The following is a 127307-nucleotide window of genomic DNA, read 5'->3' on the forward strand; positions in this document are numbered from 1 at the left end:
GCACGGAGCTCCTCTGGGCGGTGTGAGGGCTGTTCCCCCAGAGACAGGTGAGCCCCAGCTCCCGGCCGCGCCTGAGTGCACGTGTGTGCAGGTCACCCCCCCATCCCTCGGGTGAGCAGAGCCCCCCCGACCTCCCGGAAACTGCTAGGGCAGGCGACGCGGCGCACACGTCCCCAAGAGCAACACGCAGGCCTGTGGGTGCCCATCAGGTGTGACCTAAATTGGGAAGGCCCCCCCTGAGGACGATGGGCTGCCCCGTGACCCCCGTCAGCCAGGACAGCAGGTTCCTCGGGGCCGGAAACTCGCCCGGTTTGCTGTGACCCCGGCTCATGCTCCTAATAAGTGATGTAGGCACGAGGGGGGGCAGGGAGAGCTGGGGGGCCACAGAGGGGCCCCTGTCCCCGCCTGCCCTCTCCTGCCCCCTCACCAGCCGGCCACTCCAGGACCTGCCACCGTCACGGGCTCCGCGTCCCTCCCATCTCAGAAAGCAGCGGTGAACTCCCCTAGACACGTGACGGGGAGGAGGCGCGCTCTCCTGAGCTCCAGGTCTGTGTGGGGGCCAGGCACCCGTGGGTGCAGGCCCGGCTCGCCTGTGGGGCGGGCATCGGGTTCTCCATGCTTCCCCCTCATACAGCTGCTGCCACACAGCCCCCAGGCAGGTGGCACCCGGGAAAGGGACATCGGGCTTGGCCAGCGACATGCCCCAAGGGTCCCTGGCTCCACGAGGGCCAGCTCTCTGCGCTGCTCAGTGATGTCCGTGGCCGGGACCGTGCCGGCGCCCAGGAGGTGCCTGTGGTCCTGACGCACGTGTCTGCAGAGCCAGGGGCTCCATCCCGCCCCTCAGCTCTCGCTGGCGTCCATCTGAGCAAGGGCACGGCCGCTCGCCCGCCGTCCACAGCGAGGAGGGCCATGGGGGGCCGAGGAGACCCGGGAGCCCCCTCTGGGCGCCCAGCCCTCGTGGGCCCCCGGGGGGCTCGGGTGCAGCAGGGACACGGAACGCATGGCTCCCCCGAGCACCCTCTTCCTTCCCCGGATGTGCCAAGGGCGTCACCTCTCCTTTGGGGGCCACCTCGCTGGGACGAGAGGCAGAGTGGCCACAGGTGTTTGGGAGCATGGGGCTCCCCAACACAGAGCAGCCCTTCCACCAGGGACTCCGGGACGTGGGGGCCCCACTGGCAGCCGCGGGCCAAGCCCTCGGCACCAGCGTCCTGCGGTCCGCCTCATCCAGCCCCCGCCCGACGGGAGCGTCCGCTCAGCTGCCACCTGGATGCCCCGGGGATGCGGTTTCCATGGAGAAGGCGCCGCCTTCCTTCTGACCCGCCCCCCCCCCCCCCCACTGGAAGAGAGGCCCCTCTCCCACACCCCGCGGCTTCGGAACCAGAGGGGTCTGGCCCGCTCCCAAGGCCCCTCCTCATCTGCACGTCTCCGCGCTTGAATGAGTGAAGCCAGCTGTTCTCGGGGCTCGTGCCACCGCCCGGCCAAGCCTCACCCCTCCAACTGGACGCCTTCCAGGTCGGCGCAGCACTGCCCCTCCCTGGGCCCTGGGCCCCTGCTCCTAGGCCCCTCTGCGTCCCGCCTCCTCCTGCCATCCAGGGTGGCCTCTTGGGGCTTGACCCCCGACCTCCAGCACCCTCACCTCTGTGGCGCTCTCCCTCCCGAGAACCCGCTGCCACCCGGGGTGCCCACTGCTGACGCGTCGCTCTGCCTGGGAAGCCGGGCCCTCCTGGCTCACGGGCTGCTTCCCATCTGTGGCCTCCTCCCCGCCAGCCTGTGCCCTTCGCCACGACCACCCTGCTTTATGTTCCATGTCAGCCAAGTTTCGTGTCTCTTTGCTCAGGCCCACTGGGAAAAATCATTCCAACCACTTGCCCGGAAAACATACCCACTCAACTGTGGCGGTGGCTTCCCGCTGTCACCCCTGCTGCCAGCAGCCCTGGTCACCCCTGTGCTGGTGGCCTCACGCCAGCCCTGAGGACCCAGCTACGCCTCTTCTATAGGTTGTCACAGATCCCGCTGCTCCTCCACCTGTAGACACTGCCCGCTCTGCCATCTAAGAAATGGGCAGGTGCTCTCTGGGGGAATCTGGATCCTACGCCTGTACCCCCGCTGCGAGGAGTTTAGGATGGAGGAAGACGAAGGAACATTTGTCCGTATTAATGACCCCGTCTATTTAGTAAGGAATCAAACACGGCGGATCTGATGTAAATTGTTATCACGCTTCCCTGGAGAATATCTGTGAGGCTTCCTCTGCGCCCACATGTGAAACTCTAGGCCTCGGAGCAAAGTAGCTGGACCCGTTTCCCCACATCCTCACTGGTGTCTTGTGGGCGCTGGATGTGAGCTCTGCAGAGGGGTTTCTGGAAGCTGGACCAGAAACTTCACCCACCAGCCCAGAGAGGCAGTGTGCATTCTCGCGCGCACCTGGACCCCGGGTGGAAAAATCTTTCCTGAGAAACCGGACCCCAGCCAACCCCACAAACACATCAGGGGATACAGATTCACATCACACGGAATCCTAAGCTAAGAAGTTACCGTTTAATGAGCCCCGGGCCCGTCCTGGGTGTCCGGCATGAACAGAAGTGGAACCAGGCCTGAGGCACGCTCACCCCGCCCCACCCCAGGGCCTCCCACAGCACGCGTGGGGTGGGCCTTCCCCGGGAGTGTGCATTCACCCAGACAGGCCGGATTAGCACGCCTACGAACTTCATCAACTGAAGCGCCCTGAAAGGAAACATAAAATTCAAAATGAATAGATGGGAAATGAATGAACTGCAATCCTAGGTAAAGAACCGGATTTGAGGAGGAACCAGAGCAAACTTCTAGAAATGACCATGTAGATATTTGGAATCTAAACTTCCTGTGACACTTAAACAGCAAATTAGATTCAGTCAAAGAGAGAATTCATGAACTGGAAGACAGTTGCCCCCCACCCCCCCAGCCCACCCAATTCATGTTGAAGTTTTGACTCCCAGGACTTCAGAAGGTGGCTGTATCTTTGTGCAGAGTCTTTAAAGGGTCAGTAAGTGAAAATGAGGTCGTTGGGGGTGGGTCCTACTCCCGTAGGACTGGGGTTTTTATTAGGAGAAGAGATCAGGACACAGACACGCACACAGGGACACTTGTGTGAGGTCACAGGGACAGGACGGCCACCTGCAAGCCCAGGACAGGGTTCAGGAGTAACCAGCCCTGCCGACACCCGGGCCTGGTGGCCTCCAGGATGGGAGCCTCCAGGGTAGGGAGACCGTTCATTTCTGCTGCTCCAGCTGCCGGGGCTGCGGTACTTTCCTACGGAGCAGGACACAGGAGGGAGGACAAGCTGAAGGAAGGAGTCCAGGCGCAGGGCTGGAGCAAGTCTGGGCGCATCACCCACCCCAGGAGCCCCGAGGGAGGTGCTCACAGCCGAGGGAAAGGAGGTGTGCATGCAGGCGGTGCACACGCGTGCCCAGGAACCCACGGTCAGGAATCCTCGTGTTGGAGAGGCACACGGGGCCGGAGTGGAGCACATAGACCTCCGTCCCGACCGGGTATACTGCGTGCCGGTGCCGTGAACCCCCCGGAGCAGCACCCACCACCACCTCTTGGCCTTTCTCCCCCTTCCTGGTCCACGGTGGACACGTGCTGTGCGTGACCACGTGAAGCAGGCTGTGGGGCTGTATTTCCTCCTGTGAGAGCCCCGTGCTGTGGCCAATTCGGCCTCGGGTCAGCACGCGTTGAGTCTGCACACGCATGTGGATTGTTGCCTGCCACCCGCTCTTTCCCCTGTGGGTGCGTTTTATCATTTCATCGACAATTGAATAAACGCAGAAGGTGACTCACTGCGGCGCCCTTGGGCTCGCTGCGTCTCCTTCTCAGGCCTCTCCCCGGCTTCCCGCCTGGCAGACCTGCCTCCTCCCGTCTCTTCTCCCCTCGTGAGCTGCCTGAGTGTGTGTGTGGGGGGGCACGTCCCGACGAGAAGGGGACCAGCCTCGCGTCTTTTACTGCCGTCGGGGTGCTGACAGCTTGGCAGCACACAGGCCGGCCCCGCCGCCCTCCCGAGCCCCCCCCCCCCCCCAAAGACCGGTTCTTCTCCTGTGTCCTGTGCTCCCGCACAGAGCACCAGCATCCTAGATGCCCTGCCAGGAGCCAGGCGACTTGCCCGCTGTCCCTTGGGCACCACCCACCTCTCACCCACCAGGTGCCCCATGGAACTGATGGGTCTCAAAGCCTGTGTTGCTTGGTCCCCCGAAAGCAGGGCCGGGGGGGACCCCCTCTTCCCTGAGACGGAGACCCTCCAAAGGCTGGCGACATGAGCCTTCCAGACACTGAGCTCTGGCTGAAGATCCAGAGACTGATTCTGGGAGCAGATCTCCGTTTCCCGTCACAGCCCCCGGCGCCCCGGGCCGCGGCGTGGGGCCCTCCGAGTACCGTGGGGCCCGGCGCAAACACTCGGCAAGCACAGTCCCGCGGCGGCCAGAGGTTTTAGTTATTTCTGCTTTGTAAAACAAAACAAAACAAAAAATGCAAACACATTACTGTGAGGAAATAGAACAAAATGAAAAAGTTCTCACTAGGAGGTGGGGTTATGGTTAATGGTTATTTTCTTTAAAAAATTTTTGTTTTATGTATTTATTCAGTAATAAGTGTACATGACTTTCACAAAGGAACAAAATATTTTCCCCAAAGGCATCTGTGTGTAGACGAGGTAACCCCCCAGCTCTGTTGGGCAGAGACACGGGGAAGGGTGGGGAGGAGCCAGGTGTGCGGCTGGCCTCAGCCCTGCCCGGCCTCCCCGCCCCACCCCTGCAGCTCTTCTCCCCGACGACGAGCCCCCCATGGCAGGCGTCAGCTCCTCCTGGAGAGGTCGGCCGTGCCCGAACCAACTGGTGCTGGGGGGGGGGGTGGTGCCACCGATGGGCCTCACAGGAGCCCGTGCCCCCAGGGCTCTCCCCTCTGCAGCCGACCACCCAGCCCGCCTCCCCGTGAGCCCGGGAAACTCGTAGGGGTGCAGGCGAGCCCTCACCCGTGTCCGCAGCTGCCTCTAGGTTGCCTTGGGACTCGCTGTCTGCAGACTCAGCCGAGGCCCGGTCAGGAGCAGCGCCTCTGGCTGGAGGAGCCTGCACCTGCGGGCCCCACTGAGGTCCCCACTACGTGCGCTTGCCACGGCCCTGGCCTTCCTAGACATGGGGGTCTGGGCCCATCCCACAGCCCTGTGGCCCCTCAGCCTCCCGGGAAAGCTGGACGAAGTTACCACCAGGGCTCGTGGGTCTGCGTGACGCTGCTGTGGGTGGGCCCCTGCAGGACCCACGGCCGTCCGTCCAGGGCCGGCTCACCCCGGGGCCCCGCGGGGCCATCCCCTCATTCTGCTCTTGAGACTTCGTCCCCGTGGAAGGGGCAAGTGCTTCGAGGAGGGAGGGGCTGCAGAGGCCTAACCCCCGGGGCAGAGATCCGCGCCCCCTCTCAGGAAACACCCCCCTCACTGCACCTTCCCGTCTGGGGGACCCCCTGAGGGTCCTTCCCTGTCTGTGCCTTTCCTGAGCATCACCCCCCAGTGTGTCTCCTAGGAGCTGCTCGGTCTGACCCACACTGACCTCAGACCTGGGCTGTGTCCCTCACAGGGGACTTCAGTCCACCCACCTCAGCTCCCACCTGGCCCTCAACCCCACCTGACCAGCTCCTGGGGTGCTCCCCCCTGTGAGCAGGTCCTGGGGTGCTCCCCTGCCTGTCTGGCCCAAGGCTCCGTCCCGCAGCACCTGCAGGCCCGGGGCTCCGTGAGGCGTCGCGGGGAGCCCGGCTGGTCGTCCTCCCCGTGTCTCTTCATCGTCGCAGACTCAGCACGTCCTCAGCTCGGGCCCGCCGCGGCCGTCAGAACCTCGTTGCTGCTGGGGCCGCTGCTCCACGGCCCTGTGCACTTCGAGGTCCCCCAGTGCTGGGGTGTGGGCTGCACCCGGCCCCGCAGGCCCCTCTGCCCCCACCTGCCTGAGCTGTGCGCCTCAGGACGGAGGTGTCCCCTCAGGGCCAGGCCTCCCTCCCAGCCGCACGGTCCCAGGCGCTGTGGCCCGGGGGTGGGGGCGGCCTCACTCCTGCCCAGGCGGTGTCGGTCCCTGTGGGCAGCAGGATGCCCCCCGGAGCCCTGTCGCTGTCCGTGTCTGGACCACACCCCATGGGGGCAGGAAAGCTGGAGGCCAGAGGATGGGCGTCTTCCCAGGCCCCTGAGCCAGCTGTGAGGAGGAGGAGCCAGCGCCTCCTGGCATAGCACAGCCCTGGACGATCCCCGCACCTTCCGCTCCGGGCCCGTCTGCGTCGTGTTGGGGGGTGACCTCCAGGGCCACGTCCTAGGGCCGTGCTCCGCCTCCGGCCGCAGAGGGCGGCTCCTGGGGCCACCGACTGCTGGACTGTGGCCCTCGTCTCCTGGGCACCTCCGGCCAGCGGGCCGTGCTGCTGAGAAACGAAGTGGGGAGCCCGGGCGGCTGTTCACCGCGCTCACCCCACAGCCATCGCCAGCCTCGGGGTCGCACCGTGAAGCTCCTCGTGACGTGCACACCCGGGAAAGACGCTCGCAAAGACTCAAAGGGAGCAGCCTGTGTGTTGTGTCTCAACACCCCCGATTCTCTGTGGGCTTGGGGACCCCCTGCCCTCCAGGGCGGGAGCGCCCAGGCCACCCCCAGCAGCCCTCCTGCTGTCCGTGACCCCGGCCTCCACGACCCCTGCCGGGGCAGGTGCGTCCCCGAGCTGACCGCGAGGCCCGCTGCCCTGAGCACCGACACGGGGTGCTGCTGGGACTGAGTCCACACCCCCGCCGTCCCCCGCCCCGCCGCAGCGAGCCCGGCACACGCTCGCCGTTTGACTTGCAAGGTTGTCCCCGGATCTCAGTGGGGAAACGCATGGCCACGTCCTGGGCCCGATGGAGTAGTGGGTTGTCTGAGCAGCGTTTGCCGTCAGGAGTCGGTGCTTAGTCGTGAGCTCTCCGACGGGGGAGAAGGATGGGCCGGGGTCCCCGGCAAGGAGAGGCCATTCCTTCTAGGCTGCAGTTGGAATAATCGGAATTTTCCATTACTTATATTTATGTGTTGCAGGCAGGGATGGCTCAGGGCGATAGGAAGTTCTCCGGATTTTTTTTTTTAAGATGTTATTTATTTATTCATGAGAGACACACAGAGAGGGGCAGAGACACAGGCAGAGGGAGAAGCAGCTCCCTGCAGGGAGCCCGATGCAGGACTCGATCCCGGGACCCCGGGGTCACGCCCTGGGCCGAAGGCAGATGCTCAACCGCTGAGCCCCCCAGCGGCCCCAAGGTCTCCAGATTTTGAAAGGTGATAATCGCTCACGCATTTTAAAAGTGCCGCCACAGTGAGGCACCAACCTCTGTGTTCACAATGATCCCCTTTTGATAAAAAGCGAAGCCCTGACAGGGAAGTGTGCGTCCGTGCGTCCCTGCTTTTCACAAACACAGAGAAAGGGAGCAAGGAACGGGAAATAAAGCGGGTCCCTCTGGAGAGCAGGGTGGGAGGTCGCCCTCTTTCTACGCTCGCGTATGTTTTACTTCCAGGGATCGTCCGGATTCCGTAAAACGAGGCACAAAGAGCAGCAAGACCGCGTGTTTTCACCACGTGCCCTTCGGAGGCACAATCACCCGCCCAGCGTTACAAGGGGAGGCAAAGCAGGTCGTCTTCCTGTCCTTGCTCACAGCATTTATCGAGCTCCTACTGTGTGCACATCGCAAAGTGCGGCCGCAGGGACGCCCCCTGCCCTCAAATAGCCCAGAGCCAGGGCTTGACCCCGGGCTGGGCTGCGCTTTGACTGTGTCCCCGAGACGCCCCGTCCGTGCCTCCCTCCTCCCAAACCGCCACACGACGCCTTGCACACGGCAAACACTCACCAGTCCCCATTTTACAGACTCGTTTGTTAATTCACTTACATGTTTATTATCTTCGTGAACGTTCATTGAGCACCTCCTGTATACCACGCTACGTCCGCAGGCCGGATGAATACTTGAGAGGCTGCGGAGCCACGTGGCCAAAGGTACGATCAGCGACAGCGCCGTGTGCCCCGGGACCCCGGGGAGGGGGTGCATCTAAGGCTGGTGGGGGGTCTCGGAAGTCCGGATGGGAGTGTCGCTCGGGCTGAGTTTTGTAGCGAGAAGGAACCTGCCAGGTGAAGAGGAAAGAGCAGCAGAGTCAGAAAGAACAGAAAGAAAGTCAGAGAGAACCGGCGGGCACCATGCATGGTGCACTCCCTGCTCACGCGCGCTGGCCCCGTCCGCTCCGTGCTCTACGCCGGACAGCGCGCACCGCATTCCCCTCCCCGCCCCGAGGATTCTAGGTTATAAATGAGCGGCAGGCGCCCGTGGGGCGGGCTGCGTGACTGGCGGGGTCTCGCGGGGCGGCCGTGGGCAGGACCCGTAGGCGCCGCTGGTGCGACGCGCAACCTGCCTCTGGAAGGTTTCCCGCGTCCGTCCAGGAGCGCGCACCCTGCCTGTCGGATGCACACGCAGCGCGGGAGATGAATCGTATTATTATCTTATTAATTTCATTATGCCCAGATTCTAAATTCCTAATCCTTGTTACACCTACTTGATCTGTCTGGGGTGGAGAGAGGCCTCCCACTCCTGTTGGATTTTTTTTTTTAATTTTTTTATTTTATTTATTTATGATAGGCACACAGTGAGAGAGAGAGAGAGGCAGAGACACAGGGAGAGGGAGAAGCAGGCTCCATGCACCGGGAGCCTGACGTGGGATTCGATCCCAGGTCTCCAGGATCGCGCCCTGGGCCAAAGGCAGGCGCCAAACCGCTGCACCACCCAGGGATCCCTCCTGTTGGATTTTGTATGGTTTCCGGCGGTTTCCACCCCATCATGCCGCTTATTTGTCCCATTTCATCCACGAGTACTGGCCTAGAAGTGGATTATGACCTTGGTCTATACAGCGACCTTTTTATCCTGTTGAAGGCTTGTCTTCTTTCAATGCGAAGTAGCCTGAAATCACCCCCACCCCACCCCACCCCGGGCCCGGCCCTCTCTCCCGGGGTGGCGGGCGCTTTGCCGCCGCTGGGTCCGCGAGCATCAACCCACCCGGTGCCCCGACTGCCTTGTGTGAAGCACCGTGCCAGTGTGTTCACTTCTCCGACGCGGTATGGAGAGTCCGCGTTTGGGACGGTAATTTATCCTAGAAAGGACGCACATTTTTGTTTTAAGGGCTGCCAGCAAGGTCCCCGGAGGGGAACTGTCTTTGTTCAGGACCATGCCTGGATGTGCCCCTCACCTCGCTCCCCCCGCGACACCCCGGCCCATGCCCTGGGCTCGGCACACCCGGACGGTCTCTAGCCCTGCCTGCGGTCTTGCCCCTGCCGGCGGAGGGTCCTTCGGGAGGGACCGCAGGTGCTTATCACCTGGGTCCAGCCTGGGGCCTTCCCCCCTGAGATGCTGGTCTCTGTGCTGTTCACTCACATGCGAGAGAAGGACGACAGGGGCTGAGCCTGCGCCTGCACACGGGACTTGGGGTGATCGTGCCCCCCGCCCCCCCCTCTCCCCCCCCCCACTCTCTGTCTTCAAGGAGGCACCAGGGCAGCAGCGCAGGGCAGGACGGGTGACCGGCCCCAGGCCACACCTTGGGTAACTGCTCTGAGTGAGAAAGCCCCTTCCCCGTGGAGCAGGAGGTGGGGACAGCGCTGAGCTGAATGGCCGCGTGTCTGTATGGGCAGAGGACTGGAGGGTCGTTGGTGGGCACCAGGTTCGGGGAGCTGGGAGGCGGGGGCCCCGCCGGCCTGAGGGACCCCCGGGAAGGGAGCCCCGTCTGGGCGGGGTCTGCAGGGAGCCCCGCACGTGCTCAGGGGTCAGAGGAGGCCTGGGCTCGGGCGAGCCTGCTGGGGGTGGGGTGGGGCGACCGTGGGGACCAAGGCCTGAGCAGGGGGCACCGAGGGCTGGGTTTCCAGTGGTCTCTGCTGCGGGCGGGTCCTCAGAGTCCACTCAGGCCCAGCCCACAGTCCCGAGTCTCAGGCGTAAGAGAGCGCTGACCCCACTCGAACCTGGGACAGCGAGACAAGCGAGAATCCTCGGGCCAGGGTTCCAGCTGCCACGTAATTATTCAAGGCAGGTCCCAACGCCAATCAGATGACCCCCTACAGAGGGAAGGGGAGCCGGCCAGGAGGACGGGAGACGAGGTGGCAGGCCGCAGAGCCCGGAGGTGCAAACAGCATCCCAGGGCGCGCGACTCACTGCAGATGACAGGGATGCCCTGCACTCAGCGCCCCCAGTACCCCCATCCCACCAGCACCCCCAGCCTCCTAAGGGCCCCCAGGGCCCCCAGCACTCCCAGGGCCCCTAGCCTCCCCGGTGCCCCCAGGGCCCCCAGCCTCCCCAGCCCCCTCAGCCTCCCCAGCCCCCTCAGCCTCCCCAGCCTCCCCAGTGCCCCCAGGCTCCCCAGCCTCCCCATCCCCTCCATCCCCCCAGCATCCCCATTCCCCCCAGCCTCCCCAGTGCCCAGTGCCCCCAGCGGGCAGGTTTCTGCACCATCTCGGGCACAGCTCTGAGCTTGTCCCTTGGTGCTCTGTCCACCGGCTGCAGAACGGGCAGATTTCTGGCCTCACGTCTCCGCAGGAGCAGGCCTGGGGGTGCCAGGATGCCGAGGCCCAGCAGGGCCAACGAGCTGGGACGGGAGGACGGAGGACGGAGACTCCTGGCGCAGCTCCTGTCAGGAGATGGGCAGAGGCGCCAAACGCGCGTTTTCTGCTCGAATTCCTGCCAATTTAATTTTAATGTAATGAACAGCAGTGCGCGGTGTGACCAGTAAGATTCCCGCCACGCTGCTCCCCGTTCTCGCCTCCTCCCCACGCCCCTCCCTCCTGTGCCCTCCGACGGCCACCCTCACGCCCCCAAGGATGGCCTGGCACTGTGCTCTTCGGGGGACACGCCCAGCTGTCCTGGCCCCGGCACCCGCAGGGGGCTCGCCGACACCTGCAGGCCCGGGCGTGCTCCGCGGTGCTCCCCTCCTCTGAGCTCAGGGGGGACACGCCTCACCCGAGGCGCCCACACAGGTCAGCCCCGGCGCTGGGTGCCCGGCCCCCTCCGCCCTCAGCAGCCGCGCCGGGGCGGGGAGTCTCCTCCCCCCACCTCCCCGCCGCTCCCGGGGCGCCCTGCCGTGGATCCACGCCCGCCTTCTGTTGGCAGACGCCCGGGAGCACAGCAGCGGCTTCAGGGACAGACGGACAAGGTGCCTCTGGGAAGACGAGGGGACCCAGCGCAGCGTGACGGGCAGCACCACCCCGGCTGGCGTTTCTCCTGCTGCCGGGACGCAGCTTCTCTCTGAGGAGACAAACCTCCTTCGAGAAATATCTGTGCCGCTTTCATTTATAAAACAGGGCTTGGGGATCCCTGGGTGGCGCAGCGGTTTGGCGCCTGCCTTTGGCCCGGGGCGCGATCCTGGAGACCCGGGATTGAATCCCACGTCGGGCTCCCTGCATGGAGCCTGCTTCTCCCTCTGCCTGTGTCTCTGCCTCTCTGTCTCTCTCTCTGTAACTATCATGAATAAATAAATAAAATTAAAAAAAAATAAAACAGGGCTTGTTCGTTGTCAGTTTTTGCAAAGTCACACATTCAGAAAGTGTAGGAGAAAAAGGGAGAAAGGAACCCGTGCAAGCCTCACCAGACTTTGCCGTCCTGCTTTCAAAGTCTTTGCACAGAAAACATGGAAACACAATTGTTTGGGGAAAGGGGTTATGTGATTAACACTATCCTATCAGCTGACATTTGCGCTTGTGCATAGAACTTTCCTTGGATAATTTTCCCTGTTGCTGAACATGGATGCAAATCACATGTATATTGTACGATGTATGAAATATATGTAATTTATGCCTCTATACATATGGGGTTTTTGCACACGTACAACACACCTCATATATATATATGCAAACACATGCACATGCATTTCCACCTGTCTTAAAGGCGCATTAAATTACGGGCGGACGGCGGCTTATTTAAGCAGCTCCATTTTGACAGACGCTTGGCCTGGTTTTATTTACTTTAGAATAAAAAATAGTGCCGCCACGAGCATCTTTGTATTCTTGTGTGAGGGTTCTGCAGGCAGAGTTCTGCAGGGGCCAGCGCTGGGCCGGAGGCGGGCGTAAGTTAAGGTCTGATGGACACCGTCAGGCTGGGTTTGCATCAGCAGCGCAGAGGGTGTGGGCTCCCGGCCTTGTCACACAGGCTGCTCGGGGAGGCAGCAGACGCCCGCTCGTGCCTCCAGTTCCACTTCTTAAAATTATTCGTGAGATGAAAATGTCTTCAGATGTTTACTGACTGTACTTTATGCCTAAAGAAGTAAATAACATTTTTGTTACCTCACAGGAATGAATCTCAGACGGATAAAAGATCTGCATATTTTAAAAACGCAGAAGAACAGTAACATAAGCGTCAGGAGGGCAAAGTCTCCCCTTGGCATCGCAAGGCCAGAAAATTATTTTCAGACCCGCGTTTTTAAAGTTCCGTAAGATGACAGACATAAAGGAGTTGAAGGAGAGATAACGAAGTGGGACTTTGTTATAAGACGCAGACGGATGTAACATCACAGATCTGGAAGGAAAATAGTGAAAATACCGCAGAACACGCCGACGTGGAGGGACGGCGCGCCACGGGGGAAGGACACCGGCCCGCCCGCACTCCGTCCTCGGGAGGACCCGGGACCATGGCCACGGCCACCTCGGGGTCCCGGAGGGCGCGGCAGGTGCGAGGCGCAGGCCCGACGGCCAGCAGACGGTCCGGGAGGAACACAACGGCCACCAGCGCGCCTCCCTGTGCACCCCTTGTTCGGGGCAGAAGGCGGGTGGAGGGGGGAGCATTTGTGCGGCGGGAACACAGGATCCCCGTGCCCGAGGAGCCGCGTGGGCATCGTGGGGCCCGTGGCTCAAAAGCGTCAGGGGGCATTTGCGTCATGGTGACAACACACACTGCGAAGTGGGGAGGGGGTAATTCTCTGAGTGACAGACCCCAGGCGGGCTGGGAGGGAGGTGATGCCCCTGCTCTGGGTGGAAGGGCAGCAGGAAGGGACAGGGCAGACCGGGGGCGGGGAAACTGAGGCAGGGCTGTGGTGTTCTTCATCAGCCCCACCACATGGCTCCTTGCCTTTCCCCAGCACGTGCCTAGACCTCTCTGCGCCCGTGGTGGGGGGGGTGGGCAGACGGCAGACGTACTCGTGAGGCGCGGCCACCCGACACCGCGGGGCCCCCACGACCACAGCCGACTAGGATGGCGGCAGGCGAGGCGGAAGGGGGCCCTCTGGGGCCCAAGTGTATCCTCGATGACGTGCCTTCCAGCCCAGGAGATGGAGCAGGCGCTTCATTACGCACAAAGAGAACCAAGTATTATTTTTAACGAATGTTCAGGGTCCTCGATGCTGTTTGGCAACTGTATTAATGATCAACGGCTGTGTGACAAAGTGCCCCCCGAATTTAGCAGCCGGCAACTACGGGCGTTGCCTCGCTCACCGGTTCCGTGGCAGGAGCAGCCGTGGCTCGGCAGGTGCCCCCCGCCGACCACGGGGCCGCCAGGCACTGCCCTGGGCGCCCTCCCCCCGAAGGGCCTGCGGGGACGGCCGTGCCCTGGCTCTCTCGCTCGGTGCCCGGGCCTCGTGGGCTGTTGGCTGGAGGCTCCCCGACTTCTCACCCTTGCGGCCCTTTCTGGGGGCCCAGCGGAGGCAGCTGGCTTCTCCCAGGACGAGAGCTGGAGACTGGGTCCCCAAGAGGGCCGCTGCCGTCCCTGACCTAGTGGGGTCCCATCACCTCGGCCGTGCACCCTGCGTGGGGCAGGAGGGGTGTCAGAGGGTGTCGGGACAGGGCACGCTCGGGGAGGCTGAACCCGGGAGAGGCGGGAGAGGAGGCATGTTCCCCAGTAGAGCCCGGAGCCCGGGTCAGGGATGTCCAGCAGCAAACGGCACCGACGGTCAGCGCCCGGAAGGGATTACGGCCGAGTGAAGGCCAGGTCCGGGGAGATGAATGGAACTTACTGGAATGAACTATTGTGTAAGCTCATTGCTGAGACCCAGTCAGTGTGGCCTGTGTGGCTCCACGAGGTGGGGGTGGGCACCCAGGGGGCACCTGGCCCCTCACAGAGTCCCCCGCCGTCCAGGTCAGGGTCCTCTAGAAGGTGGAGCCAGGGCCTGCCCACGCGCTCCAAGCTGCACGAGTCCCTGCAACGTGACCACAGGGTGGCCAAGGACTTAGATCAGGAAAACATAAACATAGGGGAAAGGAGAGAAAACGAGAGGGAGAAATCAGAGAGGGTGGGTGACCAAACATGAGAGACTCTGGGAAACGGACCAGGGGTAGTGGGCGGGGAGGGGAGATGGGTGAGGGGGGGATGGGTGCCTGGTGACGGTCTCTGAGGGGGGCACTTGCTGGATGCGCACTGGGGGTTACACTATGTGTTGGCAAATCCAATAAAAACATATATATTAAAAAAAGGAGGGCAGCCCGGTGGCCCAGCGGTTTGGCACCGCCTTCGGCCCGGGGCGTGATCCTGGAGTCCCGGGATGGAGTCCCGCGTCGGGCTCCCGGCATGGAGCCTGCTTCTCCCTCTGCCTGTGTCTCTGCTTCTCTCTCTCTCTCTTTCTCATGAATAAATAAATAAAAATCCTAAAAACAGGGATCCCTGGATGGCGCAGCGGTTTGGCGCCTGCCTTTGGCCCAGGGCGCGATCCTGGAGACCCGGGATCGAATCCCACATCAGGCTCCCGGTGCATGGAGCCTGCTTCTCCCTCTGCCTGTGTCTCTGCCTCTCTCTTTCTCTCTGTATGACTATCATAAATAAATAAAATTTAAAAAAAAAATTTAAAAAAAAAATCCTAAAAACAACAACAAAAAAAGGAAAACACGTGTGCCCTGGGACAGGGATTTGGGATCGGGGATGGGGACTGGATGTGCTCTGGCCCTTCCCTCTTACGGCATAGTGGGAGTGCTGGGGACGGCCAGCTTGGGGAAGGGCCTCTGTGCCCACCTCCGTGGTCACCGTGGCAGGCACCGGGCAGGGCTCCGCTGGGGGCGTCGGGTCTGGGGGCTGCAGGGCACGGGGCAGAGAGCAGAGGGGAACAGGCCGTGGCAGGCGGAGGGGATGCGGGGGACACGGCGGACGTGGGGGCGCCCGGCTCGGATATGCACCCGCCAGCACACGGTGAAGGGGGAGCTTCCCGCTCCACCAGGTATTTTTAAAGCGGAAAATCAGAGGGGGTGCGAATGACCTCCAAAGCTGATCAAATTAATACCCGCATGAACGTCTAGCCCACAAAAAAAAGTCACTTCAAATCCCCTAAATTGCAACTGTCACATGCAGCGGGGTTCCGGGAGGGGAGTCGCGGGGCGCGACCACCATCTTCATTAGATCTGCACCACGCGGAACTGCTTGAACCACGACTTTGCAGCAGAAGGTATTGTGAGAGGCCGATTCTCCCTCCCGGTTTTCATCAGATTTCATGATTTTCTGCTGTTTGCTCAGCAGAGGCTGGAGCTGGGGCGTTCGAAGCCTCCCGAATCCCAGGAGCGAAGGGCCAGGCTGTAAGAGGAACCAGTCTGGAGCTAAGCCAGGGGTGCATTTGCAAGGGGGGGATGGGAAAGGGGATGTGGGTGGGGAGGAGGGGGCGGGCGGGGGGAGGGGCCGCAGAGCGCAGTGGACACCCAACACCCGCTGGGCCTGATGGCCGGGACCCTGGGGCTCTGGGGTCCCCCCCACTGTGGTTCAAAGGCTGGAAGGAAGGGGGTGGGGGCTGCAGGGTCGGAGCGGGCGGGGCCTCTGCTGGGGACCCTCCTCAGTCTCCACAGGGCACCTCCCAGGGGCCTGCTCTGCACGCGGCCTCCCCGGACTTCAGGAAGCGTAGGAAGGACACGCTGCCTGGGCCCCGGGCGGGTGTCTCCTCGGTTCATCCTCACCCTGCTGGCCAGAGGGTCCCGGGGGGTCAGAGAGTCCCGGGGGGGGAGGATGCAAGGGGACAGCACCCATGGCCGCCTGAATCTTGGGGGCGTCATGGCAGCAGGAGTGTGGGCTGCGAGCAGGGTGCTGGGGGCCTCCTGGCCTGGCCGAGCCAGCGGGCAGCAGCTCCCCCCTCAGGGGCCTGCCGTGCAGGGCGGCTCGGAGTCCTTGCTGTGACCCCCAGTGCCCGCCTTGGGTCCTGGGGCCCGGCCACGCAGCCACACCCACAGCTTCCTGGTCACACTGCAGCGCTCCTTCCCCCTTCTCCTCGGCCCCCGTCCTCCAGAAGTGGACCCCAGGCCCGGGGAGATTCTGAGCTACAGACCCGATCGATCTGGGGCCCCGGCGGCGGGGGGGCAGGATGGGGAAAGGTGAGAAGCTAACCAAGGTCATGGTTCTGGGTGGAGCCTCGCCCGGCCTGGTCCCCAGGTCGCAGTCCCTGGTTGTCCCTGCACCTAGGCTCCTGTCCTGGGTGCGAACTCCACACGGGCCTCCAGGACATGCTGTGTGAGACGTAGGGTGGGCTCGAGGCCCCGGGCACCCTGTGAGGCACAGACACAGTCCCTGCGTTAGAGGCAGAGGCACCCTCGGGCCCAGGGGCAGGGGTGGGGGTCCCTGGCACCCTGCCCCATCCTGGAAGCTGGGGGGGCACGTGGGCCCAGGGGTGGGGGTGGGGGTCCCTGGCACCCTGCCCCATCTCAAGGCCACACAACCTTCTTTACTCGGCAGCAGCCTAAGCAGGAAGTATGAAGTATCCCTGTCCCCGAGGGTCAGGAGGCTGGACACCAGGCCTGGCCTGAAGGCTCGAGTGGGAGAGCAGCCCCCACGCTCAGGCTCAGTCACGCAGCCCTGGGGTCCTCGGCAGGACTGGGGTCCTCATCACCTTGGTGGGAGCCCCCAGAGGCAGCTCGGGGCACGGCTTGCAGCAGGGCAGGCGGCTTTCCGGGACGAAGAGGGGGAGGTGACCAAGGCAGGGTCCTCCACACTTAACCTGGGGGGGCGGGCGTCCTGCTCCTCCTTCGAGGTGACTCGGCCCTCAGGGCCCCGGGGAGGGTCACCCCAGCTGCGAAGGCAGGGTCGCCAGCCGTCCTAAGACATGCTTTGGCGCAGGGGTGGGCCCCCTCGGTGGAGCAGAGCCCGGGCCCGGGCCCCTCGGAGGGCTTCTGTCCGAGGGAGATGCACAGGGGCCCAAGGCTGCTCGCTGGTCACACCCAGCCCCACGGGTCCGGCCCCGGGTCACCTGCTGCCGGGCAAAGGCGCTTTGACCAGAGACTCCAGGCCTAACGCTGCTCACTTCGGGGCAGGGCAGAGGCACGAGGATTTTCAATTTTCTTTTTAATCGGCACAGCATCCACTGGGGAAACCCTGCCCGGTCACCGTGAAGAGCGCTTGCCCAGTGTGAGGTCCCCGAGACACTTAATCAAACCTGGAAAAGCACAGCGGGGACACGCGGGCGGCGGGGAACACGGCCATGGGCCCACAGCGCAGCTCGCCGGCCTGCAGACGTGACCCACGCGGGTCCCCAGCCGCCCTGCGCTCCGCTGCCGTGGGCCCCACGCCCCGTCCCCCCTGCCCCATCCCCCCAGTCCCTCCCAGCTCCTGGGCCCGGGCTCTCTCACTTGCAGACCAAAGGCAGAGTCTGGGTTAGGAATGTACCAGAATGCGGGGGGAGGGAGTGGTGCCGGGCTGCCCCGGGCAGAAGCCGCCCGCAGCCCGCAGAACCCAGCGGCAGGGAAGGCGGCAGGAGGGCGGGGGAGCCCAGTGCCCAGCTGCCAGACGTGGCCAGGAAGCGCCAGGGCCGGGGGGGTGGGGGGGGGGGTGGGCGGCGCTGGCCGGGGGTGCGCAGCCGGGGCTGGGCCAGGGGAGCAGCAGAAGGGCCGGATGCAGTGGCTGCTGGTCCTCAGCTGCGTCGTGCCCCTGAGGAGTGAGGAACAGAAGCGGATCACGGTTTCCAGCACTTTCCGGGAGGCTCTACCCGGCCCCCCAGCCTGCAGCCGCTGAGACTGGCAGTGCGGGGACCAGCCACATCCCAGGACGGCCGGGGCGCGCAGGCGGTGTGCAGGAGCTGCAGGGGGCCGTGCCCCGACCCACCTCCTCGGGGCCTTGGGCCAGCATCCCAGAGGCACCACAGACAGAGGCCCCCAGTGTGCGCTGGCATTGCGGATCCAGCCACTTGTCTACACACGCGGAGGGATCTATTTAATATACTACCCTGTGAGGACCAGGCTGTTTCCGGGGCGGCCTCGGGGATCGGGGAAGAGCAAAGTCTGGCTGCACGGGGTCTGGCACCTGCTGCCTTAGCACCTCTCAAGCGAGGCTGCACCCTGCACCCTGCCCAGACCTGGGGCACCCCCCAGGAGATGCCCCAGCAGACCCTGCTCTCCCGCACCCTCCTCTGCCGGCGCCTTCTCCAAGGAGGACCTGAGAGCCACTGCCACGCGGTGACAGCTCTGGGTTTGGGTGGGGCACCTGCTGAGGGTGGAGCGTGGGGCGCAGTGTGGTGGCCGAAACGCTCGTGTGTGTGTGTATGTGCGCGTGTGTGGATGTGTGTGCATGTGTGGGTGTGGCCATGTGTGGGTGTGTGCATGTGTGTGTGTGCACGTGTGTGTATTCACACACACTCTCCAGGCGGCCTAGCACCTCACTGAGTCTCCGAAGCACATTGGCATCGAGCAGACAGGCAAGGCGGCCACTGGACACTCCAGGAGGCCGAGGCTCAGGAAGGTAGCATGACCCTCCCAAGGTCACGGGGTGACAGGAGAGGAGCCGGCTGTCCTGGGAGCAGAGCTACTCCAAGGAACCCAAGGCCGGGGCACCCAGCACGCCCTCGCCCTCCAGGGTGCCCCCTGACCAGCTCTGGTGGAGAACAGAGCTGCCAGCGACTGAGGAGGTGGCCCGGGCCCCGGCCCGGGGATGACGGTCCCAGGCCGGCCGTCATTCTGTTCCGGCACAGTGGGGCCGACCGCTCCCCTCACGGAGGGCCGCTCCCTGCCACAGTCGCCTTGTTGTCCTTGAGGCTCCCCCGGAGGCGCAGGGGCATCTTCATGGGCATTTACTCAGGCGCCACCTTGGGGGCTGGAACACTCCCAAGGAGTGGGCGACAGTCCCAAGAGCAGGGCCACTGGGGAGCCCAACCCGACCTGTGAGTCCCCTGCCCTTTCTCCCAGCTGTGCGATGGGGACATGAGAGGACTTCTGTGCCCTGCTGTCCGGGCTCCACGGGTGACTCGGTGAACTCTGGAAGGCCACGGCTGCACACCTCTCCATGTGGCTGGGGTCAGTCGTGGCCAAGTGGCCCAGGATCGCCTCTCTGCGACCAGTGGGGAGCAGGTTTGCTGGGTGTGAACATCCAAGGAAGGACCAGGAGCGTCCCTGCTCCCCGGGGTGCCCCTCCTCCCCTGGGCATCCCCCCCAGGCATCCCCTCCTCCCCAGGGCAGCAGCCCCCTCTCTCGTCCTCCACGTCCAGCCCACGAGCTCCCGGGGACCCTCCTGGCGACTTCTCCGGAGTGTCCCAGACACAGCTAAGTGCATCGAGGACAGGACCCATGGAAGGACACAGAAACCAGGCGGCCACCACAGGGGAGGGAGGGACGGGGAGGGCAGGGCCACACAGGGCAGGGAGACGGCCGCCCTTGGGGTCCAACCACAGCCCTGCTGCTGGAACACCCGCTCCCGGAGTGGCAGGTGGGACTGAGCCTCAGAGACAGACATGGGTGGAGGGGGGTGCGCTGAGGGGGCACCGGGCCAGGTCACAGGGAGACCCTGTCTCTAGGTGAGGCAGCCCCTAAAGAAACACTCGGGCCCCCCACAGGAGAGGCCGCCCTTCGGGGACATGCGATCTGGGGACATTACAGAAGGGGCCCCGGGCACGCTGACACACGGCTGGCAGAAACAGAACGGCACAGCTTTCTGGAAGAAACACGCAGGCGCCAGGCCCCAAGCGAGGGTACGGACATGCTCAGAGCAGCCTTATTGATAATGGGGGGAAGTGGAAGCGTCTAGCAGGCCTTCCCTCGATGGCGAAATAGCAAGAAGCCAGGGAGCCGGGCAGGGCACAGCGGACTCGGGCCCCGCGGCCAAGCACCTGGGCTTGCCCAGTGCGCAGAGCCCCCCGCAGAACACAGCACCACGTGCATCTTCCAACCAACACGGACCGCGTCGTGGACCGTGGAGTGAGGCTCAATAAACTTAAAGGGTCCGGGGAACACAGAGCACGTTCCGTAGCCAAAATGGAACAGACCCAGAAGCCAGCAGCAGCAGGACATGTGGAAAATCACGCACGTTTGGGGAGTAAGTAACGCACGTCTCAGTAGCCCGCGCTTCAGGGAGGGCGGCCAGAAGATAAGAAAACAAGTGGGGACTAAAAAAATGAAAATAGAGCAGGTCAGGAGCAGCTTCCCAGCTCCACGCGCCCGGGTCAGGGGGCGGCAGGTCGCATGCCAGTGGCCCCGCCAGTGACCTCGGCGTCTGCCTGAGCGAGCAGGGCCAGAAGGGTGAACTAAGCCCGTGTAAACAGAAGGAAGGAACCACGGTGAGAGTGGAAATCAATAACACGGGAAACAGGGAAAAAAACCAGAGACAATCCACGAGACCACAAGCTAGTTCTCACCCAGAGTGACACATCTCTGGTCAGACGGATGAGGAAAGAAGAGAACGAGACACAAATGACCAGTATCAGGAACGAGGAGGTGACACCTGACTCTGCAGATACAAAAGGACTTTAAGAGAATATCGTGAACAACTTGAGGCTAATACATCTGACACTTCGGAGGAAATGAACAATTTTTTTTTGAAATGACCCCAGCTCACTCCAGCGGGAACGGGTACCTTAACGGCCACGCAGCCAAGCACGTTGAACTTGCAGTTGAGAGCCTTCCCGCCAACAAGACTCCAGGCCCGGGTGGCCTTGCTGGTCCGTCAACCCAACGTGAAAGGAAGAAATGATATTCCCTACAGAAACTCTTCCAGAAACTCGCGGACAGGAAGCACTTCCCTGCTCGTCCATGAAGCCATTGCCTCTGCCCAAACAGCAAACACCCGGTAAGAAGGCTATAGATCGGTATCTCTCCCGAATGGAGCCATCCCTGCTCTTTTTTTTTTTTTTTTTAAGATTTTTATTTATATATTCACGAGAGACACAGAGAGAGAGAGAGAGGCAGAGGCACAGGCAGAGGGAGAAGCAGGCCCCACGCAGGGAGCCCGACGTGGGACTCGATCCCGGGTCTCCAGGATCACGCCCTGGGCACTAAACTGCTGCACCACCGGGGCTGCCCCATCCCTGCTCTTAACCAAATTTTAAGCCAATTAGATCTGATCATATATAAAAAGATTAACTCCCGTGACTCAGCGTGGCCTGCCCCAGGCCTATTAGGTTGGTTTAACATTTGAAAAGTAATATTAAGTGAAAAGAAATGTTTTTATTTATTTTTTATTTTTTATTATAAATTTACTTTTTATTGGTGTTCAATTTGCCAACATACAGAATAACACCCAGTGCTCATCCTGTCAAATGCCCCCATCAGTGCCCGTCACCCAGTCACCCCCACCCCCTGCCCTCCTTGCCTTCCACCACCCCTAGTTCGTTTCCCGGAGTTAGGGGTCTCTCATGTTCTGTCTCCCTCTCTGATATTTCCACTCATTTTTTCTCCTTTCCCCTTTATTCCCTTTCACTATTGGAGGGTATGATGCTGAGTGAAATAAATCAGTCGGAGAAGGACAAACATTAGATGGTCTCATTCATTTGGGGAATATAAAAAATAGTGAAAAGAAATGTTTTTAAAGGTGATCTCAGTAGATGCTAAAAACATATCCGACAGAACCCAACATCCACTCCCCCCCAAAAAAACTCTGAGAAAGTCAGTAATAAAGCAAAGAGTCTTCAGCCCGATAGAGGGCATCTGTGAAAAACCCACTGCTAACATTTCTTGACACTGAAAACCTGAACGCTTTCTCTGTAGGATCAGAAGGATCAGAACCAGGCAAGGACACCCGCTCTCACCCCTTGTAGCCCACAGGCCACGGGAAGGTCTGGTCTGTAAAATAGGTCACAAAGGAGAAGGGATCTAGATTGGCAGGGAGGCCAAGCTGTCTCTAGAGAGCCTGAACGTCTCCGTGGAAAAACCCGACAGAGTCCACAGAAACCTTGGAGGAGCCAACCACCGAGTCTAGCCAAGTTGCAGGGTACGAGCTCAAGGTATCGAAATAAACCTCGGAAACAAACAGTTGGAGCCTGGAGTTTGAGGGGCGCCATTTACAATAGGGCCAAACATGTGAAATACTTAGGGACCTGACGGTGCATAAAACCACAGAGCGTCGCTGAGAAAAAGTGAGGAGCTAAAAATCGGATTGATATTCTATGTTCATGGGCTCAGTGTGGTCAAGGTATCAATTCTCCTCGTTTTATTTTATTTTATTTAAGATTTTATTTATTCATGAGAGACACAGAGAGAGACAGAGACACAGGCAGAGGGAAAAGCAGGTTCCCCGTGGGGAGCCCCATGCAGGACTTGATCCCGGGACCCCGGGGTCGTGCCCTGAGCTGAAGGCAGACGCTCAACCCCTGAGCCGCCCAGGTGCTCCAGTTCTCCTCATTTTCATGTGTATTGTAAACGCGATCCCAGTCGGAAATCCCTGGAGGATCTTTTGAAGCAAACAGGACACGTCAGTTCCGAAATCCTTTTGGAAACATAAAGGAAGTAGTGTAGCCAAAACAACTTCTCTTTAAAAAGAAGAGAGTCAGGGGCGCCTGGGTGGCTCAGTCCGTTGAGCTTCCGACTCTTGGCTTCAGCTCAGGTCATGACCTCAGGGTTGTGAGCGGAGCCCCGAGTTGGGCAGGCGCTCAGCAGGGAGTCTGCTTGAGATCCCCTCTCTCTCCCTCTCTCTCCCTCTCTCTCTTTCAAATAAATAGTAAATAAAACCCTAAAGAGATGCTTATTTAAAAAAAAAAGGAAGAAGGGAGTCAGAGGACTGACACCAGGTGGTCTGAAGACTTACTATAAAAGCCGCAGCGAGCAGCGCCGCACGATGGGGGACGACAGGGCTAGGTCGTCGAAACCGAATGGTGGCCAGAAAGAGACCCCGCGCGCGCGAAGCTGACGTTGTACAAACACGCAAAGATAAGTCAGTGGGGAAGGAAAGTTTTCGAGAACAAACCTGGAACAATCAGATACACATTTGGGGGGAAGAGAAAGATCTATAGCAGGCAGAGAGGGGTGGTCAGGGAGGGGACAGAAGGTTTCTGGTGACGGATACATCCAACCTCGTCGGTGCTGCGGGCGTTATCAACCATCCGCGGGCGGGAAGCTACGAAGCCGCGCTCTTTGCCATGTGTCGTTCATCGTACGTAGAAAGTGCCCTGAGACCTGCGCGGTCTGTCCTCCATTCACCCTCCAACCTTCATTCTGAAAACTCTGTCCCTTGCTAAGTCCACCCCATCCACCAGGACTCTGCTGTTTTGTTTTGCTTTGTTTTGTTTTAGCCAAGCCCTCACCCCCCCTCGCTTTGCACGTGCGGTGCCGGCGCCTGGGGCGCGTTTCTCCAGGCTGCTCGGCTCTTACCAGCACAGCCCGAGGAGGTCTTGGCTCAAATGTGACGGCTCAGAGGCCTTCCCTGGCCGCCTGCTTAAAACCAGCGCTCCTCACCCCTCCCCCAACGCACACTCACACGAGTCCTGGCCCACGTCGCTCCCTCGTTCTTGCCCACGGCACCTGGAGCCTTCGGCCCCTTACATTCACTCCTTTGTGGCCACTGTCCCCCACACACTTACGCGTCACCTCCATGAGGGCAAGTGCGTTTGTCCGGTTTGTTTCCTGCTGTATCCCCAAATCTGGGGACAGGGCTTGTCACTTTTTGGGTACTCGATACACCTGCTGTGCAAACTAACGAGGTAACGGCTAAATGCTCCTCAGCCAGGATCTCCAAAGACACGTCCTCACGTAGCCGGATGTGATGTGATGCTACCATTAGAGAAGGATGAGGTGTTTACGGGCGCTGCCCTCCCCTCAGCGTGAGCGCAGCTCAAGGAAGCCCTCACTTTACAGCTTCTCCTGGATCGTGCTGCAGGGAGTGCGGCGGGGGGGGGGGCATCCCAGAGGCCCCAGGATGCTCTGCTGACAATCAGGTGTGTCCCTACCTGAGCCCACACTGCGCCCTGAGCTCTGGTGCCTCTTCCTTTCTGGTGTCCCTTCATCCCCATCCTCCCTCCCCCCATCCTGAGGAACTGTTAGATCAGAAACGAGGAGGTGAGTGGTAAATGGGAAGGGGACAATTTATCATTATTGCCAGCTCTGTGGATTTAAAAAAACAAAACTAGAGAAGCTTAACAAATCAGAAAATTCTTCCCGGTTACTTTTGATTCATTTTGAGTCCACTGTATGCTCTCCTCCTCTCTCCTCCTCTGCACTCTGAACCTTGGAAGGAGGAAATAAAATCTAAGGGAGAAATCCCCCACGGGCAGGTAAAAATCCAATTCCCTAAAAAAAAAAAAATCCAATTCCTTAATTTTTACTTCAAGTTTAGTTGATGCCAAAATAGAACCCTGAGACCGCCATGTGTCTGCACATGGAAAGATGTTCAAGTAAGTCAACTCGGCAGGTTACAGAATGAATACAGGGAGGACTTCGGTTCTACCACATAAATCAGACACACACGAAAGAACATCCTGAAACGGCTCATTACAGTTGCAAACCTTCAAAATAAAGCTGCTCATTATCTTTACCAGCTGGGCAAGAAGAGCCCAGACTCGCAGCCTGGACCTTTGCAGGGAAGCCTCTCTTATAGGGGAAAGGGGGGCGGGGGCTGTTGTAAACGGAAAGTCCATTGGAGCAAACTGGGAGCTGGAAGTGTGGTGGCTCCTCATTGGCTGGGCTGTGACGGTCTCTCATTGGCTGGGCTGTTGCCGGGGCAGAAGGAAACCACCCCTCATGCTGAGGTGGCGAGATGCTTCACCTGTGCAAGGTGGGCTGTCGCTGCAGGCTCTGCGTTGCCAGCAGAGCCAGGCATGAGGGTTCCTGCTGGCCGCCCTACGCTCTTCTCAATGAGGTTTCCCTTTATGGATTCTCAGCCAACTAGACGAGGCTGGAGCTGTAGAGGATTTGCACCGTTTTACATGATCCACTTCTGTAAAGTGTGAACATTTTTCATCAAGTACATATGGATCATCGCTGAATAGTAACTGTAGTTCCATTGTGTGTGGGACACAAAAGAAATGAAGGAAGGAAACACTTGCAGCTATTTTCCAGGACCTTCTAAAAAGTCCAAGCCGGCAACCTATAAGAATAAATAAAGAAGTAGAAGATTCTGGGTGTTGTTCCTAAAACCTCTCTGTTATTTTAAGAATGCTTGAAAAATAGGGATTGACATCATCTCCGCTGCCTCTGAAGCCCCATTTGGTGTGCAATCTTCCTCCTGGCAAGCGCTAGGTTGCACTTGGGTAGCCAGTGGCAAACGTGTGTGTCACATATAAGCCTGGGATCAGGAAACAAGTCTGTTCCCTTTCCACCGGGAGCCCGGGAGAAAAGAGTGACAAAGACAGAGGCCTCGGCCGCGGGCATCTCTGCCGCAGGAACGTTTGGCTCGACGGAAGCTGTCCTTGTAAGCCAAGCCTGTCCAGGGGAGCCAACAGCGCAGGGCAGTAGACCGCGGTGTGACGGGCGATTCCTGGAGGCCCCGTGAACCTCCACGCCTCCACGGCGGGGATGCTTGGAACTCTGCCCCGTGGAAGCTCGCTTGGGTGAGCAGAGGACCCCCGTCCCAGAGGCGCTAGCACGTTCGGCGGCCAGCAGCAGGTTAGCGCATTTTCCTAAGGTTTGGGTGACCTGGGGGTGTAATTTGAAGTCGTGGGTCCTGCTCCACATGATTACTGCGAGGGTGAGGCCAGTCCTGGACAACGGTGGGAGCCACTCAGGCCACGCTGGGCCAGCTGGATGCCGTGGGCGTGAGTGGAGGTGGGCACGGAGGGCGCCTCACACTTTGTGAGCCCCTAACTTTAGGAACGGCAGGCTTCTGGCCCGTTGTCTACCTATCTTCATATCAATGTTTTCTAAAAAAAAGTTCAAAAGCAATGACTGGCTCCGACTGGTCATAAAATGAAGTCAAAATTCCTCAACCCAGCTTGCTCAATTTTTCGGCCTTACTTACCATCAGCCCTCAAGCTTCTGGCCCTCTCTGTGCCCTCCCGGCTGGTGTCAACTCCGCCTGCCCCTCCCGGCTGGAAATATCCATTTCCTCACTTAGTGTCTCAAACCTAGCATGACCCACAGTGAGTCACATGCCCTCCCCTTGCGTGTGGCTGAAAGTGTGACTTGTGGGGCGGCAAAGATGGTGGGACGGCCATGGGAGCGACCCCCTGCTGGAAGACTCAGGTCTTAGGAGACTGGAGGGATACATTCGCCTCCTGCCCTTGGAGACGCGGCACCGTGAATCCTCCAGTCACAGGAAACGAATCCCGCCAACAACCTGTATGAGTTGGAAGAAGGGCTTCCCTGCTGCGGGCGGGAGCGCAGCCCAGCTGACCCCGTGGTTACAATCTGGCGACACCCTGAGCGGACGGCCAGCGGAGCTGCGCCTGCACCCTGACCTACAGAAACGGTAAGAGGACGAACGGGGCTGTTCTGAGCCACTGAGTTTGTGGGACTCTGCTGGGCACCTAGACAACTGCCGTCCGTCCGCTCATCACACCGTTCAGCCTCAGCCACCCAGATGAGCGCGTGCCCCCTCATCACCATCTCCCGCGCTTGGCACCCCGGGACCCCCGCAAAGCCCCGAGCAACCCACGGATGGCGTAAAGCAGACTCTCTTACGGGAGGACCTCTCACAGGAAGGCCCCAACCAGGCTTTGTTTAAGATGCAAAAGTCACGCTGAGGATTCAGCGGGGTTAGTGCTCGCAAAATAGAAGAACGGCCCTGCTCATCCTTATGGAAGCTTCCCGTGAGGAAGAGCTTGCCTGGGGGCCCGTGGGGGTCTGGCCCCTGCACGCCCACCGGGTCTCCATCAAGTCAGCGTGGACCAAGCGGCCAAGCGCGGGTTTGGCAGCGACGGTGGCCCTGGCGCTCGCCCTCTGGGGATGGAAAGGGGCTTCCTATGGCAGCGCTATCCGCTGACAGCATCTTCTAGAAAAGCCACAGGAAGCCGAGCGGCCGCTCTGGCAGCGCGTATCTCAAGGAACTACCCCCAAACACCCGGGCAGCGACCAAAATATAATTTGATCAGATCCCGGTCTTTAATCTTTCGGCCAAAACTAATGAAAATATGTGAGAAACCGATTCGCCTTTTCCATGATTAACTTTGTTACATAAACAAACCCCCACATTGGCCCTGAAAACCAAATTCTCACTTCACTCAAGAATGTTGACAGAATAAGGCAGCAAAATAAATCTCAATTTAATAACCCTATAATCACATTTTTAACCACTTGCCACTTGAGATTAGAGCAAAGTCAGCGTCTGTCTTCACAAAGTCTCTGAGCTCGCAGCATCTGTGCGCAGAGCCGGCGTCTGGGGGCACCGGAGCCCACCCGCTGCTGGGAGATGGGGGCGCTGGTTCTCCGAGGGGGGCTTCCCCATCCCCCATGGGAGGGAGGGGAGGCTGCGGGGCGGTGTGGGGGGGCACGGGGCGGGGGGGGGGCTCCTGGCTTCTCAGGAGAGGCTCTCCCTCGGCCCTCAGGATTGACTTCCACAGCCCCACCCGTGCCTCGGACTCGGGATTTACCTCCACGTGTTTACCTGCGCCCCTCCGGCCCTGCCCCTGCGCGCCCCTTGGCCCCTGAGCTCCTGTGCCCCTGCACCCCTGCACCCCTCTGCCCCTGTGCTCCTCCGGCCCTGCTCCTGCGCCCCTCCAGCCCTGCCCCTGCACGTCCTTTGGCCCCTGCACCCCTCTGCCCCTGCGCCCCTCCACCCTTTCGCCCTCCCCCCTGCCCCGCACCCTCGGTCCCTCAGCCCTTCAGCTCCTCTGCCTCTTAGCCCCTCCTCTCCCCTCCGCCCTTGAGCCCTGGCCCTGCCACCTCTCTGCCCCTCGGCCCCTGTACCCCTCCGCCCCTGCGCCCCTCCGGCCCTGCCCCCGCGCCCCTGAGCCCCCGCGACCCTCTGCCCCTGCGCCGCTCTGGCCCTGCCCCTGCGCGCCCCCGCACCCCCACGCCCCTCTGCCCCCGCGCCCCTCCACCCCTGCACCCCTCCGCCCCCCCCCCCCCCCGCGCCCCTCCACCTCCTGCGCCCCTGCGCCCCTCTGCCCCTGCGCTGCTCTGGCCCTGCCCCTGCGCGCCCCCGCACCCCCCGCAACCCCGTGCCCCCGCGCCCCCCGCGCCCCCACGCCCCCGCGCCCCCTGGCCCCTGTGCCCCTGCGGCCCTGCCCCTGCGCGCCCCCGCACCCCCCGCAACCCCGTGCCCCCGCGCCCCCCGCGCCCCCACGCCCCCGCGCCCCCTGGCCCCTGTGCCCCTGCGGCCCTGCCCCTGCGCGCTCCCGCGCCCCTCCGCCCCCGCGCCCCTCCACCCCCGCGCCCCTCCGGCCCTGCCACTGCGCGCCCCTGCGCCCCTCCATGCGGGCTTGTCTGACTCGCGTCCAGGGCGCTGGATCCAGCACCGCGCGGGCGGGCAGCTCCCAGGCGGGCCTGGCCGCCTCCTCCGCATCCTGCCCGCAGCGCGGCGCTCGGTTTGCTGGTCCCGGGCAGCATTCGCCTCGGTTGCTTGGACGCGGCCCCCAGGCTCCCGCGCCGTGAGGACGCTGTTCGGGGTCACTGCGGGTCTGCGAGGAGCCTGTGTAATTAGCGCAGAGCCGCGTGCACGTCTCCTTTGTCATCAGACTTGCCGCGAACTCATTATTTCTGTCGGTGTAGACGCGCGTCTTGTCTCGCTCAAGAAGCCCTAGTCCAGTGCTGCTGAGTTTAATGCGAAGGAGCTGCAGGTCTGGCGGGGCAGCTAGGGGGGCTTCCTGGAGGAGAAAGCTGGCTTGGCTGTCGGAGGAGGAGCAGTCCTGGCGGACAGCTTGGTGCGGCCACGGAAGAGCCTGGCCCCCTGAGGACCACAATGGTCCCAAATGGCTAAATTCAGGGGGCAAGCGGGAGGCAGGAGGGGAAGGGGAAGAGCTGCAGGAGGAGAATGTCCAGGCCTGAGGCCCTGAGAGTCGGGGAGGCCGGGGAGGGTCCCAGGAGGACGCGGCCTCAGGAGCCTGTGACCCTGCCTCCCAGAGAAGGGAGCAGCGGGGTCAGGCCGCAGCCTGGAGCTGGTCCCACTGGGCCACCTTCCGGTGGGACAGAACGGAGCAGCCCTGAGCCCCCAGCCCTGCGCCCAGGCAGGCACCTCGGGAGTGTGGTCCGCATCAGGGAAGAATTTAGCCACCACCTTCAAGTCGCCCTGAAGGCCGTACAGTGCTCTTCCACGCGGGTGCACCCGGGAAAGGAAGTGTCCTGGGGCCACTGGCACGCAGCAGCAGAAACGGGGCGGGGGCAACAGCACCCTGCTCCTTCAGTTCTGAGGCCAGAAGCCGGGATGGGGGTGTGGGCCCCACCAGAAGCCCCAGATTGGGGTGTGGGCCCCACCAGAACCCTCCCAGGGCTCTGGGGAGCGTCCTCCTGCTTCTCCCAGCTTCTGTTGGTTCCAGGCGGCCCTGGGCTTGAAATTGGGGTCCACCACTCTCCTGCATGACCTCATCTGACCCTGGCTGTTTACATGTGCAACAACCCTGTTCCCAGATAAAGCCCCATGCGGGACACTAGGCCGTGGGCTTCACCACATCCTTTAGGACACACAGCTCAGCTCCTATCAGGGAGGGGCTGTCTTCTTGCCCCTGATGCTTCCTCCCTTGCTCCGCAGAGAAGCGCGGCTACCCCTGGGGTCAGGCTGGTGCCTGTCCTGGCAGCCGAGTGAGGTTCGGGGCCCTGCCCCCTCTGCACTCCTGCCCTGTACCAGGGTCCCCGCAGCTCCTCACTCTCCGAGGGTGGCTTCCTGCCTCAGCAGGCCCAGGTCTTCTAGCTTTAGGCCCGACCCTCTGCCACCTGGTCCCACAGGTTCTGCCTCTGGCGCCTAAATGCCAGGGGCCATGTCTGCAAACTGCCCCCCGACTCTTCCGCAGCCACGGCTGACCTGGCTCGTGCTGGCAGGACTATTCCTTCAAGCTCGTCCACATCCGAGGACGACAATGGTTTGGAAGTGACCGCAGACCTTGTAGACGTGTCCCACAGACCCTCCCCGAAGATCCCTGCGCAGTCCCCACATGCCCCCCGCCCGCCCGTCACACGCCACGGGCAGCAGAGCAGAAGCAATGGGCTTAACTCACTGTCGGCAAGATCTTGGTCTGGTGTGTGTTTTGTTTGTTCTGTAAAATTTACAAAACTGTGACGGCGATGAGCACAGCACCGGGGCCTCCCTTCCGCCCAAGTTCTGCTGCGTAAGCCACGTGAGTTCAAGTAGTTTGCCCTTTAGGGACTCCCATCTGGGGACCCGATCGTATGGCGCAAAGCCCGGAGCGCGAGATACTTGTACGACGATGTTGACGGCGACCCGCGTGGAGGGCCCAGGCCCCAGACGTAGCCTGGCCGTTGGTGAACACGATTGCTGAGGGCACGGGCTCTGGGCGTCCCGGAGCAGGAGCCTCACCTCCCAGGAATTTGACCCCCAGGGACGTGTGACAATGTCTGGAGACTTGGGTTGTCTTGACTGGGGCCCGGGGGACAGAGGCCAGCGATGCCACGAACCACCCCACAGCGCAGAGCACGGCTGCCTGAGAAGCTCTGGGCCGGTACCAGCTGCTGGGGAGCACGCGCGGCTCTACCGTGGGGAGCCCTGGCAGGTGTCCGAAAGGCATCGCTCAAGGAGAACGCGCAGGTGTGTGAGGGGCGTGGAGTGGGCTTCGGCAGCACCCGGGGTGCGCGGGGCGCCTGGCTGGGCCGGGGCGGCACCGTCTGTCCGCGCCAGGCCGTGGACACTGAGCTTCTGCTCGGAGAAAGGCAGTGGAGGCGAGGGGGCGGGGAGGCATCTTTTTTTCTTTTTCTCACTTTAAAAATCTTTCTTCGTCTGCAGTGTGGACCCGTCAGCCGGGCTGCGTGAGGAGCCAGAGGCGGCCGCTCGCGGGGAGCGAGGCGGGAGGTGAGGTTCCGCTTTCAAGGCCGCTGCCGTCCACGGGGACGGGGACGGGGACGGGTCTAGCGAGCATTTCAAAGGCATCTCCAGCCCTTTAATTCCCGGACCGCTGTTCTTGGCACAGCTGGGCTCCTGCCCAACACGCGCCCCCCAGCTCCCCGCACCCCAGGCTCACGATACCTGCTCCTGGGTTGATCAGTGAATGTAGGACAAGCAGCTAGAAGTGACACAGGAGCCTGCTCTTTTATCAACCTGTTTCCACCACGGTCAGGGCAGAAAGAACCAGAAAGGCAGAGGAGGAGGCCCGGCGGGCGGCCCGCCAGGGGGAGCGGGACGGCTGGTGCCCAGCTCCCAGCGGAGCCCCTCCGCGCAGGCGGCCCGGGAGCCCCCGACGGCGGTGGGACGGGGCCATGCTGCCCAGACGCCTCAGCCAGGCTGAGAAACACGCTGAGCCCCGGTTCCCATAAATCCGGCTTTTATGTGGCGATGAATAGGCGTGAACAATGGATCTATTTCAGGCCGCAGAGAAGCCGGCCCAGCCTGGGTCCCTCTCCTGCAATTAGGAGCCTCGACATGGCGGGTCCCGGAATGCGCGGCCCGGCCTGTAGGCCCCACAAACAACAGCCACCTGCTTGGGTTCGGGGAGGGGGTGCTTATCCGTGGGGGTCCGTGGCTGGCAGGACCCCCTCCCCAACCGCAGGACCCAGCCATGGTCACCGCCCCATCACCCCCTCTCGTGAGCACAGAGTTGGCCTCGGCCTTGGGTGGTCTCTCCCGACTCCTCGCAGGACGGGAGCCCCTCCGCCGCCCCCTCATCCATGTGGCCAGCCTCTGTTCAGATTCTCCCGCTGAAGCAGACCCACCCCTGCAGACACCTTAGAAATAAGGTCCACGTCCACCAGCCGCCATCGCTGCGTCGCTCTGCCTGTGGACACCCAGCACCCCCCCCCTCCAAGGGTGGACATTGTACGTGTGCTGGGGGCAGCCAGACCGGGGGAGTCAGGCACTCCTACCCAGTCCCCACCCCATGGTCTACGGCGGCACAGAATCCACCGCCTCCAGTCCTTCCTCCCCCAGGTGAGTGTCCCTGGAAAGTGCATATTCTCTAGACGCTCATCTCTCTGCCCCCCTGCCCTGCCCCACCCCGGTGGGGGCTTCGGAGGGGACCTTCGCATCACACTGCCCTCAGTCAGCTCCAGCCCAGCCTGGCTCCTTTGCCTCAAGCCACGTGCCCCACCTACGGAGCGACATGCTTCCAGCCTGCACCTCCCCAACTCCCAGCCTTACCCCTCAGAAGCAATCACGTTCACCTCTATTAGCTGTTCTTCTGCTCTTCACCTACGTGTTTCCAAAGAATAGGTTTATACTTCTGTCCCTTTGGTGGTGATTACTTCTGTCCCTTTGTCCAGCCCATGGGACCCAGTTGTTTGCTCAAACACCAGTCTAGATGTCACCATGAAGGAAAATTTTAAGTGAAAGCAGATGGCCTGTCATAATGTGGGTGGGCCTTGTCCAATCAGTTGGAGGGTTGAAGAGGAAAGACTGAGGAAGAGGGAATCCTGCCTCCTTATGGCCTGCAGACTCAAGCCGACACATCAACTCCTCCCTGGCTCTCCAGCCTGCCCTGCAGATTTCAGGCTTACAAGCCCCTACAAGCACCTAAACTAATTCCTTACAATAAATCTCTCTCCCTTTCTCCCTGTGTTCACATCCCGTGGATTCCTCTCTCTGGGGAACCTTGTGTAATCCGCAGCCTTATTGTGGGCAGCCTCTGACATGGTCTCCAGTGACTCCTGACTCTTGGTGTGCATGCCCTTCTGTAATTCCGTTCCCTTGAATGAGGGAGGGACCTAGCAATGGATTCTAATAGAGACGGTACGGCAGGTGTAATGGGATGCCATCCCTGTGGTTAGGTTACAGAAAGACGTCCATCTGCTTGCCTTCTCTGGGGTTCCCTCAGGAGTCAGAACCCTCCCTCTGGGGGAAGGCAGCATCTGCAGTGTGAGCTACTCTACGGAGAGGCCCTGTGACAGGGACCAGGGGGAGGCCCCCAGCCAACAGCCGTTAGGGACCTGAATCCTGGCAACAGTGCTGTGAGTGAGGTGAATTCTTCCCTAGTGAGGCTTTCAGGTGCCTGCAACCACAGCTGATGCCCTGTGAGAGACCCCAAGTCAGAAGACCCCACGGTCCTGGGCCTGGGTTCCTAACCCGTTTGGACGGTGGAGTAATGAACATTTTGTTGCTTGGGGCCTGTGCATTTTGGGGTGACTCGCGGCACTGGCGTAGGGAACTGATACACCCCTGCTCATTTACATTTAGGCCTTATCTGCTGAATCTTGCCGTTTCCCACTGTTCTCCCTGTCCCTCAACACAGCCATATCAAAGTTTGGGTGAAACCAATGCCCAGGCCTCACAGGATCATGAGCATGTAAAGGAAGGAAATTTACTTCTGAGCTAGAGTGCATCCTGATGACGTTACTACGATTCTCCATCCTTTTTCCCAGAGTTAGTTATTGCCTTGCTTTTATTTATTTATTTTTAAAGAGCTTAGTTTTCCATGTACTGATTTATGATCCGAAGGCTGAGGCAGAATTTTTTTTAAGATTTTAATTATTTATTTATTTATTCATAGAGACACACACAGAGAGAGAGGGGCAGAGACACAGGCAGAGGGAGAAGCAGGCTCCCTGCGGGGAGCCTGATGGGGGACTTGATCCCAGGACCCCGGGGTCACGCCCTGGGCTGAAGGCAGATGGTCAACCACAGAGCCACCCGGGCGTCCCTGGCCTATGTTTTCTTGATCAAAAGCAGAGGCTCCGGTGCAGGGGGATCTCTGGGCACAGAGCATCCCTCCTGCCACTCGGTGGGAGCGGCCCGTGCGCAGGTCAGTGAGCTGTACTCCGAGAGCAGCGCGCTCTCCCTGCTATACCAACGTAACAAGTCATAGAGAAACAAACTCTCTGAAATCCTGACTTTGCAACACGGCTGTGATCCCACTGTCACCCTGGCAGGGAGTCACCTTCCAGCCTGCGGGGCAGAGCTCACTCTCCTCCTCCAGGCTCCCTGGGCCCCTTGCCTCCCCTGGACACCCCCAGCCTTCCTCCGAACCCCCATGGTCAACACAACCCCCCACCATCCCCACATCCCACTTGACCCCGACCCCACCCCCACCCCCCATAGCCCTCACCATTCCCACAGCCCACCAGGCCTAGAAGAAATTCAGACCCCCTCCCACCAGGCCAAGAACCAGCTGCTGTCCACAGTAGGGCCTTTCCTGTTGTACTTCTGGGGTCATGCGGGGGCACTGGGGTTCTTGGGAGTGGGTTTTCCCTGCGTTAACATTAGGTGGAGCTTCTAGTGAGCCTTTTCAGACTCAAATGGGCATTGGGATCCCCTAAAGGAGAAGCGCCCATGACGGAACCGCCCACCTGTCCCGGTGGCCTTCTCCCTGTGTCCCCCTGCGGCTCATGGAAGTGGACTCTGGGGGGCAGGGCAGGCGTCCGGCCCAGAACCTGGAGGCACACCGATGGGGCACTTTGCCCCAAGCTGTCTGCCCCCTGGACTTCCGCCCCTGCCCGTGCCCACGTCTGCACGGCGGCCCTGCGTGTCTACCTGGCTCGCACAGTCTCCGGCCGTCAGGGCCCAGGACCCACAGCTGGACCCATGGCGCTGGAGCAACACTGCTAAGCTGCTGTCCCACCACTGCGGCCAGTCTCCGTGAGTCCCTGGGTGGTTTCCCAAGAGCCATGAGTTCAAAAGCCCTTTGGGCTATCTCGAGGGCAGACACCCGGCCAGGAGAAGCCAGTGCCGTGGGTCTGCGGTCACACCCAGGAGCGTGTGCCTCCCAGGACGGGCTGGACGGGTCTATGTGGGCAGCCTACTGGACGCTGCAGCGCCCCGGCCCTGGAAACCCCAGGACGCCTGGGGGCGGGGGTGTTGACAATGCGAGGCTCAGCCAGGCCAGGCCTTCTGAACGAGGCTCTGCAAGGGGGAGGCGTGTGCACAGCGGCCCGTGCAAGGGGGGGGTCTGACCCTCCACTCAGGGGCTGTCCCCAGGCCTCCACCGCGGGCCGTTGGCTGCAGCAGGTCCCTAACTTGGAAAGCCTCGGTTCCCTCCCCGATGAGATGGAGAGGATAGAACAGCTCCGAACTCAGCAGGAGCGAGGCCTCTGGTGGGGGGTCCACGGAGGGGCCTGGACGAGCATCCACTGGGAGACGGGCGCTGGGACGACGTGAAGCGGGTTCCCGGGTGGGGCGAGCACCCCAGAGGCGGCAAATCGGAGTAGGCGTCCCCGTGTTTCATCACACAACGCGGGGGCTCATTGCCCTCCGCGCTCGCTGTGTTCGGGCGCCCGGATCGCGAGGCCTGCCTTCCTCACTAGCGCGGACCCGCGTGTGGCCCGCGTCCGTGGGGGCTCCTGTGATGGGAGGACGGAGGAGTGCAGGGTCCTGGGGCGCGGCAAGCCCACCCATCTCGTCGTGCCCCACAGAGCTCCCAGGCCTCCCATGCCCTCATGCTTCTGAGACCGCAGCGCCGGCTGCCTGCAGGGGCGCAGCGGGTGCTCTACCCGGCGTGAGGGGCCCTAACCCCGTGGGCCAACCCCCAGCCAACAGAGACACAAAGCACCGGATAAACACTTCTGCTCCTGGGCTGCGGTCTCAGAAGTGCCCCGGCGGGCACCACTGGCCCACGGCCGTGCCAGGGCAACACGTCCACGTTCCGGCTTTCCCCGTCCACTCCCAGCCCCCCCAGTGCTCCATCCCGGCTCCCTGGGATCGCTTCCCACACGTGCACGCGCTGAGATGGCTCTGGTTAAGTCTTGGGGTGTTGGGGTGTGACCCTTGCAAGCTCTCTGTGCCCTGCAAGGAGGGGGATGAACGGGGAGCCCCCACATTCTGCATCTCCTGCTGGCCTCCCCTTCCGGGTGTCTCTCCTCCCACCCAGCCAGGACCACATCTATGACCCCGGGCAAGATCCTCACACCATCTTGGAGCTGGGGCCCTGGGCTGCCATCTCAGGGAGTATTTCCAGAAAGAAGATCCTGGTGCTAGGAGCTCTGGGGGCCTGAGGGGGGCACAGAGCATCCGGCGTGGGATCCGGGCACCTATGACTGCTCACATCTAAGGCCAGCGCCTCTCTGCCCGAGTTGTGGGCCTTTGGGGCCCACGTGCCCCCCATGTCCCCATCCCTGGCCCCAAGGGGGGCCCCACCTCTCTGGCTGCTCACATTCTCTCTGACAGGCCCGCCGGGCCAGCTGTGCAGACTCGGGGTGCGCTGAGCCAGGAGCCCCGCCAAGCCGCGGAGCTGAGGGCTGTGTCATGGCCTGGACCCTACAGGCCCCCGGGCTGGAGCCCCTTCTCGCGGCCAGTCTGTGCCCGGGGCCCGGCAGGGACGGGTAGGACTGCGGCTTAGCAAATACAAGTACAGGCCGCCGGTTAGATTAGAATTTCAGTCAACGAACACACTTTTAGCATCGAGCCTCCGCCCTGCGGTCCAGGGGCCGCCACTGGCCGGCCTCAGCCTCCCCGGGCCTGGGTCCCCTGGGCTCGGGAGGCCTCTCAGGGAGCAAGCGGGGAGTGCTCGGGAGTTCCCACAGATCAGCTAAAGGAAAGGATGTTTTTTAGAAGAGTTGAAAGGGCTTTACACATTTTAGTTTCAATTCTGCCCGGTACCTTCTCCGACCACCCGTCTGTCCCGCGGGCCAGCGCCGGGATTCCAGCGAGGACGGCGCCCCCTGGCGCCCGCCGAGATTGCAGGTGTGCGTTTCCTCGGATGCTCCGGGCGGCGGGACATTGCTCCCCATCTCGGCATCCCCCCACCTTGACTGGGCCTTTCCAAGGCAACTTCGTTTTCACCCACAAAACTCTTTTCATGTTCATTAGATTTTACGATGTTTAATTAAATCCTTTGCTTAAAAGATGAGAAGTACAGTCAGAGACTGGATTTGGGAACAGAATTCGTGAGCGTGAGCGGTGTCCCCGCCCTTTTCAGGTGCTTCTCCAGGGGACCCCGTGCAGGCCCGATGCCCGGGGCAGCTGCGTGAGTGGCCCTGATGCTAACCAGGTGACGGGGGCCCGTAGGCGCTGTCCCCTCGGGACACTCCAGACCCGAGACACTCCGGTATCTTCAAGGCCGCGGGGGGGGGGGGGGGCACATAGCTAAGCAGAGGGCAGTGTCGCTTCCTGGGGCCAAGGAGGGGACAGAGTGACTGACCGTGTGGTGGGGAGGGCAAGGCCCCAGGGGGGCAAAGTTCCTGGGCTCGGGGAGGGGCAGGGGCGGGGAGCTCCGGGCTGAGGCCGTGCACACTGCCAGAGCCCAGAGCCCAGAGCCCAGAGCCCAGAGCCCAGCGTGGGCTGGCCAGAAGGGAGCCGGGAGCAAGCCTGCAGCCGGGGCTGAGGTTCCCAGGCTGGACGGGCTCAGCACGTGGACTCTTCCAGAAGCAAAGTGAAGCCGCGGAAGGGAGCTGAGCTGATGGTGGCTGCGGGGAGGGTCGGGGAAGAGGAACCCCCCTGAAGGCTCGGGCAGGGGAGCCCAAGTACAGGAGGACCGGTGGCTTTAGGGCTGGATAAGGAACAAGGCTCTGGTCGTGCTGGGACAGCTGGCAGGGCTGTGACTGAGGGCGTCCTGCCCGTCCTTCCGGGGACCTGGGGGCTCGCCCTGGGGGCCCCGCTCCACACCTGCAGCTGTCCCCCACCTCAGGGAGGCCACGCTTGGTGCAACGGAGTCGGACGGCAGAGGGCGCCCGAGACCGCCTAACGGGAGTGTCAGGCCGGGCAGGATGTGCCCTGGTGTCACCTGGTTCAGGGGCGCAGCGGCAGAGGACAGCAGGCTCCGGGCCAGCTTGCCCCCCCACCACACGCTGGCGGAGGCCGCAGCCGCCCCTCTCTCTGCCGTCAGCATGGAGGCCGACCTTTGTCCTCTGTGTCCACCAAGGTCCAGCGTCCCACCCCAGGCAACTCCAACCTGGGCCCCACCTGGACCGTCATAGCGGCTTCCTGCCTTTGGAGCCGGCGGGCTGAACCCCCGCTATCGATCAGGGTTAGAACCTCTGCTTTAGACAGTGGCCCCCAAAGCTGGGCCCTGAACCTGCTTGGCACCCGGTAACAGGTCGCATATGCCCCGAGCTCTGAGGCGGAACCCGAGCGGTGGAGCCCAGCCACCTGCCTGCTAACAGGTGCCCCTCAGGCCGTGCTGACACTGCCCAGGTTGAGAACCTGCCCACGCCTCGAGACCCTAAACCTGCTCTGGGCCAGCGGCACGGGCATGTCTGGGGAGCTTGTTAGGAATGCAGATTCCCAGGCTCCCCTCCCGACCTGCCAAATCGGAACTTGCATTTAACAGGACCCCTGGGCGACCTGCACGTAAGGTGAGGACCGTTGCTCTGGGATCCCCGGAACAAGAACAATCCACGGCTGGCTGTGCAGAGCTGCAACGAGCGGCACTGTGGGGGGGCTGCTGGGTGAGGGGGAAGGGGCCCTTGTCCTGGGGCAGACGAGTTGGCCTCTAAGGTGGGGTCATCTAGGTGGGGCTCTCCAGATGGGGTCCTCCAGGTGGGGTCCTCCAGGTGGGTCTCTCCAGGTGGGGCTCTCCAGGTGGGGTCCTCCAGGTGGGGTCCTCTAGGTGGGGCTCTCCAGGTGGGATGCTCTAAGTGGGGCTCTTCAGGTGGGGCCCTCCAGGTGGGGTCCTCTAAGTGGGGCTCTCCAGGTAGGGTCCTCTAGGTGGGGCTCTCCAGGTGAGGTCCTCTAGGTGGGGTCCCCTAGGTGGCGTCCTCCAGGTGGAGTCCTCTAGGTGAGGTCCTCCAGGTGGGGTTCTCCAGGTGGGGTTCTCCAGGTGGGGTCCTCTAAGTGGGGCTCTCCAGGTAGGGTCCTCTAGGTGGGGCTCTCCAGGTGAGGTCCTCCAGGTGGAGTCCTTTAGGTGAGGTCCTCCAGGTGGGGCTCTCCAGGTGGGGTCCTCTAGGTAGGGTTCTCCAGGTGGGGCTCTCCAGGTGGGATGCTCTAAGTGAGGCTCTCCAGGTGGGATGCTCTAAGTGGGGCCCTCCAGGTGGGGTCCTCTAGGTGGGACTTTCCAGGTAGGGTTCTCCAGGGGGGCTCTCCAAGTGGAGTCTTTTAGGTGGGGCTCTCCAGGTGGGGTCCTCTAAGTGGGGCTCTCCAAGTGGAGTCTTCCAAGTGGGGCTCTCCAGGTGGGGTCCTCTAAGTGGGGCTCTCCAAGTGGAGTCTTCCAAGTGGGGTCCTGCAGGTGGAGTGCTACAGGTGGGGTTCCCCTGGTGGGGCTCTTCAGGTAGGGTCCTCTAGGTGGGGTTCTCCAAGTAGAGGTCTCCAGGTGGGGCCCTCCAGGTGGATCCAGGGAAGGTGTGTGTACAGGCCAGTAAGGGAGAGGGGCTTGAAGGACTCAGGGAGAAAAGGTGTGGGGTGAACGTGGGGGTGGTGATTTGGTTGTGGAAGACCTGGGGGATTGACCCAGGGTGGCGGATCACAATGCTTAGTAACAGGGAGCAACCGGTGGTGGTTTCCACAGGTTTTTCCTCCGTACGTAAAAGTAATAAATTAAGGAATATATGTATGTCCAGAAAGAAAAAAAACCCGCCCGTCGCCCCACCACCCAGTACCATCACTGCTCATTCCTTGCAGATATTTTTCAGGTAGTTTTTTTTTTAAATAAGGAAACAGTTATAAAGATACAGTATACGTCATTCTGTTTCCTTTCTCCTGACATCAGAGGAATGGTTGATTGCACATCGGGGGCGGCCGGTGCTGGACGATGCGCCCCTGCCCTCTGCGGCCCGTCCGGCGGGTCCTCACTGCCCCCCGCGCGCTGCCCAGCTCTGTCGGCCGCCCTGGACACGGAGGTCTCAGCCCCCACGGCGCTGGGCGGCGCCCCCACAGACACGCGGGCCACGCGGAGGGCAGGGGAGCCCCACTCGCCCGGCGGGCGCCCCATGCTGTATGAGGTCCGGCTCTGCACCAAACCCCACGTCCCCCGTGTTGTCAGCATGCGGGAGCCAGGAGGGCCCAGGGGACGAGGCTCCGGGTGGAATCGGGAATCCCTTCTCGGCCTGACAGCGGTGCCGTCCACCCGATGCGGGCGCTGGAGGCCGTGCGGCCGAGGGGCTGCAGAGGGCCGGGCTCTGGGTGACCGGGCGGCTCCCACCAGACCACCTGGACGGAAGAGCAGTGCGGGCTGTGGGGCTGGTTGCCGACCCGAGAGTGTGGGGAAATAAAATCAGGAGCTCAGGGCTTAAAATTCCCAGCTCAGGGGGCAGGTGAAGAGCCAAAAAGCGTCTGTGCTATGCAGAGGGGAGTCCACCTGCAGGTCCCCCGCCCCGGCTGGCCCCCGGGAGGGCTCCCAGCACCCTCAGGGGTCCGAGGGCCCCGCCGCTGCCATCGCCGGATCAGCATGGTTCAGGCTGAGCACCCGCTCCCTCCGGGCACCCCGAGTCTCCAGCGGGCAGAGGGGCTCCGTGCCCCGCCCCCGACGGGTACCCTGGGTGCCGCGGCTCCACGGGCTCCCCCACAGACAACACCTCCCACGTCATCGCATCCAGTGGTGGCCTGTGTGAGCCCACGGGGAGGGCCCAGGAGCTCCCCCCTGCTCCCTGCTCCCCCCTCCCCTGCGCTGCACCAACCCCAGCAGGGGTGCAGCCTCTGGGGAGTCCAGGGGTCCTCGACGTCCCCAAGCCGGGTGGGCCCGGGTCCCTGACGCAGCTGCCCTACAGGAATCCAGTATCTCTTGCAAGCACAGATTCCAGTATCTGAAAAAACACAAAAACAAAAACAAAGCAAACCCAAGGAGATTTGATCTGGTGGGTGGCTGCATCACAAGGCAAGTTGAATTTCCGATCTCTGGGGCCATCTTTTGTGGGGGGCCCAGGTATTGTTGGGCAAGAAGGAGCCCCGTCACTTGGATGGGGACACGTGGGGAGATACTGAAGAAGGTGAGGACCTGAGCCCCGACATTCTGCAGGGTGTCCTTTGCCAGAAGCGCCCCTCCTCCCCCTCTGGCGGGTTAGCCCCCCCCTTGCCTGGAGAACCTGTAGTTCCCCCCACAAAGTAGTCATCTGCGGGGGGCTGTTGATTCTCCTCGGGACCACCCGTGACTCTGTTTCCAGATCCGTGACGAGACCCTGAGGCTCAGATGTGACTTAGAAGGTGAGGGGCGAAGTGTGTCCCCAGGAGGCTCTGCATAGGACCGTTTGTGTCGCCCGCAGCCCAGGAGCCATATATGGGGAGGGTTAGGGTGGAGGTGATACCGAGTGCTGGCCGGGGGCCCCCGTGGCCGAGAGTGGATTCACAGGGTGACTGCGAGTGGCTTTGTCTGTGTTTGCGCAAAACTTGCCCACGCAGGAGGCTGAGATGCCAGACCCCGGTGCAGGCAGGTTGCCAAAGGCTTGGGGGGACCAGGGGCGTGTTGGCTGGATCTGCCACCTAGGCCCTGTCCCCTGCCACTCAGCGGCCAGCCAGATGGCACGCCGTGCACCGCAGCTGCGTGGATTCCGTGGGTGACGGGCCCCGAGGTGTATCAGAGCACTGACCACGGAGCCTAGGTGTGGGCCACGGCGTCCCTGGGGCTGGAACACCTGCCTTCCCGACGACGGGCTGGATCACGGCAGGGACGCTGTGGTCTGAGGTGGCAGGGGGGGGGGGGTGGACACCCACGCTTCCCGCACGGCCTCTGCTCAGCGGTGTCCTGTCGGCAGGGCTCCCCAGGGGCCCCCCGAGGCAGCTCAGCCATGACGCTGCTCGTGCAAGGGGGCATCTCAGCCCCGGTGTCAGGCTCAGGACGTGTTTCTCTCCCGGTGGACAGGACACTGCGTTGACTTCCAGTACCGGTGCTGACTCCAGTCCTGAAAACCCCAGCAGGGGCCTCTGCCGCGGTGTTTTTCTCCCAGCCTGATCCTTGGATCCGATCCCCACGAGTGAACTCTCAAGATCGTGCTGCCAGCAGGGTCACAGGAGCCCTCAGTCCTCGGGCGGTGGCGGATGAAATATTCGGTTTGACGGCTCGGCTCCCGAGGGTGGAGGGTGGAGGGGGACGAGGGTGGAGGGTGGAGGGTGGAGGGTGGAGGGGGACGCCTGCCTCCTCGGCCCGGCCTCTTATAAAGAGGAGCCTGCTGGGCCGCAGAGCCCATCCCCTTCCCCCTGCGGCCCTGGTGAGCCCCGGGAGCTCGAGGTAACCCCTGCAGGGGCAGATGTGGGGGCGCCGCGACAGGGAGGGACCCAGACGGCCGGGGCTTGGGCTCAGGACGACGGTCTGAGGCCCCTGGAACTGAATGAGGCCCCTGGAACTGAACCCTCAGAGCCCGACCTCTTCCCAGAGCTGTTTCCCAGGGAGCTGCCCGGTGTGGGGAGGCTTGGGGGGAAGAAGCGGGGGCTGCCGGGCGCATGGTCCCACCCTGGCTCCTCCTGCTGCAGGTGGACGGGAGCTTCGTCAGCGGGTGGGCATGATGAAGGCCTGCTTGGTGCCAGGGGTGGCCCTCTGCCTCCTGCTGGGACCTCTGGCGGGTGAGTGGCGGCTGCTGTGCCCCTGGCCGCTAGGCAGCGGGTGTGCGGGGGGCCCGGGGGTCCTGCCTGGGGGGCTCTCCAGGGTGACTGTCCTCCTCTTCCTCTGCAGGGGCCAAGCCGGTGCAGGAGGAGGGAGGTATCGTATGGTCCTCTTGTTCTCTCCTTGTGTGTGTTTGGGTGGGATGGGGTCTGAAGAGGGAGCCGGGTGGGGGCTGCCCCCCCCATCATCCTGAGCCAATGAAGCAGGAGCCTGGGTCAGGCCAAGGACAAGCTATGCAGGCAGAGGCTCAGGAGCCTCTTCCCCGGGCCCTGCCCTCCAGCCCCCTGGCGACATGTACCCTCCCCGACTGGTGACCGGTGTCCTAGGCTTGCTCGGCCTCCTCATCCTCGGGCTGGACTCAACCCAGGGCTCCCCCACCTGAGTCCTGCCTCAGAGCAGTGGCATCTGGACTCCAGGGCTGGGGCTGTGGTCTCCGGGGAAAGCCCCCCGGGCTGCGCCCCCACCCTCACCAAGGTGTTCCCTCCCTGCCCAGCGTCTCCAGGACGGGCGCCAGATTCCGCCCCCCTCCCGCCCTCTCCTCCTCCTCCTTCTCCTGTCCCTGAGCTGTCCCCCCCACCCCAACCAGGAGTCCCGAGAGGCAGACCCAGGCCATCACCCAGATGACAAGGCTCTGGGTACTTCCACAGAGGACCGGGGGTGGCCCAGGTCCCGGCTCCCAGCTGGGAGGGCCCCTTTACTGCCAGGGCGCTGCTGGCCACCGGCCACTGGCCACCTGCCCTGAGGCATCACGGAGGGGCAGCTCGGGGCAGGGCGGGTGGGGCAGCCACTGAGGCTGCGGTGTCTTTCAGGCCCCTATGCCGAGCCGCCCGCCATGCCCTACTGGCCTTTCTCCACCTCCGACTTCTGGAACTACGTGCAGTACTTCCAGGCCCTGGGGGCCTACCCGCAGGTTGAGGACCTGGCACGCACCTTCTTTGCTCACTTCCCCCTGGGGACCACCCTGGGGTTCCATGTCCCCTATCAGCAGGACTGAGCCCGCCTGGCTCCCCAGCCTCATGCTCAATAAATTCCCGACTTGAGATGCACCGAGCCTTCGGGTTTTCTTTCAAGAACGGCTCTAGTCAGGCCACGTTTCCTTTCTTATGTGACAAGCGCTCCCGGGCCCTGACTCCGGACGGTGCTTTACGTGTCACCCTGTTACCTAAACTCACAGCCCCTCGGAGGGAGGTGCTGCAGGTCTCCTGGAGTGCAGGGGGGAAACTGAGGCAAACAGACACCAGGGCGCTGCCTGACTTGTTGACGGGACCTAGATCCAGGCGGCCACACCCCAGAGCCCCGGCCCTGGGTCACCGAGGTGTGCAGCAGCTGGACCCTCAGCAGCCGCCCGGGCTGGGACCCCTGCTGCCCCCCCTTCCCGCAGCGCAGCGTGCTCCTGAGGGCCGTTCACAGCAGGGCGGCAGGAGCCTGGCCTGTAAGGGGAGGGTCCCTGAAACCTGGGCGCTGTGTGGCCGACTGCTCCAGGGCTGCGGGAGGAAGCGGGCTACCTGCCCTGGGTGCTCTGGAGGTCGGGGAGGTGGGGGAGGACAGGCAGGCCACCCACACGGTGTCTGGGCCGGACGCTCTGCAGGCGCACGCCCTGCCGGTCACCTCGGGTCAGATGAGAAGCTGCTGCATGCGGCACAGTACGCAGAGGACACATCCTGCTCCCCCGTTTGTCGTTTGTCGGTGAGCACGGGGTGCTCCACCTTTGAGCTACTGGGGATGACGGTGCCCTGACCACAGGGTGCAAATGTCTGGAGCAGAGCCTGCCCCCACGTCCTCTAGGTGTGTCCCCCAGTGGCACCGCCGGCTGGCAGGGCTGGGGGGGCGGCTCTACCCGCTCCCCACTGCTGCTCCGGGTCACATTCCCCAGCGGTGCACGACTGACCGCTCCGGTCCTCCCCCCAGGGCTCCTTATCCCGCCCGCGGGGTTGTAAGCAGGGAGGCCGGGTGGATTCCTCTGGCGTCGCCCTAAGGCTGCGGGGCCGAGCACCCTTCCTGGGCTCCTCCCATTCGTGTGTCTGCTGCAGGGAAAGGGCTCGTCGGTCACTCGGCCACTGAGCTGCGGCTTGTGCTGGAGTCACGGGCCTCCGTGCGCTGCGCCCTGATCGCTCGCCGCGTGTGCCTGTGCCTGTGCCTGTGCCTGCAGCGGGCGGGCCGGAGTCCCGGGATCCTCGGTGCTCCCCACGGGAGGCCCGGCCCGACCACCACGACCCGCCCGTGTCCTCTGTCCTCGGGGCTCCCCCCCAGGGGCTCCCCCCCCCCCCGCCCCCCCCCGTCCTCGCCCCGCCCCCGTGTCCCCATCTCCGCCCTCCCCCCTCCTCCCTCGCCCCAGCCCCGTGTCCTCCCCCTCCCCTCTCCGTGTCCCCTCCCCCCGTGCCCTCCCTCCTCCCCCTGTCCCTTCCCCCCTCCCCGTGTCCCTTCCCCCCTCCCCGTGTCCCCTCCCCCTGTCCCCTCCCCGTGTCCCCTCCCCCATCCCCTCCTCCCTCCCCATGTCCCCTCCCCCCCGCCCCCCCCCGCCCCGTGTCCCTTCCCTCCTCCCCGTGTCCCCTCCCTCCTCCCCGTGCCCCCTCCCCTCCCCGTCCCCCCCGCCGCCCCCAGGACCGCAGGAGCGCCCGGCCCCGCCCCGCCCCGCCCCTCCGACCCCCGCGTTCGCGCGCGAGCACCTTCGTGGGGTCTGCGCGCGGGGCCGTCGGGGCCGTCGGGGCCGAGCCGTCGGCGCCCGGGGCCTCCCCGCCTCCCCGCCTCCCCGCCTCCCCGCCTCCCCGCCTCCCCGCCTCCCCGCCTCCCCGCCTCCCCGCCTCCCCGCGCAGGTCCCTCCCCGGGCGCCGAGGGAACCATAGAGTCGGCGGTCCTCCGGCGCCTAGACCCGCCGCGGCCGGCGCGCACCGGAAGAGGCGTCGGGCGGGCCGGAAGTGGGCCGGGGGCGCGGGCGGCGAGATGAAGCCGGCGGTGGTGGACGAGATGTTCCCCGAGGGCTCCGGGCCCTACGTGGACCTGGACGAGGTGAGGCGGGGAGGCGGCGGCGGCCAGGCGGGGGCGGCGGGGGCGGCGGGGGCGGCGGGGGCGGCGGCGGCCCCAGGGGCGGGAGGGGCTCCGGGCGCCGAGGGAACCATAGAGTCGGCGGTCCTCCGGCGCCTAGACCCGCCGCGGCCGGCGCGCACCGGAAGAGGCGTCGGGCGGGCCGGAAGTGGGCCGGGGGCGCGGGCGGCGAGATGAAGCCGGCGGTGGACGAGATGTTCCCCGAAGGCGCCGGGCCCTACGTGGACCTGGACGAGGTGAGGCGCGGAGGCGGCGGCCAGGCGGGCGCCGGGGGACGCGGGGGCGGCGGGGGCGGCGCTGGGAGGCGGCCCAGGGGGCGGGCTGGGGGCTGGGGCCGGGAGGGGACGCGGCCCGGGAGCGGGTGGCCTGCGTGGCCCGGGGCAGGGCGGGAGGCCGGGGGCAGAGGAGGCGGAGGATCCCGGGATTTTTTTTTTTTTTTTAAACGTCTCGGGTTTGGGTTCCTGAGAACGACCGCGGAAAGGCCCAGGGGCAGCCGCTTGGCGACTCCGGAGCCGGGGAAGGCGGGAGCAGGCGGCCCGGGGACCCTCCCCCATCCCCGTGTGGCCTCCGCCTGCCCGTCCGCGCTGGCCCGCGAGGCGCCGGGACCCCAGGCCCGCAGGGAGGCCCCCAGGGAAGGGGGTGGATGCTCCGCAGCAGCGGGGGGCGGTCCAGGGCCCAGGCGGCGGCGCAGGGTTCGCACAGACCCGGGGCCTCTGCGGCGCCCTGTGGGGGTCTAGAGCCCCGCCCAGGGTTTGCAGGGAGGTGGCAGGTCAGGGCCGCAGCGGGATGCTGTGTGAGGAGCAGGGGGAGCCCAGGGATGCGGTGTAAGCGGCGTCCAAGACCCCAGGGGACCTTCAAGGTAATTCCCTGGGATGCCGCCCCTCCCGCCCGCTTCCTTGGCCTGAAACGAAACCCTGGCTCCGACCGGGGCACCCCTCCATCCCTCGCCCGCCTGCCTCTGCTGCAGGGCGCCCGGGGCCTGTAGGGCGCTGTCCCCCCCCCCCCCCCTCCCGGAAAGCAGCCCTGACGCCGTGTCCCCTTTCCCTTCCAGGCAGGAGGTAGCACCGGGCTCCTGATGGACTTGGCAGCCAACGAGAAGGCAGTTCACGCAGACTTTTTCAATGGTGAGGACGCGGGGGTTGGGGATTCCAGGGCCAACCCGAGCGTTCCGTCGGGTGTGTGAGGCAGTGGAATACCTTGCGGCCCGGCGGCCTGGGGCCCTCGCCAGGACGCAGCGCGGTGTGTGTTAGACGGCGGCCTGGGCAGTCAGCCCTGCTTCTCAGGAGGAAAACAAAGTATAAAACTGCTCCCGGTCTTGGGTTCCAGTGGTCGAGCTTGCGCTGTAGCCACGCTTTTGGCCGCCTGAGCCCGTGGCAGAGGCTGGTCTGTTGTCGTGACCCGAGACTCGGGTGTAGGAACCCCAGGGGGGTTTCTCGTCTCCTGTAGGAGACAGCTGGCTTTCCTTCCCTCCCTGTGTCGTGTTGCTGGGTTCTGGCTTCCGGGCTCCCTTCACGGCCACAACCTGGGCTCCCCGCCCTTGCCGCTGAAAGCAGGACTCCGTTGTACTTCAGAGCTTTGACGCTGGTTACCCAGAACCTGGATGATTAGTAGTGAAGAACCAAGGTGGCGTGACACTTTCCCACGGCCTTCCCACGTTATAGGGGGTGTTTCTCCTGCTGTCCTCAGGTCTCCTAAGGCCTTGTTCCTGCAGGTTGTATTCTTACTAAGACACAAGATAGGTCGTTTTCGGAGAGCCCGTGGTATTTTCCATCATCTTCTTTCATCCAGGGTGTTGGTTTGATGTGCCCCGTCCCCGCTGGAGCCTGAGTCCACGTTCTTTTATCTGGCGTCTTTTCAGCAAGTCGTTGCCTAAAAAGAAAAGCCAGGCTGCTTGCTTAGGTGCCGTCTTCCCAGGGAGCCGGCCGCTCCCCTGAGGCGACACCCGGGCTGCCACCAGCCTGGAGGACGGGACAGCCTTTCTCTAAGGTCTCCAGAGTCACCATGTGAAAGCCCCGCTCACATGGGGTGACCTCGGGAGGCCTCTCCCCGGGCAGGGCGGGTGATCTCCAGCAGCACCCGACCCGCTATCGCATGCAGTAATCTCCCTCAAGGTCCCACAGGTCCTCCGGATTTATAGACTTGTCTGCATTCCAGTGTTCAGGTGCACATGGTTTCTGAAAACAGCCCTTTAATTCTGCCAGGAAGGTACCTGGGAGGGACCGGGGCCACCCAGCATGGGGCCCTCCTCTCTCTGGTCGGGGCTGGAAAGGGAGGGAGCACAGAATGACTTTGTGCTGCATCGGTCCACCCACCGACAGTTCACGAGGAGGGAGCACGTGGCCGTCAGGCTGTGCCAGTGCCCTGTGTTCAGGAAGCCGCTTACTAGCCGGGAGTGCCTAGGGTAGGGCTTCTGCCCCCTGGCCCCTGGGGCGTGCTCTCTTCACTCACTGTATGGTAGGCCAGGCACGAGGGGCAGCTGTGAGGGCAGTTTCTCTGGGGGCGGGGTGTCAGCTGGGGCTGGGGGCTGGGGAGAAAGGTGCAGAGCTGTGGGATGGGGAGTCTGCCCCGCTGCGCTGGGACTCCCGTGTCATTGCTGAGCAGAGGCGGCTGGGACACCGCCTTCCCTGCGACTTTGGGGCCCTCCACACCTCTTTCCAGCTGTTTGTTCTGCACTGTTTGAACATGGGACTATGAGGAGACCCTTAGTTTCGTTTCCCCGTCGTGAGAGCAAGGCCTGCCCGTGGTAGAGAGTTTAGGAAACCCATAGACAAAGAGAATCCAGTGTTCTCTGGTGCTGAGGCAGGGGACCCATCCCAGTAAGCGGAACGCTGCGAGTGTGTGGTGCTTCTTCCAGCACAAAGGGCTCAGACCGTCTCTCAGGCGGGACCATTGGTTGGACTCCCTTGAAGACGGCCATTCTTGGGTGGCTTAGTTCTAGCACCTTCCTCCTGTCTGCCCTCTGCGTTCCTGTGCTTGCGCGGCGTCCAGTGCCAGCCAGCCTTCAGTGGCCTCGCCTCCGCCTGCATGCGTTTTCTTAAAATTGTCACCTAAATAGAAGATTAAAGGTGCTGCCTTCTGCACTACTCTGCCCCTGGGACAGTATGATCTCTGCTGGATAAAATGGAATCTGGGAAAGCTCGTTTATTTCGATGGTTTACTGTTTTTTTCTATTTTGGATGATTATGTAATTCATTTATTACAAGTTATTTTCTTAGTTTACCTTTCTGTCTAGTTAACGTGTAGTTTTGTTTGTTTACGTAGATTTTGAAGATCTGTTTGATGATGATGACATCCAGTGAGACGCCGTCCAGGGGTGCGTGTGTGCGTGTGCTCACGCCTGCACCGTACTGCACTGTACTGCTGTGGTGGAGCTCCGCAGAGGACAATGTCAGATGGCTCTAAAGAACTTGTGGACATTAGGTGGTTATCAAGCAAGAGAAGGATGGTTTTAAATATCTGCATGAGGCCCGCTGATGTCTGAATGTGACCAACTTTTGTCCTTCAATTAAAAGTAAAAGTGATGCCATCGTTGCAGGGTAATTTTAATTCTTGAATTTTCAAGCAAATGTTATGAAAGTCTCTGTGCTCAGGTGTGGGCGCGTATGTGTTGGCATGGTGAGTGAGATACGTCTGACAGCCTACAAGTACACACTACGCTCTTTTCCCCGTATGCAGTACCAAGTAATTGTGAGGGCTCACCCCCTGCAAAGTGTGGGCTAGACAGTCAGCGGTGTCGGGCGTGCATGTGGCCCTCCTCATAGCACGCTGGTCAGACCTTACTCTGGGCAGATGCGCCTGGCACGGTCCCCCCCTCCCCCAAGCTGAGCCTCGGGTCACCTACCCTAGCACTAGAGCAGCTGCTGTTGCGAGACCTGAGGCTCGAAGACTCAAGACAGCTAGATAATGACCCTGACGGAGGTGCCTTCCGTGTGAGAAATGTGTATGTTGGGCCATTTCAAAGAGGATGTAACACCTAAGGGAGAAAAAGGTGTTTTTGACTTTCTTCTTGGCTCAGCTCAGCTATAGATAATGGCTGTAAAAACTAGGTAGGATTTCTATTTCATGTCGATGTCAAAGTGAAGAGTGTTTCTTCGACCAGGAAGCGCCCATGCCACAGGACTACAGTGCTTCGCATATCTTAGAGATGAGCAGGGCCACGGAGTAGATGCTCAGCACATTCTGACCTCCCCCGGGACAACGCGCTCGACAGCATCACCTGGTAGCCCAAAGACAGATGAAGGTCTAACCTGGAGGAGCCCTCACCTCTGCTGCGTCCCCGTGAGTGCTGTGCGGGCTTCGTCTGTCACTTAGACGGTGCTCCTGCCCTGAGAGTGCTGCAGCCCAGGCCCTGGGAGAACTAGTCTGGCAAGCTGCCCTGGGCCCACACGAGAGTGGGGTCATGGCCCAGTGTCCCTTCCAGACAGGACAGGTCAGGTGTGGTCTGCTGTGTCGGAAGCCCCTTCCTCTGAGGCTTGGCCCTGGGCCGGGGCCCCAAAGCACAGGCTGCCTCACAGGCGAGCTGCGCACTGTCTGCCTTCTGAGAGCGGCTTTCTTGGTGCTTCGCTTAATTCACGAGCAGTTTCTACTGTTTGCTAAGTGGGTTTCTCAGAACAGGCCCACAAGTGTATGGGGAGCAGCCAGGTGTTGGGGTGAATTCTTCGGGGTTACCCTACAGTCCTCATCCGTTGAGGTTTTCAACAGCCCCTTGTGGCTTGTGCCATTCTGCGTCAGGGCTGGCTGGGGCTCAGACCCACAGCGACCCTGCAGTGACCCCTGTGTTGAGTGTCACCCAGGAGCTGTGGGCCCCACCCGATCCCCTCACCTGTCGGGCCTCCTTCCTTGTCGGCAGACGAGGCCCTTGGTTCCTGACGTGGCTCCTGGTTCTTGGGCCTCTGCCCGTCAGCAGGAGGGGGTGGCCCGAGGTGGAGGAAGGAGAACCAGAGCAGGGGAACTCGATGGCTGCAGTGGGGAGCTCTGTGTGAGCCTTAGAATTCCGGGCGAGTCTGGTCCCGGCAGCTGTGTGAGTGCTAATCCGTGTGTGTGTGTGTGTGTGTGTGTGTGTGTGTGACACACGCAGTTAGACCCATAAGGCATTTGTGCCCTGGACCACCTTTTGCCTTCACAGAAGCTGCAGCTTCCTGGTGCCATGAGGCTCAGAGACAGAATTTGCACCTTCTCCCCCATCGTCTCGCTGTGCCTCGGCCATCCCCATGGGGAAGCGGCGAGTACGGTAGGAGACAGCAGCGTCCGCTTGTCCTGTGCGTGTGCGGACTCTTGCCGTTGTCAGTCATGTGTCTTCATTGACAGTGGCAAAAACACTTCCTCTCGCTTTTTCTACCTCCTTGCCTTGGGGCCTCGTGTGCCCATCTCTGGCACATTTAGAAATGCTGTGGGGACGCCTGGGGGGCTCAGCGGTGGAGCGCCTGCCTTCAGCTCAGGTCATGATCCTGGGATCGAGTCCCACATCGGGCTGTCCGCGGGGAGCCTGCTTCTCCCTCTGACTGTGTCTCTGCCTCTCTCTCTGTGTCTCTCATGAATAAATAAATAAATCTTAAGAAAAAAATGCCGTGGAGTTATGCCACAGTTGACGCCAGGCCCAGCTGCCAGCCAAGGGGTGGAACGTGAGAAGGTGAGGCACAGCTGGGCCGGAACCCCTGGGGCTGCTTGGAGACCCAGCTGAGGGTGAGGAGACTCCTCAGTGAGGACGGGAGGCAGCTTACGCACCAGGGCCCGTGAGTGGAAGCGGGGATTTGTGGGCAGGCTGGAAGGACAGGTGAACAGAGGACAGCTGGCCCCAGGCTCAGGGACCCTCGAGGGGGCCGTCCCCCCACTTCCCCTGGCACGGGCTTCTCGGGCCAGGTGGGGCCAGGGTCCTGACAGTGCTGGCTATAGCTGGCCTGGTGTGCCCCCCGACCGCCAGCTGTGGCCAGGCTGCTGCTGGGACAGTGGGTGGCAGTGCCCACTCAGACCCCTGGAGCTGGGGAAGCACCTTTGTACAGAGCGGAAGGTGTCTGCTCCAGGGCCGTGATGGGTTTTTTGGGGAATATTCTGTTAACTGTCGGGGGATCCTCGGGATCTGAAGCTACGGGTTCTTGGATGTGAGGATGCTAATGAGAGGGAGCCCTTTCAAGACCTCGTGACCAACCCCACGTGTGGGGCTCAGGAAGCGACCCGAGAGGAAGACTGTCCTGAGTTTCACACTGTGGCAGGACTTCAGTCGGGGCCTCTGAAGGGACCGTCCCCTCTCCCGGCCCTCGTGTCCTCCCGAGTGGGGGCAGCGTTCACCTCACGCCAGCTCCGGCCCGGCCCTCCGTTGGAGCAGAGACGTGCCTGTGGCCTCTCAGGACTCTGGATACCACCCGAGACGGGGCAGGGAGCCGGCCTCTGAGTTCTGGCACAAACACCAGACAGCTGGGCTGAGCACGCTTCCAAAACAAGTCACATTTTTAAAAAAGCAGCGTTAGTGATTTTAGAAGACTTACCGCGGTGAATTCCGCCTGGAGCCAGGAGAAAGTGCTGAGGAGAGGCGCCCAGATAATAGGGCCCTTTGTTTCTCCAGAGGCTGAAGATGGACTCTGAGGGGCCGTAGAAGCAAAGCCTCGGCCAAGGGCAGGGGTGACTGACTCCCCCTGCCCCCAAGGAGGTGGATGCAGCATCTCCGCACCCACCTCCTGCACCCAGCTCAGGTCAGCGCGGAGGGGTCAGCCCCATGTGAGATCCGCAGGTGCCGCGTGTGCTGCGTGTCGTGTGGATGATGCTTAACCCCAACGAGCCAGAAAGTGAGCTGCTCAGAAGTACGGCTCACTGGTGTAACTTGGGGGAGCGCGTGTGGTGCCCTGGAATTGGCAAGTGCCCTCCAGGCGAAGAGCATCACCCCTTGGGGAGGGGCGGTGGCAGGGAGGGAGCGTCCCCTGGCCTGTGGGTGGCTGCACACCGGAGGGGCGGCTTGTAGCCAAGCAGTGGCTGCCACGCAGTCGTGCTCAGGAAGCACCTGGATAAGTGGCACCTGCTGTGCGCGGTGCTGCAGCAGCCTGCGTCCCCACTGCAGTGCGCGAGGGCTCCTTTTCTCCACGGCCTCGCCAGCACCTGTTTCTTGTGTTTCTGATTTTAGCCATTCTGACAGGCGTGAGGTGATTCCTCATCGGCATCGTGATTTGCCTTCCCTTGCTGATGAGCGACGTGGAGCCTCTCTGTGTCTGTTGGCCGTCGGGACATCTTTAGAGAAACGTCTGCTCAGGTCCTCTGCGTGTTCTTGAATCACATTATTTGGGGTGTTGTGGTGGTTGTTGAGTTGTATAAGTTCTTTACGTATTCTGGACACGCACCCTTCACTGAATATGTCATTTGCGGATACCCTCTCCCATTCTGTAGGCCGCCCTTTTCACGTTGCTGACCGTGGCCTCCACCGTGTGAAAGCTTTTTATTTTGTGAAGTCCCAGTAGTTTATGTTTGCTTTTATTTTTCTTGCTTCAGGAGACATATCTAGGAAAAGTCGCCACGTCCGATGTTGGAGAAACCACCACCGCCTGTGCTCTTTTCTAGGAGCAATTTCTTGCTTCACATTTAGGTCTTTCACCTGTTTTGAACTTATTTTTGTTTTGTTTTTTTTTTTTTTTAATGGTGGGCATTTATTATTATTATTATTATTTTTATGATAGTCATACAGAGAGAGAGAGAGAGAGAGGCAGAGACACAGGCAGAGGGAGAAGCAGGCTCCATGCACCGGGAGCCCGACGTGGGATTCAATCCCGGGTCTCCAGGATCGCGCCCTGGGCCAAAGGCAGGCGCCAAACCGCTGCGCCACCCAGGGATCCCCTTGAACTTATTTTTGTGTGCGGCGTAGCAGAGTGGCCCAGTGTCCCTGTTCTGCACGCGGCTGTCCAGTGCTCCAGCACCGTTTGTGGAAGAGCCTGTCTTGTCCCCACAGTGTACCTGCCCCTGCCCTGTCCAGGGTTGGGTGACCATATAAGCAGGGGCTTATTTCTGGCCTCGCTTTGCTCCCATGGACGCAGGTGTCTGTTCCGGTGCCAGTACTGTGCTGCTTTGATTACTGTGGCTTTGTGGGATTGTTGAAATTTGGGGTTGCGATGTCTCCAGCTTGGTTCTTCTTTCTCAAGAAAGAGCAGCTTTGGCTGTTGAGAGTCTTTAGTGGTTCCACACAGACGTTAGTGATATTTGTTCTAGTTCTGTGAGAAGTGATCCAGCCAAGTGCACCACGCACCACTGGGTACTCACCCGAAGAAAAGGAAGAACGCTAATTGGAAAAGATGCGCGCAACTCGTGTTTGTTGCAGCATGATTTGCAGTAGCCGAGACCTGGAAGGAAGGGCTGCGTGTGTGTAACGGGTTATCACTCAGCCGGAACAAAGGCCGAGGTCTTGCGGCTCCGTGGATGGACCTAGAGGGTGTTCTGCTAAGTGTAGTAAGTCAGAGAAAGATGAATGTCATGGTTTCACGCATATGTGGAATCTGGAACACAAAACGAGTAAACATAAAGACACAGACCTGTAAACAGAGGACACACTGGTGGCTGCTGGGGGAGGGGGGTGAGCAGAATGGGGAAGGGGAGCGGGAGGCGCAGGCTTTCTGACCGCGGGGATGAATGGCACAGTTAGTGGCACTGGGGAGCGTGTGGTGGCGTGGTAGTGACGTAGTGACGCTGGTGAGCACAGCGTTAACACCCTGGGCACTCTTGTGCCGTCGTGCGTCAATTGCACTCAAGAATACGTGAATCTAAGTAAACACAAGTGTATTGGATACACAAGGGACTTTGACAATAACCAAGTCCTGGGTCCTGCTGGAGGACAGCAGCCCAGGGAGGTTGTGCGTGGGGCCCAGTGCCTGCTCCGCTCACCTCAGGGGCTCCCGGTGCCCCCAGCCAGGCTGGCAGGGCGGGGAGAGTGGGGCCTCTGGAAATGCCAGGCACAGGGCGTGGGGAAAGGCTGGGACATGGATTTCCATTCGTCTTCCAGTCCCAGCTGGCGAGAGAGAGGCTGCCCCGAGAGACCCCTCACCAGGTCCCTAGAGGTGGCACGGGCCAGACCTTGCCGGTACCCAACAGGCCCTGCCAGGTGAAGTGCTGCCTCCGCCTCCCGAAACGTGCCGGCTGCACTGACCCTGCCTGGAGACAGCCCAATGCTTCGAGGGGCCTGGGCGAGGCTCTAGGCCGTTCCTCCTGGAGCCAGGGGTGGGGGGCGGGGGGCCTGCCTGCACTTTGCAGAGAGCTCCCCGTTCCTGCTCGGGGCCAGCTCTCCCTGCTGCCCACCCCCACCCAGTTCATTAGATCATTTGGGGGAGGGGATTGGGGTGTAGATGCTGCACAGAGAGAAGGCAGATCCTGCCACCAGTAGAGCCCCAGGACCGAGCTGCAAGGTCCTGTGAACTGGGGTGTAGGTGGGCCCAGCCCAGCCCCATGTGGGATGTGCAATGGAGGAAGCCGGGCCTCAGGCAGGAGGGACAAGTGACCTGTGGTTCTGCAGGCCCAACACTCCAGGAGGTGGGGTCCTCACAGCCCCGGTGACCTCCTGGTGAGACAGAGGCAGAGGGGTAGGTGGGGTGCACAAGGTGGCGGTGACCAGGCTCTCTGGAGCTCCTCCCCCCGATTTGCCCCCCTGTGCCTGCCTGAGCTGTGAAGTGGGGCTGCTGCGAGTGAGCAGGGCCCGAGTTACGCCCGGATCGCCCCCTGCACATGTGGCACTGCGAGCTGTGAGCATGCCCATGGGCCCCGGGAACCTTGGGTCCTCTGTCCTCCGCCTCCCCCTGCCCCTGAGTTCCTGTCCCTGTGGAATCACCATCTGCTCACGGCACAAGGGGATTTGCCCCCCGTGGCGCAGCTCTCAGGAGGCGCCCCAGCCCTGGGCTCGGGCGACCTCCTCTCCCCCCAGAGGTGCGGACAGGCCGGGAGACAAACGGCGAATGTGGAAGGACCCACGGGAAGCGCACACCACGGATGCAGGGCCGCGGGGCCGGTGTGGACCGGGGTCGGGCGCCTGTGCAGAAGGGCAGCGGAGCCGCGCATCAGGAAAGGATGGGCCCGGGGACCGGGAAGACCGTGCGCAGAACCACGGCCCATGCGAGGCTCCAGCTGCCGGTGGATGTCCGGTGAGGCAGCAGACCCCACTCTCCTCCCTGGAGGGGCAAGCGTTTAAAGAACTTCATTATGTTGACTTGAAAATAGTGTAGTTGGGGTACGCGATCGGTGTCGGAAAATAGTGTAGTTGGGGTACGCGATCGGTGTCGGGTGTACCACGCGGGTCACACGGTCTGTGCGTGACTCCGTGCTCGCCATCTGAGCGTGGTCCCTCCTCCCCACGCAGCGCCACGGCGATCTCACTGGCCACCCTCCCCACGCGGCCCTTCCCTGCCCTGCGCCCCACTGCTCCACAGCCGGGGCTTTGTCGGGCTTTGTTGGTCTCCGTCGGCCTCCGTCCCCTCCCCTACTCTGCCCACCCCCGCCCCTCCGCCCTGGCAACCACCAGTTTGAATAGGTCTGTGTTCACAGGGCTGATTCTGTTATCGGTTTGTTTATTCATCTATTTTTGTGGATTCACATAAATAAGTGGAATCATATGGTGTTTGTCTTTCTCCGACTTGTTTTCACTTAGCGTAACACCCTCCAGCTTCGGGACACCCGGGTGGCTCCGTGGGTGAGCATCTTCGCCCAGGGCGTGACCCCGGGGTCCTGGGATCGAGTCCCACATCAGGATCCCTGCAGGGAGCCTGCTTCTGCCTCTGCCTGTGTCTCTGTGTCTCCTGAATAAGTAAATACAATCGTTAAAAAAACAAAACAAAAACAACACCTTCTAGCTTCATCCAGGTCATCGCAAATAGCAAGACCTTCTTTTGTATGGCTGACGGGTATTCCACTGTGTGTGTGCAAGGTGAGGTGCAGGGGGTGGGGCGGGTACTTGACACACTTACACCTGTTCATCTAATACATAGAATTGACCTTTTGCCGCACGCGGTGTGTGCCCGCCCGTACCTGTACAGCCGCACCCCCTCAGCCCATGGCTGTGACCATACACGGGGTACATGCTCACATATGTGGGGGGGTGTGTCCCAGAGGTGGAACTCACGGCCCCGCGGGGAAGGACACACCTGAAGAGCCTGAGCAAGCAGCGTGAGGGCAGGTGCTGGGGCAGGTGTAGGCTGCACTCTGGAGGAAGCCCCGGGTGGCGAGGAGGAGAGGGAGAGAAGAGTGGCCGGGTGTGTGCAGGGTCGGGGCCAGGTGGCCGGTGGGGTGGCCGCGGGGTGACTCGTGCGGGGCTCGGGGTGATTGGTTTTAGCCGCAGTCTCTGGACGGTGTTACTGGTTTTGTTCTGTTTGGTCCATCTCTGTACTCTTCCAACTTTAACTTTCATTTTGCTGAGACCTAATTTATCCTGTCACTAGGGGGGCAGGCTTCAGCCCCCAGCCGTGCCCGGCACGGTTAAGTAAATGTTGAAAGAACCTTTTGGAACTTTTGCTGAGACAGGAAAACCACCAGGCCTGCCGTGAAAATAACATTTGGAACAGTTGGCTGTGTTTTTTCTTAGCCTCTTGCTGAGGATCTGAACAGTCCCACAAGGTGGCATTCATTGAAAGCCAACTCTGAGCCCCACGTTTCCATTATTCCATCGTGAAGCCCCAGGATGTCCCAGAGGGCAGGTGGTGTGCCACTGGCACGAATAAACTGAGGCTCACCACGGCGACGTGACTCGCCAGGGCAGGCCCTCTGAGGACAGGAGGAGCAGGACGGTGCCCTGGAGAGGTACAGCAGGGCCACCCTGCTTAGGACACGGGTGCGGGTCTCACCCTCTGAGATGTGTGACCTGGGGCCCGGGCCTCTGCTTCCCGGAGGGTCAGAGAGACCCCTAGCTCAAGACAAAATTAACACTTTCTGCTTGACAAAAGAAGCCACTGGGGGACCATCAAGCTGCAGACGGAGGAATATCAGGAATATCGTAGCGCATTAACTGACAAGGGACCCACCTCCAAAATACACAAAGGGCTTCTGCAAATCAACAATAAAAGCAGGAACAACCTGATGGAACTGGGAACAGGGCGTTTATAAAAGGAGGTAGGCAAGTGACCAGGGCCACCTGCGAGGATGCCGGGCATCAAGGATCAGGGCAACGGCGCCGGGATGTGATCTCGCATTTGCTTGAGTGGACACAGTCTGAAACAAGGACGGGTGTCGGGGCTGGGGGGCCCTCGGGGGGCCGTGTCCGGTCTGCCATGCGGGGCGGTGGCTGGGCAGCCGCCTTACTAGGCTAAGCCTCCACCCTCCTGCGGACCGTCTGCTGCGAGCTGCACTTTCAGGCATTTGCCTAAGAGGGAGGAGTCTGCGAGCACCAAGCTGGGCCCCGATTGGCCTTGCTCACCGGGCCCCAGACTGGCCCCTGCCCCCCGTGCGCCCAGCCAGGGAGCGAGCGCCCGGTGAGCGCGTGGGGGACACCGCAGCGTGGGGCTAGAGAAAGCAGCCAGGCCCGAGGAGAGCAGGAGCAGGTGCGGGCGGAGCGCATCCAGGGGACGCGGGTTAGAGGCTGGAGGGGTGGGGTGGCCCCGACGGGCAGTGCAGGCTGAAGCGGCCTCCGGGTCGGAAGTTTCCGTCTTGTGTGCAACTGGTGGTTTCGTGGTTGCATTTAATCGTTAGGACCCATCAGATTGAGTGCTTAGGTCTGTGCATTTGATGATCTGTCGGCTGCTCGATGATTTTTTTCAAGGGCAGCGCGTCATTGTCATTAGTGTGCTGGGGCGGCGCTGAGCCAGCACCGCGCTGGGCAGCTTCAGCAGACTTTCCTCCGAGTCTGGAGGCAGGAGGTCCCAGATCACGGTGTTGCCAGGGCTGGTTTCTGCTGAGACGGCTCTCCGCGGCCTGCAGACGGCTGTCTCCTCCTGTCCTCCCTGGCCTCGTCCCCGCCAGCGTCGGGTGTCTCCTCCTCCTCCTGGAGGGACACCAGGCCTATGGAGCTGGGGACCCACTCTTTGGCCTCATTTAGCTTCGGCTGTGTCCTCAAAGGCCCTGTCTCCAGATCCAGTCACGTGGGGTGTTGGGCTTCAACCTGTGAACTTCGCGGGGGTGGGGTGGGGGACACAACTCAGTTCATAACAAAGAGTTTAATTATTATTATTATTATTATTATTATTATTATTATTGGTGTTCAGTTTGCCAACATATAGCATAACACCCAGTGCTCATCCCATCAAGTGCTCCCCGCCGTGCCTGTCACCCAGTCACCCCACCTCCCACCCACCTCCCTTTCTACCACCCCTAGTTCGTTTCCCAGAGTTAGGAGTCACAAAGAGAGTTTTTTTTTTTTTAATAAATTAATTTTTATTGGTGTTCAATTTACCAACATACAGAAAAACACCCAGTGCTCATCCCGTCAAGTGTCCCCCTCAGTGCCCGTCACCCATTCCCCTCCAACACCCGCCCTCCTCCCCTTCCACCACCCCTAGTTCGTTTCCCCGAGTTAGGAGTCTTTATGTTCTGTCTCCCTTCCTGATATTTCCCAACATTTCTTTTCCCTTCCTTTATATTCCCTTCCACTATTATTTATATTCCCCAAATGAATGAGAACATACACTGCTTGTCCTTCTCCGATTGACTTACTTCACTCAGCATCATACCCTCCAGTTCCATCCACGTTGAAGCAAATGGTGAGTATTCGTCGTTTTTAATCGCTGAGGAATATTCCATCGTATACATAAACCACATCTTCTCTATCCATCATCTTTCGATGGACACCGAGGCTCCTTCCACAGTGTGGCTATTGTGGACATTGCTGCTAGAAACATCGGGGTGCAGGTGTCCTGGCGTTTCATTGCATCTGAATCTTTGGGGTAAATCCCCAACAGTGCAATTGCTGGGTCGTAGGGCAGGTCTATTTTTAACTCACAAAGAGAGTTTTTGAAAGGGAAAAAGAATACCTGCTCGCAGAGTGGTCATGAGGATTACACCAAGGAAGACAGACCTGAACACGGCCCCCGCCACGCACCCCGCCTGAGCAAGAGGGCACCCTCATGGTCAGCGGCTCTGGAAGGCCGGGCTGTTTGGCCTCCATCCTTAGGGGCTGTTCACCCGGATCGCGTGCGGGTCCTAGCTCGTCCTGGCACGAAACCACCGTGGAAGGAAGGTGCACTTTGTCAACTAAGGAATTCGCGCCGCCTGCTGACCGAGGACACCGCCCTCGGCTGCTGATCAGAGGCAAGATGGTCTTCCCAGCATGCCTGGGTCTGGCCGCTTTCGCCTCTCACCCTTGGAAGCAAAATGCAGGGAACTCGTTGAATCCTCGAACTGTGTTCTATGGAGAGGTGTGGACATTGAAGGTAAAAGAAAAAATGGCTCCGGATGTCTGTATTCAGAACCGAAATAAGAAATGAAGCTGCCCCTGCTCCTCGAGTCACCAGGCAGGAAACAAGAATTTTCAAGTGCTTATTTGTCAAAGTAACTTTGCTGCCGATCCGTTCACACGCAGTTCAAGGCACCCATTTTAAGGGCACGGGTGATGATGTGGCAAATGTGTGTATCCACGTAACTTGTGTCACATTCAAGATCCAGGACATTTCCATTATCCCCAAACCCCAGACATCCCCTCCTACTCCTCCGTACTCAGGACCCTCCACCTGCAATGTCTAACCCACTTTCTGTAAACACAGCAGCGTTGTGCCGCTCTAGCGTCTCATACACACATGTCCTACCCCTTCGCATCTGGGGTATTTTCCCCGAGATGATGTTTTTGAGATTCGCCCACCCCGATCCGTGTACCAGCAGCTCATTCTTTATTGCTGAATATGCGCTGTCGTACAGGCGCCGTCTTCTATGTTTTTTTTTTTTCTTCTAGAAGTTCTGTTTTGTATCTGTGATCCATTTCAAATTAATATATATGCACAGCAAGGGCAAGATTTGAGGATCATTTTATATTTTCACATGGATGTCTAGTTTGTCTAGCAATTGATTTCCATATTGATAATAGCATCAGATAATCAGACTATTTGTCTTTATTACTATAGCGATGGGGTGAGTCTTGAAGTCAGGTAGTATCAATCCTCCAACTTTGTTCTGCTCCTTTGATATTTTGTCGTCTCCTCTCAGTCTTTTACCTCCCCATAGAAAATTTAGAATCAGTTTCTTAATATCCACAAAATAACTGCCTGTGACTTTGATTGGGATTGCATTGAATCTATAGATCGAGTTGGAAAAAACTTCACATCTTGACAATAGTGAGCCTTGCTATCCATGAACATGAGATATCCCTCCATTTATCTGGCTCTCTTTGTTTCCTTTCATCACACATTTGTAGTTTTCCTCATACAGATTTTGTACCTACTTTGTCAAATGTACACCCGAGCATTTCATTTCCAGGGAGTGATAATGTGAGCAGTGATACTGTAAATAGTATTGTCTTTACAATATCAATTTCTGCTCATTTATTGCTGGTATATAAGGCTAAAAATTAGCCTTATATCCTGCAAGCTTGCTGTAATTGCTTATTAGTGCCAAGAGATTTTGTTGTTGTTGCTGTTGATTCTTTTGGATTTTGTACAGGTGATTGTGTCATCTGTGAACAAAGTTTTATTTCTTCCTTCCCAATCAGGAGGTCTTATGTTTCCTTTTTTTCCTCTCTGTTTTATGGAATTTGCTTGGACTTCCAGCATGATTTTGAAACGGCGTGGTGAGAGGGGATATCCTTTTCTTGCTCCTGATCCGAGTGGAAAAGCGTCACATCTCACACCATTGAGTATGATGTCAGCTCTAGGTTTCTTGTAGACATTCTCTATCAGGTTGAGGAAGTTGCTTTCATTCCTAATTTACTGATAGTTTTTTTTTTTTTTTTGGATGGATGACAAATGCTTTTTCTACATCTATTGATATGATCACATGATTTTTCTTCTTTAGCCTGTTAATTTGATGGATTATATTATTTGACTTAAAATGTTTAATTAGCTTTGCATACCTGGGATAAATCTCACTTGGTTGTGGTGTGTGATTATTTTTATATTGTTTCTTTTTCAGATGTAGAGTTCGGTAATTCATCAGTTGCATATAACAGCCAGTGGTCATCCCATCAAGTGCCCTCCTCAAGGCCCATCACCCCGTTACCCCATCCCCCCACCCACCTCCCCTGCAGCAACCCTCAGTTTATTTCCTATAGTTAAGTGTCTCTCATGTTTTGTCTCCCTCTTTGATGACTTCCCATTCAGTGTTCTCTCCCTTCCCCTATGATCCTCTGTGCTGTTTCTTATGTTCCATGTATGAGTGAAACCACATGATAATTGTCTTTCTCCGATTGACTTATTTCACTCAGCATAATACCCTTTAGTTCCTTCCATGTCGATATAAATGGTGGATATTCATACTTTCTGATGGCTGAGTAATATTCCATTGTATATATAGACCACATCTTCTTTATCCGTTCATCTGCCCGTGGACACTTGGTCTCTTTCCATAGTTTGGCTCTTGTGGACATTGCTGCTATAAACACTGGGGGCAGGTGTCCCAGTGTTTCACTTCTGTATCTGTATCTTTGGGGTATATACCCAGTAGTGCAACTGGGTCATAGGGCAGGTCTATTTTTAACTTTCTGAGGAACCTCCACACTGTTCTCCAGAGTGGCTGCACCAGTTCAGATTCCTACCAACAGTGCAAGAGGGTTCCCTTTTCTCTGCATCCTCGCCAACACTTGTCGTTCCTGACTTGTTACTTGTAGCCATTCTGGCTGGTGTGAGGTGGGATCTTACTGTGGTTTTAATTTATATTTCCCTGATGCCCAGTGATGTTGAGCATTTTTTCATGTGTCTGCTGGCAATTTGTATGTCTTCTTTGGAGAAATGTCTGTTCATGTCTTCTGCCCATTTCTTGACTGAATTATTTGTTTTTTGAGTGTTGAGTTTGGTAAATTCTTTATAAATCTTGGATCAATTTGCTAATATTTTGTTGGGGATTTTTGTATCTTTGTTCATGAGAGGTATTGGTCTATACTTTTCTTGTGATGTCTTTACCTGGTTTTGGTATTAGGGTAATTCTGGCCTCATATAATGACTTGGAAAGCATTCCTCTGAGAGAGATTGTAGAGAATTAGTACAATCTATTCTTTAAATGTTTGGTAGAATTCATCAGCATCTGAGTTTAGTGCTTTCTGTTTTGGAAGGTTATTAACTACTGCTTTCAATTTCTTTAAAAGATATAGGCATATCCAGATTGCCAGTTTCTTCTTGTGTGAATTTTGGCAAATTGTGTTTTTAAAGAAATTGGTCCATTTAATTTACCAAGTTTTTGGATATTGAGTTGTTTTAGTAATCTTTTATGATCCATTTAATGTCCATAGGTCTGTAGTTATGTCCCCCTTGTCATTTCTGATATTAGTAATTTTTGTCCTCTCTGTTTTTCTTAGTCTGGCTAGAGGCTCATCAGTTTTGTCGATTTTTTTTAAGTGACAATGTTTGATTTCATTGTTTTCCTCTATTGTTTTTCTGTTTTTAATTAGTTTCTGCTCTAATTTTTTATTATTTTTCCTTTTACTTATTTGGATATAATTAGTGCTTCTTTTTCTATTTTTTAAAGATAGAACCTTAGATGATTGACTGTAGATCTTTCTTGTACTCTTATATATGCATTCAGTGCTGTAAATTTCCCCCTGAGCACTACTTTATATGCACCCCACAAATTCTGATGAGTTGTGTTTTCATTTTCACTTCAAAATATATTTAAATTTATTTTGATATTTCTTTAACCCTTGTGTTATTTAGAAGTATGTTTAATATCCATGTGTTTTGGGATTTTGTAGCTATCTTTCTGTTACTGAGTTCTAGTTTTTTCTACTAGGGGCTGAGAGTAGACATTGCATGTTTTCTATTTTTTAAATTTGTTTAAGATGTGTTTTATACCCAGAATGTAGTCTGCTTTGGTGAATGTTCCCAGGAAGTTTGAGAACAATATGCCTTCTCAAATGTTGTTGGATAAAGTGATCTGTAGATGTCTGTTACGTACAATTGACTGATAGCAGTGTTGAACTCAACCATGTCCTTACTACTTTTCTGCCAGTTGGATATATCCATTGGTGTTAAAGTCTCTGACTATAATAATAATGGATTTATCTGTTTCTCCTAGCAGTTCTACCAATTTTTGTGCTGTGCAATTTAATGCTGTCTTGTTTGTCCCATACACATTGAAAATTGTTTTATCTTCTTAGAGAACTGACCCCTTTATCATTATGTAATATCTCTCTCTATTCCTGATAATTTTCCTTGCTGTGAGTCAGCTCTGTCTGAAATTAATATAGCTGCTCCTGCTCTCTTTTGACTAGTGTTAGCTTGGATTCTCTTTCTCCATTCATTTCATTTTAATCAATATTTTAAGTGGGGGGGCAGCCCCGGTGGCGCAGCGGTTTAGCGCCGCCTGCAGCCCGGGGTGTGATCCTGGAGACCCAGGATCGAGTCCCACATCGGGCTTCCTGCATGGAGCCTGCTTCTCCCTCTGCCTGTGTCTCTGCCTCTCTCTTTGCTCTCTCTGAATGAATAAATGAATAAATCTTTAAAAAATATTTTAAGTGGGGTTTTTATAGACTACATGTAATTGGGTTTTATTTTTTGATACATCCTGACAATCTATATAATTTAATTGGTGCATTTAGACCATTGACATTCAAAGTGATTATTGATATGGTTGGACTAATATCTACCATATTTGTTACTGTTTTCTACTCTTCCCCTTGTTCTTTATCCCTGTTTTTGTCTTATACTCTTTTTCTGCCTTTTGTGGTTTAATGGAGCATTTGATTTGATTTCATTTTATCTTTTCTTGCCGTAATAATTATGTGTGTGTGTGTGTGTATATATATATATTTGTATATTTTTATTGGAGTTCAATTTGCCAACATATAGCATATCACCCAGTCAAGTACCCCCCTCAGTGGCCGTCACCCAGTCACCCCAACCTCCTGCCCACCTCCCCTTCCACTAACCCTTGTTCATTTCCCAGAGTTAGGAGTCTCTCATGTTCTGTCTCCCTCTCTGATTTTTCCCATTTTCTCTCCTTTCCCCTATAATCCCTTTCACTACCTTTTATATTCCCTGTATGAATGAAACCATGTGATGATTATTTTTCTCCAATTGACTTACTTCACTCAGCATAATACCCTCCAGTTCCATCCACGTCTAAATACATGGTGGGTATTTGTCATTTCTAATGGCTGAGTAATATATTACAATTATCCATTGTATATATAAACCACATCTTCTTTATCCATTCATCTTTCAATGGACACCGAGGCTCTTTCCACAGTGTGGCTATTGTGGACATTGCTGCTGTGAACATTGGGATGCAGGTGCCCCTTTGAATCACTGTATTTGTATCCTTTGTATGCAATTGTTGGATCATAGAGTAGCTCTATTTTTAAGTTTTTTTGTGGAATTTCCATATTGTTTTCCAGAGTGGATGCACCAGCGTACATTCCCACCAGCAGTGTAAGAGAGCTCTCTACATCCTCACTAATACCTGTTGTTCTGAGTTGCTCATTTTAGCCATTCTGGCCAGTGTGGTGTGGTATCTCATTGTGGTTTTGATGTGTATTTTCCTGATGCTGATGTCTGAGAAAGTCTGTATTTCTGCTTCACTTTTGAAAGATGATTTCACAGGGTACAGAATTCTAGGTTGATCTTTTTTTTCCTCTCAACATTTTAAGTATTAATGCTACTCTCCTCTTGCTTGCATGTTTTTTGAGAAGTTGGATGTAATTCTTACCTTTGCTCCTCTATAGATAAGGTAATCTCTTTTCTCTCTGGCTCCTTTCAGGAGTTTTTCCTTATTTTTGATTCTGAATATGATATTTCTAGGTATGGTTTTTTGTTGTTTTGTCTTTTCTTCTTTTCTTTTTTCTTTTGGTATTTAATATACCTGTCGTTCTCTGAACTCCCTGGATCTGTGGTAGGTGTTTCATAGAAACTGAATGTGTTTCCCACCCCCCAACAACCAAATTAATCTATTAAGTCCCTAATCCCTACTGTGATGATATTCAGAGATTATACATCAGGAGGTAATTAGATCTTGAAGGTTGGGCCCTCATAATGAGATAGGTGCCCTTATAAGAAGGGACCCCAGAGAGCTTGCTTCCTCTCTATCAGCCATGTGGACACAGTTAGGAGGTGACCATCTACAAACCAGAAAGAACGTCCTCACCAGACCCTGGATCTTGGATTTTCCAGCCTCCAGAACTGTGAACAAAACCCACAAATGTTTGTTGTTTAGCCCCCCCAGTCTATGGTATTTGTGTTATAGAGGCCTGAACCAAGACAGTGTCTGATCTTAATGTAGGGAAAATTACCACTCAGTGTTGCTCCTTCCCCACTTTCCCTTCGGGTGTTCCATTACATGTATATTACACCTTCTCTACACTGTGTCTCACAGTTCTTGGATATTATGGGGGCTTTTCCCTTAGTTTTTTTTCCTATGCTTTTCAGTTTTGGAAGTTTCTGTTGTCATGTTTTCTAGCTCATAGGAGCATAACTTGGTTGTGTCCCCCACTAATAAGCCCATCAGAGACATCCTCCATTTCTATCAGTGTTTTTTATGTCTTACATTTCCTTTGGATTCTTCCTTAGAATTTCTACCTCTCCATTTACATTTTCTCATCTATTTTTTGAAACTGTCTACTTTATCCACTAGACCCCCGTAGTGTATTACTCAGAAGTGTTTTAGATTCCTGGTCTTACAATTCTAGCATCTCTGTCATACCTGGACCTGGTTCTGATGCTTCCTTTCTTTTTTTAAACTTTGGTTTTATAGTTTTAGTATGCCTTGTAATTTTTTCCTCAGACATGAGGTACTGGGTAAAAGTTGCTGCTGGAAACAGGCCTTTGGTGAGATGGTGGTGAGATGTAAGGGGAAGGGAAGCACTCTGTAGTCCTGTGATTTCGTCTCCATCTTGTAATGAGCCTAAGTCTCTGGACTGTGGTCTCACAACTGCTTCTCAGTTGTCATTTCTTTTCACACACGCCTGGCACAGTGTGGTTAGAATGGACTGCAGTTGGATGTTTCCCTTCCCCCCAGGTCAGTTATGTTCTGATAATTTCCACTAGATTGGACCATGGTTAAATAGTGAAGTAGCCCTTTCCTGAAGGCACACCTTAGAAGGACAGAAAATTCTGGCATATTTCAGAATGGCCCCTTGCCTCCTCCCTCTTCCAGAAGCATGAAGGGATTATTCTCGAGTATTTATGTGAGACCTGGTAGGACTCCAGGAGGTAAACTCCCCAGATTGTGGGGCCCCTGATGGGTGCATCCCCTTTGAGTTTTTATCTCTCAGCCTTATTCACACCAAGCCTCCAGTAGTTCATCAGCTGTGGTTCAGGTTTTCCAAGATGGTGCTGGTCCCATATACTTTTCAGCTCTGAGTTTCTGCTCCAGTATGTTGTGATTCTCTGTAATCCCCTGTCTCTCCAACTTTGGAAGCAGTGGTTTACCCTCTGACCTCACTTCTCTTGTGGATCTAAGAAGAGTTGTTGATTTCTCAGTTTGTTCAGCCTTTTACTTCTTGGTAGGATTGAGTGGGGAATTATGAGCCCCTCTCATGCTGGAGAAACCACAAGTCTCCATGCCTATTTTTACTCCTGTCATCCCTTCCTTGTCCTTCTCAGGCAACCACTGACCTCTTTTCTATATAGATAGTGTTGTATTTGATAGTTTTATACACGTTGAATCATGTGGTACATACTCATTTCTTTGACCTTTTAAATTGAGCATACTGATTCTGAGATCCATCCCTGCTGTTGGGTGTATCAATAGTTTGTTAATTTTTATTACAGAGTTACTCATACATTGTATGCATTTACCGCAATCTGTTTATTCATCTATCTGTTGATGTACTTGGGTTGTTTCCATTCTTTGGCTATTATATTGTGGATGCTATGAACATTCACTCATAAGTCTCTGTATTGACATATGCTACCATTTCTCTTGGGTAAATATCTGGGAATGGATTGGCTAGGTCATATGGTAGGTGTATGTTTAACTTTTTAATAAATTGTTAAACTGTTTCCCAAAGAAATTGTATCATTTTACCTGCAATATATGAGAGTTCTTAATTCTCTTTTTTATTAGACTTAAATTTTAGCCATTCTGGCGAGCATATAATGGTGTCTCATTGTGGTTTTCATTTGTATTTCCTAATTAATTATGTTGAACATAATTTGTTCATTTGTTTATTTGGTTGTATATAATATATATAATTTTATATAGTATAATATACTATATTTGTTATATGTAATCTTAAATGAGGAGTGACAGATATTCTCTTCTATTCTGTGATTTGTATGGTGTGTAGGCAACCTTCATGATGGCACTAAAGATCTTTATCACCACCACCACCTCTGCCCTCCCTGCCCCCACCCCCAGTTTCACATTGTTGTTTTATCCCCTTCCTGGAGGTGGGTGTGATTTAGTTACTTCCTTCTAATGAGTAGAATATGGCAGAAGTGATGGTATGTTTCTGTCGATATTAGTTTAGTTATATAAAGCCAAACTTCTCATTCACTCCCTTTATTCCCTTCTCTCATCATTTTCTTGAATAAGACAGTTTGCATATTTTAAGGACACTTGGGCACCATATAGAGATATCTGCTTAGAAAACTGGTGCAGCCACTCTGAAAAACAGTATGGAGTTATCTCAAAAACTTGAAAATAGAGCTACCCTGTAACCCAGAAATTGCACTACTAGATTTTTATCCGAAGGACACAAATAAGCGATTTGAAGGGGCACATGCACACCAATATTTATAACAGCAATGTCCATAGTAGCCAAACTATGGAGAATCCTAGATGCCCATTGACAGATGACTGGATAAAGAAGATTTAAAAAAAAAAAAAAGAAGAAGATGTGGTATGTATACAGTGGAATATTATGTAGCCATCAAAAAGAATGAAATCTTGCCATTTGCAATGATGTAGATGGAACTAGAGGGTATTATGCCAAGTGAACCAAGTCAGTTAGAGAAAGACAAATACCACATGATTTTACTCATATGTGGAATTTAAGAAACAAAACAGATGAACATAGGGGAAGGGAAAGAAAAATAAAATAAGATGAAAATGGAGACAAAACATAAAAGATTCTTAACTATAGAGAACAAACGGAGGGTTGCTAGAGGGGTGGGGGTATGGGGTAACTGGGTGATGGGCATTCAGGAGGGCACTTGTGATGAGTACTGAATGTTATATGCAACTGATGAATCACTAAATTGTACCCTGGAAATTAATAATATACTATAAGTTAACTAACTTGAATATAAAACAAACAAACAAGAGATATCTACTTGGCAAGGATGTGAGTTATTCAGTGAATAACTGACATTTATCAACAATCACATGGGTAACCTTAAAAGCAGATCTTTCAGTTGGCTGCTTTCTCATTATTAACCCTGAGCAAGAATCACCCAGCTAAGCTTTTTCCAGATTGCAGATGCCCAGTAACTTTGTGAGATGATGTATATTCTTTGTTTTAAGCTGCTGAGTTTGGGGGTAGTTTGTCATGCATCAATACATAACTAGAACAGACTTTGGACCTGGAAGTGGGGTGCTTCCATAAAAAATGGGAAACTGTGGAAGTGGCTTTGGAACCAGATCATGGGCTTTGGAGGTAGTATTTGTGAAAGTCTAGAGTGCCTAGAGGAAACTGACAGTCTCTGATAAGGGCTCACAGGAAAGTGAGGTGAATTTTATTGGAAACCGGATAGAAGCGGAAGCTATGTAGTGGCACAAAGTGTGGCAGCATTGTTGCTTAGATAATGAGGAAAGCAGAAGTTATGCCAAATGCATTGGAAAATCAAGCTAAGGAAATTGCAAGTGCCACTTGTTTCCTTGCTGCTTATAGTAAAGTGCAAGAGGATCAAGATTTTTTTAAAAAAGAGAAATACTCTTAAGCAGAAAGGTACCAGAAATTTATATTTTGAAAATTCTCAGCCTTTCCAGATGACAAATGATGTTAAAATTAAGAAATGGCCTCTAAGAAAGGCCCAAATCTAGGGCATTTCCAGGAAAACTAGACACAGAAATCAAGCCAAGAGTATGACTGAACTCTTTTGTTAAGACCTTAGAAAGATCTAAAGTTGTGCCTAAGTCATATAAGTCTTTGGAAGAGAGTAAGAATGTGCATCAAAGATGCTTTTACTCACACAGTAGCATCACTAGGAAGCTAAGGACCTCATCCTTACCAGTCTGAGCAGGAAGCCAAAGCGTGGAGGAATTACTTCAAAGGGCCTCAAAATTTGCAGAGACCTCCGTGTTCTTAAAAGGATTCAATATGCATCAACACCACCAGCTAGCTGTGAGAAGGACAGTGATAAATGAGAATGGGGAGAAGCCTTTGGGCCCCCAGAATCATACTGGCAAAAATCAGGGTGAGAGAGCTATTTAGTTAAAAGCATTTTATACCATTCACGCAAAAGGAGAGGTGACCCAGAGCTCAGAGCCACAGAGAATTATTCCTGGGCCATCAGACACAGTTAAGGAACTTAGAGAATTTCCCAGCTGGATTTCAAAATTGTTAGGTCCAGTGACACCTCTGTGCCTCTCACTTCCCTGTTTTTGAACAGGAACTTCTACAGAAGTTTTTCCATGCATATCCAGTGTTGCATGTTGGGTATATGTGGATTCAAATGACTTCTCTCTGTAGGCTCACCAATCTACAGATTGAGAAAAACTGTACTCGATGAGCCATAATTAAGGAACTGTTCCTGAGAAGCTACATCCACATGTGGACCCAATATAAATTATGAGATTCTAGACTTTGAGGTGATGCAGTCATGAGATGAGATTGGGTGAGCCTTGTGATGAAATGAGTGTATCATCTCATGCTGGAGAGAAATAAACCAAATGAATACAGAAAAAATACTGGGATGTTATTCTGTGTTTATTTTTTTAATAAATTTATTTTTTATTGGTGTTCAATTTGCTAACATATAGAATAATACCCAGTGCTCATCCCGTCAAGTGCCCACCTCCATGCCTGTCACCCAGTCACCCCCAACCCCGCCCACCTCCCCTTCCACCACCCCTAGTTCGTTTCCCAGAGTTAGGAGTCTTCATGTTCTGTCTCCCTTTCTGATATTTCCACTCATTTTCTCTCCTTTCCCTTTTATTCCCTTTCACTATTTTTTATATTCCTCAAATGAATGAGACTATATAATGTTTGTCCTTCTCCGATTGACTTATAAATTATGACTCTACTTCCACACTGGTGTCTTCTCTTCCCCCCAGGACCTCCCCCCCTTTCACTGCCCATTTGGAGAGAGTCAGCTGCAGTGTCATTGGTTAGTCCTGGGGCCGAGCTGCATGAACAAGCTTGGGAGAAGGGCTTTTGAGGCCTTGTCTGTGGACACATGAGTGATCTCAGGCCTTTAGGTGACCACAACCCAGGGTGACACTTCGCTGTCTCCAGAAGGACGTCAAGCTAGGACTGCCTGCTACAGTGTGTCTGCATTCCTGGCCCACAGAAACTGGTGTGATAACATGTTTGGGTTTTTTTTTTAAGGTTCTATAACAAATAGAACTGTTTGCCTTTTTATGTGAATTTTAGAATTAGCTCATCAATATCTTTAAAAAGCCTATTGCAATTTTGATCAGGTTTGCGCTGAATCTATAGATCAAATTTGGGTGAATGGATATCTTAACAATATAGAGTATTCCAATTCATAAACACAGTTTATCTCTCCATTTATTTAGATTTTCTTTAATTTTTAAATCAGCCTTTATAATTTTACACAAATATATCTTCATTTTGTTAGATTTATACTGAAGCATTCTATTTTTGTGATATTATTGTAAACTATACTATTAAAATTTCAAATTCCAACTGTTTATTGCTAATCTATAGATATATTACTGATTTTGTATTCTGACTTTGCTCCCTGAGGCTTTGCTAAACCAGTTTATTGTTCTAGGAGATATTTTGTAGATTCCTTGAAAATTTCCATGTAACTGGAATTAGCTACTAGTGTTAAACAGGCCCCAATGACCCAGAAACTTCAGTTCCTTGGCATAGTTGCAACACAAATCAGTGCTTATGGCCATCAAAACACATGCAAAAGATTGCTCATAGCAATTTGAGGTGTAACAGCTCCCAAATTGGAACAACTTAAATGACCATCAGCAGTAGAGAGGATAAGTTGTGTGTTTATGTAATAACATAGTAATGCAGCAGTAGGAAAGAGTGAACTTCTACAACACGAAACAGCATGGAGGACTTACACAGGAATTACACTGAGCCAAGTAAGCCAGACAAAAGAGGACACAGTGTATAATTCTATTCTTAAGATGTTTAGAATAGAAAAAACTGATTTATATTATTAGAGATTAGAATAGTTATCACCCTAGATATTGATTGGGAAGGGGCACAAAAAGGCTTCTTTGGTTCTGAAAATGTTTCAGTCTTGGCATGGGTGGTAGTTTTATGGGGATTTTCATATGTGAGAATCACTAAGCTGCACATGTAATAATTGTGCATTATGGCTGGGGATGGACGTGATTGGAGGGTCTCATATGGAGACCGCGACCTCAGAGGTCACTGATGGGGGCAAATGGACCCTGGAGAGATGGGAGGCAGGGGGGCCCCTGGGGGGCATCAGCATTTAAATGGCATGAAAGAGAGGGCCCACCATGAGTGTCTGGGTAGGAATGATCAGAGGCATTTGGAAAGAACAGGGATTGCCACATACCCCAGACATTAAAGGAGGAGAAGCTGTCAAAGAAGAAAGGGGTAACAATGACATTTTCACAATATTAATTCTGCCAATCCATGAGCATGGAATATTTTTCCATCTCTTTGTGTCTTCCTCAATTTCTTTCAGAAGTGTTCTATAGTTTTTAGGGTATAGATCCTTTACCTCTTTGGTTAGGTTTATTCCTAGGTATCTTATGCTTTTGGGTGCAATTGTAAATGGGATTGACTCCTTAATTTCTCTTTCTTCAGTCTCATTGTTAGTGTATAGAAATGCCACTGACTTCTGGGCATTGATTTTCTATCCTGCCACGCTGCCAAATTGCTGTATGAGTTCTAGCAATCTTGGGGTGGAGGCTTTTGGGTTTTCTACGTAGAGTATCATGTCATCGGCGAAGAGGGAGATTTTGACTTCTTCTTTGCCAATGTCAATGTTACCCAGGGCAATTTACACGTTTAATGCAATCCCTATCAAAATACCATGGACTTTCTTCTGAGAGTTAGAACAAATTATTTTAAGATTTGTGTGGAATCAGAAAAGACCCCGAATAGCCAGGGGAATTTTTAAAAAGAAAACCATATCTGGGGGCATCACAATGCCAGATCTCAGGTTGTACTACAAAGCTGTGGTCATCAAGACAGTGTGGTACTGGCACAAAAACAGACACATAGATCAATGGAACAGAATACAGAGCCCAGAAGTGGACCCTTAACTTTATGGTCAACTAATATTCGATAAAGGAGGAAAGACTCTCCACTGGAAGAAAGACAGCCTCTTCAATAAATGGTGCTGGGAAAATTGGACATCCACATGCAGAAGAATGAAACTAGACCACTCCCTTGCACCATACACAAAGATAAACTCAAAATGGATGAAAGATTTAAATGTGAGACAAGATTCCATCAAAATCCTAGAGGAGAACACAGGCAACACCCTTTTTAACTTGGCCACAGTAACTTCTTGCAAGATACATCCACGAAGGCAAAAGAAACAAAAGCAAAAATGAACTATTGGGACTTCATCAAGATAAGAAGCTTTTGCATAGCAAAGGATACAGTCAACAAAACTAAAAGACAACCTACAGAATGGGAGAAGATATTTGCAAATGACGTATCAGATAAAGGGCTAGTTTCCAAGATCTATAAAGAACTTATTAAACTCAACACCAAAGAAACAAACAATCCAATCATGAAATGGGCAAAAGACATGAAGAGAAATCTCACAGAGGAAGAGATGGACATGGCCAACATGCACATGAGAATGCTCTGCATCACTTGCCATCAGGGAAATACAAATCAAAACCACAATGAGATCCCACCTCACACCAGTGAGAATGGGGAAAATTAACAAGGCAGGAAACCACAAATGTTGAAGAGGATGCGGAGAAAGGGAACCCTCTTGCACTGTTGGTGGGAATGTGAACTGGTGCATCCACTCTGGAAAACTGTGTGGAGGTTCCTCAGAGTTAAAAATAGACCTGCCCTATGACCCAGCAATTGCACTGCTGGGGATTTACCCCAAAGATTCAGATGCAGTGAAACGCCGGGACACCTGCACCCCGATGTTTCTAGCAACAACGTCCACAATAACCAAACTGTGGAAGGAGCCTCGGTGTCCATCAAAAGATGATGGATAAAGAAGATGTGGCCTGTGTATACACTGGAATATTCCTCAGCCATTAGAAACGACAAATACCCACCATTTGCTTTGATGTGGATGGAACTGGAGGGTATGATGCTGAGTGAAATAAGTCCATCGGAGAAGGACAAACAGTGTATGTTCTCATTCATTTGGGGAATATAAATAATAGTGAAAGGGAATAGAAGGGAAAGGAGAAGAAATTGGTAGGAAATATCAGAAAGGGAGACAGAACATAAAGATTCCTAACTCTGGGAAACGAACTGGGAGGAAAGGGAGTGGTCGAAGGGGAGGAGGGTGGGGGGTGGGGGTGAATGGGTGATGGGCACTGAGGGAGGCACTTGATGGGATGAGCACTGGGTGTTAATTCTGTATGTTGGCAAATTGAACACCAATAAAAAATAAATTTATTATTAAAAAAAAAAAACAAAGAAGAAAGGGGGTAACACCCAAATCCACTCAGGTCATCACTGATAAGGACCAGAAAGTGTCTCTTAGACTTAGTGGCACTATAGTCAGTAGTTTGAGAGATCTGATTGCAGAGGGATGCAAGACAGCACAGGTAGAGAGAGTGAGTACACAGTACAGGTTTGAAAAACATTCATGGGGAGTGAGTGAGATATATAACCAGGCTACAGAGATGGCTGTGTTAAAGGGAAGGGTGAGAGAATTTTGGATAGGCTTGAAGGTTGAAGAGAATGAATTGGGAAGGAGAAAGGTCAAAATCAAATGAGAGAGAGGACACTTGTTGGCAGAGAGCCCTGAGGGAGCCTAGAGGGGTGGATGCAGTAGAATTCCAGACCCAGTATAATGTTCAGCCTTGAGCAGGATGGGGACAGTTTATCCTGCGAAGACAGAGGAGGTAAATAAAGATGAGAGCGCCTGAAGGCCCCATGTTTTTAACAAAGTTGTGATGAGGTGGTTTGCTGATGGTGAGGCAGTGTGGGTGACTCAGTTCAGTTCAGCAAACATTCAGCATCCAACCCGGTGCCATGAGCAGGGGCTACAGAGACAAGTGAGATGTGATCTCTGTCGTTGAGAAGGTGCACATGCATGGACATGCACACTCACACAGGCACATGGAATTGTCATTCATGTGACATGGGAGATGCACCAGTAGAAGCATCCAGAGTAGAGGGGAGCCATGCAAGAAGGGTACGTAGATCTGTCCTGGCCTTGATGCTGGGACTGTGCTGGCAGAGGGCAGAGGCAAAGAAGATAGAGGTGTAGCCAGCAAGCTAGGCGGGAAGTTCATTCTAGGCACCATTGTTACAAGAGGAACACTGGCTTCCTGTGACAAGAGAGGATCTGTGATTACCCAGAGAGAGTGCCAACATGGCCAGACTTCTCTGGGCTTGATCTTTTAAACCTCACTATAAGGGTTGCTCCTCTCTGAGCCTAAGATCGAGGCACTGATAGAAGCCCTTTCCAGGGGCTCAGATAAACTGCATGGTCAGAGGCTGAGGCAGCAGTGATTTACATTGAAGCCATGGTGGGCAGTAGGAGCATGAAATGGGTCAAGGGGCTGAGAGCCAGAAATGGCAGGGCCTCTGCTTAGGGTCCATTCATCATTCAACCTGGTATGCTCTAGGTTGCGGGAGAGTTTGAGGTAAGAAAGGTACATTCCTTTCCTTTGTTCTAATTTTTCATGTCACTTTGGTTATTCGTATAGCTGGTTTCTATATAAAAATGTTAGAAACATGTGTCCAGTAATATAAAAAATATATGTTAAGAGCAAGGCAACATTGGAGCACCAGGGTGACTCAGTCAGTTAAGTGTCTGACTCTTGGTTTCAGCTCAGGTCATGAGATCAAGCTCTGTGTCGGGCCCTATGCTCAACATGGAGTCCTCCATCTCCCCTCCCCCCCTCCAGCTTGCTCTCTCTCTATTGCTTGCTCTCTCTAAAATAAATAAATAACAAAGGGTTGTGGAAGGGAGGAAGGTAAGGGGATGGGGTAGTTGGGTGATGGGCACTGAGGAGAGCACTTGATGGAATGAGCCCTGGGTGTCATACTACATGTTGGCAAAATGAATTTAAATAAAATTTAAAAACTAATAAAATAAAGAAATAAATATACCAAAAAGTAAGACAACGTTGAGTATATTGGTTATGTTGTATAATAAGGATCTTTGTGTTAGAACTTCTCATCCATGAACATGATACAGCTTTCCATTTACTCAGTTCTTTCATATATTTCAACAACATTTAAAATTGTTTTGCTAAATGTATTGCACATCATTTGTTATATTTATTCATATATACTGAAGAGTTTTATGATATTTTACTTTTTAAACATTCAACAATATGTTATAAAATAGCACAAGGATAGACAAATAGCCCGGTGGGACAGAATAAGACTCTAGAAACACATCAACATATATAGGGACGCTTGGTTTATGACAAAGGTGACATGGCATAGCAGTGGAGGAAAAATATATATTTTTTTAAAAAGGTCAGTAGGATAACCATATGGAAAAAGTAAAACAACCCCTATATCACAAAAGCTACAAAAAGTTAATTCTATATGACTTACAGATACTAATATAAAAAACTAAGGAAGAAAACTTCACTAGATAGCATAGAAAAATATATTTTTGGATCCAATATGGGCAATAGTTCTTTAAAAGTGCTATAGAATAAAGTAACCATGAAGAAAATGAGTGATTAATTTTACTAAGATAATTTAAGAACTTCTGTTAATAGAAAAAATTAATACAAGTGCAAATGTGGAAGCAGCAGAGAGGAAGATGATATTTGCAAATCATATAACTGATGAAGGGCTCATACCCAGAATAATAGGAAAAAATTCTATAACCAATATAAAAAGAAAAACAATAGAAAAACCAAGCAAAGCATATATACTTTCCCAAAAGGACATCCAAATTGCTGTTAAATATATGAAAATCTGCTTAGCCCATTGGCCACTGGAGAAATGAAATAGAAAGCCACAATGATACGTGGCTACATACCTACCAGAATGGCTAAAGTTGATAAATATGACTTGTTTGTGAGGGTGTGCAACAACAGGAACTCTCAGGCACTATTTTTGGGAACAAAGATTGCTGTAACATTTTTGGAAAACTTGCGTTATCCAAAAAGATGAACAATTCCACTCCTAAGAATGCCCAAATGAATTCGTTCACAGCAAAAACAAAATAAAATATGTAAAAGTATTTTATAGCATTATTTTAAAAGACAATAACGAGACAACCCATGTGTTCATAACAGTAAGATGAACAAGTTATGGTATCTTCATATAATGAAATGTATATAGCAACGAAAATTAAAGAACTGCTACTATACACAATCACAAGGGTTAACGTCACAGAGGGAATATTAGCCAAAAAAAAAAAAGTCACAAAAGAAGAAAAATTTTGTGGTTCTATTCCTAGGAAGTTCACAGCAGGCAAAACTAATCTGTGTATTAGAGGCGGGAAAGCTGTTGACCTTGCAGGGCAATGACTAAATGGAGGTAGGGGTATTGTGGAAACTGGGTAGGTTTCTTTCTTGACCTGGGGGTTGGTGATCTCCCTGAATGGATATGATGTTATATTTTTTTTCTGTAGATACATACAAATTATATCTGTTTATACTTCATGTCTCTCATTACATGACTAGGAAGGTGGATGTCGCGGCTGGAGCTCTGGGTCATCTTTTCTAGTGTCAGTGTCTCCCATGCCCTTGGTGTCATGAAGCGGAGCCCAAAGGAGCTCCTTCCTCTGAATGAAGCCAATGCATTGCCTCAGACCACTAACCTGGCTTCTCTGTGAGAGAGGCCCTATCATCAGACCTGAACCGCTACAGCCAAGTCCATTTCTATTGACACCAAACCCATCATGAGGAATACCTTGGACACACATTACATTATTATCTTAAACAGATGTCTATGGCAATGGTATTGAGGATGGCCTGATGAGAGTTAAATGTTCATATATGGCCAAAACTAGATATCAAGGGCATTTAGAGGATAGGAGGTTGGAGGTACAGTGTATGCAGACACTTTTTCCATCCAGTTCGATCAAGATGCATAAACATCTGACTCCTCTCCATCCATGGATGGTATAGAGAACCATGATAAGTTCTCTATGAGTGATTAATTTTACTAAGATAATTTAGTCTCCAGACCACCTTCAAATCCCTCCAGCACAAACATGCATAAACATCTGACTCCTCTCCATCTCATGGATGGTATAGAGAACCATGATAAGAAATAGGCAGAATATCTACCCCTGCCTTGGTGCCCAGTGATTGCTCTCCTTATCTTCATGTGATTCAAGTCATTGCTCTTTCTTCGAACATTTAGAGATTTGAGAGAGAACATCCTTATTTATCTATACATTTCCCACTTAGTAAACATCTGGTCCATTAAATGCTTTTAATCAACATTGATTGAAAGAGTAAATGAATGAGTTTCTCAACATGCCCAATTCCATCTGGAAGTGATGAGGTTTGAGGAGGTCCTCATAAAGTTCAGTGTCTCGCTGAGGCCTCCATCCAGCCTGCAAGACACACTGACTCCCTTCAGCACATCCTCCACATGGCCATGTGTTTCTGGCCCAGCCCCCGCAGGGCCTCCTTCACATCCTTGTTTCGCAGACTGTAGATGAGGGGATTGAGCATTGGGATGACCAGCGTGTAGAAGACAGAGACCACCTTGCCCTGCTCCATGGACTCAATTGCTCCTGGCTGGGCATACATGACAAAGAGAGTCCCAAAAAAGAGGGTCACTGCAGTCATGTGGGAGCCACAGGTGGAGAAGATCTTGCGTCTCCCAGCTCCTGAGCGCATCCTCAGGATGGTCACTGTGATGTAGCCATAGGAGATGAGGATCACAATCGTCAGAGCCACAATGATGAGCCCACAGATGGCAAACAAGAGAAGTTCATTGATGGCCGTGTTGCCACAGGCGATCTGGAGCAGAGGGGGCACATCACAGAAGAAGTGGTTGATGCGGTTGGAGCTGCAGAATGGGAGGTGGAATGTGAAGCTGGTCTGCACCACAGAGTTGAGGCAGCCTCCACAGTAGGCACCCAGCACCAGGCGAGTGCAGGCAGACTGGCACATGGTGATGGGGTAGCGCAAGGGGCTACAGATGGCCATGAAGCGGTCATAGGCCATGACACCCAGGAGGAAACCTTCAGTTGTGACCAGCAGGGAGAAAAAGAATAACTGGGTGGCACATCCTGCAAAGGTGATGACCTTGGATGAGGAGAAGAAGTTGGCCAGTGCATTGGGGGCGATGACAGATGAGTAGCACAAGTCCACGAAGGAGAGGTTCTTGAGGAAGAAGTACATTGGGGAGTGCAGGCGGGCATCCAGGGTGATAACGATGATCATGAGGAGGTTGCCCAGGACAGTCACCATGTACAGGGCCAGGAACACAGCAAAGAGCAGGGCCTGGGTCTCCAGACCACCTTCAAATCCCTCCAGCACAAAATCTTGAAAGTAGACCATGGAGAGGTTTCCATTACTGTGGGATGGCATGAGCCTCAGTCCTCACCAGGGGTATTACTTCTTCAGTATAGGCAGTTTAAGTAGGTCAAGCTAAATTCCCTGCTGAAGACTATTTAGAAGATAAATAACAACAAAAAATCTGATTGAAGATATAATGGAGTTAATGGTTTAGCAAAGAATTACTCAACAAAATCCAATATACACAGAGGCCCAGGGATTCATCACTCAGAGCTTTTTTATCCCTTGATTCCTAAGCCTAAGCCAATTTTGTTTTTTTGTTTTTGGTTTTTTTTTTTTTTTTTTTAATTTATGATAGTCACAGAGAGAGAGAGAGAGGCAGAGACACAGGCGGAGGGAGAAGCAGGCTCCATGCACCGGGAGCCTGATGTGGGATTCGATCCCGGGTCTCCAGGATTGCGCCCTGGGCCAAAGGCAGGCGCCAAACCGCTGCGCCACCCAGGGATCCCCCTAAGCCAATTTTGAAGAGGAATCTGAGAGGCCAGGTAGCTGAGCAGTGAGGTTTTGTTTGTCTTGCAGAGCTAATGCTGACAGTGGTTGGTTACTAGGGACCAGGCAGGATGTACCATAGGAGTGAGATAAATCTGACCATTTCAATCACTGAAAGTGTATTAAGATGTGATCTGAGCGCTAGTGCCTCTGACACCTTGTATAAGTAAACATATCTCAAGAGGCAGACACATTATCTTAGACTGCAGGTTTTATCTATAAAAGTTCTGTTTAAATAATGCCCGACATTTTTAAAAATTGAATTATGAATTAAAATAACATAGAAACATAAACAATAAACAAGAAAAATGCAAAGGGGTTTCAGATTTTGGAGTTCGCACACATAAGCATTAAAGTTATTATGTTTAAAGAATAAAATATGGGACTAAGAATTTTGGCAGAAATGTGAAAGGTGTAAAGCAAATAATATGTAACTTTTTAAAGTACAATGACTAAAATTAGGAATTCAATGAATGAGTTTTACAGATTAGAAATAGTTAAGGAGAAAATTTGTGAACTAGAATACCAATCAGTAGAAAATATTCAGAGTGAAACATTGAGAGACTAAAAGATAGAAAATCCAGAAAAGAGGGTTAGAGACAAAAGATATAGAAAAATACATAGTATGAGCTCCTAAAAAAGAGGAAAAGAGATAAATAGGCTGAATCAGAGCTTGAAGAAATAATGGCCAAGTATTATCTCAAACCAATGAATGATATTATTCTATAAATTCATTAACACTTCAAATTAAAGCAGGATTTATACAAAGAACACCAAACTTGGGCATGTCATAGTAAATATTTAGAACCAAATAAATAGAAAAACATTAAAACAGCTTGAGAATGAACTATAGCCACTTCAGGGATGCCTGGGTGGGACAGTCAATGAGGTCTTCCACTCCTGGATTCTGGGATGCTGAGTGTAGCTCAGAAGTTGAGCACCTGCCTTAGGCTAGGGCGGGATCCCAGGATCATGCGGTTGAGTCCTGCATCAGGTTCCCAGGGGAGGTGGGGTGGGGGGAGCCTGCTTCTCTCTCTGCCTGTGTCTCTGTCTCTCTCTCTCAGTGTCTCTCATGAATAAATAAATAAAAATCTTTTTTTTTTCAACCCTCCTGGCTTTTGCTCAGATTGTGGTCCCAGAGTTGTGAGATTGAGCCTCATGACAGGCACACATTCAGCAGAGAGTCTGCTTGAGACTCTCTCTCCCTTTCCCACTGCCTCTGCCACCTAAAATTAAATAAATAAATAAATAAATAAATAAATAAATAAATAAATATCTTTTCTATAAAAGAAGACATAGGGATCCCTGGGTGGCGCAGCGGTTTGGCGCCTGCCTTTGGCCCAGGGCGCGATCCTGGAGACCCGGGATCGAATCCCACATCGGGCTCCCGGTGCATGGAGCCTGCTTCTCCCTCTGCCTGTGTCTCTGCCTCTCTCTCTCTCTCTGTGACTATCATAAATAAATAAAAAAAAATTTAAAAAAAAATAAATAAAAGAAGACATAGTCGCTTCAAAGTATGAACATTAGAAGACTGACTGACAATTATCTTACCAGATTAAAATAATGGAAGCAAAAATAAATTTCTATTTTCCTTTGTTCAAAGAAAATAATTACCAACAATTCTACATCTACCCAGAAGTATCCTTCAAGGCTCAAAGTGAATTTAGCAATAATAGTTAAGACTTCAAGACTCCACTGAATATTGAATACAAAAACAAAACTAAGTATCAGTAAGAAATAACAGATTTGAACAGCATTATAAACCAAATAGACCTAACAGGCATATATATATATATATATCTCACTGTATCCCCATTGATAGCAGAATACGTTAATAGCAGAACACAGTGCATGGGAAACATAATCCAGGATAGCCGATATGTTAGTTCACAAAGCAAGTCTCAATAAATGTTAAAAGATTTAAAGTACATGATGTATGTTCTCCAGACAAAATGGAATGAAATCACAGAACAACCACATAGGGCAATTTGGAAAGCTTACAGACATGTGGAAGCTAAACAACATATTTTTAAATCACAATGGAAATTATAAAATATTTTGAGATTAATGAAAATGGAGACACAACACCTCCAAACTTAGGAGATACAATGAAAGAAGACTCAGAAATTTATAGCTATAAACACCAACATTAAAAAATATTTAAAATCAATTATTTAATTTTCCATCTTAGGAAAGAAAGAGTAACAATACAAAACTAAACTCAAAGCATAAAGAATGAGATAATAAAGGTTGGTAAAGACAAAATAAGACAAAATAAAGACAAAAATGAATTAGAGGAAAGTAATATAAGGCAGAAAATCAAAGACATTAAAAGTTAGTTCCCCAAAAAGTTTAACCAACTTCACATTCAGTTAGATTGACCTAAAAAATCAGAATTAGATTTCTAAAATCAGGACTGAAAGCAGACACGTGACTTCTGAATTTACAGAAATAAAAAGTATCGTAAGTATATATTGGAACAATCGTATGCTAACACATTAGCTAACCTAATGAACAAATTCCTGGAAACACTCAAACTGACATAACCAACCCAAGGAGGAATAGAAAATCTGAGAAGACATATAACAAAGAGATTGAGTCGGTAGTCAAAAATATTTCTAACAAAGAGAAGTTCAGGACCAGATGGTTTCAGTGGTGACTTTTACCAGTGAATATAAGAATTAACATATGTACAACTCAAAGTCTAAAAATGTAGATAGGAGAAACCACTTCTTAATTCATTCCATAAGGCCTGTATTGTTTTCACACAAAATGGAGACAAAGATATTTCAAGAAAATGAAGCTAAAGATCAATATGTCTTAGGAATATAGATACAAAAATCCTTGTCAAAATATGAGCAAGCTAAATAAGCAGAACTTCACAGGGACTATACAGCATGAGGCAAGTGAGAGTTATCTCAGGAATGCAAGAGTGGAGCAATATACAGAAATAATTCAATGTGATACACCATACAAGTGGAATTCAGGGAAAATAACCACATGATGATCTCAGTAGATACATAAAAACTACGAAACATTGCTGAACAGAATGAAAGAAGAAATGTAAAGATATCCCATGTTCATGGACTGGAAGACTTACTAATGTCAGGATGTAGTAATCCCCAAATTTACACACAGATTCAATTATAATCCTATTAAAATTCCAATTGTCTTCTTTGGTTTGGGGCAGAAATCGCCCTAAATAGTGAAAACAATATTTCAAAGGACAAAGTAGGAGTACTAACACTTCCTGATTTTAAAACTGACTTTGAACCAGAGCAGTGTTGTATTTACACAAGGATAGACATAGACCAAAGAAAAGGAATCAAGAATACAGAAATAAACTCACACATCTGAGATTTTCAACAAGGGGCCCACCAGCACCATCCAACAGTAAAAAATAGTCTTTTTCACAAATGGTGATGGAAAAACTAAATATCCAATATCCACATGCAAAAGAATTAAGTAAGAGCTTTACTTCACATCACATACAAAAATTAACTCAAAATGGACAAAGACCTAAGTGCATGTGCTAAAATTATGAAATTATTAGATGTGAAAGAGACATCAGTGTCATTTATTGTGACTTGGGATTAGTCAGCAATTTCTTAAATATGACATCAAAGTACAAACAACAAAATAGGCAAATTAAAACTAAAATAAGATAAAATAGACAAATTGAACATCAAAATTAAAATATTGCACATCGGGGATCCCTGGGTGGCGCAGCGGTTTGGCGCCTGCCTTTGACCCAGGGCGCGATCCTGGAGACCCGGGATCGAGTCCCACATCAGGCTCCCGGTGCATGGAGCCTGCTTCTCCCTCCGCCTGTGTCTCTGCCTCTCTCTCTCTCTCTGTGACTATCATAAATAAATAAAAAATTAAAAAAAAAAATTTAAAAAAAAAAAAATAAAATAAAATAAAATATTGCACATCGAAGGATACTGTCAAGAATATGAAACAAAGCCCATTTTATGGGAGAAAATTTAAACAAATTACATATATTATAGGGATCAGTTATTCATTGAATAACATATATATATTTATTGAATATACAGAACTCTTCCACTCAGCAACAAAAAGACTCAGATTTTATTTTTTAAGATTTTTTATTTTATTTATTCATGAGACACACACACAGAGGCAGAGACATAGTCAGAGGGGGAAGCAGCCTCCCTTGGGGGAGCCTGATGTGGGACTCGATCCCAGGACCTTGGGATCAAGATCTGAGCTAAAAGCAGAACCTCAACCACAGAGCCACCCACTCAGCCCGACAGTCAAATTTTAAAATGGGCAAAGGACCTGCATGGATATTTCTCCAAAGATAATATATAAGTGCCCAATAAGTATAAGAGAAGTTATTCAATGTCATTAGTCAAGAGGGAACTGTGAAACAAAACCACTATGAGATTCCACTTCATTTGTTAGAAGGGTTACAATTATTTTTAAAGATAGAGAAGAACAAGGGTTGGTGAGAATTTGGAAATTAGAACCTTCATATACAGCAGGTACAAACATAAGAGTGGTACAGCCTCTGTAGAAAATAGCTTTCCCATTACACAGAAAGTTAGACACAGGGTTTGCCTATGACCCACCCTAATCCACATGTAGGGATGTTCCAAGAGAATTGAAAATATATGTTCACATACAAGCCTGTTCACAAATGTTCATAATAGCAATATTCATAATAGCTAAAAGCAAATGTGAGCCAAATGTCCATCAAATGGTGAAGAGATAAACAAAATGTGAAATATTTATACAGTGGCAACATCAGTATGAAGCCATTAAAGAAGTGAAATTCTTTTGTGGGGGTTAGGGAGGGAGCACACAGGTGAGCAGGGGGAGGGGCAGAGGGAGAATCTTAAGCAGGATCCAGGCCCAGCATGGAGTCCAATATGGGGCTTGACTCACAACCCTGAGATCATGACCTGCGCCCAAATCAAGAGTCAGATGCTGAACTGACTGAACCACCCAGGATACACCATGGATGACCCTTGGAAACATTATGCTGAGTAAATGAAGCTTGACACAAAAGACTGAATATTATTCCATTTATATAAAGTGTGCAGAAGAGGGACAGAAGTGCATTTGTATTTGCCAAAATATGGTTGGGAGAGAGGGAAAGGAGAGTGCTAATGGGTATAGGGTTTCTTTGTGTGATGGAACTATTCTGGAACCAGAGAGTTGAACACGGTGGTTATAATAAAACGAAAGGCCACGCTTGTTTGTACACTTTGAACTGGTAAAATTGTGACTTTTATGTCATGTGAGATTATTCCTCAATTTAAAATTTTAAAAATACAAATAATGAAGGTTAAATAAGAACATTTACCAGCTATTTAAACTGAGAGAATTTAATTGAGGCACATCAAATATGTTAAAAATCCATGTGTTCATCATACCGAAAAAACCACTTCATTGGTTATCTTAGGAGATGCTGAGGGAATCTACGCAGTGATGCTCATAGTGAGGAATACATGTTTAGGGGGATTATCCCTTTAAAGAAAATTGCAGCTAATAAATAAAGATTGAATTACACAATTTAAATATTATCGTCCTATAATCTCCTAATGAAACAATGAGTTTAGGTAAGATTACTGATGGCTACTAATATTAGAAAACAAGAGATGCAGCCAGGTGGACCTCTCAGTGGAAGTACACAGAACACTTATGAAATATTCCTGCAAAAAAATCAATCGTGAGCCAGACTGAGCCTCTAGGGCCTACTAGTTACTAGAAAATAAGGAGCAACAAAATATGCCAATCAACACTGCAGGGACATGATCAGCAAAATCTGTCATGTGTGTGAGTGGCTTTGCAGGATAAACAATCTGTTTTCCTCAATAAATAAGGTGAAGTAATAATTTTGAAATGAAAACAAAGGGACAGGAAGCCAGTGAATGAGAGACTTTAGAGGCATCATGAGAGCACAGTGTAAGGATGTTAATCCTGTTCCAAAACAAACTATAAAGGACAAATGAGTCAATCAGGACAATTAAAACACAAAATGGCAATTTTATAATATTAAGAAGTCATTATTAATTGTTTTATAGATAATAGTGACATTGGAGTTATCTTTCTTTAAGGTCCTCACTCTAATCCCTCAGTTTAGAGGGATTAGATATGATTGGTTCTAGGTTGTTAATATTGAAGTTGGTGGGTGCTATAGGTAATCCATTACTGCTCTAGTTTCATGTCCGTGTGTTTGAGAACAGCCATAATAAAGAGAGGCCTTTATCTAAAAATAAATAAAATAAAACTAAGTGAAGAGAATTGGTCTCACACAGGAAGAAAAGCAGACGTGAACTTTAGGTAGCAGGAAACTGACCTTGGGGGCGAGGGGAGCTCAGTGATGGCAGAAAGAATGAAGATTATGAAAAATGACCCCATATGGATATACCTAAATAAATACAGATTTTATGAAATGTACATCAGATTGAAAATGGAGAAAGTAAAAAATACAGGTAATTGAGAGTAAATACCTAGAGTAAAAAAGGTTTCCTCATTGTTCAGAACATCAATAAAAAATACTAATGTCTGTCATGTTAGGTCAAGAATGCAATTTGTAATTTGTTTGCCACCCCTAACAAAAGAAAAAGAATACTAAACAAATGTAAAACTTCCAAGCTAATATAAAGAAAAGGTGGAATAATACTTTTTTCAATGGATGCAAAAAATGGAAGAAGAGAGAGAGAAAAAATAAAAATTGCTAATGAACTCAGTATGCATACAGCCTAAAAATGTCCGTATTATGTGAAGGACTAAAGTGTCTTGTACAACATGATTAGAATGAAGTTTCCAATGAAAAGATGTGCCAGTAGGCAGGTTGAAGAAACAAAACTTAACCATATGCTATATAAGAGATATAAAAAGCAACAAAATTGTTGAAAACAAAGTGATGGGAACATACACAGCAAAATAATATTTTAGCAAAAACCACACGCCACCACAGTTGCTATACTAGCCCGATAGCCGACTTCAAAGTGGAAAAACCAGCTGAGAAGAGGACACCTCACAGTGACCAGAAACATTTGGTTCCCCCAAGACAGGCAACCGTGTTAAACGTGTGAGCACCTGCCAGAAGAGCCTCAGGATGTACAAAACAAAACTGGGCACTTACGGGAGAAAAGTACAAATCCACAACTATGTGAGAGATTTTAACCCCCTCCCTTGGAACTGATACAACAATCACACAAGGTGCCAACCTGGATACGGAACGTTTAGGCAGTAACATCAGTGACCATAACCTAATGGAGCACAGCACAAACTGGCAGGATATATATTCTTTGTTTTCTTTTTCCTAAAAGGTTTTGTTTAAAGTCCAGTATAGTTAAGAGAGTATAATATTAGTTTCAGGTGTACAGTATAGTAATTCAGCCCTTCCATACGGCACCTGGTGCTCATCATGACAGGTGCGCTCCTTCATCCCCATCGCCTCAAGCCCCCCATCCCCATCCCACCGCCCCTCTCTTACCCTCAGTGTGCTCTCTGTAGTTCAGAGTCTTTTTTCTGGTTTGCCTCTCTCCTTTCATCCCATATGTTCATTTGTTTTATTTCTGAAATTCCACACATGAGTGAGATCATATGAAAATTGTCTTTCTCTGACTTTATTTAGCATAATACCCTCTATATCCACCCATGTTATTGTAAATGGCAAGACTTCACGGGTTTTTATGGCTGAGTAATACTGCATTGCATGTATATATCACCTCTTTATCAATCAGAGGATGTACATTATTTTCAAGAGTATAAAGAACATATTAACACATTGGTTATATTCTGGATTCATTGCAGCTTTCAACAAATTTCAAAGGACTGAAGGTGTAAAAAATATATTTGTGTGCAATTTATATGAAACCAAGCCAAAGGTAAATCACAAATAGAGCATTTTAAAATCCTCATGGATTTTTAATTTTAAAAGTACTTCTAAGTAAGCCATGGGTGTAAACAAGAATTTTGAAATATAGAAATTGCATAAGACGAGTAACAAAAGTGGCAGCTTGGAAGCATTATCGTCTGTGTTTAAAGGCAAATTTATAGGCTTAAGTCCATATGTAAGAAAAGTAGAAAAACAGGAAATAGTATTCGTCTGAAAGTATTATAAAAAATTAGTGCATGAATCCCAAAAAATTGGAAGGGAAGAAAGTAAAGAAGAAAATTTATTAAAAACAAAACAGACATACACCAGAGAGATGTTATAACAAAAGGTGATAATTTGGGATGACTGATCGAATAACCAGACTTTTGAGGGACGAAGGAGAAAAGGCAGAAATTACTGAGGTCGGGAAGGAAAGGAGGTTATCACTGAGATCCTTGAATTGGAGTGGATTGTGACAGAGTGTTTTCATAAACTTAAAAAGTTGTGGAATTTGAAAACTACTAGAAAGATTTCACCCAATCCAAATGTCCCAATAATGAACGAGGTTGAAGATCTGTAAGTTTCATATTTATTGAGAAATGTGATATGTATTGTAAAATCTTTCTATGGAAAAGGTTCCAGGACTAGATGGCTTTGCCGTGGAAAGTAAATACCTTTTCTATGACCAAGTCTACCAAAACAGAATCTTACACAAAATCTTCAAAACAATAGAAGGAAAATTTCCATGTTATTTTATGAGGCCCATGTAATATTAATGCCAAACTCTAACAAGGATATTATAGGAAATTTTTTACAATTACACTATCTCAATCACAAGTATATAAGCAAATTTACGAAACAATATCTGATCAAGTACCATATAGAAGTCATGGTATGCCCAACACCAAGTGTCTGTATTCCGGGAATGCATAAACTGTAGAGAGAAACCAAAGTAGACTTAAGTAACACGATGGGATTCCAGATCCCCAAACTGGAACACTCAATATTGCAAAGATGCCAGTTCTCCCCACAGTGAAGTGAGTCACTGTGATTTTTTATTGTGATCTGAAGAGGTGATCCTAAAACCATGTTGAATTTTGCAACACTAGTGTTTCCAAGACAGTTTTGAGAGACAGCGAGGGGGATTTGCACTATCAGCAACTCACAGTAGGTGTGATGAACCAATGATAGCGACAGAGGATAGGCCATCTGAGTAGGGAACACAACAGAGAGCCTGGAAGTCAACTCAGTGCTTGTCTAGACACCCCATTTACCAAACAGGTGGGTAGTCTATGGAAAAGTAAAAAATCTGGGTCAATTAAGAGTCATAGGCTAAACAGTGAGATTTGGCTCTTACCTCATACTAGACACACAAAACAGTCCAGGCTGAATGCAGAGTTAGATTTGAAAGCAAAATAGTGATTAGAATAGAGAAGACCCTCCAGGTCCTCAAGCAGGAAAGTGCCTCCCAAATGTCCTGTGCAGGGAGCAAAAAGGAGTAAAGCACGGAGGAAATACCTTGTGGATGGAGCTACTTGAAAATCGAGAGAGTCTGCAGAGTGTGCCAAGGCAGAGCACAGCTTGGGAAGGCACACTGCAATACGGGAGGGAAAGGACTTGTCTGCACGATATACACATAATCCTTGACCCGCAAGAATAAGACAACCCTGTAGAAATACAGGCGAGAGACAGGTAGAAGTGATGTGCAGAGGAGAGGAGCCAAACGTGCTGGACACATTTGAAAGGTGTCCTGTCTCCCCACGGGCTCTCCGTCACCTCTCTGAAGTGACTGTTTCCTGTTTGTGCCATAGGTAACCTGGTCACACCCCCCCTCACTGCCTGTGTCCCATGATATTGCACATGTTTGTTGTCATGTCTGCCTTCCTGCAGAGCCATGAGCTCCCCAGGGCTGGCCTTGAACTACACTCTTTCTGCATCCCTCACCCTGTGGCCATGTCCTTTAGAAGTGTGTTCTCACTTCTCTGGTAGGCTACTGATTTGAACCTGAGAAATACATTTCAGGTCACGAGGGAGCCTGGTGCTGTGATCCTCTGATTATAATGAAAAGCTGTTCCTTCAGATGGAATGACCCTGAGCCCAAATAGTGCTGGCCAGGGCAGGAGTGGGGTCACCCCTTCAGCTGCTGAGGCAAGCCCTGCTGAGTGCTTCCTGCCTACCATAGCTCTGATGCCCCCCTTACACACTTGGTGTCCTTCATACCCTGGACCCCTGAGGGATGGCTGCCTAGACCCTTACCTCCTCCAGGTGAGGGTCATGACTGTTGAAGGTCACACAGCCCATGTCTGTGCAGATGATGATGAGATCGGCTTGTAGAACTATCACCCCTCCTTCTTAGCTTTGGGTTCCCATGCAATGCAGAGAGTGTTGGGAGGGGCAGGCGAGGGTCTTGGGGTCACAGGAACTGTGTGGATGGGTGCTCCATGTTCAAGCTTCAGGAGCTCCTGGTTTCTGGTAGAAGCAGAGGAGGAAATGGCCTCAGCTCACTTCAGCTGCCACATCTTGTTGCTTCATCCAGGCAGTAGTGCAAGGACGTGCACCTTAGGGTCATGGGGTTGGGAAGGTCTCTCCTCCTGAACTGCTGGGATTTGGAGGCTTGAATGGCCAATTAGGTGAGCTTGTTTGTCTTCTGGCCTCTTGAGTGCTCTGGGACTCCCGGTTCCCCTGGGTACCACTGTCATCAAGCTCTGTCTGAAGCCGTCCGCCCTACTCGGCCAGGCTCCAAAGCCCAGAAGTCTCCCTGGGCCTCAGGTGTGAGCAGAAGAGAATCATAGACATAATGTGCCCACTTTTATGCCCGTCATCCGGTTACCCCATTCCCCATACTCTCCACTGCAGCAACCATTAATTTCTTTCCTATATGGAAGACTCATTTTTAACGATTTTATTCAGAAGAGAACACTTGACCCAGGAACTACCACTTAATACAATTTTCAGAACACAGTAATCCTGTTGGTTGCAGATACAGGGTACAGCACATCTCTAAAGCTTATTCTTTTATGACAGCAGTTTATGTTTGTTACATAATAACTCCGTCACCCCACCAGTGGCAATCTCCGAATCCTCCATCAAGGTTGCAGGACACATTGACTCCCTTCAGCACATCCTTCACATGGCCGAGTGTTTCTGGCCCAGCCTCCACAAGGCCTCCTTCACATCCTTGTTTCGCAGACTGTAGATGAGGGGATTGAGCATTGGGATGACCAGCGTGTAGAAGACAGAGACCACCTTGCCCTGCTCCATGGACTCAATTGCTCCTGGCTGGGCATACATGACAAAGAGAGTCCCAAAAAAGAGGGTCACTGCAGTCATGTGGGAGCCACAGGTGGAGAAGATCTTGCGTCTCCCAGTTCCTGAGCGCATCCTTAGGATGGTCACTATGATGTAGCCATAGGAGATGAGGATCACAATCGTCACAGCCACAATGATGAGCCCACAGATGCCAAACAAGAGAAGTTCATTGATGGCCGTGTTGCCACAGGCGATCTGGAGCAGAGGGGGCACATCACAGAAGAAGTGGTTGATGCGGTTGGAGCTACAGAATGGGAGGTGGAATGTGAAGCTGGTCTGCACAACAGAGTTGAAGCAGCCTCCACAGTAGGCGCCCAGCACCAGGCGAGTGCAGGCAGACTGGCACATGGTGATGGGGTAGCGCAAGGGGCTACAGATGGCCACGAAGCGGTCGTAGGCCATGACACCCAGGAGGAAACCCTCAGTTGTGGCCAGCAAGGAGAAAAAGAAAAACTGGGTGGTACATCCTGCAAAAGTGATGACCTTGGATGAGGAGAAGAAGTTGGCCAGTGCATTGGGGGTAATGACAGATGAGTAACACAAGTCCACGAAGGAGAGGTTCTTGAGGAAGAAGTACATTGGGGAGTGCAGGCGGGCATTCAGGGTGATAACGATGATCATGAGGAGGTTGCCCAGGACAGTCACCATGTACAGGGCCAGGAACACAGCAAAGAGCAGGGCCTGGGTCCTAAGGCCACCTGCAAATCCCTCCAGCACAAAATCTTGAAAGTAGAGCTTGGAGAGGTTTCCATTTCTGTGCGATGGCATGAGCCTCGGTCCTCCCGAAGGGAATTACCCTTCCGTGTTGGCAAATTAAGCGGGTCAAGCTAAACTCCCTGCTGAAGACTATTTAGAAAAGATACACAACAACAAAAAATCTGGTTGAAGATATTATGGAGTTCATGGTTTAGCAAAGAATTAGTAAACAATATTCAAGATAAACGCATAGGTCCAGGGATTTCAATATTGAAGATTTCTTCTTCCCTTGATTCCTAAGCCAATTGTGAAGAGGAATCTGATAGCCACGTGGTTAAGCAGTGAGATTTTGCCTGTCTTCCAGAGCTAATGTGATAGTGATTGGTTACTACGGACCAGCCAGGATGTACCATGGGAGTGAGTTAAATCAGGAGTAAGTATGCAGCTGAGCTTCTGACCATTTCAATCACTGAAAGTATATTAAGACACGATCTGCATGCTATGCTTGAAAACCCTGCAAAAATTAAAATATATCAAGGTGAAGACATGTTATCCTAGACTGCAGATGTTTTCTCTAAAAGTTTTTTGTAATTACTGCCAGACAGAATTAAAAATTGAGTTCCTGCAATAAATATTAAAATTACCCCAAGAAGTTTCCGATTTTGGTGTAACACATATGTAAATTTTATATAAAGTTATTATTTTAAAGAATGAAAGATGAGGAATGCCTGGGTGGTTCAGTGGTTAGGGCCTGCCTTTGCCCCAGGGCATGATCCTGGATCCCGGGATCGAGTCCCATGTCTGGCTTCCTGCATGGAACCTGCTTCTCCCTCTTCATGTGTCTCTGCCTCTCTCTCTCTCTCTCTCTCTCTCTGTATGTGTGTCTGTCTCTGTATCTCTCATGAATAAATAATTTTTTAAAAAACAATATCAGAAAGGGAGACAGAACATATAGACTCCTAACTCTGGGAAACGAACTAGGGGTGGTGGAAGGGGAGGAAGGCGGGGGTTGGGGGTGAATGGGTGACGGGCACTGAGGGGGGCACTTGATGGGATGAGCACTGGGTGTTATTCTGTATGTTGGCAAATTCAACACCAATAAAAAATAAATTTATTATAAAATAAATAAATAAATAACAAAACAAAACAAAACAAAAGAGTGAAAGTTGAGACTTACAATCTTATTTGAAATTTGCAAGCAATAAAGCGAATAATATGTAACAGTTTGGAAGTACAATGGCTAAAATTAGGAACTCAATGAATGAATTCAAAGATTAGCTAAGAAGAAAATTTGTGAACTAGAATACAGTAAGTGGAAAATACTCAGAGTGAAGTATTGAGAGACAAAAGGACAGAAAAAATTAGAAATGAGTGTTAGAGATAAATAACATAGAGATATACATATTATGAATTCCAAAAAATGATTAAAGAGATAATATGCTGAATCAGTGCTTGAAGAGTTAATGGCCAGGTGTTATCTCAAAACAGTGAAAGATATTTTTCTACAGATTCATTAACCTACAATGAAAGATATTTTTCTACAAATTCATTAACCTACAAAATCAAAGCAGCATTTATACAAAGAACGCCACACTTGGACATATCATAGTAAAAATATTTAGAGTCAAAATAAAGAGAAAAGTATAAAAGCATTCTGAGAAAGAAGACAATCACTTCAGGGGCACCTAAGTGGAACAGTCAGTTAGGACTCTGATTCCTGGCCTCTGCTCAGGTTGTGATCTCAGAGTTGTGAGATTGGTTACCATGGCAGCCTCACATTCAGCACAGAATCTGTTTGAGACCCTCGCTCCCTTTCCCAGTGCCCCTCCTCTAAAATAAATAATAAAACCTTTCTTTACAAAGAAGACCAAAAAAGAAGACATAGTCATTTCAACGTTTAAAGTTAGAAATAAGACTGACCATTGTCTTACCACATTAAAAATAATGGAAGCCAAATTAAAAGGAAATATATTTTCCTTTCTTCACAGAAAATACTTATCAACTATTATTCTGCATCTAGCCGAACATATCCTTCAGAACTCAAAGTGAATGTAGCTGTAACAATTAAGGAGTCAATCCATTTACAATTGTACCCAAAAGCATAAGATACCTAGGAATAAACCAACCAAAGAAGGAAAGGATCTATACCCTCAAACTACAGAACACTTGTGAAAGAAATTGAGGAACTCACAAAGAGATGGAAAAATATTCCATGCTTACGGATTGGAAGAATTAATATTGTGAAAATGTCTCTGCTACCCAGGGCAATTCACACATTCAATGCAATCCCTATCCAAATCCCAGGGACTTGGGGGCAGCACCGGTGGCTCAGTGGTTTCGCACCGCCTTCAGCCTAGGACATCATCCTGGAGACAGGGGATTGAGTCCCATGCTGGGCTCCCTGCATGGAGCCTGCTTTTCCCTCTGCCTCTCTCTCTCTCTCTCTCTCTCTCTCTCTCTCTCTGTATATTATGAATAAATAAATAAAATCTTTTAAAAATATCCCATGGCCGTTCATTAGGGAGTTGGAACAAATAATCTTAAGATTTGTGTGGAGTCAGAAAAGACCCCAAATAGCCAGGGGAATATTGAAAAAGAAAACCAGAGCCGGGGGCATCACAATGCCAAGTTTCAAGTTGTACTACAAAGCTGTGACCATCAAGACACTGTGGTACCGGCACAAAAACAGACACATACATCAATGGAGCAGAATAGAGAACCCAGAAATGGGCCCTCAACTCTATGGCCGACTAATATCCAACAAGGCAGGAAAGACTATCCAGTTGAAAAAGGACAGTCTCTTCAATAAATGGTGCTGGGAAAATTGGACAGCCATGTGTAGCAGAACGAATCTAGATTATTGTCTGACACCAGACACAAAGATAAAGTCAAAATGGATGAAAGATCTAAACGTGAGACAAGAATCCATCAAAATCCTCGGGCAGAATACAGGCAACAGCCTTTTTGAAGTTGGCCACAGCAACTTCTTGCAAGATCTATCTATGAAGGCAAGAGAAACAAAAGCAAAAATGAACTATTGGGACTTAATCAAGATAAGAAGCTTCTGCACACCACAGAAACAGTGAACAAAACTAAAAGACAACTACCGATGGGAGAAGACATTTGCAAATGACCTATCAGCTAAGGGCTAGTATCCAAGATCTATGTAGAACTTATTAAACTCAACAGCAAAGAAGCAACAATCCAATCATGAAATGGGCAAAAGTCATGAACATAAATCTCACAGAGGAAGACATAGACATGGCCAACAAGCACATGAGGAAATGCACCGCATCACTGGCCATCAGGGAAATACAAAACAAAACCACCAGGAGATCCTAACTCATACCAGTGAGAATGGTGAAAATGAACAAGATGGGATACCACAAATGTTGGAGAGGATGTGGAGAAAGAGGAACCCTCTTGCACTGTGGTGGGAATGCAGCCACTCTGGAAAACTGTGTGGAGGTTCCTCAAAGAGTGAAAAATAGACCTGCCCTACGACCCAGCAATTGCACTGCTGGGGATTTACCCCAAAGATACAGATGCAGTGAAACGCTGGGACACCTGCACCCCAATGTTTCTAGCAGCAATGTCCACAGTAGCCAAACTGTGGAAGGAGCCTTGATGCCCATCGAAAGATGATGGATAAAGAAGCTGTGGTCTATGTATACAATGGGATATTCCTCAGCCATTAGAAATGACAAATACCTACCATTTGCTTCAACGTGGATGGAACTGGAGGATATTATGGTGAGTGAAGTAAGTCAATCAGAGAAGGACAATCATCATATGGTCTCACTCATACGGGGAATATAAAAATTGTGAACGGGATTAAAGGGAAAGGAGGGGAACTGAATGGGAAATATCCGAGAAAAGACAGAACATGGAGGCTCCTGGTTCTGGGAAACTAACAAGGGGTGGTGGAAAGGGAGGTGGGTGGGGGGAATGGTGACTGGGTGACGGGCACTGAGGGGGGCATCTGACGGGATGAGCGCTGGATGTTATGCTATTTGTTGGCAAATTGGACTCCAATAAAAACATAAAAAAGCCTCAATACTCTATTTTCAATAATGGATAAAACAGCAAAACTAAGTATCAGCAAGGAAATAATAGATGTGAACAGTATTATAAACTTCACAGGGATTATACAGCATAACCAAGTGAGAGTTATCCAGGAATACGAGAGTAGACCAATATACAAAAAAGAAAAATCCCTCCATATAATACACCATAGACATGGAATTCAGGGGGAAAAACTACATGATCATCTTAGGAGATCCAAAAAAGTACAAATCATTGTGGAAAGATGAAGAGGACCCACATCAATGTGAAGATATCCCATGATCATGGACTGGAGGACTTACTAATGTCAAGATGTAGTACTCCTCATGTTTACATATAGATTCAATGTAATCCTATCAAACTCCAATTACCGTTTTATATTTCGTGGTGGTTTTTTTTTGCTTGGCAAAAAATGACCCTAAATGGCTGAAAAAATATATGAAGAGAGCAAAGTAAGAGGCCTGACACTTCCTGATTTCAAAACTGACTTTGATGCAGAACAGTGTTGTGCTTGCACGAGGATAGACATAGAGCCAAGGAAATGAATCAAAATACAGAAATAAACTCACCTGTGATTTTCAACGAGGGGCCCAAGGGCACCATCCAACAGTGAAAAAAGAGTATTTTTCATAAATGTTGAGTAAAAAGTCTATAATGCACACGCAAAAGAATGAATTAAGAGCTTTACCTCACACCACATACAAAAATTAACTCAAAATGGACAAATACCTAAATGTATGTGCTAAAACTATAAAACTATCAGAGGTGAACTAGACATCAGTGTCAATTATTGTGACTTTGGATTCGTCAGCAATTTCCTATATGACATCAAAGTACAGACTACAAAATAGGAGAATCAGAACTAAAATATGATAAAATAGACAAATTGAACTTCGTCTAAATTAAAATCTTGTGCATCAAAGGACATTCTCAAGACGAAGACAAAAATCTATATTAAGGTAAATACATTTGACATTGATACATATCTAATAAGAATAAAATATCCATGGAATATAGAGAATTCCTCCAACTCAGCAACAAAAACACAGTCAAATGTTTAACTGGGCAAAGGTTTTGTTTGCATGGGCATTTCTCGAAAGATACATACAACTGGCCAATGGGATCCCTGGGTGGTGCAGCGGTTTGGCGCCTGCCTTTGGCCCAGGGCGCGATCCTGGAGACCCGGGATCGAATCCCACGTCGGGCTCCCAGTGCATGGAGCCTGCTTCTCCCTCTGCCTATGTCTCTGCCTCTCTCTCTCTCTCTGTGTGACTATCATAAATAAATCAAAATTAAAAAGAATATTTAAAAAAAAAAAAAACAACTGGCCAATAAGTTCAAGAGACGTAATTCAATGTCGTTAGTCAGGAGGGAACTGTGGAACAAAACCACTATGAGATTCCAATTTGTTTGTTAGGATGGTTACAATTATTTTTAAAGACTGAGAAGAACAAGCGTTGGTGAGAATTTGGAAAATAGAACCTTCATATCCGGCAGGTACAAATATAAGAGTGGCACAGCCTCTGTAGAATGTAGTCTTGCCATCCCTCAAAAAGTTAGACACAGGGTTTCCCTACGTCCCACCCTAATCCACATATAGGGATATGCCCAGGAGAGTTGACAATATACGTTCACACACAAGCCTGTTCACAAGTGTTCATAGCAGCAATATTCGTAATAGCTAAAAAGCTAATGGAAGCCGAATGTCCATCAAATGGTGAAGAGATAAACAAAATGTGAAATATTCGTACAGCAAAACAATATTCATCCACAAAAGAAATAAAGTTCTTGTGTGTGGGGGGCGGGTTAGGGAGGGAGCACACAGGTGAGCAGGAGGAGGGGCAGAGGGAGAGAAGGGGAGGGGGGAATCTTAAGCAGAATCCAGGCCCAGCATGGAGCCCAATATGGGGCTTGACTCACAACTCTGAGATCATGAGCTGAGCCCAAATCAAGAGTCGGATGCTGAACTGACCGAACCACCCAAGTTCCCTGAAAGAAAGAAAGTTCTAGTACAAGATACACCATGGATGACCCTTGAAAAAATTATGCTAAATAAATGAAGCTTGGCACAAAAGCCTGAATATTCTGTAAATTCATTTTATAAAATATGCAGAAGAGGGACAGAAGTGCATTTGTATTTGCCAAAATATGGTTGGGAGAGGGAAGGGAGAGTGCTGATGGGAATAGGGTTTCTTTGGGTGATGAAACTCTTCTGGAACCAGAGAGATGAGCGCTGTGGATACATTAAAAATTAAGGACCATGCTTAATGGTACACTTTGAACTGGTAAAAATGTCATGTGATCTTTGTTCCTCAATTTAAAATTTTATTTATTTATTTTTTAAAATAAATTTACTTTTTATTGGTGTTCAATTTGCCAACATACAGAATAACACCCAGTGCTCATCCCGTCAAGTGCCCCTGTGAGTGCCCGCCACCCAGTCACACCCTCCCTCTGCCCTCCTCCCCTTCCACCACCCCTAGTTCGTTTTACAGTGTTAGGAGTCTTTCATGTTCTGTCTCCCTTTCTGATATTTCCCACTTATTTTTTCTCCTTTCCCCTTTATTCCCTTTCACTATTTTTTATATTCCCCAAATTTAAAAATTTAGAAAAAGAAACAATGAAGGTGAAATAAGAACACTTACCAGCATTTTATTTTTTAATGTTTGTGTAGATTTATTTTTTATTGGTCTTCAATTTTCCAACATATAGAAGAACACCCAGGGCTCCTCCCATCAAGTGCTCCCCTCAGTGCCTGTCACGCAGTCACCCAACCCCTCCCCCACCTCCCTTTCTACCACCCCTAATTCGTTTCCCAGAGTTAGGAGTCTCTCATGTTCTGTCTCCCTTCTCTGCTATTTCCCACTCATTTTTTCTCCTTTACCCTTTATTCCCTTTCACTATTTTTTATATTACCCAAATGAATGAGACCATATAATGTTTGTCCTTCTCTGATTGACTTATTTCACTCAGAATAATACCCTACAGTTCCATCCACGTCGAAGCAAATCTTATCAGCATTATAACTGAGAGAATTTAATTGAAGCATATCAAATGGATAAAAACTCATGAGTTTCTAATACTGAAAATAAAACCCCCTTCATTGGCTTCTTTGGAGTATGGTGCAGAGGGAAGCCACACAGTGACCCTCATACTGAGGAAATCAATGTTTAGAGAGATTTTTCCTTTACAGAATATTGCAACTAATAAATGAAAATTGAAGTACAGAATTTGAGTATTATCATCTGATAAACCCATAATGAAACAACGAGTTTAGTTAAGATTATCTATGGCTACTGTTACTCCAGGACAAGAGATGCAGCCAGGTGGACCTCTCAGTGGAAGTACACGCAACACTTATGAAATATTCCTGCCAGAAAAATCAATCATGAGTCCGACTGAGCCTCTAGGACCTACCAGTTACTGGAAGTATAAGGACCAACAGAATGTGCTAATCAACCCTACAGGGACAAGGTCGGCAAAATCTATCGAGTGTGAGAAGCTTTGCAGGATAAACCATCTGTTTGTTCAATAAAGAAGGTGAGTAATAATATTGAAATGAAAATAGAGGGACAGGAAGCCAGGGAATGAGAGGCTTTAGGGGCATCATGAGAACATGGAGTAAGGATGTTATGAATCCTGTTCCAAAACACACCAGATAGGACAAATGAGTCAATCAGGACAATTGAAGCACTAAATGGCAATTCTATAATATTAGGAATTCATCATTAATTGTTTAAAGGATAATAGTAACATCAGAGTTGTCTTTCTTTAAAGTCTTCACTGTTCAAAGGGATTAGTACGATGGGCTCTAGATTGATAATATTGAAGTTGGTGGGTGCGATAGGTCATCCATTACTGCTCTAGTTTCATGTCCGTGCTTTTGAGAACAGCCATAATAAAGAGAGGCATGCATCTAAACAAAAATAAAATAAAACTAAGTGAAGAGAGTTTGTCTCACACAGGAGGAGAAGTAGACGTGACCTTTAGGTAGCAGGAAACTGACCTTGGGGGTGAGGGGAGCTCAGAGATGGCAGAAAGAATGAAGATTATAAAAAAGGGCCCCAATATGGATACCCCTAAATAAATACAGATTTTATGCAGTGCACATCAGGTTGAAAATGCAGAAAGTAAAGTACACCACACCAAAGACAGGTAATTGGGAGTAAATACGTAGAGTTGAAAGGGTTTCCTCATTGTTCAGGGAGTCAGTAACTATACTAACGTAGGTTGTATTAGGTCAATAATGTAAGTTGTAATCTGTTTGCCACCCCTAACAAAAGAAAAAAAGAGCAAATGGAAGTAAAACTTAGAGCTCATATAATAAACGTGGAATAATACTTTTCAATGAATGTTAAAAAAAGGAGAAAGAAATAAAGAGCACTAAAGAACATGGTATACATAAAGCCTAAATTTATCTGTATCATCTGAAGGACTAAACTGTCTCGTGTACAACATGATTAAAGTGAAATTTCCAATGAAAAGTTGTGCGCTAGTAGCCAGGTTGAAGAAACAAAACTGAAAAATATGCAATCGGAGAAGGACAAACATTATGTGTTCTCATTCATTTGGGGAATACAAATAATAGTGAAAGGGAATAGAAGGGAAGGGAGAAGAAATGGGTAGGAAATATCAGAAAGGGAGACAGAACATGAAAGACTCCTAACTCTGTAAAACGAACTAGAGGTGGTGGAAGGGGAGGAGGGCGGAGGGTGGGAGTGCATGGGTGACGGGCACTGAGGGGGGCACTTGGCGGGATGAGCACTGGGTGTTATTGTGTAGGTTGGAAAATTGAACACCAATAAAAATAAATTTATTATTAAAAATAATATGCAATCTTAAGAGATATAAAAAGGAAACATAAAATGTTGAAAATGAACGTGATGGGAACATACACAGCAAAATAATATTTTAGCAAAAACCACACGCCACCACAGTTGCTATACTAGCCCGATAGCCAACTTCAAAGTGGAAAAACCAGCTGAGAAGAGGACACTTCACATTGATGAGAAACATTTGGTTCCCCTATGACGGGCAACCGTGTTAACTGTGTGAGCACCTGCCAGAAGAGACTCAGGATATGCAAAGCAAAACTGGGCCCTTACGGGAGAAAAGTACAAATCCACAACTCTGTGAGAGATTTTAACCCCCTCCCTTGGAACTGATAGAACAATCACACAAGGTGCCAACCTGGATACGGAACGTTTAGGCTGTAGCATAGTGACCATAACCTAATGGAGCACGGCATCCAACAGCAGGATGTATATTCTTTGTTTTCTTTTTCCTAAAGGTTTTGTTTAAAGTCTAGTATAGTTAAGAGAGTATAATATTTTTTCAGGTGTACAGTATAGTGATTCAGCTCTTCTATACAGCACCTGGTGCTCATCATGACAGGTGCGCTCCTTCATCCCCATCAACTCGAGCCCTCCATCCCCGTCCCCTGCCTCTCTTACCCTCAGTGTGTTCTCTGTAGTTCAGAGTGTTTTCTGGTTTGCTTCTTTCCTTTCTTCCCCTAGGTTCATTTGTTTTGTTTCTGAAATTCCACACATGAGTGAGATCATATGATAATTGTTTTTCTCTGACTTCATTCACTTAGCATAGGACCCTCTATATCCACCCATGTTATTGTAAATGGCAAGGCTTCATGGGTTTTTATGGCTGAGTAATACTGCAATGCACGTATATATCACCTCTTTATCAATCAGTCAGAGGATGTACATTATTTTCAAGAGTATAAAGAACATATTGACACATTGGTTATATTCTGGATTCATTGCAGCTTTCAACAAATTTCAAAGGACTGAAGGTGTAAAAAATATATTTGTGTGCAATTTATATGAAACCAAGCCAAAAGTAAATCACAAATAGATCATTTAAAAATCCTTGTGTATTTTTAATTTTAAAAATACTTCTAAGTAAGCCCTGGGTGTAAATAAGTTCAAGAGACATTATTCAATGTCGTTAGTCAAGAGGGAACTGTGGAACAAAACCACTATGAGATTCCACTTTGTTTGTTAGGATGGTTGCAATTATTTTTAAAGACTGAGAAGAACAAGGGTTTGAAATATAGAAATTGCATACGACGAGTAACAAAAGTGGCAGTTTGGATGCATTATCGTCTGTGTTTAAAGGCAAATTTATAGGCTTAAGTCCATATGTAAGAAAAGTAGAAAAACAGGAAATAGTATTCGTCTGAAAGTATTATAAAAAATTAGTGCATGAATCCCAAAAAATTGGAAGGGAAGAAAGTAAAGAAGAAAATTTATTAAATACAAAACAGACATACACCAGAGAGATGTTATAACAAAAGGTGATAATTTGGGATGACTGATCGAATAACCAGACTTTTGAGGGATGAAGGAGAAAAGGCAGAAATTACTGAGGTCGGGAAGGAAAGGAGGTTATCCCTGAGACCCTTGAATCGGAGTGGATTGTGACAGAGTGTTTTCATAAACTTAAAAAGTTGTGGAATTTGAAAACTACTAGAAAGATTTCACCCAATCCAAATGTCCCAATAATGAACGAGGTTGAAATCTGTAGGTTTCGTAATTACTGAGAAATGTGATATGTATTTTAAAATCTTTCCATGGAACAGGTTCCAGGCCTAGATGGCTTTGCCGTGGAAAGTGAATACCTTTACTAACTATGACCAAGTCTACCAAAACTGAATCTTACACGAAATCTTCAAAACAATAGAAGGAAAATTTCCATGTTATTTTATGAGGCCCATGTAATATTAATGCCAAACTCTAACAAGGATATTATAGGAAATTTTTTACAATTACACTATCTCAATCACAAGTATATAAGCATATTTAGCAAACAAAATCTGATTAAGTCCCATATAGAAGTCATGGTATGCCCAACACGAAGTGTCTGTATCCTGGCAATGCAGAGATTACTAAAATACTAAACTGTAGAGAGAAACCAAAGTAGACTTAAGTAACATGATGGGATTCCAGATCCCCAAACTGGAACACTCAATATTACAAAGATGCCAGTTCCCCCCACAGTGAAGTGAGTCACTGTGATTTTTTATTGTGCAATTTGAAGAGGTGATCCTAAAACCATGTTGAATTTTGCAACACTAGTGTTTCCAAGACAGTTTTGAGAAACAGCGAGGGGGATTTGCACTATCAGCAACTCACAGTAGGTGTGATGAACCAATGATAGCGACAGAGGATAGGCCATCTGAGTAGGGAACACAACAGAGAGCCTGGAAGTCAACTCAGTGCTTGTCTAGACACCCCATTTACCAAACAGGTGGGTAGTCTATGGAAAAGTAAAAAATCTGGGTCAATTAAGAGTCATAGGCTAACCACTGAGATTTGGCTCTTACCTCATACTAGACACACAAAACAGTCCAGGCTGAATGCCGAGTTAGATTTGAAAGCAAAATAGTGATGAGAATAGAGAAGACCCTCCAGGTCCTCAAGCAGGAAAGTGCCTCCCAAATATCCTGTGCAGGGAGCAAAAAGGAGTAAAGCACGGAGGAAATACCTTGTGGATGGAGCTACATGAAAATCGAGAGAGTCTGCAGAGTGTGCCAAGGCAGAGCACAGCTTGGGAAGGCACACTGCAATACGGGAGGGAAAGGACTTGTCTGCACAATATACACATAATCCTTGACCCGCAAGAATAAGACAACCCTGTAGAAATACAGGCGAGAGGCAGGTAGAAGTGATGTGCAGAGGAGAGGAGCCAAACGTGCTGGACACATTTGAAATGTGTCCTGTCTCCCCACGGGCTCTGCATCACCTCTCTGATGTGACTGTTTCCTGTTTGTGCCATAGGTAACCTGGTCACACCCCCCCTCACTGCCTGTGTCCCATCATATTGCACATGTTTGTTGACATGTCTGCCTTCCTGCAGAGCCATGAGCTCCCCAGGGCTGGCCTTGAACTACACTCTTTCTGCATCCCTCACCCTGTGGCCATGTGCCTTAGAAGTGTGTTCTCACTTCTCTGGTAGGCTACTGATTTGAACCTGAGAAATACATTTCAGGTCACGAGGGAGCCTGGTGCTGTGATCCTCTGATTATAATGAAAAGCTGTTCCTTCAGATGGAATGACCCTGAGCCCAAATAGTGCTGGCCAGGGCAGGAGTGGGGTCACCCCTTCAGCTGCTGAGGCAAGCCCTGCTGAGTGCTTCCTGCCTACCATAGCTCTGATGCCCCCCTTACACACTTGGTGTCCTTCATACCCTGGACCCCTGAGGGATGGCTGCCTTGACCCTTACCTCCTCCAGGTGAGGGTCATGACTGTTGAAGGTCACACAGCCCATGTCTGTGCAGATGATGATGAGATCAGCTTGTAGAACTATCACCCCTCCTTCTTAGCTTTGGGTTCCCATGCAATGCAGAGAGTGTTGGGAGGGGCAGGCGAGGGTCTTGGGGTCACAGGAACTGTGTGGATGGGTGCTCCATGTTCAAGCTTCAGGAGCTCCTGGTTTCTGGTAGAAACAGAGGAGGAAATGACCTCAGCTCACTTCAGCTGCCACATCTTGTTGCTTCATCCAGGCAGTACTGCAAGGACGTGCACCTTAGGGTCATGGGGTTGGGAAGGTCTCTCCTCCTGAACTGCTGGGATTTGGAGGCCTGAATGGCCAATTAGGTGAGCTTGTTTGTCTTCTGGCCTCTGGAGTGCACTGGGACTCCCGGTTCCCCTGGGTACCACTGTCATCAAGCTCTGTCTGAACCAGTCCGCCCCTACATGGCCAGGCTCCAAAGCCCAGAAGTCTCTCTGGGCCTCAGGTGTGAGCAGAAGAGAATCATAGACATCATGTGCCCACCTGATTGCCCGTCATCCGGTTACCCCATTCCCCATACCCTCCACCTCAGCAACCATTAATTTCTTTCCTATATGGAAGACTCATTTTTAACAATTTTATTCAGAAGAGAGCACTTGACCTAGGAACTACCACATAATCCTTTTTTCAGGGCACAGTAATCATTGTTGGTTGTAGATACAGGGTACAGCGCATCTCTAAAGCTTATTCTTTTATGACAGCAGTTTATGTTTGTTACATAATAACTCCATCACCCCACCTGTGGCAATCTCCGTATCCTCCATCAAGGTTGCAGGACACATTGACTCCCTTCAGCACATCCTCCACATGGCCGAGTGTTTCTGGCCCAGCCTCCGCAGGGCCTCCTTCACATCCTTGTTTCGCAGACTGTAGATGAGGGGATTGAGCATTGGGATGACCAGCGTGTAGAAGACAGAGACCACCTTGCCCTGCTCCATGGACTCAATTGCTCCTGGCTGGGCATACATGACAAAGAGAGTCCCAAAAAAGAGAGTCACTGCAGTCATGTGGGAGCCACAGGTGGAGAAGATCTTGCGTCTCCCAGCTCCTGATCCCATCCTTAGGATGGTCACTGTGATGTAGCCATAGGAGATGAGGATCACAATCGTCACAGCCACAATGAGGAGCCCACAGATGCCAAACAAGAGAAGTTCATTGATGGCCGTGTTGCCACAGGCGATCTGGAGCAGAGGGGGCACATCACAGAAGAAGTGGTTGATGCGGTTGGAGCTGCAGAATGGGAGTTGGAATGTGAAGCTGGTCTGCACAACAGAGTTGAAGCAGCCTCCACAGTAGGCGCCCAGCACCAGGCGAGTGCAGGCAGACTGGCACATGGTGATGGGGTAGCGCAAGGGGCTACAGATGGCCATGAAGCGGTCGTAGGCCATGACACCCAGGAGGAAGCCTTCAGTTGTGGCCATCAGGGATAAAAAGAAAAACTGGGTGGCACATCCTGCAAAGGTGATGACCTTGGATGAGGAGAAGAAGTTGGCTAGTGCATTGGGGGCGATCACAGATGAGTAGCACAAGTCCACGAAGGAAAGGTTCTTGAGAAAGAAGTACATTGGGGAGTGCAGTTGGGCATCCAGGGTGATAACAATGATCATGAGGAGGTTACCCAGGACAGTCACCATGTACAGGGCCAGGAATACAGCAAAGAGCAGGGCCTGAGTCTCAAGGCCACCTGCAAATCCCTCCAGCACAAAATCCTGAACGTAGACCTTGGAGAGGTTTCCATTACTCTGCAATGGCATGAGCCTCGGTCCTCCAGAGGGGAATTACCCCTTTGTGTTGGCAGATTAAGTGGGTCAAGCTAAACTCCCTGCAGGACACTATTTAGAAAGATAAACAACAACAGTCAAAAATCTGGTTAAAGGTATAATGGAGTTAATGGTTTAGCAAAGAATTAATAAACAATATTCAAGATAAACGCGTTGGTCCAGTGATATCAGTACTGAGCATTTCTTCTTCCCTTGATTCCTAAGTCTCTGTGAAGCAGAATCTGAAAGGCAATTGGTTAAGCAGTGAGATTTTGCCTGTCTTGCAGAGCTCATGCTGACAGTGGTTGGTTACTACGAACCAGCCAGGATGCACCATGGGAGTGAGTTAAATCAGGAGTAAGTATGCAGCTGAGATTCTGGCCATTTCAATCACTGAAAGTATATTAAGACACGATCTGCATGCTATGCTCGAAAACTCTGCAAAAATTAATATATATCGAGTTGAAGACATGTTATCCTAGACTGCAGATGTTTTCTCTAAAAGCTTTTTGTAATTACTGCCAGACAGAATTAAAAAATTGAATTCCTGCAATAAAAATTAAAATTACCTAACCATAGAGAAACCCCAAGAGGTTTCCGATTTTGGTGAAACACATATGTAAATTTTAATAAAGTTATTATTTGAAAGAATGAAAGATGAGGGATGCCTGGGTGGTTCAGTGGTTAGGGCCTGCCTTTGCCCCAGGGCATGATCCTGGAGTCCCAGGATCGAGTCCCACGTCGGGCTTTCTGCATGGAACCTGCTTCTCCCTAGCATGTGTCTCTGCCTCTCTCTCTCTCTCTCTCTGTGTGTCAGTCTCTGTATCTCTCATGAATAAATAATTTTTTAAAGAAGAATATCAGAAAGGGAGACAGAACATAAAGACTCCTAACTCTGGGAAACGAACTAGGGGTGGTGGAAGGGGAGTTGGGCGGGGTTGGGGGTGAATGGGTGGCGGGCACTGCGGGGGGGCACTTGACGGGATGAGCACTGGGTGTTATTCTGTATGTTGGCAAATTCAACACCAATAAAAAATAAATTTATTATAAAATAAATAAATAAATAACAAAACAAAAGAATGGAAGTTGAGACTTACAATCTTATTTGAAATTTGCAAGCAATAAAGCGAATAATATGTAACAGTTTAGAAGTACAATGGCTAAAATTAGGAACTCAATGAATGAATTTCAAAGATTAGCTAAGAAGAAAATTTGTGAAGTAGAATACAGATCAGTGGAAAATACTCAGAGTGAAGTTTGAGAGACAAAAGGACAGAAAAAATCAGAAATGAGTGTTAGAGATCAATAGCATAGAGATATACATATTTGAATTCCAAAAAATGATTAAAGAGATTAATATGCTGAATCAGTGCTTGAGGAGTTAATGGCCAGGTGTTATCTCAAAACAATGAAAGATATTTTTCTACAGATTCATTAACCTACAAAATCAAAGCAGCATTTATACAAAGAACGCCACACTTGGACATATCATAGTAAAAATATTTAGAGTCAAAATAAAGAGAAAAGTATAAAAGCATTCTGAGAAAGAAGACAATCACTTCAGGGGCCCCTAAGAGGAACAGTCAGTTAGGACTCTGATTCCTGCCTTCTGCTCAGGTTGTGATCTCAGAGTTGTGAGATTGGTTGGTTACCATGGCAGCCTCACATTCAGCACAGAATCTGTTTGAGACCCTCGCTCCCTTTCCCAGTGCCCCTCCTCTAAAATAAATAATAAAACCTTTCTTTACAAAGAAGACCAAAAAAAAAGACATAGTCATTTCAACGTTTAAAGTTAGAAATAAGACTGACCATTGTCTTACCACATTAAAAATAATGGAAGCCAAATTAAAAGGAAATATATTTTCCTTTCTTCAAAGAAAATACTTATCAACTATTATTCTGCATCTAGCCGAACATATCCTTCAGAACTCAAAGTGAATGTAGCTGTAACACTTAAGGAGTCAATCCATTTACAATTGTACCCAAAAGCATAAGATACCTAGGAATAAACCAACCAAAGAAGGAAAGGATCTATACCCTAAAACTACAGAACACTTGTGAAAGAAATTGAGGAAGTCACAAAGAGATGGAAAAATATTCCATGCTTACGGATTGGAAGAATTAATATTGTGAAAATGTCTCTGCTACCCAGGGCAATTTACACATTCAGTGCAATCCCTATCCAAATCCCATGGACTTGGGGGCAGCACCGGTGACTCAGTGGTTTAGCACCGCCTTCAGCTTAGGGCATGATCCTGGAGACACGGGATTGAGTCCCATGCTGGGCTCCCTGCATGGAGCCTGCTTTTCTCTCTGCCTCTCTCTCTTTCTCTCTGTATATTATGAATAAATAAATAAAATCTTTTAAAAATATCCCATGAACGTTCATTAGGGAGTTGGAACAAATAATCTTAAGATTTGTGTGGAGTCAGAAAAGACCCCAAATAGCCCGGGGAATATTGAAAAAGAAAACCAGAGCCGGGGGCATCACAATGCCAAGTTTCAAGTTGTACTACAAAGCTGTGACCATCAAGACACGGTGGTACCGGCACAAAAACAGACACATACATCAATGGAGCAGAATAGAGAACCCAGAAATGGGCCCTCAACTCTATGGCCGACTAATATCCAACAAGGCAGGAAAGACTATCCAGGTGAAAAAGGACAGTCTCTTCAATAAATGGTGCTGGGAAAATTGGACAGCCATGTGTAGCAGAACGAAACTAGATTATTGTCTGACACCAGACACAAAGATAAAGTCAAAATGGATGAAAGATCTAAACGTGAGACAAGAATCCATCAAAATCCTCGGGCAGAATACAGGCAACAGCCTTTTTGAAGTTGGCCACAGCAACTTCTTGCAAGATCTATCTATGAAGGCAAGAGAAACAAAAGCAAAAATGAACTATTGGGACTTAATCAAGATAAGAAGCTTCTGCACACCACAGAAACAGTGAACAAAACTAAAAGACAACTACAGATGGGAGAAGACATTTGCAAATGACCTATCAGCTAAAGGGCTAGTATCCAAGATCTATGTAGAACTTATTAAACTCAACAGCAAAGAAGCAACAATCCAATCATGAAATGGGCAAAGTCATGAATATAAATCTCACAGAGGAAGACATAGACATGGCCAACAAGCACATGAGGAAATGCACCGCATCACTGGCCATCAGGGAAATACAAAACAAAACCACCAGGAGATCCTAACTCACACCAGTGAGAATGGTGAAAATGAACAAGATGGGATACCACAAATGTTGGAGAGGATGTGGAGAGAGAGGAACCCTCTTGAACTGTGGTGGGAATGCAGCCACTCTGGAAAACTGTGTGGAGGTTCCTCAAAGAGAGAAAAATAGACCTGCCCTAGAACCCAGCAATTGCACTGCTGGGGATTTACCCCAAAGATACAGATGCAGTGAAACGGTGGGTCACCTACACCCCAATGTTTCTAGCAGCAATGTCCACAGTAGCCAAACTGTGGAAGGAGCCTTGATGCCCATTGAAAGATGATGGATAAAGAAGCTGTGGTCTATGTATACAATGGGATATTCCTCAGCCATTAGAAATGACAAATACCTACCATTTGCTTCAATGTGGATGGAACTGGAGGGTATTATGGTGAGTGAAGTAAGTCAATCAGAGAAGGACAATCATCATATGGTCTCACTCATACGGGGAATATAAAAATTGTGAACGGGATTAAAGAGAAAGGAGGGGAACTGAATGGGAAATAACCGAGAAAGTGACAGAACATGGAGGCTCCTGGTTCTGGGAAACCAACAAGGGGTGGTGGAAAGGGAGGTGGGTGGAGGGAATGGTGACTGGGTGACGGGCACTGAGGGGGGCATCTGACAGGATGAGCGCTGGATGTTATGCTATTTGTTGGCAAATTGAACTCCAATAAAAACATAAAAAAGCCTCAATACTCTATTTTCAATAATGGATAGAACAACAAAACTAAGTATCAGCAAGGAAATAATAGATGTGAACAGTATTATAAACTTCACAGGGATTATACAGCATAACCAAGTGAGAGTTATCCAGGAATACGAGAGTAGGCCAATATACAAAAAGAAAAAAAATCCCTCCATATAATACACCATAGACATGGAATTCAGGGGGAAAATCTACGTGATCATCTTAGGAGATCCAAAAAAGTACAAATCATTGTGGAAAGATGAAGAGGACCCACATCAATGTGAAGATATCCCATGATCATGGACCGGAGGACTTACTAATGTCTAGATGTAGTACTCCTCATGTTTACATATAGATTCAATGTAATCCTATCAAACTCCAATTACCGTTTTATATTTCGTGGTGGTTTTTTTTTTTTGGCAAAAATTGACCCAAATGGCTGAAAAAATATATGAAGAGAGCAAAGTAAGAGGCCTGACACTTCCTGATTTCAAAACTGACTTTGATGCAGAACAGTGTTGTGCTTGCATGAGGATAGACATAGAGCCAAGGAAACGAATCAAATACAGAAATAAACTCACCTGTGATTTTCAACGAGGGGCCCAAGGGCACCATCCAACAGTGAGAAAAGAGTATTTTTCATAAATGTTGAGGAAAAAAGTCTATAATCCACATGCAAAAGAATGAATTAAGAGCTTTACCTCACACCACATACAAAAATTAACTCAAAATGGACAAATACCTAAATGCATGTGCTAAAACTATAAAACTATCAGGGGTGAACTAGACATCAGTGTTAATTATTGTGACTTTGGATTCGTCAGCAAATTCCTATATGACATCAAAGTACAGACTACAAAATAGGAGAATCAAAACTAAAATATGATAAAATAGACAAATTGAACTTCGTGTAAATTAAAATCTTGTGCATCAAAGGACACTCTCAAGACGAAGACAAAAATCTATATTAAGGTAAATACTTTTGACAATTGATACATATCTAATAAGGATAAAATATCCATGGAATATAGAGAATTCCTCCAACTCAGCAACAAAAACACAGTCAAATGTTTAACTGGGCAAAGGTTTTGTTTGCATGGGCATTTCTCGAAAGATACATACAACTGCCCAATAAGTTCAAGAGACATAATTCAATGTCGTTAGTCAAGAGGGAACTGTGGAACAAAACCACTATGAGATTTCACTTTGTCTGTTAGGATGGTTACAATTATTTTTAAAGACTGAGAAGAACAAGGGTTGGTGAGAATTTGGAAAATAGAACCTTCATATCCGGCAGGTAAAAATATAAGAGTGGCACAGCCTCTGTAGAAAGTGGTCTTGCCATCCCTCAAAAAGTTAGACACAGGGTTTCCCTACGACCCACCCTAATCCACATATAGGGATATGCCCAGGAGAGTTGACAATATACGTTCACACACAAGCCTGTTCACAAGTGTTCATAGCAGCAATATTCGTAATAGCTAAAAAGCTAATGGAAGCCGAATGTCCATCAAATGGTGAAGAGATAAACAAAATGTGAAATATTCATACAGCAAAACAATATTCATCCACAAAAGAAATAAAGTTCTTGTGTGTGGGGGGGGGGGTTAGGGAGGGAGCACACAGGTGAGCAAGAGGAGGGGCAGAGGGAGAGAAGGGGAGGGGGGAATCTTAAGCAGAATCTGGGCCCAGCATGGAGCCCAATATGGGGCTTGACTCACAACTCTGAGATCATGAGCTGAGCCGAAATCAAGAGTCGGATGCTGAACTGACCGAACCACCCAAGTTCCCTGAAAGAAAGAAAGTTCTAGTACAAGATACACCATGGATGAACCTTGAAAAAATTATACTAAATAAATGAAGCTTGGCACAAAAGCCTGAATATTCTGTAAATTCTTTTTATAAAATATGCAGAAGAGGGACAGAAGTGCATTTGTATTTGCCAAAATATGGTTGGGAGAGGGAAGGGAGTGTGCTGATGGGAATAGGGTTTCTTTGGGTGATGAAACTCTTCTGGAACCAGAGAGATGAGCACTGTGGATACTTTAAAAATTAAGGACCATGCTTAATGGTACACTTTGAACTGGTAAAAATGTCGTGTGATCTTTGTTCCTCAATTCAAAATTTTATTTATTTATTTTTTAAAATAAATTTATTTTTTATTGGTGTTCAATTTGCCAACATACAGAATAACACCCAGTGCTCATCCCGTCAAGTGCCCCTGTGAGTGCCCGCCACCCAGTCACCCCCTCCCTCTGCCCTCCTCCCCTTCCACCACCCCTAGTTCGTTTTACAGTGTTAGGAGTCTTTCATGTTCTGTCTCCCTTTCTGATATTTCTCACTTATTTTTTCTCCTTTCCCCTTTATTCCCTTTCACTATTTTTTATATTCCCCAAATTTAAAAATTTAGAAAAAGAAACAATGAAGGTCGATGAGCACTGGGTGTTTTTTTGTATGTTGGTAAATTGAACACCAATAAAAATTAATTAAAAAAAAATAAAAAATAAAAATAAAAATAAAAAAAAAAGAAACTATGAAGGTGAAATAAGAACATTTACCAGCATTTTATTTTTTAATTTTTGTGTAGATTTATTTTTTATTGGTCTTCAATTTGCCAACATATAGAAGAACACCCAGGGCTCCTCCCATCAAGTGCTCCCCTCAGTGCCCGTCAGGCAGTCACCCAACCCCCCACCCACCTCCCTTTCTACCACCCCTAGTTCGTTCCCCAGAGTTAGGAGTCTCTCATGTTCTGTCTCCCTTCTCTGATATTTCCCACTCATTTTTTCTCTTTTACCCTTTATTCACTTTCACTATTTTTTATATTACCCAAATGAATGAGACCATATAATGTTTGTCCTTCTCTGATTGACTTATTTCACTCAGAATAATACGCCCCAGTTCCATCCACGTCGAAGAAAATCTTGTCAGCCTTTTAAACTGAGAGAATTTAATTGAAGCATATCAAATGTATAAAAACTCATGAGTTTCTAATACTGAAAATAAAACCCCCTTCATTGGCTTCTTTGGAGTATGGTGCAGAGGGAAGCCACACAGTGACCCTCATACTGAGGAAATCAATGTTTAGAGGGATTTTTCCATTACAGAATATTGCAACTAATAAATGAAAATTGAAGTACAGAATTTGAATATTATCATCTGATAAACCCATAATGAAACAACGAGTTTAGGTAAGATTACCTATGGCTACTGTTACTCCAGGACAAGAGATGCAGCCAGGTGGACCTCTCAGTGGAAGTACACGCAACACTTACGAAATATTCCTGCCAGAAAAATCAATCATGAGTCCGACTGAGCCTCTGGGACCGACCAGTTACTGGAAATATAAGGACCAATAGAATATGCTAATCAACCCTACAGGGACAAGGTCGGCAAAATCTGTCGTGTGTGAGAAACTTTGCAGGATAAACCATGTGTTTGTTCAATAAAGAAGGTGAGTAATAATATTGAAATGAAAATAGAGGGACAGGAAGCCAGGGATGAGAGGCTTTAGGGGCATCATGAGAACATGGAGTAAGGATGTTATGAATCCTGTTCCAAAACACACCAGAAAGGACAAATGAGTCAATCAGGACAATTGAAGCACTAAATGGCAATTCTATAATATTAGGAATTCATTATTAATTGTTTAAAGGATAATAGTAACATAAGAGTTGTCTTTCTTTAAAGTCTTCACTGTTTAAAGGAGGTAGTTATCATGGGCTCTAGATTGATAATGTTGAAGTTGGTGGGTGCGATAGGTCATCCATTACTGCTCTAGTTTCATGTCCGTGTGTTTGAGAACAGCCATAATAAAGAGAGGCATGCATCTAAACATAAATAAAATAAAACTAAGTGAAGAGAATTTGTCTCACACAGGAGGTAAAGTAGACGTGACCTTTAGGTAGCAGGAAACTGACCTTGGGGGTGAGGGGAGCTCAGAGATGGCAGAAAGAATGAAGATTATAAAAAAGGGCCCCAATATGGATACCCCTAAATAAATACAGATTTTATGCAGTGCACATCAGGTTGAAAATGCAGAAAGTAAAGTACACCACACCAAAGACAGGTAATTGGGAGTAAATACGTAGAGTTGAAAGGGTTTCCTCATTGTTCAGGGAGTCAGTAACTATACTAACGTAGGTTGTATTAGGTCAATAATGTAAGTTGTAATCTGTTTGCCACCCCTAACAAAAGAAAAAAAGAGCAAATGGAAGTAAAACTTAGAGCTAATATAATAAAGGTGGAATAATACTTTTCAATGAAGATTTAAAAAAAGGAGAAAGAAATAAAGAGCACTAAAGAGCACTGGGTGTTTCTCTGTATGTTGGTAAATTGAACACCAATAAAAATTAATTTAAAAAAAATAAAGAGCACTAAAGAACATGGTATACATAAAGCCTAAATTTATCTGTATCATGTGAAGGACTAAACTGTCTCGTGTACAACATGATTAAAGTGACATCTCCAATGAAAAGTTGTGCACTAGTATCCAGGTTGAAGAAACAAAACTGAAAAATATGCAATCGGAGAAGGACAAACATTATGTGTTCTCATTCATTTGGGGAATATAAATAATAGTGAAAGGGAATAGACGGGAAGGGAGATGAAATGGGTAGGAAATATCAGAAAGGGAGACAGAACATAAAGACTCCTAACTCTGGGAAACGAACTTGGGGTGGTGGGAGGGCAGGAGGGCGGGGGGTGGGGGTGACTCGGTGACGGGCACTGAGGCGGGCACTTGGCGGGATGAGTGCTGGGTGTTATTCTGTATGTTGGCAAATTGAACACCAGTAAAAAATAAATTCATTATTAAAAATAATATGCAATCTTAAGAGATATAAAAAGCAAACATAAAATGTTGAAAATGAAAGTGATGGGAACATACACAGCAAAATAATATTTTAGCAAAAACCACACGCCACCACAGTTGCTATACTAGCCCAATAGCCGACTTCAAATTGGAAAATCAGCTGAGAAGAGGACACTTCACAGTGATGAGAAACATTTGGTTCCCCCAAGACAGGCAACCGTGTTAAACGTGTGAGCACCTGCCAGAAGAGCCTCAGGATATACAAAACAAAACTGGTCACTTATGGGAGAAAAGTACAAATCCACAACTATGTGAGAGATTTTAACCCCCTCCCTTGGAACTGATAGAACAATCACACAAGGTGCCAACCTGGATACGGAACGTTTAGGCAGTAACATAGAGACGATAACCTAATGGAGCACAGCACCCAACAGCAGGATGTATATTCTTTGTTTTCTTTTTCCTAAAGATTTTGTTTAAAGTCCAGTATAGTTAAGAGAGTATAATATTAGTTTCAGGTGTACAGTGTAGTGATTCAGCCCTTCTATACAGCACCTGATGCTCATCACGACAGGTGCGCTCCTTCATCCCCATCGCCTGGAGCCCCCCATCCCCCGCCTCTCTTACCCTCAGTGTGTTCTCTGTAGTTCAGAGTGTTTTCTGGTTTGCTTCTTTCCTTTCTTCCCCTATGTTCATTTGTTTTGTTTCTGAAATTCCACACATGAGTGAGATCATATGATAATTGTTTTTCTCTGACTTCATTCACTTAGCATAGGACCCTCTATATCCACCCATGTTATTGTAAATGGCAAGGCTTCATGGGTTTTTATGGCTGAGTAATACTGCAATGCACGTATATATCACCTCTTTATCAATCAGTCAGAGGATGTACATTATTTTCAAGAGTATAAAGAACATATTAACACATTGGTTATGTTCTGGATTCATTGCAGCTTTCAACAAATTTCAAAGGACTGAAGGTGTAAAAAATATATTTGTGTGCAATTTATATGAAACCAAGCCAAAGGTAAATCACAAATAGAGCATTTTAAAATCCTCATGTATTTTTAATTTTAAAAATACTTCTAAGTAAGCCATGGTTGTAAACAAGAATTTTGAAATATAGAAATTGCATAAGACGAGTAACAAAAGTAGCAGTTTGGATGCATTATCGTCTGTGTTTAAAGACAAATTTATAGGCTAAAGTCCACATGTAAGAAAAGCAGAAAAACAGGAAATAGTATTCATCTGAGAATATTATAAAAATAATTGTTAATGAAATCCCAAGGTCTCATTCATTTGGGGAATATAAATAATAGTGAAATGGAATAGAGGGGAAGGGAGAAGAAATGGGTAGGAAATATCAGAAAGAGAGACAGAACATGGAAGACTCCTCACTCTGGGAAATGAACTAGGGGTGGTGGAAGGTGAGGAGGGCGGGTGGAAGGAAAAGGGAGGAGGGCGGGGGATGGGAGTGACTGGGTGGTGGGCAGTGAGATGGGCACTTGACAGGATGAGCACTGGGTGTTATTCTGTATGTTGGCAAATTGAACACCAATAAAAAATAAATTTATATTAAAAAGAAAGGTCTTGTATCCAAAAAAAGGAAAGAAAAGAAAAGAAAAGAAAAGAAAAGAAATCCCAAGAAAATGGAAGGGAAGAAAGTAAAGAAGAAAATTTACTAAATACAAAAGAGACATACACCAGAAAGATGTTATAGCAAAAGGTGATAATTTGGGATGACTGATTGAATAACAGGACTTTGAGGGATGAAGGAGAAAAGGCGAAATTACTGAGGTCGGGAATTAAAGGACGATATCAGTGAGATCCTTGAATCGGAGTGGATCGTGACAGAGTGTTTTCATAAATTGAAAAGTTGTGGAATTTGCAACTCAGTGCTTGTCTAGACAACCCCATTTACCAAACAGGTGGGTAGTCTATGGAAAAGTAAAAAATCTGGGTCAATTAAGAGTCATAGGCTAACCACTGAGATTTGGCTCTTATCTCATACTAGACACACAAAACAGTCCAGGCTGAATGCAGAGTTAGATTTGAAAGCAAAATAGTGATGAGAATAGAGAAGACCCTCCAGGTCCTCAAGCAGGAAAGTGCCTCCCAAATATCCTGTGCAGGGAGCAAAAAGGAGTAAAGCACGAAGGAAATACCTTGTGGATGGAGCTACATGAAAATCGAGAGAGTCTGCAGAGTGTGTCAAGGCAGAGCACAGCTTGGGAAGGCACACTGCAATACGGGAGGGAAAGGACTTGTCTGCACAATATACACATAATCCTTGACCCGCAAGAATAAGACAACCCTGTAGAAATACAGGCGAGAGACAGGTAGAAGTGATGTGCAGAGGAGAGGAGCCAAACGTGCTGGACACATTTGAAATGTGTCCTGTCTCCCCACGGGTTCTCCGTCACCTCTCTGAAGTGACTGTTTCCTGTTTGTGCCATCAGCAACCTGGTGACACCCCCCCTCACTGCCTGTGTCCCATCATATTGCACATGTTTGTTGTCATGTCTGCCTTCCTGCAGAGCCATGAGCTCCCCTGGGCTGGCCTTGAACTACACTCTTTCTGCATCCCCCACCCTGTGGCCATGTCCCTTAGAAGTGTGTTCTCACTTCTCTGGTGAGCTGCTGATTTGAGCCTGAGAAATACATTTCAGGTCACGAGGGAGCCTGGTGCTGTGATCCTCTGATTATAATGAAAAGCTGTTCCTTCAGATGGAATGACCCTGAAACCAAATAGTGCTGGCCAGGGCAGGAGTGGGGTCACCCCTTCAGCTGCTGAGGCAAGCCCTGCTGAGTGCTTCCTGCCTACCATAGCTCTGATGCCCCCCTTACACACTTGGTGTCCTTCATACCCTGGACCCCTGAGGGATGGCTCCTTGACCCTTACCTCCTCTAGGTGAGGGTCATGACTGCTGAAGGTCACACAGCCCATGTCTGTGCAGATGATGATGAGATCAGCTTGTAGAACTGTCAACCCTCCTTAGCTTTGGGTTCCCATGCAATGAAGAGAGTGTTGGGAGGGGGCAGAGGAGGGTCTTGGGGTCACAGGGGCTATGTGGACGGGTGCTCCATGTTCAAGCCTCAGGAGCTCCTGGTTTCTGGTAGAAGCAGAGGAGGAAATGGCCTCAGCTCACTTCAGCTGCCACATCTTGTTGCTTCATCCAGGCAGTAGTGCAAGGACACGCACCTTGGGGTCATGGGGCTGGGAAGGTCTCTCCTCCGGAACTGCTGGGACTTGGAGCCTTGAATGGCCAATTAGGTGAGCTTGTTTGTCTTCTGGCCTCAGGAGTGCACTGGGACTCCCAGTTCCCCTGGGTACCAGTGTCATCAAGCTCTGTATGAACCCATCTGCCCCTACACGGCCAGGCTTCAAAGCCCAGAAGTCTCTCTGGGCCTCATGTGTGAGCAGAAGAGAATCATAGACATCATGTGCCCACCTTAATGCCCGTCATCCGGTTACCCCATTCCCCATACCCTCCACTGCAGCAACCATTAATTTCTTTCCTATATGGAAGACTCATTTTTTTAACAATTTTATTCAGAAGAGAGCACTTGACCTAGGAACTACCACTTAATCCTTTTTTCAGGACACAGTAATTATTGTTGGTTGTAGATACAGGGTACAGCCCATCTCTAAAGCTTATTTTTTTATGACAGCAGTTTATGTTTGTTACATAATAACTCCATCACCCCACCTATGGCAATCTCCGTATCCTCCATCAAGGTTGCAGGACACATTGACTCCCTTCAGCACATCCTCCACATGGCCATGTGTTTCTGGCCCCGCCTCCGCAGGGCCTCCTTCACATCCTTGTTTCGCCGACTGTAGATGAGGGGATTGAGCATTGGGATGACCAGCGTGTAGAAGACAGAGACCACCTTGCCCTGCTCCATGGACTCAATTGCTCCTGGCTGGGCATACATGACAAAGAGAGTCCCAAAAAAGAGGGTCACTGCAGTCATGTGGGAGCCACAGGTGGAGAAGATCTTGCGTCTCCCAGCTCCTGATCCCATCCTCAGGATGGTCACTGTGATGTAGCCATAGGAGATGAGGATCACAATCGTCACAGCCACAATGAGGAGCCCACAGATGCCAAACAAGAGAAGTTCATTGATGGCTGTGTTGCCACAGGCGATCTGGAGCAGAGGGGGCACATCACAGAAGAAGTGGTTGATGCGGTTGGAGCTGCAGAATGGGAGGTGGAATGTGAAGCTGGTCTGCACAACAGAGTTGAAGCAGCCTCCACAGTAGGCGCCCAGCACCAGGCGAGTGCAGGCAGACTGGCACATGGTGATGGGGTAGCGCAAGGGGCTACAGATGGCCATGAAGCGGTCGTAGGCCATGACACCCAGGAGGAAGCCTTCAGTTGTGGCCATCAGGCATAAAATAAAAAACTGGGTGGCACATCCTGCAAAGGTGATGACCTTGGATGAGGAGAAGAGGTTGGCCAGTGCATTGGGGGCGATCACAGATGAGTAGCACAAGTCCACGAAGGAGAGGTTCTTGAGGAAGAAGTACATTGGGGAGTGCAGTTGGGCATCCAGGGTGAAAACAATGATCATGAGGAGGTTACCCAGGACAGTCACCATGTACAGGGCCAGGAATACAGCAAAGAGAAGGGCCTGAGTCTCAAGGCCACCTGCAAATCCCTCCAGCACAAAATCTTGAACGTAGACCTTGGAGAGGTTTCCATTACTCTGCAATGGCATGAGCCTCGGTCCTCCAGAGGGGAATTACCCCTTTGTGTTGGCAGATTAAGTGGGTCAAGCTAAACTCCCTGCAGGACACTATTTAGAAAGATAAACAACAACAGTCAAAAATCTGGTTAAAGGTATAATGGAGTTAATGGTTTAGCAAAGAATTAATAAACAATATTCAAGATAAACGCGTTGGTCCAGTGATATCAGTACTGCGCATTTCTTCTTCCCTTGATTCCTAAGTCTTTGTGAAGCAGAATCTGAAAGGCAATTGGTTAAGCAGAGAGATTTTGCCTGTCTTGCAGAGTTCATGCTGACAGTGGTTGGTTACTACGAACCAGCCAGGATGCACCATGGGAGTGAGTTAAATCAGGAGTAAGTATGCAGCTGAGCTTCTGACCATTTCAATCACTGAAAGTATATTAAGATACGATCTGCATGCTATGCTCGAAAACTCTGCAAAAATTAATATATATCGAGTTGAAGACATGTTATTCTAGACTGCAGATGTTTTCTCTAAAAGCTTTTTGTAATTACTGCCAGACAGAATTAAGAAATAGAATTCCTGAAATAAAAATTAAAATTACCTGACCATAGAGAAACCCCAAGAGGTTTCCGATTTTGGTGTAACACATATGTAAATTTTAATAAAGTTATTATTTTAAAGAATGAAAGATGAGGAATGCCTGGGTGGTTCAGTGGTTAGGGCCTGCCTTTGCCCCAGGGCATGATCCTGGAGTCCCAGGATCGAGTCCCACGTTGGGCTTTCTGCATGGAACCTGCTTCTCCCTCTGCATGTGTCTCTGCCTCTCTCTCTCTCTCTCTCTGTGTGGTCTGTCTCTGTATCTCTTATGAATAAATAATTTTTTAAAGAAGAATATCAGAAAGGGAGACAGAACATAAAGACTCCTAACTCTGGGAAATGAACTAGGGGTGGTGGAAGGGGAGGAGGTCGGGGGGTGGGGGTGAATGGGTGACGGGCACTGAGGGGGGGAACTTGACGGGATGAGCACTGGGTGTTATTCTGTATGTTGGCAAATTCAACACCAATAAAAAATAAATTTCTTATAAAATAAATAAATAAATAACAAAACAAAAGAATGGAAGTTGAGACTTACCATCTTATTTGAAATTTGCAAGCAATAAAGCGAATAATATGTAACAGTTTAGAAGTACAATGGCTAAAATTAGGAACTCAATGAATGAATTTCAAAGATTAGCTAAGAAGAAAATTTGTGAAGTAGAATACAGATCAGTGGAAAATACTCATAGTGAAGTATTGAGAGACAAAAGGACAGAAAAATTCAGAAATGAGTGTTAGAGATCAATAACATAGAGATATACATATTTGAATTCCAAAAAATGATTAAAGAGATTAATATGCTGAATCAGTGCTTGAGGAGTTAATGGCCAGGTGTTATCTCAAAACAGTGAAAGATATTTTTCTACAGATTCATTAACCTACAAAATCAAAGCAGCATTTATACAAAGAACGCCACACTTGGACATATCATAGTAAAAATATTTAGAGTCAAAATAAAGAGAAAAGTATAAAAGCATTCTGAGAAAGAAGACAATCACTTCAGGGGCACCTAAGTGGAACAGTCAGTTAGGACTCTGATTCCTGGCTTCTGCTCAGGTTGTGATCTCAGAGTTGTGAGATTGGTTGGTTACCATGGCAGCCTCACATTCAGCACAGAATCTGTTTGAGACCCTCGCTCCCTTTCCCAGTGCCCCTCCTCTAAAATAAATAATAAAACCTTTCTTTACAAAGAAGACCAAAAAAGAAGACATAGTCATTTCAACGTTTAAAGTTAGAAATAAGACTGACCATTGTCTTACCACATTAAAAATAATGGAAGCCAAATTAAAAGGAAATATATTTTCCTTTCTTCAAAGAAAATACTTATCAACTATTATTCTGCATCTAGCCGAACATATCCTTCAGAACTCAAAGTGAATGTAGCTGTAACACTTAAGGAGTCAATCCATTTACAATTGTACCCAAAAGCATAAGATACCTAGGAATAAACCAACCAAAGAAGGAAAGGATCTATACCCTAAAACTACAGAACACTTGTGAAAGAAATTGAGGAAGTCACAAAGAGATGGAAAAATATTCCATGCTTACGGATTGGAAGAATTAATATTGTGAAAATGTCTCTGCTACCCAGGGCAATTTACACATTCAGTGCAATCCCTATCCAAATCCCATGGACTTGGGGGCAGCACCAGTGACTCAGTGGTTTAGCACCGCCTTCAGCTTAGGGCATGATCCTGGAGACACGGGATTGAGTCCCATGCTGGGCTCCCTGCATGGAGCCTGCTTTTCCCTCTGCCTCTCTCTCTCTCTCTCTCTCTCTCTCTCTCTCTCTCTGTATATTATGAATAAATAAATAAAATCTTTTAAAAATATCCCATGAACGTTCATTAGGGAGTTGGAAGAAATAATCTTAAGATTTGTGTGGAGTCAGAAAAGACCCCAAATAGCCAGGGGAATATTGAAAAAGAGAACCAGAGCCGGGGGCATCACAATGCCAAGTTTCAAGTTGTACTACAAAGCTGTGACCATCAAGACACTGTGGTACCGGCACAAAAAAAGACACATACATCAATGGAGCAGAATAGAGAACCCAGAAATGGGCCCTCAACTCTATGGCCGACTAATATCCAACAAGGCAGGAAAGACTATCCAGGTGAAAAAGGACAGTCTCTTCAATAAATGGTGCTGGGAAAATTGGACAGCCATGTGTAGCAGAACGAAACTAGATTATTGTCTGACACCAGACACAAAGATAAAGTCAAAATGGATGAAAGATCTAAACGTGAGACAAGAATCCATCAAAATCCTCGGGCAGAATACAGGCAACAGCCTTTTTGAAGTTGGCCACAGCAACTTCTTGCAAGATCTATCTATGAAGGCAAGAGAAACAAAAGCAAAAATGAACTATTGGGACTTAATCAAGATAAGAAGCTTCTGCACACCACAGAAACAGTGAACAAAACTAAAAGACAACTACAGATGGGAGAAGACATTTGCAAATGACCTATCAGCTAAAGGGCTAGTATCCAAGATCTATGTAGAACTTATTAAACTCAACATCAAAGAAGCAACAATCCAATCATGAAATGGGCAAAAGTCATGAACATAAATCTCACAGAGGAAGACATAGACATGGCCAACAAGCACATGAGGAAATGCACCGCATCACTGGCCATCAGGGAAATACAAAACAAAACCACCAGGAGATCCTAACTCACACCAGTGAGAATGGTGAAAATGAACAAGATGGGATACCACAAATGTTGGAGAGGATGTGGAGAGAGAGGAACCCTCTTGAACTGTGGTGGGAATGCAGCCACTCTGGAAAACTGTGTGGAGGTTCCTCAAAGAGAGAAAAATAGACCTGCCCTAGAACCCAGCAATTGCACTGCTGGGGATTTACCCCAAAGATACAGATGCAGTGAAACGGTGGGTCACCTACACCCCAATGTTTCTAGCAGCAATGTCCACAGTAGCCAAACTGTGGAAGGAGCCTTGATGCCCATTGAAAGATGATGGATAAAGAAGCTGTGGTCTATGTATACAATGGGATATTCCTCAGCCATTAGAAATGACAAATACCTACCATTTGCTTCAATGTGGATGGAACTGGAGGGTATTATGGTGAGTGAAGTAAGTCAATCAGAGAAGGACAATCATCATATGGTCTCACTCATACGGGGAATATAAAAATTGTGAACGGGATTAAAGGGAAAGGAGGGGAACTGAATGGGAAATAACCGAGAAAGTGACAGAACATGGAGGCTCCTGGTTCTGGGAAACCAACAAGGGGTGGTGGAAAGGGAGGTGGGTGGGGGGAATGGTGACTGGGTGACGGGCACTGAGGGGGGCATCTGATGGGATGAGCGCTGGATGTAATGCTATTTGTTGGCAAATTGAACTCCAATAAAAACATAAAAAAGCCTCAATACTCTATTTTCAATAATGGATAAAACAGCAAAACTAAGTATCAGCAAGGAAATAATAGATGTGAACAGTATTATAAACTTCACAGGGATTATACAGCATAACCAAGTGAGAGTTATCCAGGAATACGAGAGTAGACCAATATACAAAAAAGAAAAATCCCTCCATATAATACACCATAGACATGGAATTCAGGGGGAAAAACTACGTGATCATCTTAGGAGATCCAAAAAAGTACAAATCATTGTGGAAAGATGAAGAGGACCCACATCAATGTGAAGATATCCCATGATCATGGACCGGAGGACTTACTAATGTCTAGATGTAGTACTCCTCATGTTTACATATAGATTCAATGTAATCCTATCAAACTCCAATTACCGTTTTATATTTCGTGGTGTTTTTTTTTTTGGCAAAAATTGACCCTAAATGGCTGAAAAAATATATGAAGAGACCAAAGTAAGAGGCCCGACACTTCCTGATTTCAAAACTGACTTTGAAGCAGAACAGTGTTGTGCTTGCACGAGGATAGACATAGAGTCAAGGAAACGAATCAAACTACAGAAATAAACTCACCTGTGATTTTCAACGAGGGGCCCAAGGGCACCATCCAACAGTGAAAAAAGAGTATTTTTCATAAATGTTGAGGAAAAAAGTCTATAATCCACATGCAAAAGAATGAATTAAGAGCTTTACCTCACACCACATACAAAAATTAACTCAAAATGGACAAATACCTAAATGCATGTGCTAAAACTATAAAACTATCAGGGGTGAACTAGACATCAGTGTTAATTATTGTGACTTTGGATTCGTCAGCAAATTCCTATATGACATCAAAGTACAGCCTACAAAATAGGAGAATCAAAACTAAAATATGATAAAATAGACAAATTGAACTTCGTCTAAATTAAAATCTTGTGCATCAAAGGACACTCTGAAGACGAAGACAAAAATCTATATTAAGGTAAATACTTTTGACAATTGATACATATCTAATAAGGATAAAATATCCATGGAATATAGAGAATTCCTCCGACTCAGCAACAAAAACACAGTCAAATGTTTAACTGGGCAAAGGTTTTGTTTGCATGGGCATTTCTCGAAAGATACATACAACTGCCCAATAAGTTCAAGAGACATAATTCAGTGTCGTTAGTCAAGAGGGAACTGTGGAACAAAACCACTATGAGATTCCACTTTGTCTGTTAGGATGGTTACAATTATTTTTAAAGACTGAGAAGAACGAGGGTTGGTGAGAATTTGGAAAATAGAACCTTCATATCCGGCAGGTAAAAATATAAGAGTGGCACAGCCTCTGTAGAAAGTGGTCTTGCCATCCCTCAAAAAGTTAGACACAGGGTTTCCCTACGACCCACCCTAATCCACACATAGGGATATGCCCAGGAGAGTTGACAATATACGTTCACACACAAGCCTGTTCACAAGTGTTCATAGCAGCAATATTCGTAATAGCTAAAAAGCTAATGGAAGCCGAATGTCCATCAAATGGTGAAGAGATAAACAAAATGTGAAATATTCATACAGCAAAACAATATTCATCCACAAAGGAAATAAAGTTCTTGTGTGTGGGGGGTTAGGGAGGGAGCACACAGGTGAGCAGGAGGAGGGGCAGAGGGAGAGAAGGGGAGGGGGGAATCTTAAGCAGAATCCGGGCCCAGCATGGAGCCCAATATGGGGCTTGACTCACAACTCTGAGATCATGAGCTGAGCCCAGATCAAGAGTCGGATGCTGAACTGACCGAACCACCCAAGTTCCCTGAAAGAAAGAAAGTTCTAGTACAAGATACACCATGGATGACCCTTGAAAAAATTATGCTAAATAAATGAAGCTTGGCACAAAAGCCTGAATATTCTGTAAATTCATTTTATAAAATATGCAGAAGAGGGACAGAAGTGCATTTGTATTTGCCAAAATATGGTTGGGAGAGGGAAGGGAGAGTGCTGATGGGAATAGGGTTTCTTTGGGTGATGAAACTCTTCTGGAACCAGAGAGATGAACGCTGTGGATACATTAAAAATTAAGGACCATGCTTAATGGTATACTTTGAACTGGTAAAAATGTCGTGTGATATTTGTTCCTCAATTCAAAATTTTATTTATTTATTTTTTAAAATAAATTTATTTTTTATTGGTGTTCAATTTGCCAACATACAGAATAACACCCAGTGCTCATCCCGTCAAGTGCCCCTGTGAGTGCCCACCACCCAGTCACCCCCTCCCTCTGCCCTCCTCCCCTTCCACCACCCCTAGTTCGTTTTACAGTGTTAGGAGTCTTTCATGTTCTGTCTCCCTTTCTGATATTTTCCACTTATTTTTTCTCCTTTCCCCTTTATTCCCTTTCACTATTTTTTATATTCCCCAAATTTAAAAATTTAGAAAAAGAAACAATGAAGGTGAAATAAGAACACTTACCAGCATTTTATTTTTTAAAGTTTGTGTAGATTTATTTTTTATTGGTCTTCAATTTTCCGACATATAGAAGAACACCCAGGGCTCCTCCCATCAAGTGCTCCCCTCAGTGCCCGTCACGCAGTCACCCAACCCCCCACCCACCTCCCTTTCTACCACCCCTAGTTCGTTTCCCAGAGTTAGGAGTCTCTCATGTTCTGTCTCCCTTCTCTGCTATTTTCCACTCATTTTTTCTCCTTTACTCTTTATTCCCTTTCACTATTTTTTATATTACCCAAATGAATGAGACCATATAATGTTTGTCCTTCTCTGATTGACTTATTTCACTCAGAATAATACCCCCCAGTTCCATCCACGTCGAAAAAATCTTGTCAGCCTTTTAAACTGAGAGAATTTAATTGAAGCATATCAAATGGATAAAAACTCATGAGTTTCTAATACTGAAAATAAAACCCCCTTCATTGGCTTCTTTGGAGTATGGTGCAGAGGGAAGCCACACAGTGACCCTCATACTGAGGAAATCAATGTTTAGAGGGATTTTTCCTTTACAGAATATTGCAACTAATAAATGAAAATTGAAGTACAGAATTTGAATATTATCATCTGATAAACCCATAATGAAACAACGAGTTTAGGTAAGATTACCTATGGCTACTGTTACTCCAGGACAAGAGATGCAGCCAGGTGGACCTCTCAGTGGAAGTACACGCAACACTTATGAAATATTCCTGCCAGAAAAATCAATCATGAGTCCGACTGAGCCTCTGGGACCGACCAGTTACTGGAAATATAAGGACCAACAGAATATGCTAATCAACCCTACAGGGACAAGGTCAGCAAAATCTGTCGTGTGTGAGAAACTTTGCAGGATAAACCATGTGTTTGTTCAATAAAGAAGGTGAGTAATAATATTGAATGAAAATAGAGGGACAGGAAGCCAGGGAATGAGAGGCTTTACAGGCATCATGAGAACATGGAGTAAGGATGTTATGAATCCTGTTCCAAAACACACCAGAAAGGACAAATGAGTCAATCAGGACAATTGAAACACTAAATGGCAATTCTATAATATTAGGAATTCATGATTAATTATTTAAAGGATAATAGTAACATCAGAGTTGTCTTTCTTTAAAGTCTTCACTGTTTAAAGGGAGTAGTTATGATGGGCCCTAGATTGATAATATTGAAATTGGTGGGTGCGATAGGTCATCCATTACTGCTCTAGTTCATGTCTGTGTGTTTGAGAACAGCCATAATAAAGAGAGGCATGAATTTAAACATAAATAAAATAAAACTAAGTGAATTTGTCTCACACAGGAGGAAATGTAGACGTGACCTTTAGGTGGCAGGAAAGTGACCTTGGGGGTGAGGGGAGCTCAGAGATGGCAGAAAGAATGAAGATTATAAAAAAGGGCCCCAATATGGATACACCTAAATAAATACAGATTTTATGCAGTGCACATCAGGTTGAAAATGCAGAAAGTAAAGTACACCACACCAAAGACAGGTAATTGGGAGTAAATACGTAGAGTTGAAAGGGTTTCCTCATTGTTCAGGGAGTCAGACACTATACTAACGTAGGTTGTATTAGGTC

General features: G+C 50.4%; 6 protein-coding genes across 7 annotated transcripts; 2 read left to right on the forward strand and 4 right to left on the reverse strand.

Moving 5' to 3' along the window:
* Positions 1-41805: 41805 nt before the first annotated feature.
* Positions 41806-43583, forward strand: OTOS (otospiralin). Of its 2 annotated transcripts, none has more exons than XM_072718994.1 (4): positions 41806-41983; positions 42404-42493; positions 42603-42629; positions 43343-43583. In XM_072718994.1, exons 2-4 carry the CDS (start codon positions 42433-42435, stop codon positions 43525-43527), a joined length of 273 nt encoding a protein of 90 aa, XP_072575095.1. In that variant the 5' UTR covers positions 41806-41983; positions 42404-42432; the 3' UTR covers positions 43528-43583. The 2 variants fall into 2 exon arrangements, with proteins under 2 accessions (XP_072575095.1, XP_025843479.1); XM_025987694.2 differs by lacking the exon at positions 41806-41983 and adding an exon at positions 42117-42161.
* A 2071-nt stretch (positions 43584-45654) lies between these two features.
* COPS9 (COP9 signalosome subunit 9) lies at positions 45655-49106 on the forward strand. Its single transcript, XM_025987681.2, has 3 exons — positions 45655-45811; positions 46627-46699; positions 48837-49106. The coding sequence occupies exons 1-3, from the start codon at positions 45749-45751 to the stop codon at positions 48872-48874; spliced, it is 174 nt and encodes a 57-aa protein (XP_025843466.1). The 5' UTR covers positions 45655-45748; the 3' UTR covers positions 48875-49106.
* A 29319-nt stretch (positions 49107-78425) lies between these two features.
* Positions 78426-79388, reverse strand: LOC112911254 (olfactory receptor 9S13-like). The gene has a single exon (XM_025987711.2). It carries the CDS (start codon positions 79386-79388, stop codon positions 78426-78428), a length of 963 nt encoding a protein of 320 aa, XP_025843496.1.
* Positions 79389-90849: 11461 nt separating this feature from the next.
* On the reverse strand, positions 90850-91800 carry LOC140594029 (olfactory receptor 9S13-like). Its single transcript, XM_072722396.1, has one exon. The coding sequence runs from the start codon at positions 91798-91800 to the stop codon at positions 90850-90852; it is 951 nt and encodes a 316-aa protein (XP_072578497.1).
* Positions 91801-104891: 13091 nt separating this feature from the next.
* On the reverse strand, positions 104892-105854 carry LOC140593799 (olfactory receptor 9S13-like). The gene has a single exon (XM_072718878.1). The coding sequence runs from the start codon at positions 105852-105854 to the stop codon at positions 104892-104894; it is 963 nt and encodes a 320-aa protein (XP_072574979.1).
* Positions 105855-118359: 12505 nt separating this feature from the next.
* Positions 118360-119322, reverse strand: LOC140593800 (olfactory receptor 9S13-like). The gene has a single exon (XM_072718879.1). It carries the CDS (start codon positions 119320-119322, stop codon positions 118360-118362), a length of 963 nt encoding a protein of 320 aa, XP_072574980.1.
* Positions 119323-127307: the final 7985 nt, after the last annotated feature.

Source organism: Vulpes vulpes, chromosome 9 (genome assembly GCF_048418805.1).
Source record: "Vulpes vulpes isolate BD-2025 chromosome 9, VulVul3, whole genome shotgun sequence".
Taxonomy (NCBI): Eukaryota; Metazoa; Chordata; class Mammalia; order Carnivora; family Canidae; genus Vulpes; species Vulpes vulpes.

What these genes read in the sequence shown, in the direction of transcription:
- LOC140593800 (XM_072718879.1), bottom strand. Translation starts at nt 119,322, where the DNA reads ATGCCATTGCAGAGTAATGGAAACCTCTCCAAGGTCTACGTTCAAGAT.
- COPS9 (XM_025987681.2), top strand. Translation starts at nt 45,749, where the DNA reads ATGAAGCCGGCGGTGGACGAGATGTTCCCCGAAGGCGCCGGGCCCTAC. An exon ending in CCTACGTGGACCTGGACGAG is followed by an intron (nt 45,812 to 46,626) that starts GTGAGGCGCGGA and finishes TTTCCCTTCCAG; the next exon opens with GCAGGAGGTAGCACCGGGCT. An exon ending in TCACGCAGACTTTTTCAATG is followed by an intron (nt 46,700 to 48,836) that starts GTGAGGACGCGG and finishes TTGTTTACGTAG; the next exon opens with ATTTTGAAGATCTGTTTGAT.
- LOC140594029 (XM_072722396.1), bottom strand. Translation starts at nt 91,800, where the DNA reads ATGCCATCGCACAGAAATGGAAACCTCTCCAAGCTCTACTTTCAAGAT.
- LOC112911254 (XM_025987711.2), bottom strand. Translation starts at nt 79,388, where the DNA reads ATGCCATCCCACAGTAATGGAAACCTCTCCATGGTCTACTTTCAAGAT.
- LOC140593799 (XM_072718878.1), bottom strand. Translation starts at nt 105,854, where the DNA reads ATGCCATTGCAGAGTAATGGAAACCTCTCCAAGGTCTACGTTCAGGAT.
- OTOS (XM_072718994.1), top strand. Translation starts at nt 42,433, where the DNA reads ATGATGAAGGCCTGCTTGGTGCCAGGGGTGGCCCTCTGCCTCCTGCTG. An exon ending in CCTGCTGGGACCTCTGGCGG is followed by an intron (nt 42,494 to 42,602) that starts GTGAGTGGCGGC and finishes CTTCCTCTGCAG; the next exon opens with GGGCCAAGCCGGTGCAGGAG. An exon ending in GCCGGTGCAGGAGGAGGGAG is followed by an intron (nt 42,630 to 43,342) that starts GTATCGTATGGT and finishes GGTGTCTTTCAG; the next exon opens with GCCCCTATGCCGAGCCGCCC.